The following is a 125,199-nucleotide window of genomic DNA, read 5'->3' as shown; positions in this document are numbered from 1 at the left end:
TATACTATATAATTATAAATTATATTATACATATAATGCATATTTTATAATATATAATGAATATACTATATATTAGTGTATATATACAAACATATTAGTATATATAACACATGGTTATACATTATATGATATATAAAGATATGTATAATATGTGCATTTTAAACATTTTGAGTGTATATATAAACATACATATAACTAAAACAAATGTTTTACAAAACAGTTTTTACCCTTACTATGTGTAATACACTATATTCTCTTCTTTTTATATATTCTACACTTTGTATAGAGCTGGTAGTATTATATATTATAATATTTCTTACTATGGGTGATGATAAAAAGTGAAGGGTTTAAGAAACTGTAATGGTGAAAGGCTGGCTGCGGCTAGACTGCGCATGTCAGTCTGAGGAATTCTGGCTTGAAGCTGCCTTCTATGTGGCACCCTGGGGACTTTTCAGGAAGGAGATGGTGTAACCAGATACATGGAAACAAGAGTTTGAGGGGAGACAGACCCCTTGGTGGGCAGTGAATTCCGAAGGTACCAGAAGGCAGAAAAGAGAGTGTAGAAGTTGAGGTTCTTTCTGTGAAGGTGACAGAAATTCAACTCAGAGAAGCTGAGTCTGTTTATTGCTGGCACAGCTAAGAAGAACATGAGGGCATCTCAGAGAATTAAATGTTATAAGCTGCAGGAAAGCGGAGCTTTGGTGACTCCTTGTGCGGGGACTCCTTGCTGTTAAGCCTCTCCTTCTCTCTCTGAGCTTGACCTCGTTCTTCCCTGCACAGAGGCCCTCGGAATGTGGTGGTGAAGACAGCTCCCAAGCAGGCTGGATTCATTTCCCTCTCCAGCTTAGCAAGCCTACAGGACTTTGTCCAGAATCAGGTCATCAATCCGAGTAAATGACTCTGAGAGGCTCTGCTTTGGTTGCCTGCCCATTCCTTGTACTGAACCTATTACACGATTTTAGTTAGAAAGCTTTGGGCTGGGAGCTGTAGAATATCCATTTTTAGGTGGCTTAACTATTGAGGATAATATAATATTTTACTTACATGAAATTCTGAGGTAGGTTACCTTTGATTAAGTGATTATGATTAGTGAGTCTATGATGTCAGGGTCCCAGGTGAGCGTCTCTGCTGTTCTTTGAGTTTCTAAGAATCATCTCCTCGTATAACAAGCTCCAGGGCAGGAAGAAGCAAGTCCTTGACTTGAATCTATATTTAGGATGAAGAGAGCTTCCAGAAGTGCCCTCTTCAGTTTCATCAGTTAGGATTGTGTCATTGATGCACGTTCAGTTAATCATTGCTGAGGCAAATGGAATAAACAAGACCGGCTTAGACCAATCGACCCTCAAAGGGTTGGAGAGGGACCTCAAAACCTAAAACACAGTCAGTGTTCTGACAGAAAGAATATAGGGGGAAATGGCTGATAAGCAACCAATGTATCTGCCATACTACAGAGAATGGGATACTGTATTAGTTTTCTAGGGCTGCACAAAAATTTACCTCCAGGACTTTCATGGTGGTCCAGTGGTTAAGACTCCACCTGCCAGGGCAGGGGACGTGGGTTCAGTCTCTGGTCTGGGAGGATTCCACAAGCCTAGGGGCAACCAAGCCCAGGCACTGCAACTGCCTAGAGCCTGTCCTCTATAACAGTAGAAGTCACCTCAACGAGAAGCCTGCGTACCGCAACTAAAGAGTAGCCCCTGCTTGCTGCACTAGAGAAAGCCTAAGTGCAGCAATGAAGACTCATTGCAGCCCTAAATAAATAAATAAGATAAAAAATTTACCACCAACGTAGTGGCTTAAAATAAGACACATGTCTTATCTTGCAGTTTCTATAGGTCAAGAGTTTGGGCAAAACATCATCACTGGGTTCTTTGGAAATGTTTAGTCGAGGAGTCAGGCAGCACTAGGTTCTCATCTACAGGTTAAACTTGTGCAAGGTCTGCTTTTAAGCTCACTTAGGGTGAATGAGTGGCAAAATTTACTTCTTGCTATTGTGGGACTAAGGTCCCTGCTTTCTAGCTGGCCACTGGCTGGAGGCTGCCCTCAGCTCCTGAAGGCCACCCACAGTTCCCTGTGAAGTGGGCTTCCCCAAGATGCCACTTAGTCATCAAGCCAGCCACAAGAATCTCTAGAGCAAGTCTTACAGCAAGGCAAGTCTTATATAACATAATGAATACACAGGAGTGACAGCCCATAAATTTTGTCATAGTCTATTGGCTAGAAACAAGTCACAGGTTCCACCCACACTCAAAGAGAGGGGGCCACCCAGGGGCATGAGCACAAAGAAGTGGGGACCATGAGAGGTTACCTTAGCATCTGTTTACCACAGACATGATGAGTAGCCAGACCTGGGTCATATGCCCACTCAGTTACCAGAAGAAGGGGGATGGGAAAGCTTTCTGGGCTCTTTCAGTTCACATGAATATGAAAGAGATTCTGAAAATGGAATTGCTGAGATTTGGCAACCATTGAGTATGGCACAATGTTGCAGGAAATGGAAGAGAGACAAGTGACTCAGGACTTGAGAGCCAGTGACTGGAAAGAGGATGGTGCTATGACTGAATCTGGGGACTCAGAACAAGAGAGAAGGAAGATAAAGAGATTCATCTGGAGTTCCCATAGGATGTCCACATGGAATTGTGTATCTGAAGCTCAGGACAGATGTCTGAGACTCAGATTTCGATATCATATACCTAGAAGACAAGGACATGTACATATATGGGAATGGATGGGTCACAAACCAGGTTGGTGACAAGGTTCACACACTTCTGTGCTAAAAGCCTTTCATATTTCCATTTACACTCCTTATGCTTGCAAAGTCTTTTGTGGTTTAGTTTGTTTCTCTCTCTACACTTTTGATAGACCCTCTCCCTAGAACTCTACTGTACTCACTGCTGCTGCTGCTGCTAAGTCACTCAGTTGTGTCTGACTCTTCGCGACCCCGTGGACTGCAGCCTACCAGGCTCCTCTGCCCATGGGATTTTCCAGGCAAGGGTACTGGAGTGGGGTGCCATTGCCTTCTCCGACTGTACTCTCTACAAGTCTCCAAAATACTCTGTGCTATTTTCTTTGAGCCTTTGCTTACTATTTTCCATTACAAGAAACATTCTTCACCCCTCCCCACCATCACTGCCTGGCTATGTATCCTTTGAGTCTCCATGTAGATTATACCCCCCTGAAAAGCCTTCCACAATTCCCTGAGACAATTTACATGTTCCTTCTTTGTGCTTCCATAGCATGCTACACAACTCTGTTCTGGGGTACTAATGGCCTATTCTGTCATTTTCTATTTACTTGTCTCTTACTAGCTTACGGGCTTCTGGAAGGTAGAGATAGGTAGACAAGCTCACAATTGTCTCCAGTAATTAGCACGATCCTTAGCACAAAGAAAATGCTTGATTAAGTATTTGTGGAATGAATGGGGAATGAATGTTAACAGATTTGCTTCTCAGTTAAAATCCCTTTGCTTATATAAGTATCAGAAAACTCAGTACAAAAAGGGATTAATGTATAAGCAGAAGGGGACTTGATGACTCATGTAAGTGAGAAAGTCCAGAAGTTATGTTGCTTTGGGTGTGATTTGCTACAGAGGCCCAAATGATGCCACCAGGATACAGGTTTTCTTTCCCCATCCTTTGGCTCTGTTTCTCTGGCTATGGGGCTTCCCAGGTGGTGCTACTGGTAAAGAGGATCAGGCTGCCAATGCAGGAGATACAAGAGATGTGGGTTTGATACCTAGGTTGGGAAGATCCCCTGGAGGAGGAAATGGCAACCCACTCCAATATTCTTGCCTGGAGAATCCCTTGGACTGAGGAGCCTGGTGGGCTACAGTCCATAGGGTTGCAAAGAGTTGGATATGACTGAAGTGACTTAGTACATATGCCTCTGGTTTTAGCTCCATTGATTGGCTAGGTCTCCTGCTTGGAGCAGGATGACTGCATTTGCATCTGGTCTTAAATCTTCACACTTTCAAGCTCAGTGAGAAAAAAAGGCCCCACTCCCAGAAGCCGCAGTTGATCTCATGCATCCTCAGTGATGCTGTGGAGTCTCTAGCCCATTCTTGAACCAATCACTGTTTGCCCAAGAAGATGCTAGACTCTGATTGACCAGGCTTGGGTCAATGACCATGCCTAGATCTGCTCCATTAAAACCACTCAGACAAGGGTAGGGGATATACGAGCTTGCAGAGGGAGGAGGTTGGGAAGGGAGAGTCTCTCTGATCTTGTCCTGGAGTTTTGGTGAGGGGACCCTCTCCCAAAACTAATTTCCATTAAGTAATGCCTGCAATTCAGGAGGAGAGGAAGGTTAAAGATCCTGCAAAGAAATTTAAAGTAAGAAAGATAGGAAGAAAACTAAAAAGATTGTATAGGGTCATCAAAGGAAAATAGTCTAATATTTGTTTAGCATCTACCATGTGACAGAAACCTTTCAGACAATATCTCATTTAATCCTCACAATAACCCAGATACATAGACGTTTCAAATTCCCAGTCAACAGAGTCTCAGGATAAACTGATCCCACAAGAAGCTTAGGATAAGTGAATACTAAGGTGGGGATTGGACATTCGGAAATAGGAAGTCCCAGCTGATGTTTCTGATGGTTATTTCTAAAGAGCTGGAAAGACCACAGGGAATGAGTAATGAATAGGTGGCTTTTCCCCAAGGGAGTTTCATGGTGAAAAGAAGGATAAAGGTGGCACCCGTATATTCCTGTTTAAATGTGTCTCCCTGACCACAAAACGGGCTCCTTGAAAGGCAAGGACCTTATCTGTTTCCTTTGCCTCCAGCCTAGGAGAGGTCCTTGCCACAGTGTCCATCACCATGTATTGGTTAAGTTAATGAGTAAATGAATGATCAAAGGGAAAAAAACTGTATCCCAGGAGGAAAGGAAGACAGGGAAAGAAATATCGATGCAGGTTAGTTTGAAACATGTTTCTATGGCAAGTATAATGAGGTTGAGAAGGAAAGAGAAAGTTGATGAATGACGTAAAACTCCCTGTGAAGCTCAAACCCCAAGGAGAATAAGGCTCAGATAAAGATTTCCATTTTCTTCCCTCAAGGCAAGAAGGAGGGCTATGCTTTTCAGAAGGTCTGGAGTTGGAGAAGAGTGAAATAGTGAAGATGCCTACTTCTCTGGGCTCCCCAGGTGGCACCAGTGGTGAAGAACCCACCTGCCAATGCAGGAGACGTAAGAGATGGAGTTCGATCCCCGAGTCGGGAGGATCCCCGGAGGAGGGCATGGCAACCCACTCCAGTATTCTTGCCTGGAGAGTCCCATGGACAGAGGAGCCTGGAGTCCACCAGGCACCAGTCCATAGGGTCGCAAAGAGTTGGACAAGACTGAAGTGACTTTGCACTCAAGCAGCTTACTTCTCTAACTCTGCTCAAGGTACTTTAAGGCAGCCCTAAGATGTTAATTCATGTCTCACCCCCACAGTGCCAGGCATAGACTAGCTGCTAAAACAAATGTATCAGGACCCTGAGACTTCCCTGGTGGTCCAGTGGATAAGAATTCACCTTGTAATGCAGGTGACACAGGTTGGATCCCTGGTCAGGGAACTAAGATCCCACATTCTGTGGAGTAACTAAGCCCCCATGCCACAACTAGAGAGTCTGTGCGCCACGACAAAAAGATTCCACATGACGTGATGGAGATCCTGAGTGCTGCAACTAAGACCGGCATGTGTGAGTGTATGTGTATATGTGTGTGCACGTGCATGCATGTCCTCAGTTGTGTCTGACTCTTTGCAGCCCCGTGGACTGTAGCTCACCAGGCTCCTCTGTTCATGCAATTCTCCAGGCAAGAATCCTGGAGTGGGTTGCCATTTCCCTGGATCCTTGGATCCATTTCCAAGCTCTCACTCTAGGGGAATCTTCCTGACCCAGGGATCGAACCTTCATCTGCTGCATCTCCGGCATTGGCAGGCAGATTCTTTTATCACTACTGCCACCTGAGAAGCCCCAACTAAGATCTCATGCAGTCAAATAAATAAAATTATTTTTAAAACAATAAAACAAATGTATCAATTTAGTGAGTTGAGTAGAATAAAATCAAATTTTCTTTTACAAAAATTTGAGCAGAGCCTGCAGAAAGCACAGCCACAATACAATGCTGATTTGCTGGCTTGTAGGGACTTTGTAGATGGAAAAGAGGGAGGCAGGCAGTACAATGTGTACATGTTATCTGCTCTCCAGAATGTCTTTGCTGGGCAAATAGCTCCTTATCATTTTTTTTTAAATACAAGCTTACACTCCGTTTCTTCAGAACACCTGGGCTTTGGCCATGATTATGAGGTTTAGCACTTGTAATCACAGGTCTGTCTTGGGAAATTATAGGATGTGAAGTCTCAGAGGTTGGCACTCAGGAGGGATTTACTAAGCCTCTTCTGGAACAATCCCAGGACGGTCCCTCTTAACAGACCAACTCAGCCGTCATTGTCACCTATTCAGCAGGTGGCAGAACTGGTCACGTTGCCTCTGCTCACATGGCCGTCCCCTAAAGACCCCCAACACCAGCCTAGTGAGTAAAGCCTAGGGCTGTCAGGTGCCTCCAGCTGCAGGGGGGCAGCTTCACCTTGAACTTTAAATGTTTAACACAGCTTTAAATGTTTTACTCCACAGAATGAGGTGACTGGGAAGATGGATGATTGCTGATTAGAGGAATGATGAATGAAGAAATAAAATAATCCACAGTGAAAAACTCACTCCCCTGGCTGTGGTTAGTCTCTAATAGGTACAAGGATAATGTAAATGGATGGAGTGGGGGTGGGATATGGGGTGGAGTCCCTTTGGCCATGTGTGGGCACCTTTGTGGATGTGTTCTCGGGAGGAGGAACAAGGAAAGGAGACTGGAGAAAGTGAAGTTTACCCTTTGTGGTTGTGGATGGTCAAGAGCAGGCTGGGCTGGGCAGGGAAGCAGGAAGGCTTTTGCCCATCTCCAGGGATTTCTGCTCTCCCTGCTTGTACAAGCAGGTGCTTTATTTCCACGTAAGCTATTTTGGATTCTTGCTTTGCAGAGTTGGTATGTCCCTTCTGCAGAGGCCAGAAAACAGCAGGGAAGGGAGGGACGTCTGGCATTGAAACCAGTCAGAATGAAGTTCTTGATGAATGAATCTTTTACCTAATTTCAAGCAAATATATCTGCTCCCTTTACCTTTCCTTACCCAGCTCTACAAGGCAGGATTCCTATCTGTACTAACAGATATACGTTTATCAACTGCCCCATTATGGTGGAAGGTCTATTATCACAACAGGGGCCATTCCTCGGAAAAACTGTACAATGATTGAAGTCCATCTCAGCTCCTCCATCTCCCAGCCCTCCCCTCCCCACCGACTCCATAGCAGTCTATAACAGTTGTCCAGGACCTCATCAATTTCTGTTTGAAGAGGTGACCTTTCTCATGGTCTAGGTTCATTCTAATAATAGACCTTATACTTCACCTTCCTGTACATTATCTCATTTGGCAGCAGCCCTGTGAGGAAGGCAGTCATGGTCATTATTTCCCAAAAGGTATTTCTGACAACTTATGAAATGAACTCTCATTTACTCTCTACTTCTTGCTTGCCTGACCCTGTGCCAAATGCCTTACATACTTTGATTAATCATCATGTCCACCCTCAGAGGTTGACAATATTATCCCTGTTTTACAGAGGAGAAAGCCAGGTGTAAGCAACTTGCCAAAGGCCATGGAGCCAACTACTGGCAAAACCAAGATTCAGGTCTGGGTCTGGTCAAGTCTGAGTACTGTGTTTTTATCTCCTATGCCTTTCTGCCTATGAAGCAGGCAGGCTAGATATTAGTACAGGGGCTTCCCTGGTAGCTCAGCTGGTAAAGAATCCACCTGCAATGTGGGAGACCTGGGTTCGATCCTTGGGTTGAAAAGATCCCCTGAAGAAGGGAACAGCTACCCATTCCAGTATTCTGTCTTGGAGCATTCCATGGACTGTATAGTCCATGGGGTCACAAAGAGTTGGACACAGCTGAGCGACTTTCACTTTCACCTTTAAGGCATATTTTCCTCTTTCAAAAATGGAACTTCTGAGACCTGTTTTACAGAACCCAGTAGAGCTGGAGCTAGAACCCTTTCAAATAAGTGACACCAGAAGACCTATCAGATTGTGCACAAGAAAGACCCCCACCTACGGACAAGTTCCCTTCCAAGAGCGCTTTCCTAAGTCCGATTCGTTCACAAGTCCACCAGTTAGTCTAGGTAACCAACTAAGACAATCAGCCACAGTACTGTACTGTAATAGGTTTAACTACTTTTCACACAATACATAAAAAAATAACAAAAAAAAAATAAAGAAAACACTTCAAATCTTACAGTACCTTGAAAAGTACAGTAGTCCAGTACAACAGCTGGCACACACGGGTTGGCATTGAGTGAGCGGGAAAGAAGAGTTACTGATTGGAGGAGGGAGAGGAGGTGGGAGATGGTAGAGCTGAAGGATGATCAGCAATAGGAGAGGGAGGGCAAGTGGCAATTTCACTCACACATGACCTCGAAGAAAAGCACCTTCACATCTTTGAAAGTTCACAGTTTGAAGGTTCATACGTAGGGGACCCACTGTAGTAATACTTGACTATAACACCTCCCTCTTACTTCATAAGTTGAGTCCAAATAAAATGGAAGAATTTCCAAAATCTCGGAAGCTGGCTGCCTCCCCTGCTATGTTCCACAGAAACTGCTCCTCTCAAGATCACCTGTGACCACCTGGCTGTGTTATTTCTACTTTACATTTGTAGCTGTCTTGACCTCTGTGCAGCATCTAACTGCTGACCACTTATCAAAACTCCCCCCTCCCTTGATTCGGGGGCAGCAGTCTATCCTGGTTTTAGTGCTCTATCTCTGGACTTTTGTTCTAAGTCTCTTTCAAAGGCTCAGGTTTCTGTGACCATCTCTGTGACGGTTTGTTAATAGTTGCAAAGGGCAGAACCCACCCTGGCTAGTTTAAGTGGAAAGGGATCATTACAAGGTATTCATCAGCTTATAGAATCCATGCGTGACTAAAGACCCGAAGCTGAATTACCTGGAACATAGATGCCCTTAGGCATCTATGCCGAGTTGCCACAGGAACCGCTGCTCCCACCGCCATAAGGAAGTGCCTGCGGAACCAGGAGACTGCTCGGACGGCCGCCCACCTGAGACCTAGGGCTGTACCCTCAGCACCAGCCAAAGGGATGCCTCCACCCTGCCTGTGCCCCACTCATTCCGCTCGGAAGCTGGTGTCTCATGTGAGGGTGTCTAATTGGCAGAAACCTAAATCACATCCTTGGAAACCCTAGCTGCCAGGAGTCTGGGGAATGACGTCTTTATCTTTCCAACTTTGCTGTACAGGAAGGCACGCTAAAAGGAGATCCAAATAGACATTGAGTCACATAGTCCCTTACATTTCGGGGTTCTTCAGACTTCTGTTCTCATCCTTTTCTTTTCTGGCGCTGAGACTTGTCAGTTCATGGCGTCAACCACCATCTGGGTTATCTTTAACCCTGAACTCCAGGCCTGAATGTCTAGCTGGCTACCAGACAGCTCTGCTTCCTCTGAAGTCAGCAGCCTCCTTCAGTGTTTTTCACATCAACAAGTGGCACCACCACCTATCCAGTAATCCAAGCCAGAAACTGGGGCCTTCCCTCTGTCTCTCATCTGCCTTGAGCAAACAGTTTTGGGGGGTAGGTAGTTGGTCTGTGAAATGGTTCTTGGGGGTAGGCAGTTGGTCTGTGTTTTCTAGTCTTTCTTCAGTTAGGTGGAGCCATGTGACTGCATCCTGGTCAATGTGGTCTGAACACAGGTGGTGTGAACAAAGTCCAGGTGAAACCCATGGACACCTTTCACACCGTATCTGCCAACTGAATGGAGAGACCTTTAGAAACCTGGAGGAGGGCAGAGTCATACATTTAAACAGACTGGGTCCCTGAATGACTTGGTGGAACTCTGCAACTCCCAGAATTGATCTGTGTAGGGGGATCAATTGAACTGATGAGGGGGACATGGAGTCATGAAAGCATGCAGTTCAGATCTCTTGCTGTGGGGAACAAGATGTACTACAGCCCAGCCCTGCCCCACTGGATCTAGCACACTGTTTGAGCCAAGGCTGTGCTTCCCACAGGCTCCTCTCTGCCAAAGGCTGAGGCTGGAGGGTACAAACTCAGACCCACTCCTGCATGACCTGGGATTCCTCCAGCAGGTGACTTTGACTCATGGATCCTCCACCGGCCTGGCTGAACCTTTCTTGGGACTGCACTGAAGTTCAGAATGCTTCCTACCCATCCTCCTTCCCTCTCCTTTGTGGGTGTCAGAGCTGTGCTGCAGTCTGAAAGCTCTCCTTGCCTCCTCTATTGTTGTTTTTCAGTCACTCAGTCGTATCCAACTCTTTGTGGCCCCATGGACTATAGCACACCAGGCTTCCCTGTCCTTCACTATCTCCCAGAATTTCAATCTCATGCCCACTGAGTTGGTGATGCCATCCAACCATCTCATCCTCTGTCGTCCCCTTCTCTTCCTGCTCTCCATCTTTCCCAGCATCAGGGTCTTTTCCAATGAATTGGCTCTTTGTAACAGGTGGCCAAAGGATTGGAGCTTCAGCTTCAGCATCAGCCTTTCCAATGAATATTCAGGGTTGATTTCCTTTAGGATTGACTAGTTTGATCATTTATCCTTCACAGGAATTCTCCCCAATAAATCTTCTGCATGTCTAATTTTATCCTGGCATCTGTTCTCAGAAGATCCAACCTAACACAGGTGAGAAATAAAAACTTTATTATATGATAGGGATTGGGAGGGCAGGTTATGTGACGGTAAGTTAGCTTACTCTAATGTAATCATCGAGGTTTGAATATTTTTAAAAGGTATTCGCTTTCCTCTTTGCAACTGCCTTAGTTTAGGCCTCCTGAGCCAACTGTTCCTATTAGTGAGTAAGTCTTCTCTACCTAGTCTTGGTAACCAACCCGGAGTCCACATTCAAATCACCTTCACAGTGATCTTTTTACTATTAACCACCACTTTCTTGTTTGTTCGCTTATTTGTTTTCTCTTTTTTGCTCTGCTTTGTTTGTTGTTTTATAATTATTAATTTATTGTTTACTTTATATTTTTACTTACATCTTTTTAGTTTTTTGTTTGTGTTTTTGTTTAACCACTGCTTTTAAAACACCTATACAATGCTCTGATACATGTTCTTCCAATTATCACAACAATCTTGCAAGGAAATTATTATTAGTTCTAATTTATATAAAGGGAACAAAGATTTAGAGAGGTTAAGTATCTTGTCTGATAGTATATCTCTGGTAACTAACAGAACTGGGACTTGAACCCAAATCTATCTGTTACCAAAATTTGTCTTTTTCTTACCACCCAAGCAGGGCTTGGATTTAAATTTTTTTTTCCTGTTGTAATATACATTCACAGGCATTACCTATTTCCTTGAGTTAACCTCAATTCTGATGCAAATTTGCTGGAAAGTAAAAGCAAATAAGAAGTGAAGTGAAGTGAAGTAGCTCAATCCTGTCTGACTCTTTGTGACCCCATGGAGTGTAGCCTACTACGCTCCTCCATCCATGGGATTTTCCAGGCAAGAATACTGGCATGGGTTACCATTTCCTTGGCTAATCTGGGAAGGGGCATTATATTCATTAAAGCATATTATAAATTATGTAAGTAAATAAAATATCCATTTAAGGATATTGATGCTCTAGGCATGTTTTCTTCATTAACGTTTTCTCTCCATTTTAAACATATAATCACTGAAAAAACTAAAAAGTGGGAAAACTATAAAATGATAAACAATCACAATTTTGAATCTTAATTGGTATTAGAGGTTACATTGGGTGCTAAACTGAAACACTGATAAGCTGGGGTGTGAGAAGTGCATGCTATGCCCAAGGCTCTGATGATAACTCCATTCAAAAGAACATTTAAAAGCAAGCAGCTCAGAATGCTAAGTGTAAAGGTACAATCAAGTATCTATTTTAATGTATTAAAAGCAAGACATTTATGATTTCAACTCATCATCACTATTTTCAGGGTTTAAAAGCATTTGATAGAGAAGTGATCTCCACGCACGGACACGAGTACCGCAAGACTCCGCTAAGCCACATGCAAAGCTGATGACATCATGCCCTGGTAAATAGCTTTCAGAGGCGCCACATCTCACTGGGCTTAAGGAGTAAATTCCTGAGACCAGCACTGCAGGCCCTCTGTGAACCTCGCTTCACTTCTTGAGACAGTCTCTGTAGCCACGCTCCACTCGGACTCAAACAAGCTCTCTGGAGCACAGTGCTTCCTCCTGCCTCTGGGTCTTTGCAAATGCTGTCCCTCCTGGAAGAAATAAATGTCTTAACTCTAAGAAATTCCCAAGATACAGTTCATGTGCCTCCTTGTCCAAAAAGCTCTTCCGGAAACCACTCTCAGATCAGATCAGTCGGTCAGTCGTGTCTGACTCTTTGCGACCCCATGAATCGCAGCACGCCAGGCCTCCCTGTCCATCACCAACTCCCGGAGTTCACTCAGACTCACGTCCATCGAGTCAGTGATGCCATCCAGCCATCTCATCCTCTGTCGTCCCCTTCTCCTCCTGTCCCCAATCCCTCCCAGCATCAGAGTCTTTTCCAATGAGTCAACTCTTTGCATGAGGTGGCCAAAGTACTGGAGTTTCAGCTTTAGCATCAGTCCTTCCAAAGAAATCCCAGGGCTGATCTCCTTCAAAATGGACTGGTTGGATCTCCTTGCAGTCCAAGGGACTCTCAAGAGTCTTCTCCAACACCACAGTTCAAAAGCATCAATTCTTTGGCGCTCAGCCTTCTTCACTCTCAGCCGTACCCAATTCCCAGACTGTATTTGGTGCCCTCCCCACTGACCCCTCCCCACACCCCTTCCTCTCCTGCTCCTCCATGATCCTTGTCACAGCACCCAGTTGTAATTGTCTCTTTTAAATATTGATTCTACCCATTAACTGCTTTGATTCTTGAAACTGGACTTTGATTTTACATAAAGGTATTATTCCAAAATAGAAAGTGCTTAGCAAACAAATGTTTGTTAAACGAATGAGTGACTAACAGAGGAAGGAAGGAAGGAATAAAAAAGTTGATTTCTCTGGTGCACAGTTCATATATGCTTTAGGTAACTTGTAAGGACTTCATTTGAAATATCCAAAAACAACAGATCTTGTATCTTGTGGTAGGCATCTAAGGTATTTTAGTTTAGTTATAATTTGCGGACTTCAGAATTTTAGGAACGGAGAGTTCGGCTAAGAAGTAATTAAGAGGTTATTAACTGGGTTTATTCGGCAGTCCTGAACTCACCGAAATGTGAAAAACGGTGTTTGTATGTACATACATGAGGCAATAATTCACATTTTCAGGCAAGACAAGAAAAACTTTAAACATAAAATTTTCTCTGTTCTTTAGTCTCTTCCCTCCCCTCTCCTATACATCATGCATCTACATTCTGCATTAATCAGAGTTCCCAATGACAGAAATACCTCTTCAGACATAAACATCAGTTGCTCTTCTTTGAACACCAGCCCACATAATTCCTCAGAAGATAACATTCCTTTGTTCATTCTTAAGGGGTCACCATGATCCATCACTCAGCGTGTATCTGCTCCGACATCTTTAGTAAAGTTTACTTATGACAACAACATATCATTTCTGTTAAAGATAACGACAGAGATAAAACAGACTGGTCAGCAACCTGGGGAGAATCTGGCCCACAGTTAATGGAAGCTCTTCACTTTAAATACTTTGTTAAATACTTGTTTATAACCTTGTTAATGGTACCAGCTATCTTACTTGTATTCTGCCTATTGTACAAAATTGTTTCTTGCATGACCAAATGTGTGACTGAGCCCCCAGTAAAATGAATGATGATTAGGTGACTTGACATGATTGGCCAAATATACAGTCTATAAGATCAATGACTATAATAGTGTAACTAACTCTAGATTTGGGAAGAAACAAGAGGGAACCATTTCCTGGACCATAACAGAATGTAAGGCAGGGCATCTAGAGACTTCTGGCTACTGTTCACAGGTCCCAGTCCAGTAAATGCCACATTAAGTGGCCTATCAAAGAAGTCCTTGCCTGACCTGGCAGTGAGCACCCCTAGTGCCATGGGACAAAATGGTCACAAAATGCCTCCCAAACATTGGTTGAAATTAAGGCCAAAAGGGAAGGGACTGTAAAAACAAAATATGTTGCCCACTATCATTTCTACAAGGATCAAGTCATTAGCCACTGCAGTCACTGACCTATATAATACACCCCAAAAGGAATTCATTCAAAGGGTAAAGATCAAGAAGAGGCATTTTGTGCTGCAGGAAAACAGACAGAACCAACCCTCAGGTTGTTAGATATTTTCACGAAAAAATTTTGTGAATCCAGTTTCTTGCATCTTCCCAGACTTAGAGGAGCACTAAAACCATTAAGATACTATTCCTCAAAAATAGCAGTAACTCTACCAAGGTGTATGCCTGATTGCACGTACTCTCTTTTCCAAAATTATGTAACTGGCCTCCACCTTTACCTCTTTGGATCCATTCTCAGAGCTAAGAGACTTGTCTCCTGCTTGTAATCCTCAAATTGGCTCTAATAAAAATTTTCATTTCTTTTTTAGGTTGACTATTGATGAGTTTTTTCATCAACATTATCTGTTTATATATCACTTTTCCCATTATCTGCTTTGATTCTTGAAGTTGGAGATTAATTTTATATAAATGTTTTACTCCAAAATAGTAAGTACTCAGCAAACAAATGTTTGTTAAATGAATGAATAAGAAACAGAGGAAGGAAGGAATGAATTAAAATGTTGGCTTCTCTGGTACATAATTTATATATACTTTATGAAATTTACAAAGATGTTTCATTTGCCAATCCACAAAAGAAAATAGAGTTTGTACCTTGTCGAGGGCATCTAGGTGTAGTTAGCTAAAATTTGGCAGTTGCAATTTCATGAATTGAGAACTTGACAAAGAAAGTAATTAAGTGGTTATTAATTGGGACTTAAGCTTCCCTGGTAGCTCAGTTGCTGAAGAATCCACCTGTAATGCAGAAGACCCAGGTTCAATCCCTGGGTTGGGAAGATCCCTTGGAGAAGGGAATGGCAACCCACTTCAGTATTCTCGCCTGGGAAATCCCATGGACAGAGGAGTCTGGCAGGCTACAGTCCATGGGATCGCAAGAGTTGGACACCACTGAAGTGACTGAGCACTAGCACAATTGGGGCTTATTCAGGTGTCCATGAACTCAGTGAAATTATATGAAAAACTGTGTTTGTGTGTATATGCACAGTATGCACTTCATATTCGTGTGTTCTAATCAGGCAGGTTGACAAGCATTCTTTGAAAGGATGAGTGGAACAGCCAAGTCTATACCAGACAAAACATGGTGGAAACACTTTGATGGACAGTGAAACTAAGAAAGGGATAGGAAGTCCTAAGAATAATGAAACGACAGCTCTAAAGAAGTTGTCGATTCATATATTTTAATTATTTTGGGGTTATTCTCTTATGGTGAAGTGCGTCATGTCAAATACAGAGTTAAAAAACACAACACATTTGCTGATTCAAGGGTTACAGGGTCTCAATTTACAGCTCCCCTCCCTGGTTAATGAGTTTGCTTGCCTTTTGCATGCTGTTGAGAGTAATGAGAATGGGAGAAGGGAAAAGTACAGAGAAAGGCTTAATTGATTTGCATACATAGAACTGATTTGCATATATACTTGTGAAAGAAAGCACTAAGTCCACAGGTAGAGGAAAGGTCTCTGGAGTTTGCCTGCAGTAGAAAAGAGAGATCTGTTAACAATGCCTTGGATGAACGAAACCTAGGATGAGCTGATGAAATAAAAATTCACATTTTAAGGCAAGACAAGAAAATTTTGAACAGAAACTTTTTCTCTGCCCTTTGGCCTCCTCCCTCCTGCCTACTGTCCATTGTGCATCTGCATTAGCCAGACTACCCAGTGGCAGTAATACCTGCTCAAACATAAATATCAATTGTTCTTCTAACACCAGCCATAACTCCTCACAAGATAACATTCTTTTGTCTGTCCTTAAGGGATCACCATGATTCACTGCTGGCCTCATACCTGCAGAGATCTTTAGTGAACTTATAACAACATACCATTTCCCTTAAAGATGGTGATGGATGCAAAACAGACTGGTTAGACAACCCTGGGAGATACTGGGCCACACCTACTGGAAACTCGTCACTTAAATATTTACTTATGACTTTATTAATAACATAGCTACTAGTTATATTACTATTATTCTGCCTATTGTACAAGATTATTGTTTCCTGCATTAACAGATGTGTGACTGAGCCTCCAATAAAATTAATGATGATTGGTGTGGTGTTAGTCACTCAGTCATGTCCAACTCTTTGCAATTCCATGGACTGTAGCCTGCCAGGCTCCTCTGTCCATGGGACTCTTCAGGCAAGAATACTGGAATGGACTGCCATTCCCTTCTCCAGAGGATCCTTCTGACCCAGGAATCGAACCCGGATCTCTTGCGTTGCAGGTAGATTCTTTATCATTTGAGCTACAGGGAAGACCCAATGATTCAGATCAGATCAGATCAGATCAGTCGCTCAGTCATGTCCGACTCTTTGTGACCCCATGAATCGCAGCATGCCAGGCCTCCCTGTCCATCACCAACTCCCGGAGTTCACTCAGACTCACGTCCATCGAGTCAGTGATGCCATCCAGCCATCTCATCCTCTGTCGTCCCCTTCTCCTCCTGTCCCCAATCCCTCCCAGCATCAGAGTCTTTTCCAATGAGTCAACTCTTCGCGTGAGGTGCCCTAAGTACTGGAGTTTCAGCTTTAGCATCATTCCTTCCAAAGAAATCCCAGGACTGACCTCCTTCAGAATGGACTGGTTGGATCTCCTTGCAGTCCAAGGGACTCTCAAGAGTCTTCTCCAACACCACAGTTCAAAAGCATAAATTGAAAGACTGACCAAATATATAGTTCTATGAGATCAATGATTGTCATAGTGTAATTCTAGGAATGGGAAGAGATGACATGAGGGAACCACTTCCTAGAACCATAATGGAATGTAAGGCAGGTGATCCAGAGGTTTTGGCTACTGTTAGCAGGGCCTAGTCAGTAATAGCACATTGAGTGGTCCATCAACCAAATCCTCACCTGACCACCTGGAAGTGAGCATCCCTAATGAGTAGACAAAATGGTCATGAAATGCCTCCCAAACACTGAAATTAAGAGGTACACCCCAAAAGGGATTCAGGATGAGGTATTTTGTGCTACAGGAAAACTGAGAACCGGCTCTCAGGTTGTTAGATATTTTCAGGGAAAAAATTTTATGAATCCAGTTTCCTGCTCTTCCCTAACTTAGAGAAGCACTAAAACCATTAATTAAGATACTTATTCCTCAAATGGGCTTCCCTGTTGGCTCAGACAGAAAAGAATATGCCTGCGATGCAGGAGACCCAGGTTTGATCTCTGGGTGAGGAAGATCCCCTGGAGAAGGGAATGGCAACCCACGCCAGTTGCCTGGGAAATCCCATGGACAGAGGATCCTGTCGGGCTACAGTCCATGGGGTCGAAAAAAGTCAGACGTGACTGAGCGACTGTCACTATCATTCCTTGAAAACGGCAGTAACTCTACCAAGGTATATGCTTGATTGCACACACCCCCTTCTCCAAAATCACACCTAGACTGGCCTCCCCTTACCTCTTTGGAATGGTTCTCAGAATTCTCTGAGAGACTGTCTCCTAGTTGTAATCCTCAAATTGGCTCAAATAAATGTTTCCCTTTCTTAGGTTGATTATGAATTAATATTTTTTTTTGGTGGAGAGAGCTGTTGAAATAGGACTTTTAGGAACTATAATTTTTTAAGGAAGTGTGGTAACACGTCCTTGCATGTTTTCACCAGACTTCAGGAAAGACATAAATCAGTTTTCAAAGTCTAGGGCATCAGATTTGTGTTTCTTTTTTAGTGTGGGTGCCACTTCTGCTTCTGCAAGCAGAACTTCTCAGGCCTCCATGTTTTTGTTCGGGTCACACGGGTTTGCCTGCTTGTCTGGCTATGGAGCAGACTGGCATCCACACCCAACACACCCATTTTGGGTCTGGGTTGGGTAGGTTGGGGACAGGTGAGTCATGCCAGGCTAACTAACCCCCTATCGAAGTTTCACTGACCAAGCCACTCCTGAGTTTCTATTTATTTTGTGGGAGGTCTGGACCATTCTTCAGGTGGGGGAAACTTCCTCAGGACAAACCATGGAGTCTCTGGACAAAAGGATGTCATCATTTTTCTCTTGAGTATTTTTTTTTAATGACTTGATTTTTTCTTTAAAAACTAAAAGACAATTATAGCAACTTCAAAAATGTGGCGGTGGACATTGTGGTGTTATGCCTCCTCCTCCAGCTGCTTGGAGAGGGAGGGTGGGTGACTGGCAGATCCCACTGAAGTCCCCCTCCCTCCGATCACCCTCTGCTGAAGTAAGCAGCTTCATCCAAATAGATGTCATCTTCCGAGGGACAGCCCATATCCAAAGCCTGGCCAATGTCTTGGATTTGAGGACAGCTCTGTCAGGACCCACACGGAATCTGCACAGGCCTCTACAGTGACAGCCTCACAGTCAGACTTTCTTCTCTGTTCAATCCTGCCTCTTCACACCCCTACAGATGTTGCTCCAAGGGCATCCTCCAATAAGCCTCCAGCATGCTGATCTCCACTGCAGAGTCTTTCTCCCAGGGAAACTTGGCTTGTGGTGATAAGAGTGGGTGCAAGAAAGCAGATGCTAAAGCTGGGTCACCCACCAGCTGGCTAGAAATAAGGAGCCCATGGTGGGTGGCTGGCGGAGCGTGGATAAAGCCAGGCATGCAGCAGTATTAGGAGTGGTGATGTTTTCTGGGAGGGCATGCCTTTGGAAGGGCATGCTTTGGCTGAGGTGATGGAACCAGTATTTGAGAAGCAGGAGCAAGTTAATAATTATAAGGGTAATGGTATCAAACGGCTGTTCCTGGGGGCAATGGAAGTTCAGGAGAAAGACAAGCAAAGGCTGAGGGTAATGAATGAGTAATTAAAGGCTAAACAGAAAAGTCAGAGGGCCTCCTTGGCAGAGTACAGTGGAACGGGTGCATATCCCATAGCTGGAGGGTAGATGAAGCTGAAACTCAGGTTCAAGATTTAAGCATAAAAGTAATAGGCTCCAGAAAAAGTTGAATTCCCCTTGGCAAGTCTGCTACACCTAAATTCACGCTACAACTGGGACAGCCTGAGGCCTGGAAACAAGGGATGTGGATCTTTGCAGTGTAATGAAAGTCCTCATTCTGGAGGTCTCTGCCTTGCAGGACAACATGTGTCCCCAACAGGTTCTGCCACTTTTGCCTTACTGACACTAGACCCATCATAACCCATTATAGCCAATAACATAACCCAGTAAGTCAAAACAAGTACCATCAGGGATACAGTTGGGTCTGCTAAGGAGAAAAGAGTCTGTTCCTTGAAGGAGCTGTGGATCCTGGCTGATTTGTACCAGCAGATCAACGGGAGGTCAATGGGAAGCAGAATATAAAGTTGTTATTTAATATGGGAACATTCTTTCTTTCTTTTTTACCCTTGGATGCCCTGCACAGTCGGTGGGAACTTAGTTCCCCAACTAGGGATTGAACCTGGCCCTCGGCAGTGAAAGTACAGAGTCCTAACCACTGGGCCATCAGGGAAGTCCCCAGCCGATAGGACTGTTAGAACCCCCCAGAACATACCACTCAGATGTTTCCTTGGCACTTAGAAAAGTGATGCCCACAATCAATGAGCAATAAATGCTGGACTTCTTTTTTAGGCAGTGGAAAAAGGAACCAAATGTCTCATAGAAGGGGGTATGCTGCTGCTAAGTCACTTCAGTAGTGTTCGACTCTGTGCGACCCCATAGATGGCGGCCCACCAGGCTCCCCCATCCCTGGGATTCTCCAGGCAAGAACACTTGAGTGGGTTGCCTTTTCTTTCTCCAATGCATGAAAGTGAAAAGTGAAAGTGAAGTCGCTCAGTCGTGTCCGACTCTTAGTGACCCCATGGACTGCAGCCTACCAGGCTCCTCCATCCATGGGATTTTCCAGGCAAGAGTACTGGAGTGCCATTTCCTTCTCCAGAAGTGGGTATACTTGAGTGGATTTATTAGATGAGGCGGGAAATTGAACCAGGTTTACCATGTGAGGGCCAAGAGGACATTTACCAAAGTAGCAAGGCAGGATATGGTAAGAAGGATATAAAATTCACTGAGAAACGCACTGGGGACTCTCCTTTATGGTCCAAAGCTCATGGTGAGAGATGTCATTATAGAACTGAGCTCCTTGATGGGAATGATAATAGCCTGAAATATAAGAGGTCATGAGAGTGCCTTAACCATGAGAAATAAAGTACATTCAGCTGTTGCAGTGAGGCAAAGCTGGAGAGGCAGCAAGAAGGGCCTGACCTACAGAAAGCTGTTGCTGTTCAGGCCCTCAGTCACGTCTGACTCTTGGCTACCTCCATGGACTGCAGCACACCAGGCTTCTTGGTCTTTCACCTTCTCCCAGAGTTTGCCCAAACTCATGTCCATTGAGTCAGTGATGTTATCCAACCATCTCATCCTCTGTTATCCCCTTCTCCTCCTGCCTTCAGACTTTCCAGCATCAGGGTCTTTTCCAGTGAGGCCATCAGGTGGCCAAAGTATGGAGCTTCAGCTTCAGCATCAGTCCTTCCAATGGATACTCAGGGTTGATTTCCTTTAGGATTGACTTGTTTGATCTTCTTGCTGTCCAACGAACTCTCAAGAGTCTTCTCCATCATCACAGTTCAGAAGCATCAATTCTTCGGCATTCAGCCTTCTTTATGGTCCAACTCTCATATCCACACATGGCTACTGGAAAAACCATAGCTTTGACTATATGGACCTTTGCCCACACAGAAAGCTGTGGAGACGGTTAATAGAACAGATCATTCTTATGGGCAAGATAAATGGGTAACAACAAAAGTATTCTGTTCAATCTATCCAACCAAAATAATCAAGGATGAATGATCAAGAGGCTAAGGGCAGCTTCCCCAGTACAAACTCATGATCCCTCCCTCATGCAGTTTCTGTATCTGAGTCAGTTTTCACTCCCAGAACTCTTAACTAAACCACAGAAGATATCTCACATTAAGGAGACAAAATGACTCAGTCAGTTGATATCAGCCAGCCTCTTTGTTGTGCCTCAGCTGTTGGCACAACAAAGAAGCCACAGTTGGAGGGATGGAAGGCAGGTATGGGCTCAACAAACCCAGCTCCCACTCAGCAAGCCTGCTCTAGCTGCAGCTGCTACCAAAGACCAGCACTATGTCCCTGGTACAGCACCACCTCTTGAAGAAGACCCAGATTAGCTTCACTAAACTCCTACTCTGGAAGGGGCAACAATTCATCTTGGTTGGAATCAATAAATAGTCCATGGGATGGATTTGGAGGTTGGGGTTAGCAGGTATAAGCTATTATATATAGAATGGATAAACAACAACATCCTACTGTGTAGCACAGGGAACTGTATTCAATATCCTGTGATAAACCATAATTGAAAATAATATAAAAAAGAATATATATATATATGTATAACTGAATCACTTTGCTGTACAGTAGAAATTAATACATTATAAATCAACTATACTTCAGTGTAAATAGAAAAAAAAATTTTTAATGCATACATTCCAGCTCTGAGTTTGTCTTTCCTATTTATAGGATCTGCTGCCCTGAAACAAATAGACTGCTAGGTATTTCTCTAGCAAAGATGTGTTGATTCAGATCAGCAGAGAATTGCAGTTTGGGGTCTGTTTGGCAAGCCACATGCAAGTCCCAAAACAGCAAGGGAAGTAGACCCCTTCTATAGAGGGGGAAAGGAAGTCAGGAGGACTGTAATTTTTTTTCTTTAAAGAAGAGTCTGAGGCTTTTCATTGGCTGAGTCCTTACTGGGGAAAAGGCCTCTGTGTTCTTCCTGTTGCTGCTACTGCTAAGTCACTTCAGTTGTGTCCGACTCTGTGCGACCCCATAGACGGCAGCCCACCAGGCTCCCCCGTCCCTGGGATTCTCCAGGCAAGAACACTGGAGTGGGTTGCCATTTCCTTCTCCAATGCATGAAAGTGAAAAGTGAAAGTGAAGTCGCTCAGTTGTGTCTGACTCTTAGCAACTCCATGGAATGCAGCCTACTGGGCTCCTCCATCCATGGGATTTTCCAGGCAAGAGTACTGGAGTGGGATGCCATTGCCTTCTCCCTTCTTCCTGTTGGGCTCTGCTATTGTAGCAGGGCATGAGAGCTCCCCCTTCTGGTCTCCCAACTCCACTGAGGTTCTTTAATAATTTGGGGGGCTTCCCTGGTGGCTCAGTTGGTAAAGAATCTGCCTGCAATACAGGAGATCTGGGTTCGATCTCTGGGTTAGGAAGATCCCCTGGAGAAGTCATGGCAACCCACTCCAGTATTCTTGCTTGGAGAATCCCCATGGACAGAGGAGCCTGGTGTGCTGCAGTACATGGGGTCACAAAGAGTCGGACATGACTGAGTGACTAAGCATACACACAATAATTTTTTACAGGCCTCAGCGCCATTTTTCAAGGGCTTACAAAGTGTTTGATCTACTAAAAGGAGATCCTGCAAAAGATCACATTTGAGTAAGGGACATACTTTGTAGCAAACAAAGTGTGGTAGTGGGTACCTGACCCTGGGGTCGTAGCCCTATTCTGAACTGCACCACACAGAACAATGTAATAGTTGTCATAGAACTGAGAGGCTGGCTGGGAGGCGTAGGTACCTTGGAGTATATTCCCTAAATCCACCACCATTCTATGGTGTGGTGTCCCTGACAGAATACATGTGTCTAAGAACCAAGGCCCTGCCTTCCCACACACCCAGAGTCACTGGGAGAATTCTTTTCTCCTGTTCCTGAAACTCTGGGCTCTGAGGGCTTACAGATCTTGGCTCCCAGGAAGAGGATGTTCCACCAGGGCGCACAGCAGGAATCCTATTCAAGTTTTGTCGAATGCCCAGTCCCTTCAGCTTCCTCATACCAAGAAATGAGCAAACTTGGAAAGAAGTCACCTGCTCAAACAGGTAAAGAATCATCCTGAGGTAGGCCTGTTTTCCGTAACTGCGGAAAAACCCAAATGAACTTTTTGGCCAACCCAATACATTGGCGGGGGCGGGGATGGGAGATTGTATTTGACCGCAGATAATCTACTTGGTACTCCCTTGCAGCAGCCTTAGCCTGAGAAGGGCAAAGTGACCAGGAGCTCAAACTCCTAAGGCCTAAGAGTCCTGGTCATCCTGCTTAGGAAAGCCACCTAGACCAGCAAAAGTGCTCGCTAAGGGGGCGGGGACACCAACGTGGACAGTATTGATAGAAGATGGAGACAAATGACTTCTGAGTGGGTCTCAAGACCAGCTGCAGCAGTGGAGACTCTAGTTTTTCCCATTAACCTTTCTCTTAGACGTTTCCCTTGAGGAAAGATGCCCACCAACCTGAAAAGAGCTGCCTCCCCCAAAGCCACTGCAACTTCCAGGAAAGTTCCTCCTGGAATTCCACTCTGCCTCAGTCCAACTCCCCCTCAGGTGCTGATCCCAAGAGATCAAGAGGTAAAAAAACCTCTTACATTCAAATTTCCCTCTCTCTCTTTCATATATATATATATATATATATATATATATTTGTTATTGTTTGTTATCTTTGAGTATATGTACTTTTGTGTTTCTTATTTTTTAACTAAACATTATGTCATAAAGCACTCTTTTCACATACTATTACAGATTATTCCTAATTACAATTTTAATGTCAGTATAACATTCCCTTCATTTGCTGTAGCATAATTTTTTTTTTTTTTGGCCACGTCACACAGCATGTGGGATCTTACTGCCCTGTCCAGGGATCAAACTTGTACCCTCTGCAGGGGAAGTGCAGAATTTTTTTTTTTTTGCTATTAAAAGCTTTATTGTTTCCATTTGGTCCAAGGCTTGGGAGAAGGCTCCAGGGTGTTAAAAATTTGCCTAGTGGCTGCAGAGAGGGGCTTCAGGCAGAAGCCCTGACATTAGTGGGGCTCCTCAAAGCCCACTGGCCTCCAGAGGCTCCGAGTTGTGCTTGAGGGTGAGCCTTTTGAAGAGATATTTGCCCAGCTCAGCCTGGGGACTAGCCAGCTTTCAGGGTTGGTCGGGTGGTCACCCATCTTCTTGATGAATTTCACCTCCTCATCTAGGAAGTGGTTCTCCAGGAAGTCATGGAAGTGGGGGTCTTTTCAGGCAGAACCCAGGCCACGTAGATCCAAAAGGGCCTGGTACAGGTTTCTCTCCAGGAGAAGGGCGGCTTCCATAGCATCCTGGGTTTTACTCCACTCATCTTGAGATGGTTTCTGCATGTTCAGGAAGAGGGCCCTGCTGCCGTGCTGGTTTTGCATTTTCAAGAGGCGATCGTGCTCCTCCTTGGCCAATTCGAGGAAAAAGTGGCCCCTACCCTCCAGAGCCACATCGTTGAGGTTGAAAGAGAAGCCCAGAGATGGGTAGGTATAGGAGGCCAGCAGATGCATAGAGATGGTGGCCTGCATCTCAGTGAAATAATTCTGACAAATCTGGGAGCCCATGGTTGATTGGTAATAAGCAGTTTAGCTTAAAAAAAAATGGTGTTGGCTGGACCCGGTGATCACAGACAGCTGAGTGGCTGATTCTGAAAGTTGCTACCGGGAAAAAGGTTGGAGGGTGGTTGGAAGCTGGAGCAAGGGGTGACCCTGGATCTGTTTGCTGGGACCTTGGACTGAATGCACTGTTGAAAGTGTGGAGTCTTAACCACTGGACTTCCAGGGAAGTCTCTGTAGCATAATTTTTTAAAACCATCTTGTATTGCTAGGCACTTAGATTTATTTATATTATATAGTACATCTTCCATAAAATCAGTATCTTCCTTCAGATGGTTATCTTCTTCAGTTGATTTAAATCCTATGTACTCAAGTGATCCAGTGGGAGGGTGTGAACCATATCTTGGGGGCCTGTGGTATCTGTTAGCAAACTGCTTTCTCCAAAATGATAGCAATCTAGCTTGCTGCATCAAGGAGGATTTCAGCATAATCCTCCCATCATTCAAATTGATCAGTATAGACTTTGTTGGTAGTATCATAAATGTAAAACAGTGCCTCATTATCATATTACTTTGTTCTTGGTATCTTTTTGGAAAATCATAACTGAGATTAAACTTATTGTTATTTGAATTTCCTCTTGTGTATTAATGTTCCTGGGATTATTGACATTTTTATAAATTGGAAGGCACACTCTCACCTCTGTCACCAAATTAGTGAATGGGTTCCTGATGAGTAAAATTCAAGTAGAAGCAAAGTCCTAATCTATTGCAAAGTGCACTGGACTTGGAGTCAGTGGATGCTGCTTTGAGTTCTGAGTCAATTACGACTTGTGTTATGTTGAGAATGTTTTAGACCACCAATAAAATGGAGAGACCCCAAAGTAGGCCAGGCCCTATTTTGATTCTCCCCCACCCCCAGCTTTTTTTGCAAAGAAGGTTGGAAATGACAGAAAACAAAAATAGGAAATATTCAGAAGTATTTCAGTCCCTTGTTTTGCTCTACAAAATGCTGTATCATGCAATATTCAGGGGACTTGCCTGGTGGTTCAGTGGTTAAGATTCCATGCTCCCAATGCAGGGGGCGTGGGTTCAGTCCTTGGTCAGGGAACTAAGATCCTACATGCCCCACAGGGCAGGCAAAAAAAAAAAAAAAGTAACACCCAGAAGTATCCACCTTATTCTGCCCTCCACCTGAAGGTAGAATCCTCAATTGTCTACATTGTTCAGGGCACTGGGACTGGCCAACACAGTAATATCAATTTAAGCAGATGGTGTTTGGTGATAGAGGGGTTGGTGGGCATCTGAAGTGGAAATTTTGTTGGCAAAACAGAGAACCAGGCCAAGATGGGAAGGAGCTGTCACCTAAAAACATTATTTTATATTTCATGGTCTCAAAAATTTAAGACAAATAGGGCTGTTTGACAAATTGACATTAATGCCAGTTGACATTAACAGACATTTTGCAAATGATAGTTATTTTAGTCTATTTAGGATTAAATTATTAATTTTTCTTTAATTTTTCAACAAACATTATTGAAGCACTAAGCTAAGTGCTAGAAATATAAAAAGGAATAAAACAGTTCCAGCCCTCAAGGAAGATCATAACTTAACAATGGAGACCACCACTTAAAAGATTATAACTACAGGTAATTCCCTGGCAGTCCAGTGGTTAGGACTCAGCACTTTCACTGCAGCAGTCTTGGGTTCAATCCCTGGTCAGGGAGCTAAGATCCCACAAGCTGAGCAATGTGGCCAAAAAGAGTAACTACTACAATAGGGCTTCCCACGTGGCACAGTGGTAAAGAATCCACCTGCCAAGAGACACAGGTTCGATTTCTGGGTGGGAAAGATCCCCTGGAGTAGGAAATGGCAATCCACTCCAGTACTCTTGCTGAAAAATTCCACGGATAGAGGAGCCTGGCAGTCTACAGTCCATGGGTCGCAAAGAGCTGGACATGACTGAGTGACTGAGCACACACACACTACAAGACAGTGTAATAACCACAGCCATCAAAATATACTTGATGACTTTCTTCTCTTGTTTTGAGTTATATATTTTAGAGTTCTAGTGTTCTAAAATATCTTGTACTTTTAAATATTAATCAAAGAAATTTGAGGCTGAAAACTCAGAAAAGAGGCCAAGATACCATGATCTGAAAGGGTGGGAGATAAATAGAGGCCCCTAAGATAGTGGTCATTTGGTTTTAATAATTTCATTCCAGTTGATCCTTGAACAGTGTGGGTACCTTACTCTCCTGCAGTCAAAAATCTGCATATAATTTATAGCTGATTCTCTACATTCATGGATTCAATCAACGTCGGATTGTGTAGGCCTGTAGCATTTACTAATGAGAAAAAAAATCCATGTATACATGGATGCACACATGGGTTCAAACTCATGTTGTTCAAAGGCCAACTGTGTTCTGTGATGTTCCAGTAAGAACACAGAGACTTCCCAGCGAGCAATGCTAATAGTTACACTCCAAGGGCATTGCCATGGGACTAACAGGTAAGAGAGAGAGGTGTGAAAAGAATTGGAGGGCACTGAGAGACTGCAGTCCTTGTTAGTAAAAAAATGCTAAGAAGGAAGGAAAAGCCGGGGTCCCACAAGAAAGGAGCAAAGCAAGGCATGGTGGCTCCATCACAGACTGGATTCTAATTCCAGGTTCTCTCTTTCTCTATTTATGTGTTTGTCCTTGAAGAAGTTGCACAGCCTTTCAGATCTTCAGGTTCCTCATTTGTAAAACAGAGATGTAGCAGAGCCCTCTGCACAGAATTCTCATGAGGATAAAAGGATAGAAAGCATCTAAGTGCTTGGCCCAATCCCAGGCACATAGTGTCTGCTCAATAAGAGCTGGGAGTTTGTGTTACCATTGTTTTTCTCTCTTATCTTACAAGTAGCAAGATGGTGCAACAGGGAACGTTGGTGGGGCATTTCCTCTTTCACTGCAGCAAATAACAGTGAAACCACACTTTCAGGTCGTATTGATAGTCCTCGAAGATGGCCTGAGAAAATGTCAAGTTAGACCCCAAGGGTGTCCCAGACAAAGGTGTCCAAAGACCATCTATTATTATTTCTCACCCTATCTCTCTAACCTGCAGCCAGCAGAAGTGAAGGCATCTTGGTGACTTACAGCAACCATCTGCAGAGCGGACAAAGGTGCTTTCTGTTCTGGTGGGAGGAAGAAATAATGAGCTGTTTTGTATTGCAACCCTCACAGTCAGAATGTCAGGACTGGCTGCTTGCCCTGAGTCTGAATGACCGCCAATAACCCATTTTAATGGATTTAATCCATTAAATTTAACCCCTCTCAAATTTTTAAAAGTGGCTTCAAAATGATTGTGAGAGTTTGGGGGGCAACTTTGAGCCTTAAATATGCACAAATAAATTAGGTGGCTATTTAACATTGGGCTTGTTAGTCTGTATTTGCAATACAACTGATAGGATATATGCATTATTTACAGTGCCCTGTAGATTCAATTTTGTAAGATTTATGAGATGGTACATGTGTTTGTACTTGAGTTAAATTAGAAATAGTGGTTGTCATCTATCATGTAAACTTAATTTAAACCTCAAGGCCACGCTTTCCCATTTTTATAGCCAAGGGTGTCTTTATCCTTCAAGATCATGCTTGGGTCACCAAATTGCATCCTGGCTTAACCAGTACATTTTCACTAGGTATCCACATGAATCTAAACATCATCATGGATGTCTGTTCCGCAATGTGGTTTTTATACTCCGGAAAATTCTATGACCTTCCCAATATTAAAAAGAAAAAAAAAATCCTGTTTGTGCTTAACTTAGTCAGAATTGACTTCTGTTGCTTACTGCAGAGAATCCTGACTGGTACATACTTTTCATTGATCATTTTTCATGTAAAATGTGAGGAGTGTTAATTAAACATTACTAACTCTAAATAGAGTATTAAAGTGTTAAGTAGTGAAAGTGTTAGTAGTCGCTCAGTCATGTGTGACTTTTTGGGACCCCCATGGATTGTAGCCCCCCAGGCTCTTCTTCTGTCCATGAAATTCTCCAGGCAAGAATACTAGAGTGGATTGCCATTTCCTTCTCCACGGGGTCTTCCCAACCCAGAGATCGAACCCGGGTCTCCCGCATTGCAGGCAGATTCTTTACCATCTGAACCATGAGGGAGGCCCCAAAATATTAAGTAGGTAGTCCAATTATCTTTCTTGCAAATAATTACCACAAAAATTACTGCACATTTAAAAATGAAATTAGGCCACTTTTCATTGTTCTTCTATTTTCTTTCAAAGAAATCTATTGTCACAACCCAACTTCAGTGGACAATGGGAAGGGCAGGAGGCTGGGAGCTGAGAGATGGACAGGCTGAAATGCAAGCCCTTGAATGAGGTCAGGTTTGGAAAAGGAAGGTAAGAATGCAGCAAGTGTCTGAGTTTGTTTGGACAGTGTCAGAACAAAATACACAGACTGAGACTTAACAGACTGAGACTTAATCAACAGACATTTATTTCTCACATTCTAAAGACGAGGAACTCCAGGATCAAGGTGTTAGCAAAGGTAGGCTTCATTCTGAGGCAGGCCTCCTTTCTTGACTTTTGACTTGTAGGTGACCACCATCTTGCTGAGTGCTTACAGAACCTTGTGTGCATGGGATGGGGGCAAGGATGAGGGAGGTGGGGAGGGCTCTTTTGTGTCTTTCCTTTTTCTTTTTCTTATAATGATTTTTTAAAAATATTTATTTTATTTATTTGGCTGAATTGAGTCTTGGTTGTGGCATTTCTGATCTTTTTTGTGGCATCCAGAATCTTTAGTTGCAGTATGCGGGATCTAATTCCCTGACCCAGGCTCCCTGCATTGGGAGTTTGGAATCTTAGCCGCTGGACCACCAGGGAAGTCTTCTTATAAGGGCACTAATCCTACTGTGAGGGCCCCACTCTCATGACTTCATCTAATCCTAAATACTTCCTGAAGGCCCATCCTCAAATACTATCATACTGGAGGTTAAAGCTTCAACATACAAATTTTGGGACGGCATCATTCAGTCCATAGCAAAAGTTATGCAGAAAAGGGGGACGAGACTTGAAAAAAATAAACACATTTTTTAAAGTAGTGAAATAGTGTAGAAAAGAGCAAGGACTTCAGATTCAGACAGAATTGGGCTGAATCCCATTTACTAACTGTGTGACCTTGGACAAGTTACTTAACGTCTCTAAGCCTCATTTTTCACAGCTGTAAAATGAAGATAAGTGGGCATTCATTACAGAATTGTAGTAAGAATTAATGAGCTAGAGGTTTAAAGTACCTGGACCAAAGAAGAGGGCTTTTCCAAGTTTTGACAGAGCATAGCAGGTACAGGTATGTTGCTCAGGTACAGAAGTTGTGATGGTAATGGGTGATGGAGTTTAATGCTGAAATCTGCTGTTTCATGAACACTGGTCTCATTAAGTGGGAGGGAGGACTGGACAACTTCTCCAGGACCTTCCAGTTCTGAAGTCCCATGCATTCACATGTATTCACACATTGATGAGGAAGCAGATATATTCATCTCATCTGTTTTGTTGTTACTATCGATTTGTGCTCAGCACTCTTACAAATACCATCTCATTTATTTTTCACTATTATCTTACCACCTAACAATAATGGTAGCTACTACTGGTCCTATTGGTTCTATTTTGCAGATGGGCAAACTGAAGCTCAGAGAATTGGATCAATTAGCCCAAGATCATATTTCTAGAAAATCATGGGATGTGGATTTGCTTTCAGGACCTCCTGGCTTCCACCTCAGAACACCTTACCTGCTCTAACTTTCATGATGTTGGATACACATCATACAAATATCAGTAGGAAGATACCAAAGCACAAACTGTGTGTGATACTATTAGAGAAGGCATACTTGCCTTTAAATGAGCTATGTCTCCAAGCCTGGACCTACTCCAGCTGGGATACCAATAGAATTTGTATATGAGAAGGTCATTGGCAGGCTTCCAGGGACTATGGAGCCAGGGACGGGTGCCAGAGGACTGTCGATGGGCACACACTGTTCCAATTTGGGAAAGGGGGAAGAAAGTTGATTCTTCCAATGGTAGGAGCCAGTCCTGGGCAAAGTTCTTGAAGGTCATTTCGTGAACATCAAAAAGGGGAAGGAAATCATTAGTAGGTGCTAGCATGTTTTCCCTGAGAAGACATTATTCCAGATGACTCTCAGTGGGGTTATTTTTTTAATAGGGTAAAAGACTTGTATGTTTTTTATTTAGACAATGTCTTTTGCTTATTATAATGAGCATTTATGGATTCAAAGCAAGTTGGAATTTTTTTCAAATTAATAAATAATTTAAAATTTCCTTGTTTTCAGGAAAAAATATAATTTTTTGGTTGTTTACTTAAAATAATTGAGATAATTATAGATTTACATGCCATTGTAAGAAATAAAACAGAGAGCTCTTCTGTACACTATCCAGTTTATCCCAGTGGTTATAGTTTACAAAACTACAGTACTATTTTACAATCAAATGATACAACCTGCTGATCTTATTCTGATTTCCCCAGTTTTACTTGTACTCATCTGTATGTGTGTATTAAATTCTATACAATTTCATCACCTTATGCAATATTGCTCATCTACCATCGCAGTCTACCAGACCATTACCTGCCTCCCGAGAAATCTGTATGCAGGTCAAGAAGCAATAGTCAGAACTGGACAGGGAACAACAGACTAGTTTCAAATCAGGAAAGGAGTATGTCAAGGCTGTATATTGTCACCCTGCTGTTTTAACTTATATACCAAGGACATCATGCGAAATGTGAGGCTGGATGAAGCACAAGCTGCAATCAAGATTGCTGGGAGAAATATCAATAATATGCAGATGACACCACCCTTATGGTGGTGTCAAAGAGGAACTAAAGAAAGCAAAGAAGAACTAAAGAGCCTCTTGATGAAAATGAAAGAGGAGAGGGAAAGAGTTGGCTTAAAACTCAACATTAAGAAAACTAAGGTCATGGCATCCGGTCCCATCAATTCATGGCAAATAGATAGGGAAACAATGGAAACAGTGAGAGACTTTATTTTCCTGGGCTCCAAAATCACTGCAGATGGTGACTGCGGCCATGAAATTAAAAGACTCTTGCTCCTTGGAAGAAAAGCTATGCCCAACCTAGAAAGCATATTAAAAAGCAGAGACATTACTTTGCAAACAAAGGTGTGTCTAGTCAAAGCTATGGTTTTTCCAGTAGTCATGTATGGATGTGAGAGTTGGACCATAAAGCAAGCTGAGCACTGAATAATTGATGCTTTTGAACTATGGTGTTGGAGAAGACTCTTGAGAGTCCCCTGGACTGCAAGGAGATCAAACCAGTCAATCCTAAAGGAAATCAGTCCTGAATAGTCATTGGAAGGACTGATGCTGAAGTTGAAGCTCCAATACTTTGGCCACCTGATGCAAAGAACTGACTCATTGGAAAAGACCCTGATGCTAGGAAAGATTGAAGGCAGGAGGAAAAGGGGACGATAGAGGATGAGATGGCTTGATGGCATCACTGACTGGATGGACACAAGTTTGAGCAAGTTCTGGGAGTTGGTGATGGATAGGGAAGCCTGGTGTGCTGTAGTATATGGGGTCACAAAGAGCTGGACACGACTGAGTGACTGAACTGAACTGAACCATACACAAGGAGCAGTGAGGTTAGGTTCCTGATTTGGAACCAGTCTGTTGTTACATGTCCAGTTCTGACTGCTTCTTGACCTGCATACAGATTTCTCCAGAGGCAGGTAAAATGGTCTGGTATTCCCATCTCTTGAAGAATTTTCCACAGTTCGTTGTGATCCACACAGTCAAAGGCTTTAGCATAGTCAATGAAGCAGATGTTTTCCTGGAATTCTCTTGCTTTTTCTATGATCCAATGGATCTTGGCAATTTGATATCTGCTTCCTCTGCCTTTTCTAAATCTAGCTTGAACATCTGGAAGTTCTCAGTTCACATACTGAGAAGCCTAGCTTGGATAGTTTTGAGCATGAGCATTACTTTGCTAGCGTGTGAGATGAGTGAAATTGTGCAGTAGTTTGAACATTCTTTGGCATTGCCTTTCTTTGGGATTAGAATAAAAACTGACCTTTTCCAGTCTTGTGGCCACTGCAAAGTTTTCCAAATTTGCTGGCATATTGAGTGCAGCACTTTCACAGCATTGTCTTTTAGGATTTGAAATAGCTCAGCTGGAATTCTATCACTTCCACTAGCTTGGTTCGTAGTGATGCTTCCTAAAGTCCATTTGACTTTGTCTGGCTCTAGGTGAGTGATCACACCATCATGGTTATCTGGGTCATGAAGATCTTTTTTGCATAGTTCTTCTGTATATTCTTGCCACCTCTTCTTAGTATCTTTTACTTCTGTTAGGTCCATACCGTCCCTGTCCTTTATTGTGCCCATTTTTGCATGAAATGTTACCTTGGCATCTCTAATTTTCTTGAAGAAATCTCTAGTCTTTTCCATTCTCCTCTCTTCCTCTATTTCTTTGCATTGATCACTTAGGAACACTTTCTTATCCTTGCTATTCTTTGGAACTCTGAATTTACCTGAGTATATCTTTCCTTTTCTCCTTTGCTTTTCACCTCTCTTCTTTTCATAGCTATTTGTAAGGCTCCTCAGACAACCATTTTGCCCTTTTGCATTGCTTTTTCTTGGGGATGGTTTTGATCATGGCCTTCTGTACAATGTTACAGACTTCCATCCACAGTTCTTCAGGCACTCTGTCTATCAGATCTAATCCCTTAAAACTATTTGTCACTTCCACTATATCATCATAAGGGATTTGATTTAGGTCATACCTGAATGGTCTAGTGGTTTTTCCCACTTTCTTCAATTTAAGTCTGAATTTTGTAATAAAGAGATCATGATCTGAGCCACAGTCAGCTCTCAGTGTAGTTTTTGCTGACTGTAGAGAGCTTCTCCATCTTTGGCTGTAAAGAATATAATCAATCTGATTTGGGTATTGACCATCTATGATGTCTATGCGTAGCGTAGTCATCTCTCACATTGTTGGAAGAGGGTGTTTGCTATGACCAGTGCATTCTCTTGGGCACCTACCGACCTAGGGAGTTCATCTTTTGTGTATGGTAAATATTCAATAAAGAGAACTGTTATTATTTTCAACAAACAATTAAGTCATGGGACTAGAAGAGGGAAAGAATGAAGCACAGGATACCAATGTTAATAATAACCATATCCTATCATAGGTCTTCTAATAGTCTTTCATCAACTCCTTTTTATTTATGTTGATGAAGTAAAATTTGTTTGTCATCTATGACCATATTCATTTCCTTTTCTCTTCAGTTTCCTTTGGTTTTATATCAATTGATGGCTTCAACTTGACTTCCTAAAATATTTTCTCAAGACTTGGGAGAGGCAGGGCAAGGCTCCAAAGAGTCCCTGGGAGGTATGAGAGTAGGCTAAGTACAGAAGATGAGGGTCAGCCTTCTAGGGAGGAGTGCTCCCAGGGGGCAGAGAGCTAGGGCAGGGGCCCACACTCAAATTCCCACAGGGACTGGACAGGAAGCAACATGTGCATCTGGCGTGGTAAAGACAGCAATGTAATGTATCTAATAACTGTCTTCTGCTAAAATGTGAGGAAATAAAGGTCCAGGGTTGATGGAAAGAATGAATCTTTTTCCCCCCAAAACTGGAAATCCAGATTTTATAACAAGTCTCCTAATATTTTAGTATTAGCAATTAACTTTTTAAAATTAAAAGAACATAAGACCACAGACAGGTCTGACACAGGAGGGAAGGGGGCAGGGCACAACACAGCCATTGAGGATATGACATAAACTGCTTAGAACCAAATAGACTGTTTAGGCCCAAGATGGCAGCAAGATTTGACTTTTAGTAGACTTTGAGCTTCAGTATACACTCATTGTAATTATCAGCATATGCTAACTGACACGCCCACAGGTGCCACAACAGTTCTGAGGCTGACCATAAAAGGTCCCAACTGGGTGGTGGCTCAATTTCTAGAAATCTCCACCTCTTTACCCCAAGATAGTTGGAATAATCCTCCCACTCTTTAGCCTGTGAAATTATCCAGCTCATAAAAACTAACTACCTCATATTTTGGGGACCATTCTCACTTTCTGAGACAGACCTCATTCTGCCTATGGACTGTGTATCTATGCTTTCACTTTTCTATGGCTCCGCTCTTGAATTCCTTCCTACCCAAAGCTAAAGACCCTCACTTGCTAGCCTATTCCATAACTCTCCTGAGACCTGGGACATGACCATCCTCTAGAGCCCCATTTTCCTGCAACCTCTTTACAAAGGCTATTAATAAATCTACTTCTTACCTATCACTTTGCTGAATTGCTTCTGGCCCAGACAAAAAGAACCTGAGGTTCACTAAGTCCTAAGACAGACTGTGTGGTTTCAGTTAGAAGACTGTGGGTTTGAGTTCCATCTGAAGTGTGCAGTTTCAGGTTGAGCCCACTAGACCAAGAGCCTGGCCTCAGAATGCTCAGTGTTTCAGGTGCAAACAGCCCCCCAGTCGCCTACACTGGACTCTGGAAGCTACACATCTGGTTGTAGCTGCAACAGAACTAGAAGCACGCTGACAAAGCCTGAGCAATTTCACTGTCAAGGGTGGAACTTAAGTGTAAATTTCTCTAGGTTCCTTAGCAGCCAACGTCTTGCACCAAGAATTATCACTTCTGTATTTTGTTTTGTAGTTGCTCAGGAAAACCTTTACTGCAAACAGAGGAAGTGGGAAGCCAGAACATGTAGGTTTTGTTTTGTTTGGGGTTCTGTTTGTTCTTTCACTGGAGTACTTTTTTCTTTCTTCTTTCCCTTTTCTCTTTTTCATTCTAGCTTTCCCTTGGTGAGCGCCAAGTTCCCAAACTGCAGAATCCAACTCAGACGGTCCTGGACGGGGACACCCTCGACCTGGGTCTGTCTCTGAGGACCTACTTTCCTTTGCTTTCAGCCAAGAATCTGACTGGAATAAGCCCAATAAACTCCCTCACTTCAAGAGTGAATAGCAGCCAGATCAGCGGCCCAGGGATTCCTTCTCCCCACTCCGCCCCGAGGTCTGAGAAGGTACTCAAGGTCACCCGTTCCTTCATGAGGAAGGTTTTGCAGTTCTTTAACTCTTTAACATCACAGTCGGCTTCCCGTCCCTGGAACTGCAGGCCCTCAGTGGGTGGCAGAGAGACCCCCGGGTGGCTGGGGAGGGAGAGAGGACCCTTCCTACTGACGCAGGGTAAATGCGGCAAAAGAAGACGACGGGCGACTTCAGATAAATGGCGGAAGGGGATTCCTCTGACCCTTTTTGAAACTTTCTCATAAACTGGAATTTTTTTTTAAAAAGGTACTTTAAAAAAGTGACTAAGTTCTGTCTGGAGGAAGCTAGGAGGAGGAAAGGAAGAACGTAAAGAGGGAGAGCAGCGAGTCTAAGAGGAGGTCGGAGACAACGTTGGGGGCAGGAGAAGCGAGGGGCGGGGCGAGAGAGGGGGCGGGGCGGTGGGCGGTCGGGACTGCAAGGTGGGTGCGGGCTGCGAGTGCACAGTTCTTGGAGCACGGGTTTCCAATGCTCTGGGGAAGAAGGGGCTATGGGCGGGGCGGGGACGGCGGTTCTCACCTGCCTCTGCTTGGAGCCTGAAGTTCAAGTTCGGGGGACAGAAGCCCCTCTCGAAGTGAACCAGGAAGGCGGGAAAGCGAGGCTTTCGGTCTTCGTCGGTGGCTTCTGCACTTCAAAGACCTAGCGCAGGTTTTCATGTTTAACAGCACACCTTTTCCTTCAGAGACTGCGGGTGGCGCGGGTTGGGGGGCGGCTTGGAGGGAGAGAAACTTGTAAGAACGGAGCGATTTGAGCAATTAGTAAAGGGGACCTGGGGGCCAGCTTCTGTGAGAGAAGCTTTGAACCTGAATGGGAACATAAAGTTCTTAAACCTTCCTCATGCATTTTTTTTTTTCCCAGCTGTGGGGCGGGGCCAGGTAGAAACCTTAATTTTCCTCCCTTTTCACTAACGAATTAATAGAAAGCGGCTTATTAGCAGCAGAAGCAGTTGTTTCTTATGTAGCGATGGGATGGGAGAAAAATCAGCAGGAGACTCCTCTTCATCTCCATCCATCTCTCTGCATTCGGCCCAGTGAGATCAGTTTAGGACTGCTCGGAGGAACTTTAAATGATTTGTGAGAAGCCCTAAGATGGTAATGAGTTAGTAGTAACTAAGGAGGAAGCCCAGACTTGTGAAGATCTTAGGAGGAGTTATTGCTGAAGACAGGTCACGAATAGGTCTTACATCAAAGGAAATCATAAGGTCAAGAAAGCAGAAGAGAAACTTACATTTCCTCTAGTTCAGTGGGGGTTGGCTACATTGCTATTTCCAAGTGAAAGATGATAAAAAAGTTTAGTGAGATAATTTCCCAGACAGGTGGGCAGGGAATATGCTATTGCAATGAAACTGCAGTCAGCCCCAAGACTGTGACAGTGACTAATAAACTCTACCCCAGATAGGGTTTTAGGAAATACGTTTAATTACTTCATAAAAGGAATAAGCTTAATCTTTAAAGGCTTAAGTGTCAGAATATTCAGTCCTGTCCAAGTCAAAAATCAGCCATCAATAACAAGCAGACCTTCCAGTTATAAACAACTTTAGAAGAGGATGACCACTGTATATTCCTACTCCAAGATGCTGGTCCAATAACCAACATGAAATTTGGTTGATTTCTGTATCTATGATGGTTATTTCACTTTATGCTCTGTGCCTATTACAATCCCTAGAACATAGTAAGGCTCAATAAGTATTTGTGGAATGAACTGTTGACTTCATGTTTACCCCATTATATTTATTAAACTACCTTGGAGACAAACCCTGAGATAGAGCGTTTCAGCCATCTTCTCAGCTGACATTCTGTGGGATCTGGTCTTTTAAAATAACCTGAGGATGTTAGTGGGCTTCCCAGGTGGCTCAGTGGGTAAAGAATCCCCCTGCAATGCAGAAGATGCCATTTCTATCCCTGGGTCTAGAAGATTCCCTGGAATAGGAAATGGCAACCCACTCCAGTATTTTTACCTGGAGAATTCCATGGACAGAGGAGCCTGGTGGGCTATAGTCCATAGGGTTGCAAAGAGTTGGACACAACTGAAGTGACTGAGCACACACGCATAAGGATGTTAGTGCATCAAGGGACTTTAGGGTTAGGTGAGTTAACCTATTTGTTCTACAAGAAACACTTGAAAAACAGAGGGGTGGTAACTTTTCTAAGGTCACACAGCCAATAGAGCTAGGATACAAATGCATTATCTCTGACTTCTAATTCTGTCTAGGATGAACGCTAGCTCTTAGAGAAGGAGTAACCTAAAGGACACATAATATTATTGAAGTGGATTTTCATTAGGAGGAAAAGCATCAGGAAAGGCACTGCAGTGGCGTGAGCAGAAGTCCTCTGCAGCTTCTTAGTTCAAGCTCTAGGCAGTTCATAGGGTTTTCCACATGAGTTGGCAATGCCAGAACTCTCATGTTAAAGTGTATTCTTCCTTGTGGTTTTCATCCTGAAAATGTTAAGGAATAACTTAACTTAATAACTTCACAGGATCTCCTGTGAAGCAGATCCTCCTTCATAATAATAAAGTCAAAATCCAGAGTTAAAATTTTAACTAAAAGCCAGAAATCTGAGATTGAAAATGATCTTGTCTTTTTTGTCCCCCCAAAATACTATCTCTTCATGTGTTTCTTTGTGGGGGAACTGCATGATCAGGACAAGTAAAATCTGTGAAGTAGTTTGGTTTTTCAAGGCACTCTTTGATTTTAGCGCATGGGAGGGGACTTTCCACTGAATTTCACTAATATGTTAGCTTGGAGAAGAGAGTCAGAAGGCCTGGAGAAATTAAAAGTCCTTTAGCAGAAGTCATCTGTGAAGAAAAGAAGACAATCTCAAATCTCCACTAAGAACCGAGTCTTATTTGTGCTGGGCCATTCTATCGCAAGAGTCAGACAGGACTTCGTGACTAAATCACCACCATTTTGTCCTGGCTACTGTACTGCTGAGTCTGTAAGAAAATGGGCAGAGGATGCCGATGTGTGGTTTACACAGATATAATGACATTCACACCCTTAACTGGTTCATAATGGCAGGGCTGATATTCATCAGCTAACTCAACCTTGAGCTTCCCGGTGGGTGCCCACACCTACCTGGGGGAGAAACATTTCACTGACCATCATGAGGAAAAGCATACACACCCACACATCACTCTGGCCAGCTCAGCTCAGTCGTGCCCACAAGCCGCCAGGCATGCTCTGTGGATCCAGCTGGGGAAGCACTGCGTGGCTGCTATGCTGTGGCTGGGAGTGGGGAGGCTGAGCAGTGGCTGCCCTGGCCCAGGCCATGCAGGTCCAATTGAACCAAGCCATCCTCCATCTGTGGTCATTCACACTATGCTTATAGAGACACTTTGTCCCCCCGACCTTGGAAGACGAGCCCCCAGGACCAGGGTGCTCCCCACACTGCTTCGTATTTGGCAGATCCTCTGAGTGTGTAGACTAAGCCCCCACAGATGGAGGCAAGCCTTCCGGATGTCTCAGGAGACATTTTATTATATCTGCAAAAAGCTGGTCTGCATCTTCAAAGGGAGGCCACCCACTTGAAACTGCTTCTCTCTGTGCCTCAGAAAGCAGCTGTTAGACCATATTGGCTGGCCTCCCTGGTGCCTCTGACCTTGAGTGTTGATCTAGAGCTGGGCATGCCTTTCGAGACATTGGAGATGCCATCTGTGCTATCTTTCAGGACCTCCAGAAAAGGCAGCCTGACCTACAGGAGGTCGTGGAAAGATCCCAGTGTGAGTTAGGACTACTGGAGGCATACGTAGAAAACTATCTTAACAGCTGTCAGTGCCTTTCATGTCCTGCTGGTCTCGACCTTTATTTCAGCCAAGTGTTTGTCAGTTGCCCTGGATCCAGCCATAATTCACATGTGTTGGATGCAAGTCAGCTTTGCCATAGGGGAGATGCAGGCACTCTCTTACCCGCTGTCCAGAAAGAAATAGAGGGGTGTCACAGGGCTTGTCCCAGTGGGTGATGGAATATACCCTCTGTTTCAGTGGTGTACAGCTCAGTACCACCAACCTGTCACCCCTGAGGAGCTGCGTTTCAACAGGTGATCTGGGCTGTCTGGGGCACTGTGGAGCAGGCCTTCAGGCAGCTGACAGGCCAGCAGCAGTGTAGCCACTGGGAAGCGGAGTGTATCGGTGAGGTGGTCACTGGCTGTTGCTGGCTCCATAATCTGCATTGTTGTTGTTCAGTCGCTCAGCTGTGTTCAACTCTTTGTGACCCCATGGACTGCAGCATACCAGGCCTTCCTGTCCTTCACCATCTCCCAGAGCTTGCTCAAAGTCATGTCCATTGAACTGGTGATGCCATCCAACCATCTCATCCTCTGTTGTCCTCTTCTCCTCCTGCCTTCTATCTTTTCCAGCATCAGGGTCTTTTCCACAGGTGGCCAAAGTATTGGAGCTTCAGCATCAGTCCTTCCAATGAATATTCAGGGTTGTTTGAGGAGAGGTCTAATGCCCAGAGTTGGACCACAGCCTCCACCCTCACTATGGCACACAGCAGAATCGCAAAGGATGAGGCACAAAAGCTGCTGAGGTTCCAAGTGCATCAAGCCAACAGCCGGTACCTGGCATTTCAGGCCGGGCCAACCCGAGGTGATACCTATTCATCCTCCTTTTTCATTTGACTTTTCCCTTCAGGTCCTTTTCCTTCTTTCCACATTAACCCTCCTTTTTCCATTCCTGAGAATAAAGTACTGTTGCTGATGTTTGTATTAATAAGGCTCCAAGGTGTTGTATCTTCTTATAAAGTGCCAAGAGAGGGCATGCACGCAGATCATCCCCAGCCGTAGGGGAACAAATTGTCTTCATTGTCAAAGGAGCCTATAAACAATTGGTTATAGGTGCGTGGCTGCTTTATAGTCCAAGCAGTTGATAGTGGCTGACATACACATCTGTTGGTTCTACTTTAAATTTCTTGAGTCTCACTTTGACCACTCATAAAGGCATGAACATTTATCTACCTCCCTTTACACCAGTACACACACAAATGTGCCCTTCTCTTCACCAACTCTGTTCAAATAATAATCTCTATTAGTTTCCTACTGTCTCTGTAATCAGTGCCAGGTGGCACTATTGGTAAAGGACACATCTGCCAATGCAGGAGACATGAGACATGGGTTTGATCCCTGGGTCAGGAAGATCCCCTAGAGGGCATGGCAACCCATTCCAGTGTCCTTGCGTGGAGAAACCTATGGACAGAGGAGCTTAGCAGGCTACGGTCCACAGGGTTGAAAAAAGGCAAACACGACTGAAGTGACTTAGCATGCAAACATGCAAAGCACATATATTGTAACAAATTGCCACAACTTAGCAATGTAACATAAGTGGGACTTGCAGAAGGCACAGGGGTGACACAGTGTGGTCCTTTGGGAGAACTGCAGTTAGTTCTGCAGGGTGGGGTGAGAGGGGGAAATGTGGGGCTGCAGAGGATCCAAGGAGCTTGAACATTTTCCTAAGAGCCAAAGAGAAGCACTGATGGAAATTACCCAGAGAGGTGACATGATCACTTTGGCCTTTAAAAAAAGATAACCCTTTGGGAGTAAAGAGGGATGAACTGGATTGGGGAGGAGAGGGAACTGGGGACAGGAGGACCAGCTAGGAGGTGAGCAGGAGTTATACGGGAAGGGTAGAGAGTGAATTGTACAGTTGTGTGTGTGTGTGGTAGTTAATTAGAATATGCTAATCAATTGGACTACACAAGAACTTCTTCCTTGTTAAGCACCCGCCTTTTTCCAGTTGTGATTGGCCATTGTAGGACTGCAGCCCAGTAGCTCATTGGAGATGGGACTGTTCGTTCTCCAGGTTGAGTTAACCAGAGGGATTCCTGAAAGAGGTAGTTTCTGCCTTGACCCTTACAGTTTTCAGAAGGTGAGAACATTTCCTTGGTCTCTCTCAGTCCTCCTTCCAGCCTACCCTCACCCACCTAGCTGAAGCTACAACTGTCAGAGGCAAACGGTGGGCTGGAGTCATGCAGAGCTGGACAGGAGCCTTGGTTTCCCCATCTTTCGAAGCGGAGCCAGACAACCCCTAGACCTAGCTGCAATCTGATTTAGCTGTGTTTACCTTGTGTCCTGCCCCTTTTTCAGTTTTCTCTCCTTCCCTCAGTGTCCTAGACGTGAAAAAACTCACTGGTGAACGTGTTGTATGTGGAGGCGGGTGGGGGCTGTGCGGACAACTTCAGGGTGAAAACTACACCACAATGAGAAAGCTCTACTAGTTTAAAAAGTGTAATTTAATAAAAGTTTCTGTTACTCTTTTTCCCTCCTTTAAGGTTTATGGGTGGGGGTGGTGGTGGGGGGGTAATAGGTGGTTTTTAATGTTAATGATGAAAACAAAGCACAGGAGGAAGACTTTATTTTGCTCAGGGGACACAGTTGCGATGGGACAGGAGTTTATTTGCTAATTTGGAGGTGAGACTGAGAAGGCAATGGCAACCCACTCCAGTACTCTTGCCTGGAAAATCCCATGGACGGAGGAGCCTGGTAGGCCGCAGTCCATGGGGTCACTAAGAGTCGGACACAACTGAGCGTCTTCACTTTGGAGGTGAGAAAGAAGAACGAGCCTTGTCCTGAGCTGTTTCAGCCTTGAGGCAGGAGGAAGGCTGGTCCTGGGGCCCCAAGGACCCTAAGCAGCTGGAATCAGTGACCATGGAGGAGTGGCACTCAGTCCATGGATCAGGAGGGTTAAAGCATAGTCCAGGCTCATGTTTCACTTGCGCCTGCACTCTGCCAAGAGAAAACTTCTGGGGAGAGAGCTGAGGGGGTATGTTAAGGTAAGCTTTGGGTGGATCCTAAACTTGGACAAGTTCTGAACTGGGGAAGCCCATCTCCTAGGACCCCAAGGTCCTGGAATTTCTTCAGGTCTCAACTTGTCTCTCTATAACATGAGCAAGCCTGACTGAGACCAGGGTGTTTTAGGATCACTCAGCTTCTTGTGTGAAAATGTCACTGTGCTCACGCACTGTAGACCCAGCAGCATTCTCTGGGGTATCGGTCAAGTTTGGCTGCTGATCAGAGTCAGTCCTAATTCCTGGGTGGAGCTGGGTGGCAGTGGAAGGGGAGGAAGGGACCCTGCTTCTCCTGTTCCTGCCATTCTCAACCTTCTAGAACCACAGAAGGAGGTCTGATCATGGCCTCAGTGAGGCCGGGCTAAGGGGGGGAAGTTGAACAATAGAACAGAAGTTGAGAAAGTCAAATGCACAGAGAGAGAGAAGTCTTTCCCACAGATTCAGCATCATTTGGTGAAAGCATCACAGGTAACCGTCTTCCCTTCAGAGAGTTTGAAAATATCTATTAACACACCTCCCCCTGAGGATGAGAGTTGGAGGTGATCATTATGAGTTATCTGTGTATTTACTCCCTACTGTATGAGTGCGTGCTCAGTCGTGTCTGATTCTTTGAGACCCATGGACTGTAGTCCACCAGGTTCCTCTATTCATGGGATTTCTCAGGCAAGAATACTGGAGTGGGTTTCCATTTCCTTCTCCAGGGGATATTCCCAATATAGGGATTGAACCCATGTCTCCTGCATTGGAAGGTGGATTATTTTTTTACCACTGTACCACCTGGGAAGCCCCCTACTCTCTACTGCTGCTGCTGCTGCTAAGTCGCTTCAGTCGTGTCCGACTCTGTGCGACCCCATAGACGGCAGCCCACCAGGCTCCCCTGTCCCTGGGATTCTCCAGGCGAGAACACTGGAGTGGGTCTACTCTCTACTATATGACCCTAAATAAGACACCAAGGATGCTTTGAGACCCTAAGGCCCAAAATGGGCAGTATCTATGCTTACAAAGACTAAAACCATTTGTACACATAACACCTACCATAATACCACACAAGAATGTTCCAATGTCAGGTCAGGCAGTTAGTTCTCACCCTCAGCCCATACTGTCCTAGAGAATGGCTCTGCCTCCTAGAGACTGGTATAGGTGTCTTGGACCAGGACTGCCATGTGGGAACTGTACTGGTCTCGGTGGCCCAGCAGCTGATTCCCAGGCCACTTTGCTGACCAGGCGCCTGTTCTCTACTGTATCAGAGGCAATCATGGCAGCAACAGTCAGGTGGCACCTGACACTGTGGCTCTGGGCTGGAGCTGGTGCACTTGCTCACTTGTGCTGTAGGGGGCACTGTAGACACCTTGGAAGGCGCTGGGGCTTATGGGAGGGTCAGGGTGGAGCTAAATCTAGCTTAACCTAGGCCAGCTTAACACAAAAGGCCCTGCACTCTGTTACTACCTGTATTTCAGAGAGAGGCTGGAATGGCAGTAGGTGAAGGACGATGTTATTGAGAAAAGGACTCCCAAAGCCCCACTGCTGCAGAATTTGTTGTGGCTGCTGCCTTTGGGATTCCTTTAGCAGCTGAAGATAATTAGGGATGTGCCTGGTACAACAGATGACGCTGTGGAGGGTCCAAGATAGTAGCTTCCTAATGTCTGAGGCCCTTAGGCTGGACCCCTGCTTCATTCCAGCTGGAGCCTGTGCAGGGAGGGACAGAAACAGAGAGCTGGTATCCCGGCTTTCATCCATCCAGGCTGACCTCGACCTGCCCAGGACCCAACAAGGAGTTCCCTGACCACCACAGCCACCCCAATCTGTCAACAGGGAGAGGTAAATATGGACCTATTGTCTTGTCCCCTCTTGAAGCAAACAGCAGGCTTCCTCCAAATGAGCCACTGCTCTGCCCTCGTGTGTCTGCTTCACTGTTTTGTGCAGGGGGCTTCACTCGGCCCCCTGCTTACTTGCCTCCACTTCAACAGGGCCCCTGCACTGCTTATTGCTAAAGGCCAGCAGATCTTTCAGGCTGGCTGGCCAGTGAGGAAGCCAGCTCAAGGCAGGGCCAGTCACCCTCCATCATACCATGTACCAAACATCTTTGTTGGAAAATCCCTGCAATGGAAACCAAACAGAACGGATCGGTTCACACAGCACGGCTGACAGAAATATCTTGCTGGGCCAGACTGCTGTCTCTGTTAAGATACCACCCACAGCTGTAAGCACCAGCTGACTCCTCTTGAAAAGAGAAGACTGTTAACAAAGACCAGGGCTGGCTTTGGAAGGCCAAGGCTGGGTGTGAGAAGGCTGATGGGGGCTCCACACTTCGGCTGGGGACACAGGGTAGGAAGGGCATGAACACTAGGTGTCAGTAACTGTCATGTCCCTCTCCACTACCCTCCTGACCATGGCTCCCTGCTGCAGCTCCCACAAGGTAAAACAAGGCAGATTAAGATTCTGTGCTGCTTCTGGGGCCCCCCAGAAACTTCAAATTTCCAGACACTGCCTCCAGTCTGTCTCCCTTGTCTTCCTGACAAAGCACCCTGAGGGACCTCCGCAAGCTGGTTTGAGTGTCCTAGCTTAGAGCTGGAGAGAGAAAAGACTTCAAGGTTTAAAATTCTAAATGTCTCAAAGAGGACCCATGAAGGTAGTGAAGCAAGTGAGAAAGGCTTGGAGGGCTTCAATGAGAGGCCAGGAGAGCATTCATATAAAAGGGACTGTACATATCTTTGGCTACCTGATTTTTTCACGTGGCAGTCTCCTGATTAAACTTCTACATTCCAGTATAATAACCAATTCACTCCTTATTTATTTTATAATAGTTTTTATGCTATTTACTCAGCTTTTCTTTGATTTTTCCCCCACCTCTTTTACTGTCTTCTATGCATCAATAGTGTTTTGTTTCTCTTTTCCCTTTATTGCTTTGGCAGTGATAAATTTTTTTTAGTCTTTATCCTTAAATTAAAAAAAGATGTATTTATTTATACAGCTGCACTGGGTCTTAGCTGCAGCACATGAACTTCTTAGTCACAGCATGTGGGATCTAGTTTCCCCATCAGGTACCGAACCTGGAAGCATGGAGTCCTAGCCACTGGACTACCAGGGACGCCCCCGTCCTTAAATTTTTAACATGTGTGTATGTGCAAGTTGTTCAGTCATGGCCAATTCTTTGTGACCCCAGGGACTATACAGTCCATGGAATTCTCCAGGCCAGAACACTGGAAAGGGTAGCCGTTCCCTTCTCCAGGGGATCTTCCAAACCCAGGGACTGATCCCAGGTCTCCCACAATGCAGGCAGATTCTTTACCAGCTCAGCTACCAGGGAAGCCCTAAAAAGTTTTAACATAAACTTTTAACGTAACTGCCTTCAAAACGTCATTCTCCTTCCAAATGAATAAAGACTTTAAAACATTTATTTTGCCATGTTACTATTACTTGAAGTTGTGCTATTTAAGACAGTAACCACAAGTCACATGTGGCTACTCAGGTTTAAACTAATTAATGTTAAATAAATTCATTTCCTTGGTTGCATAGCCACATTTTAAGCACTCAGTAGCCACAAGTGGCTAACAGCTACTATACTGAACTGAGGAGATACAGAATACTATCATTGTGGAAGGTACTATTGGACAACGCTAGTTATTTCCATCTAGTTTTTACCTCCTTCCAAATTAGTCATTATTGTCAGTATTGCTTTTTAGAGTCAATACTTCTTTAGATTTACTTTTATGTTTACCAGTTTATTTGCTCACCAATGTTTTTACACTCCATTCCTTACTTTCATAATCGATTTCTTTCTTTCTGAAATGTATCCTTTGGGAGCTGGCTGTGGGCAGAACTGTGTCCTTCCAAAATTCATAAATTGTCCAAGCCAAGCTTCATCAATACGTGAACTGTGAAATTCTAGATGTTCAAGCTGGTTTTAGAAAAGGCAGAGGAACCAGAGATCAAATTGCTAACATCCGCTGGATCAACGAAAAAACAGGAGAGTTCCAGAAAAACATCTATTTCTGCTTTATTGACTATGCCAAAGCCTTTGACTGTGTGGATCACAATAAACTGTGGAAAATTCTGAAAGAGATGGAAATACCAGACCACCTGACCTGCCTCTTGAGAAACCTGTATGCAGGTCAGGAAGCAACAGTTAGAACTCGACATGGAACAACAGACTGGTTGTCCATTGTCACCTTGCGTATTTAACTTATACGCAGAGTCCATCATGAGAAACGCTGGGCTGGAAGAAGCGCAAGCTGGAATCAAGATTGCGGGGAGAAAAATCAATAACCTCAGATATGCAGATGACACCACCCTTATGGCAGAAAGTGAAGAACTAAAGAGCCTCTTAATGAAAGTGAAAAAGGAGAGTGAAAAAGTTGGCTTAAAGCTCAACATTCTAAGATCATGGCATCTGGTCCCATCACTTCATGGCAAACAGATGGGGAAACAGTGGCTGACTTTACTTTTCTGGGCTCCAAAATCACTGCAGATGGTGACTGCAGCCATGAAATTAAAAGACGCTTGCTCCTTGGAAGGAAAGTTATGACCAACCTAGATAGCATATTAAAAAGCAGAGACATTACTTTGTCAACAAAGGTCCACCTAGTCAAGGCTATGGTTTTTCCAGTGGTCATGTATGGATTGAGAGTTGGACTTAAAGAAAGCTGAGCGCTGAAGAATTGATGCTTTTGAACTGTGGTTTTGGAGAAGACTCATGAGAGTCCCTTGGACCGCAAGGAGTCCATCCTAAAGGAGATCAGTCCTGGGTGTTCATCGGAAGGACTGATGCCGAAGCTGAAACTCCAATACTTTGGTCACCTGATGTGAAGAGCTGACTCATTTGAAAAGACCTTGATGCTGGGAAAGATTGAGGGCAGGAGGAGAAGGGGACAATGGCATCACCGACTCAATGGACATGGGTTTGGGTGTACTCCAGGAGTTGATGATGGACAGGGATGCCTGGCGTGCTGCGGTTCATGGGGTTGCAAACAGTTGGACACGACTCAGTGACTGAACTGAACTGAACTGAGGCCCTAACCCACAACTGGACTGTATTTGGAGAAGTGTCCTTAGGAGATAATTATGGTTAGATGAGATCATAAGGGTGAGGCCCTAATCCACTAGGACTGGTTACCTTACTACAAGTGTAAGAGAGCTTTTTCGTTCTCTGCACATGCTCAAAGGAAGGGCTATGTGAGGACTCCATAGGAAGGTAGACATGTGCAAGCCAGGAAAAGAGCTCTCATCAGAAACCAAACCCTTCCAGATCTTGATCTGGGACTTCCAGACTCCAGACCTGTTGTTTAAGTCATCCAGCCTATGGTATTTTGTTATGGCAGAAGGCAATGGCACCCCACTCCAGTACTCTTGCCTGGAAAATCCCATGGACGGAGGAGCCTGGTAGGCTGCAGTCCATGGGGTTGCTAAGAGTCGGACACGACTGAGCGACTTCACTTTCACTTTTCTCTTTTCATGCACTGGAGAGGGAAATGGCAACCCACTCCAGTATTCTTGCCTGGAGAATCCCAGGGACGACGGAGCCTGGTGGGCTGCAGTCTATGGGGTCGCACAGAGTCGGACACGACTGAAGCGACTTAGCATAGCATAGCATAGCATAGAGACAAATACAGAGTCCATTCAACAAAGGTCCAGAGTGTTACTCTGAAAATATTTTACATCTTTAACAATAGTTTAACGAGGTATAGAATTATAGGTTGTTAGGTTTTTTGTGGGTTTTTTTGACCTTTAAACTATTATTCCATTGCTTCTGGCCTTTGATATTACATTGAGAAATCTGTTATCATTCAGGATGTTCCTCTTTTTTTGGGGATTGCTTTTAATAGTTTCCCCATATTTCTGGGCTTCATTACAGTGGGTCTAAGTGAAGGTTTAATATTCCTTGCCTAGGAGTCATTGTGATTCTTTAGTCTGAGGATTCTAGGATACTTGTCTTTGATCAATGTTGGAAAATTTTCAGCTATTATTTCCTTTGTTTTTCTCCATCTAAAATTCCCGCTGGATATATTTTGAACCTTTTCATTCTATCATTTAATTCTTTTAATTTCTCTTTAGTTTTCATTTTTCCCACTCTGCTGCATTATGGCAATTTCCTCAGCTCCATCTTCTAGTTTACAAATGGTTCTATTCTGCTTTTGACTAGTCTTAATTTATTCTTTCAATAACTATTTTTCAACTGTAAAAGTTTGATTTGCTCAAATCTACCCTTCCTTCAGGGTCTTGTTGTCTCCTGAATATTTCTTTACCTTAAAAAAAATCTGGTTTAAATATATTGATTTCAGAATCAAATTGGACTTCAGTTGTCTAGATTATAAAATGAGGCTTTAGACTAAATGGCTTCTAAGGTGACTTCCAGTTCTGCAATTCTGATATTCATTTATTTTTAAAAAACATTGTTGGCACACTTGGCATTTACATTAATGAAGGCGGCACTGGAACATGGCCGTGAATAAAGGATAATTATTTTAAAAGCCACCTTCCCCAGACCTCTAGGGCTCTGAGCCAACACCTTCCATTTTCTCATATCCCCTTCCTGTATTAGCACAGAGAGAAACAGGTGGTTAACCAGATGAACGCAGGCCAGGAAAAATATCCATCTGGGTTTGGTTTCAGATCCGAGATATTTCTGGAGGCTCATCAAAGAATCCAGTGAAAGGCTGGGGAAAGAGGTGAACACTAAACTTCTCTGCTTCTCAGAGATTTTTGTTTTGAACATTGTAGCACTTAACATATAAAATTAAAGAGTTAAAGGTTTTTCTACACTCTTAAAAAAAAAAAAAAAACAGAATAGCGCAGGGCTGGAAGAACAATAACAGAGGCTTATATTAATTTTTATCTAAAGATTCCTACAATTGAGCTAGAAGAATGTAGTAAGGTCCTAGAAGTGAACTGTGGGTATGAGCTGGAGGGTGGGGCATAGAGGAGGTGATCTAAGTATATCTCTGTAAAGGACAGATGAGTGATCAGTACAACCATTTTTAAAGCTTGTATACCAAGGTGCTTCACAAATATATCTTTCAAAATCTGCTCCTATGTTGTCAAATGTTTAGTGAATAGAGGATAGGAAGAGATTCAGTCTTTCTAAACCCTGGCCTCTGATCTATCAAACTGTAAATGCTATGGACTAGAACTGTAGGTTTTTAGACAAATGGCATGGTACCAACTAAAATAAATATTCAGCTTACTTCAAAGACCACTGGCTCTTCCTCCCCATCATGGACGAGCTGACCACGGAGTCCCCACTATGTGGACAAGCTGACCACACACATAGTGCTTCTTTGATTTATTTTCTTTGCTTACATTTTTAGAATAAACTTGTCTGAGGCATAATTTATACATACTTCACTTTATGGAAGTATAGTTTACATATACCTTGTTTTAAAATTCAATAAAATATAAATTTCCTTCCTTTTCCATACTGTCTGAGATAAAGTTGTGAAACTAATGCTAGAGTTGTATTCCTCTCCCAACTATTGGTGTTTTAAGAGACTTGCTTGTCTCTTAAGTTTCTTTTTCTGTGTCTTAACTGCAAAATAACTATTGATTCTAACTAAAGATCATTTACCAACTACATGCTTTTTGTAAGTCCCTGAGGCACTGTGTGTGAGAATGTATTTATTCTACATATAGGTAATTTTTATCTCCCTCTCCCCCTCATTCTCACTTCATCTGAACAGCTTTTAGATCTGTCCATTTTTTACTCTGGAATATCTCACTCTCATCCTCTTCTTTCTGTCCCTTCTTTGAATACCTTTTCCAGGTCTCCTTTCTTTTTATCTGATTAAAATAATCCATTTCGCACATGATCTGTCTACATTAGTCTTCCTGATGCACAAATTTAATACTGTCTCTCTTCTGCTCGAAAGCTATCTATGGCTCCCTCTTGCCTACTAACTGAAGCACAGTCTCCTCTCCCTGCTGGTCAGTGTCCTCTACAGACAGGCTGGATGCACCTGATTGCTTCCAGTTCTAACCTGCCCCGACCTGTCCCACTGACCCTTCATTCCATGCACCTCAGCCTCTCCCAGTCAGCGCTGCCTTTACATTTTGCTTAGAATGTCACTGCTGTCACACCTCCCTAGAGGAACTACTGCCCACCTTTTGATCCTCAAATCAAATACTACCCTCTTTCTTTTGCTTCCCCTCATCATACCTGTGCAAATTTGGATCTGCAGCTTGTACTGTTAGGTGCCTCAAAAACATATGCATAAAAATCTGCCTCTTTTAATGCATATGGCACCCCACACCATGCTAGAACACATGTGCCTTTTCTCACGGTTATTTATGTTGTGCCTTATTTTAGATACTGGATAGTACACGTTTCATCTCACCTTTGTATCCCCCTAAATATCTTGCATATAATAAAATACCAGTAGTATTATTTACAGTATGAATAAATACCAGCATCTCAAAGCTGAATTCATCTCAAAGCTGAATAAAGACAGGTATTTTAAATATTTTGCAGCTTCAAAATAATGATGTATGGTTTACTTGAAAGATAGAATAAAAACTGATTATAAATTATATATAATTTATTGTCTCATACATAGCTTACATGCAATTGATTAAATGAATGAATAAGCAAATGTTACAAGACACATACAGATGCTACTCCAACTTTTTTTAAATTGAAGTATAATTGACCTATAAGGTTGTGTGATGCTACTCCATCTTAAACTATCCATCATGTCCAGAGAAAGGTCCCTCTATACCTTTGACAGTAAAATGGATAAGCAAAACTATAATATACTAATGTAAAAATACAATATACTGTGTTTTTAATGCAAGTATTTTAAAATATAAAATACCTGTTTGCTTAATATTTAAGTAAATTCTATTGAATTTTATGAGTTAGATTTTGTATTTGGATCTTAACATACTCATTTGTTCTTAAATGCTATTTGATAAAGTCATATAGACTGGGGCCAAATCCTACCTCTGTTCTTTACTGGTATGGGATTCTGGGATCTTTTATGCTGTAGTCTTCTCACCTGTAAAATGAGGATTAAAAATAACCATATCACAGGACTTCTCTGGTGGTCTCGTGGCTAAGACTTCTCACTCCCAATGCAGGGGCCCTGGGTTCCACCCCTGATCAGGGAGCTAGACCCCACATGCAGTAAACTAAGAGTTCCTATGCTGCACCTAAAAATTCTGCATGCTGCAACTAAGTTTTGCAACTAAGACCCAGTGCAGACAAATAAATATTTTTTAAAAACCGTGTAACAAGGCATTGAAAAGATTAAATGAGATTACACAATACTTAGCAGAGTGTCTGGCTTAAAGTACATGTTCAGTGAATGGTTGCTTTTATTTCAAGCTAAGTCTTGGTTGCAGAGTCATGTACAACTCTTTGCAACCCCATGGACTATACAGACTGTCAGGCTCCTTTGTCCATGGGATTTCCCAGGCAAGAATATTGGAGTAGGTTACCATTTCCTTCTCCAAGGGATTGTCCTGACCCAGGGATTGAACCTACATCTCCTGTGCCTCCCACACTGCACAGCAAATAGGCCTATAGGCTATTTCAGGAGATCATTAGACAGCACAGGCTAAGGCTTAGCCTGTACTGTCTAATATGGTAGCCACTAGCTACATGGGGTGATTGAGCACTTGAGATGTAGTTAGTCTGAACTGGGTTGTGGGGAAGTATAAAAATTACAGCAGATTTTAAAAACTTATTATAAATAAAATGCAAAATACCTCATTAATATTTTTTAAACATTGATTACATGTTCCCTGGCGTCTCAGCGGTAAAGAATCCACCTGCAATGCAGGAGCTGCAGTAGACACGGGTTCAATCCCTGGGTTGGGAAGATCCCCTGGAAAAGGGAATGGCAACCTACTCCAGTATTCTTGCCTGAGAATCCCATGGACAGAGGAGCCTGGTGGGCTACAGTCCATGGGGTCACAAAGAACTGGATATGACTGAAGCAACTGAGCACACATATAGGTTAAAATGCTATTTTAGATATATTGTGTTAAATAACATATTGTCAAATTAACCTCACTTGTTTCTTTTTTCTGTTAGTATTCAAAATTTTTTTTCCTTTTTAAAAAGCTTTTATGTTGGAGTACAGCTGATTAACAATGTTGTGTTAGTTTCAAGTGTACAGCAAAGTGATTCAGTTATACACATACATGTTTCTTTGTACTTTTTAAAATGTAGGTACTAGAATATTTTTATATATGTGTGTTCCATTCTATTTCTGTTGGGCAGTACTGACCTAAAGTCTCTGGTCAAGAACAAAAATATATAGATGCTAAACTAATATTTGATTGGTTGATTGATACAGCTAAATTTCTTCATCATGTCATTGCATTGGCAGTTAAAAGCATAAAGGACTATTTTTTTAATGCACATAAATCTAGACACAATTTACAGAGTAGGGTTACTAATAGCAAATTTCATAGATTAGGGTTACTAATAGCAAATTTCATATACTATATTCACTCAAGTTTTTTGTAATTTGTCTCTGGAAGTCTTTAAGGAATGAAGTAAAATTCTTCAAACACGGCTTCTGTGAAATCTGTGCAATTAAGAATGGGGATGACCCTTTATTTGTCACTTTTACCTCAATAAAGCTGAAAAAAAACCCCAAAAGAATGATTACTTTTCGGGGACTAAGAAACCTGGCTACTGAAATTAACCTTGGCAAATGACAATGAACCACAAATGTTGGCAGGTCAACTACGTTGTCAAATCTAATGGGCAAATTAGCATCACTGAAGCTCTCTGGCTCCTGCATTTTTCTGCTCTTTGTAGCGCATCTAATTTGAAGGACTGCAGGAAGCAAAAGATGGAGCAGAGGCTGTGCAGCCCTCCTGTCTTTATAAGACACTCTGGCTAACTCCAAGGACCTTGTGATCTTCTTCCATAATGTTCTTTAAGCATGCAGTAAATGCCTCTGATGCTTTCAACACTGGCAGAGCCTGAGCCAAACAATACCACCTTTAGCCAATTTGCAGCAAAGAAGGTCTCACTCAAAGAAGTGTCTGGACGGGTTCCAGACAATATTCAGACCATTCTTTGAACTAGATACTACTTCTAATTTTGAAGGAAAGAAAACCGAGGTACAGAGTGGTTAAGTTGGCTACCACAGTCACATAGTAGAGCAGCCCAAACGATAAATGAGTCTGCTTGTCTTGGTGCTCTTGTTGTTGCTTAGTGACTAAGTCATGTCTGACTCTTCGGCAACCCCCACTCTATAGCCTGCCAGGCTCCTCTGTCCATGGATTTCCCAGGCAAGAATATTGAAGTGGGTTGCCATTTCTGTCTCCAAGGAATCTTTCTGACCCAGGGATTGAACCTGCGTCTCCTTCTTGGTAGGCAGATTCTTTACCACTTTAGCCCAGGGAAGCCCCCTCTTGACCCTAGACTCCAGCATTGGGAGAAGGTTCTGATTCAGAAGAGAACAGATCTGCTTCATCAGGCAAAGTCTGGACTCTTAGGTTTTTCTTTAAGCTGCTCTACACCTAGTTTTTGACCTCCAAAATTTTGTGGTCTTTGAGGTAATGCCAAAAAACTGTAATGGATTCTAGCACTTTTCCTGAGTGCCTAAAGCTAGGGTTTTGTGTGTTCCAAATATTTCTTTTATTTTTACTTATTTTAAAAATTGAAGTATAATTGACTTACAATATTAAGTTCAAGGGTACAACACAGTGATCTATTTTATAAATTACAAAATGATCCCCAGGATAAGTCTAGTTACCATTTGTCACCATACGAAGTTATTACAGTATTACTGACTATATTCCCTGTGCTGTTAAAACTAGTTATTAATCATGAGTGTTGTTTAAAAAGTTCTACAACTTATAATATTGTTCATTAGTTTGAACAAAGATATATATCATTTAGTATATTTATTATGGGTTTGTTTTGTGCCTACGGGTACCTTTCGTTCCTAGAGGACAAGGGAAAATTTAAGTATTACCTATACTTTGCAATCTGTTTTTACTGGCTTCCTGCATACTTTTGCTCTACAAGGAGCCCCCTAGTGTTTCTTCAGCTTAGGAGACTGGTTTAGGTCTACTAAGGGCTAGGGTGGAGAGAAAAAAGATGCAGAGAGAAAGCAAGAATCTGAGCAAAAATGGAAACCACAGATGCCGGGCTTCATCAGGTGACACCTGTTTTCTCATTATTGGTAAGTAGAGGAGGGCCACTGGCTCTGCTGGACTCTATATGACATCATACAAATGCCCCTAACGTTTTTTTTTTTTAAGCAACAACGTGATTGACTATCTCTTCTGAACAGTTTGGAGAAGCAGAGCATGACGAAGGAAATACACTTTCTCAGCTCAAAGATCTCACTCCTTAATGAAAGGAAGATAATACAGACTAAATATCTGAATGTCACCGACAAGGACTTACTGTAGAACACAGGGAACTCTGCGCAGTATTCTGTAATAACCTAAATGGGAAAGCAACAGAAACACATATATGTATAACTGAATCATTTTGTAGTACATCTAAAACTAACATAACATTGTTAATCAACTATACTCCAATATAAAATGAAAACTTAAAAAACATCTGAATGTCTTTCACAGCTGACAATGACATTAAAGTAAATCCAGGCTTTATCCAAAACCATGGCAGGACGGTTCTATGTACAGAATTCCACAACTCTGAATGAAATTGTTGGGAATTCCCTCGTGGTTCAGTGCTTAGGACTGCACGATTTCACTGCTGGGGGCCTGGGTTCAATCTCTGGTCAAGGGACTAAGATCCCACAAGTCCCACAGTAAGGCCAAAAAAAAAAAAAAACAAAGGAAAGGTAAGATTTGGTTTACATATTTCTACTCTTTTGAGTAGAACATTGCAAATAACTTAATTTTTTTAACTTATTTGAACTAAGCTTTCTGGTTCTTTTAGTGTTAATTTCAAGTTGATTTCAGAGCAGAGGCCATTGTCAGCATCACCTTCAATATAGTCATAAACTGATAGTTAAGATCAAGTGATAAAGGCATTCTCAAGTTAATAATAATTAGCTCTTACTACATACTTGCAAACAGAATCCTCAGCTAGAATTCCTTCCTTTTTTTTTCCCCTTTATAAACAAAAGCAGGTAGCCAGATGACAGCCATTTTCCTTTGACTAAGGATCAACGTATCTGCCTGCTACTGCTACTGCTAAGTCACTTAAGTCGTGTCCGACTCTGTGTGACCCCATAGACGGCAGCCCACCAGGCTCTCCCGCTCCTGGGATCCTCCAGGCAAGAACATTGGAGTGGGTTGCCATTTCCTTCTCCAATGCATGAAAGTGAAAAGTGAAAGTGAAGTCGTTCAGTCGCGTCCGACTCTTTGCGACCCCATGGACTGCAGCCCACCAGGCTCCTCCATCCATGAGATTTTCCAGGCAAGAGTACTGGAGTGGGGTGCCATTGCCTTCTCCGATCTGCCCGCTGCTGCTGCTGCTGCTGCTAAGTCGCTTCAGTCGTGTCCGACTCTGCGCGACCCCATAGACGGCAGCCCACCAGGCTCCCCCTTCCCTGGGATTCTCCAGGCAAGAACACTGGAGTGGGTTGCCTTAATACACACATACAACTAGATGGCATATACATTTTGCTTGGGCAGATTATATTTAAGTGTACAGTGAGTCCTGGAGACTTTCAAACATAATTTAATAATTATTGGTCGAAATTTCAGATATAGTTACCAAATGTCTAGTCCTGTTCATTAAATTAAAAACACATGCAGGGGGGCTGCTCCTTACTGTGCACTGAGTGGTTACAGGGGTGTATACATAATAAAAATTCATTGAGCTGTACATGTAAGATTTGTGCATTTTATTGTAATTTACAAATTACACCTCAAAAATGGAACTAAATATATAAACAAATATGCAATTGGTCTTTTAATTATTTATAATTTCAAATTTGCTGTATTTTAACTACGAGTAGATACTTAAGAGGCTTGAAACACCTTTTTTGTTCTCCTAATTATCTTGCAATAAACTAAGCTTTTTAAAAAGAACTTGTGACCTTCTAATAAGGGGAGAAAGCCTTTAACTTACCCGCTTGCAAGTAGGATGGTGTAGTAATTACGTCCACAATTTCGTGTAACATATATAAGATCATCTCGGAGGGCAGCGGGAAGTGGGGTTGAGACTGGGTAACATCCCGACAATTTTTCTCTCATTTCTCCCTCCTCTGCGGCTTGCTATTTTTATGAGGTACTTCAGGCCCCGGTATTCAGTTAGCAAACGAGTCACTGAACTACAAGAACCTCTCCAAAGATGTTATAATTCTATTTTCCCCTCAGATTCTCGAAATTCACTTCTCCCCGTGGATACCACTAGAGACTGGTTGACTGAAAAACATATCCATGCACAACTGATTTGAATATATTTTTTAAACGACTTGCCTTTATGTTTTTATCGCCCTGCGTTCTAAACCTCTGTTCTCTGACGTCTAAGCTACTTTCAGTCCAACAACGGGGCTGAGTTTCTTCACTCTTCAGCAGGGCAGGTAACCACAACTTGAGAAAAAAACCAAGAACGTTTGTAAGATTACAGGGGAAAGGGCGACGACTACAACTCCCAGAATGCAGCTCCTGGGTCTCGCGGGCTCTCCAATGACCGGGTTTCGCGAGCATCCTCTCGTCCAATTGGTCCGCTTTTCCGTCAGTAAGGGCAGAGAGGGGAGGGCGCCGGATGGAACATTTCCCGCCACCGCGAGACGCCGCGCGGAAAACCCGGAAAAGAAGCAGCTCTCGATTGGATGCTCGCTGTTGTAGCGTAAGAAAATCAGCCAATCGGAATGTACATACGCTCCACGATACCCCGCCCCCTCCTTGAGGTTACTTTTCTTGGCGGGAAAAGTTGGGAAGTTTTCGCGCCGGGGATTATCAGCCAAAGGCCCTCCGCGCAGAGATTCCCAGGCGGCGAGCATGGCGGGGACCGTGGTCCTGGACGATGTGGAGCTGCGAGAGGCGCAGAGAGACTACCTGGACTTCCTGGACGACGAGGTGAGAGAGGCGCCGAGTCACGAAATTAGGGCTCTCGGAGACTTAGGGGCCGCGCAGGAGCCGAGGAAGGCCGCGGAGACACTAGGGGCTAAGGGAGACCGCGGGGCTCCAGGCTGCGGCGGAGGGGCGGCTGCTCGGGACCTTCCGCCTCGATCTGGTAGCTTTCTTGGCGGCAGAGTCAGTGGTTAAGAGCAATTCTGTAATTTTTGTCTCGAGTGCAAATGGTGGCTAGGTCTCGCGAAAGTCAACAGGTTTTCTCCAAGTGTAAACCAAGTGTAAAGCCCACGTTGACCTTTTAGAGATAGTTCCCTACTCTCTTAATTTGGGGGGAGAGTGGGGAAAGGACCGCGGGGAAACGGTAGTGACCCGCCGCGTTATAGGCCCCCAGGCTGGAGAAAAAGACTTTCTAATTTGGCCGCATTCTTTTTCCATACCTGATGGGAAGCGGAGAAAGAGGGTTGGTACGCAAATAAAGGGGATTTTATAGGCAATTTAGGATTGACAGCCATGGAATATTGGTAAAGCATCTTGGATTGATAGTGCTGTGTTTGTAAATATAACTAAGGCTCCTAAGTCCCTTATATGAGAACTCCTTTTCTGTTATACAGATGATAGGGAAATAAAATATTTTAATTAAATACAAGATTCTGCAACGGAAAGTTACTTTGATATATTAAAAGTCCCTTTAATTTACATTTTGACAAGGTTTTTACTTGTCTTTTTAGACTTCTTATGAGCTCGTTTTAATTCCCCATTAAAAGTTGAGAAGTAATGCACACAGAAGAGCTGTTGGTGTTAATAGGAATAATAACCGTGAGGAAGTCGTTATAATTTATACACTGGCTTTTTAGGGTGTATTTGGAATCCGAAGCTAATGAGTGAAAATGTGGGTGAAATGAGGGCCCAGGTCTGCCACAGAGATTGATTTATTTATCTTGCTGTGAGAGCTGCCTCTCTTTAAAAACATCCGGCTTTTGAATTTGTGAGCTGCTGTAGCATGTGGTGGTTATTTTGCAGGAAGACCAGGGAATTTATCAGAGCAAAGTTCGGGAGCTGATTAGTGACAACCAGTACCGGTTGATCGTCAACGTGAATGACCTTCGTAGGAAGAACGAGAAGAGGGCCAACCGGTGAGTTTCCAAGAGCGCATCCCTAGTTCTGAGTGAGAATGGCTCCTCTCTCTTCCCCAGGTTGGAGCAAGCTTCCCAGGGGAGGACCTGGATGAAATATTTTTGACCAGGAAGCCCTTAGTACATCACCCTCACCTGCGTCTGTGTTTTTTACTTCTTCTCAAAGTAGATGGTGGGCATTTTCCTCTCCTTCTATGTTCACTGAGTATCATTTCCCCATCACTGAGTTAAAACTGGCCTGCAGCTCTGATGTATTTTACTGGGCCTTGTAGAATGGCAGGAGAAAGCAGAATCTAGATTTTCACTCCTAAGCTTTGATCAAGTAAGAATGTCCACTTCTGTTTTGTGGATCAAGTTTTTTGAATTCTGCGGTCTCTGCCTGATGATTCTCTGCAGCCTCCTGAGCAATGCCTTTGAGGAGCTGGTTGCCTTCCAGCGGGCCTTGAAGGATTTCGTGGCCTCCATTGATGCTACGTATGCCAAGCAGTACGAGGAGTTCTACATAGGCTTGGAGGGCAGCTTCGGCTCCAAGCACGTCTCTCCTCGGACCCTTACCTCCTGCTTCCTGAGCTGTGTCGTCTGTGTGGAGGGCATTGTTACTAAATGTAAGTGGGCTACAGTTGGAGCCCCACGGAATGGAGGTGGGGTGGGCTTGGGGGTATGGAAGGCAGGAGAGGCGGAATAGAATTGGGGAACTTGTTGCTGCTGCTGCTGCTGCTGCTGCTGCTATGGCTGCTAAGTCGCTTCAGTCGTGTCCGACTCTGTGCGACCCCATAGACAGCCTCCCAAAAGGCTCCCTCGTCCCTGGGATTCTCCAGGCAAGAACACTGGAGTGGGTTGCCATTTCCTTCTCCAATGCGTGAAAGTGAAGTCGCTCAGTCGTGTCCAACTCTTAGCGACCTCATGGACTGCAGCCCACCAGGCTCCTTCATCTGTGGGATTTTCTGGGCAAGAGTACTGGAGTGGGGTGCCATTGCTTTCTCCGAGCTTTGGGAGCTTATGGCTTCAAAAAGGTGGAGCACTGAAATTACCGGGTGAAACTTGAAGGAACTCAAGTGTTGCACAATAACTCGGGGAGCTTTGAGTGACCACCTGTGCCAGCGGAATGGTGAATCTGCTGAGAATGGAGGAGTCTTGGCTCCTGGCAGTCTCCTCATTCTGACCCTGCATTCCTCCTGCTGCTTGGTCGGGATCAGCGGTACTTTAAGGTTTTACGTGGATATGGTATTATTCTATGTGTAAACATAAAAATGAATTGACGACAGTTAGTATTGGGAGAGCCTGACTAGTTGGAAGAACATAATTTGGAGTCCTCGTGGACTTGCCTGGGTCAGGTCCCCTTCTCGCTGCTCAGTCGGGTGACTTTCTATTCCTAGGCTCTCTAGTTCGTCCCAAAGTCGTCCGCAGTGTCCACTATTGTCCTGCTACCAAGAAGACCATAGAGCGACGTTATTCTGATCTCACCAGCCTGGTGGCCTTTCCTTCCAGCTCTGTCTATCCCACCAAGGTGAGGGGAATGAATTAGTCGGACCTCTTCAGAGGTGGGGTTCAAAGTTGTTTTTTAATGTAAGTAATTAGGTAATATCTATTAATGTAAGTAATTAGGTAATATCTAAAGTCTTCCTCTAGATGTAAATAGGGTGAAAAGTAAGGATTAACTTGAAGGAAGATTGCTAGCCATAGTTTAATATGAAAAGTCCACCATTTTTCTTTTAAGGAAAATATTCTCTTAGGAAATTTGGGAAATTAGGGAAGAGTTGAAGGAAGGAAAAAGGTCACCTAATGTACATTTATCTTTTAGCAAAGTTAACGTATCATGATTTCATAATCTACATAGAGTAATATGGAAAAATACTTAATGCAGTCATGTTACTCTGAAATCTTTGCAAATATTTAACTCTGGGTTTGAGAGAAGGTTGGCGTAGAGCATGATTTTAGTCTTGGTGTTCAGATTGATTTGACTTGAGAATGGTGTAAGGTCTTCTTACTTAATGAGACAAAAGAAGATGATTAATACTGATGTCTTTATTGCCAGTATATGCACAACAGTAAGCAAAGAACTATAAATATACAATGTAATTAACAGTAGAAAACAAAATTGATACACGTGAGGGAGGGGGATATAAAGAAATTATTTTCCTGCTGTTAGAACAAAAAGGTAAAAGCCAATGCTAATCATCCAATCAGTACTCTTGTCTTAAATTCTTTACCTCCATTTCTAGTTTTTCAGTTAAACAAAGAATGTACAGATAACTGTAACAGTAGCAAATTGCTTCCCAGTAGCCGTTTCCCTTTCTAGTCAAATTCATTTTATGTTAGAATTGGAAAAAAAAAGTCAAGATGAGAAATCATTAATATCCCAGTTCCAAATTATCTTGCATCTCACTAAAATGGGTAATTTTGAAAAGTTCCCGCCATCCAATGTTAATTTAGAATGACAGTATCCAGAGGATTGTCACGCACTGAGGAGAACACAGATATAAAGAAGACTCGGTCCTTGTCTTCAGTTTTATCACCTGCTGAGGGAATCAACATATAAGCAAGGTTTTCAGTTCAGTTCAGTTCAGCCGCTCAGTCGTGGCCGACTCTTTGCGACCCCATGAATTGCAGCACGCCAGGCCTCCCTGTCCATCACCAACTCCCGGAATTCACTCAGACTCACGTCCATCGAGTTGGTGATGCCATCCAGCCATCTCATCTGTCGTCCCCTTCTCCTCCTGCCCCCAATCCCTCCCAGCATCAGAGTCTTTTCCAGTGAGTCAACTCTTCGCATGAGGTGGCCAAAGTACTGGAGTTTCAGCTTTAGCATCATTCCTTCCAAAGAAATGCTAGGGCTGATCTCCTTCAGAATGGACTGATTGGATCTCCTTGCAGTCCAAGGGACTCTCAAGAGTCTTCTCCAACACCACAGTTCAAAAGCATCAATTCTTCAGTGCTCAGCTTTCTTCACAGTCCAACTCTCACATCCATACATGGCCACAGGAAAAACCATAGCCTTGACTAGCCAGACCTTTGTTGGCAAAGTAATGTCTCTGCTTTTGAATATGCTATCTAGGTTGGTCAGAACTTTGCTTCCAAGGAGTAAGTGTCGTTTAATTTCATGGCTGCAGTCACCATCTGCAGTGATTTTGGAGCCCAAAAAAATAAAGTCTGACACTGTTTCCACTGTTTCCCCATTAGTTTCTTAGAATTGTAACTGAGTTGTACTTGAGAGCTGTTCAGCCTGTTTCCAGGTGAAATGTGAAGGTCAGAGAGGTGGAATGACTTGCTTATATTCCAGTAACTGATGGCCCCAAGGACTAGGACCCTGTCTTTTTACTCTCAGGCCACTTGGATTTTCTGAGGCACCTAGCTTTCTTTTTCATTAGGATCCCTACTTTCTATAATTTATTCTCCTGGAATTAATTGGGGGGGGGTACTCTCCTGATTGCTGTGGCCAAACTTCTTAGCCCAGGACCTGAAATACACCAGACGAGGTGTTCTGGAGACCATCTAGCATGGTTTTTAAGAGCATGGTCTTTGGTGATCACCGTGGGGGAACTCTTTAACCTCTCCCAGCTTCAGATTCCTTATTTGTAAAATGTGAAAAAGGCCTGCTTTGGGAACTTGAGTTGTGGTGATGATCCCACGAGATAATTTTGTGAAGTTACACCACAGTGCCTTGCACATAGTAGGCAGTCTGTTAAATGATAGCTGTTGTGTTTTTAGAAAATTTAAATGGCAAGGAAGTAAAACTTTAAAATGTTTTTTATTCAAGTTTAATATACAGAACCCTGGAGAAGGTAATGGCAGCCCACTCCAGTATCCGTGCCTGGAAAATCCCGTGGACAGAGGAGTCTGGTGGTCTACAGTCCAGGGGGTCACAAAGGGTCGGGCGTGACTGAGCATAGCACGCACCACACACAATGAACAGAAAAGCTTACATTGAGTGTACAGCTCAGGGAAATTTCACAAGATGAATATACCATAAAATCAACCATCCAAATCAGGAAGCAGCACCTTACTAGCATTCAGAAGAAGTCCCTCTTGAGGCCACTCTGCCCTCGAGATCCTGACATCTACAGCAGTTACGAGTAGTTTTCTGATTTTATATTTAAAACGCTTGTCTGTGTCGGGCTTCTTTTGTTCAGTGTATGTTTTTGAGATTCACCCATGTGTATAGGTGCACTCCATACATTCATTGCTGCGTCGTGTTCACTTGTATGGATGTGACACACTTATTTAACCATCCTGCTGATGGCATTTGGATTTTTCCTAGTTTGGGGTATTATGAGTAGTGCTGCTATGAACATTGTAATATGTGGCTTTGGGTGAACGTTTGTGTTGGGTATTAACCTAGGAGTGGAAATACCAAGTCCTAACACAGAGGAAGTGACAATCTTATACGTACGTGTTAATATAACCACGGTCCCTTATGGCTGTATGTAGATCATCCCTTCCATTTGATGGTTTGTTACTAGGACAGGATTGTGAAGAACTGGAGAAGGTACTTGGGGCTTTATGTTCCTAGATGCTAGTCTTGTGAGGGTATCTATGAATTATATTTGTTTCTTATAACAAAACGAGTGTGTGGCGTTTCTAAGATAGGGCTGAGGTGACCACTGCTCCATGTGCCTTTTCCAGGATGAGGAAAACAATCCCCTTGAGACAGAATACGGCCTTTCTGTCTACAAGGACCACCAGATCATCACCATCCAGGAAATGCCGGAGAAGGCCCCCGCTGGCCAGCTTCCCCGTTCTGTGGACGTCATCCTGGATGACGACTTGGTGGACAGAGTGAAGCCTGGTGACCGGGTGCAGGTGGTGGGGACCTACCGCTGCCTTCCTGGAAAGAAGGGAGGCTACACCTCAGGCACCTTCAGGTACATGGTCCGTCCTGAGGTGTCTGGAATACCGCTGGCAGGGTGCATTCTGGTAGCAGTCTTTCCCGTTTGCCATCATCCTGAGAGTTACATTAGATGGACAGAACACTGCCTGCCTGCAAGATGAACTGTCTTTTGCTAAAGAGTTGAAATTACTGGTCTCATGGTTACAGCCTCCTGGCTTGCCTGGGGGTTTCTCACATATTTCCACCTCCCTCCAGTACACTCATTTCTGTAGGTCAGCAGGGGCTGGATTCACAAGGTGAGGCGCCATGAGCATACTTGTGTCATGCGTGCCAAGTCGCTTCAGTCATGTCCAACTGTCTTCGACCCTTTGGACTGTAGCCCCCAGGCTCGTCTGTCCATGGGATTCTTCAGGCAAGAATACTGGAGTGGGTTGCCATTTCCTTCTCCGGGGGATCTTCCCAATGCAGGGATTGAACCCCCGTCTCTCGTGTCTCCTGCATTAGCAGGCAGGTTTTTTACCACTAGTGTAGCTGAAGAGAATCAGTGATTGAATTCAGAACAGCTTTTCTTTTCTTTTTTTCTTCCTTACCCCTTCTTTCCTCCCACCTCTCCCTCCCCTCTACTTCCTTTCTTTCCTGATTTGCCATTCTAGGTTAGGAGCCTAAGAAGGTCTTGGTATTAGCAACTGAAAAGAGCCTCATGCTTTCCTCTCTGTCCCAGGACTGTCCTGATTGCCTGTAACGTGAAACAGATGAGCAAGGACGTTCAGCCTTCCTTCTCCGCTGAGGACATAGCCAAGATCAAGAAGTTCAGTAAAACCCGTTCCAAGGTCTGGACCAGTCCTCTGGGCATCTGAGGGTGGGGATAGATTTGTTAGGGTCTTTTTTGGGCATGGCCATCTTTGTCCGGGATCAGGAGGAGGGTCAAGGTTTTTTCTCTGAAGTATTTGGTGCCAGTTTCTAGTTTTGAGTTAGTAAGCAAAAGGGTGTTTTTCTTTAATATTTCTGTTGTGCTCCCTGTTAAGTGAACCTAATATAAATATTATTAGAATAGTAGTTACAATATTAGTGTACAAAGTCTATATGGGATGTATCAGTGATACATTGATTGTTATTTAAATTTGAAATGTGTTATTTTTGTTTTAGTTCTTATTTTTCTTTAAAAAATTTCTGTCTTTAAAGACAGAATGCCCATATTTAGAACTGAACAGAATATGTGTATGTGTGACAAAGGTTACTGCTAAAGTGCAGTACACATTAAACCCAAAATGTTTTGGGCCTGGAAACACTTTTTGTTTTCCTTAAAAATTAAAGCTCCAAGCAGGAGTTGGAATCCAGGCTTTCTCTGTGTCTGTCCTGATAATGTTGCGATCAGTGTGAAAGTCTTGGAGAAGAAGCTTTTACAATTAGAAACAGCATGTTTCTTCAAGCATCTTCTGTGGCCTGAAGTATGAAGCCAGCTCATCCAACCCCAGGGTGTTTCTTCAGGCTTTTCACTGCATGGTTGTCCCTCCTCTAGGATATCTTTGACCAGCTGGCCCGGTCGCTGGCGCCCAGCATCCACGGGCACGACTATGTCAAGAAAGCGATCCTCTGCTTGCTGTTGGGCGGGGTGGAGCGAGACCTCGAGAACGGCAGCCACATCCGTGGGGACATCAATATCCTCCTCATAGGTACGGTGTGGGGACTTGTGTGGCTGCCTGGTCTTCCCCTGTGGGGTGTGGTTGCAGAAGTCTGGCATCTGTTAATGTGTGTGTCTGTACCTAGCTGTGTTTCGGTTCCTTTAAAGGGCAGAAGTCTCAAATGAATTTTTAAAGTTATGTCTTTATTATTTCTGGGTTCTCTGATTTTTTAATGTCTATTCTTCCAGGAATGGTAAAGGAAAAATTGAAAAAAAAAACACGAACAACCCGTTACTATATATTTCTGTTGTGTCAAGATCTGTGCTAGAAAAGCAGCATTGGCTGGGGGCGGGGGTTGGGGGTTCCGAGAGTCACCGCTGCCCTGTCCCACTACAGGAGACCCGTCGGTCGCCAAGTCCCAGCTGCTGCGGTATGTACTATGCACGGCACCGCGGGCCATCCCCACCACCGGCCGGGGCTCCTCCGGTGTGGGTCTCACAGCCGCTGTCACCACAGACCAGGAGACAGGTAAGGGTGGAAAGGTCCTTGGCAGAGGTCTGGCGGTGAGATGAGCATAGATGCTTTGAGCTTGCTCCGGGCCCTGGCTGGTGTTGGGAAGATACACCTGAGAGGTTAGAGTAGGCCTGCCTGGAGGGGACTGAGTATCTGGCAACAGTGAATGAATGATGTAAATGGTTTGGGTGGCCCTCTAGTGACAAGAATGTCTCCTGGAAGGCTGTCAGAGAGAGTTCTGAAGGAGAAAGCTTCTGACATTTGAAGAGAGAGAAAAATGAAGATTGTTACTACTTTATGCATTAGAGGAAAGGTTTTGAAGGCCAGTGAAAAGAGAACAGAGATCTAGTTGGGAAATGGCTTGAAGAAGGTGAGGCTCAAAGAGGAAATCTGTGAAGGAAGGCCGTTGGAGGCTGGCTGCTTAGGTATCAAAGTGGGACAAGTAATACTGTCCAGATCGGAGCTTAAACAGATGACCCCAGGGTCTGCTCCGAGTCTTAGAAGCTGACACCTCTTCACTGCGTTCTCCCGCTTATGTGATGGCGCAGGATGCTTAGAAGTAGATTGACATCTCCCCCCGTCCCCCACAACCTGGATGGTAGTGTGTTTTTCCCTCCCCACCTCCCAGGTGAGCGCCGTCTGGAGGCGGGGGCCATGGTCCTGGCTGACCGAGGCGTGGTCTGCATCGATGAGTTTGACAAGATGTCTGACATGGACCGCACGGCCATTCACGAGGTGATGGAGCAGGGCCGAGTCACCATCGCCAAGGCCGGCATCCACGCCCGCCTCAACGCCCGCTGCAGTGTTTTGGCAGCTGCCAACCCCGTCTACGGCAGGGTGAGTAGAGTCGGGCACTCACCTGCTGTCCTCACCTTCATTTGGTTTTGCTGAATAACTGGGCTGTGGAGTTTATTCCAGGTGACCCAGACCACAGACTACAGTAAGTTCGTCATCTGGCTACTGCCCTTGGTTTAGGACAGTGGTTCCTCACCCATTCATCCACATCAGAATCCCCTGGAAAGTTATTTAAAACACATTTTTAAAAATACAAGGAGGAAAACCAAAGTGACCTGCAGCATCACAACGCAGGTAACTGATTGACATTGAAATGAGAGTACTGTACGCAGGTGGTGGAAGGGTTTATGAACAGAGCAGAGAGATATAATAAGGAGATTAATAGCCCGCCTTCTCTCTCCTGTTCGTTTCCCAAGAGAAAACCAGTGACAGCTCTTGAGTGCTTCAGAAAACCAAAACTTTTTAAAGCCTGTGCCAGTAAATACATTATCTCCTTGTTAAGAATTAATCTATTTGTCTTTGTTTCTTGGTATGACTATGATGTGCTTAGGTGTAATCTTTTATATTTATGCAGCTTGGGGTTTGCTTAGTTTAGGGGGGGTGATTTTTTTTTTAAGCAGCTGTCTACTATTCCATTGTATGGACGTACGATAATTTGTTTAGCGAGTCTCCACGTGCTAGACATTTGGTGTGTTCCCTTTTTCCTGCCTGCTGTTATGACTGAAGCTGCAGTGAATACCCCTTAATGTTCATCGTGTTAAACATTTAGGGATGAATACTTGGCAATGGGATTACTGGATTAACAGGTACATGCATTTTATGGTAGAGATTGCCAACTTGCCCCCTTTAAAGACTGTACCATCGTTATACTGTTAACTAATATTTACAGATGCTTTACATTTACTATCTCCTTTCATTCACTAACTGTGTGAGGGAGGAAGGTATTATCTTCATTTTACAGATGAGAAAATGAAAGCATAAAAGGTTAAGTAACTTGGTTGAGTCACAAACCAGAAAATGACAGAGAGGGTTTGAAGCCAGAGTCTGTACTGTGCGCTGACAGTTTATGATGCCACAGTGCATGAAAACACCAGTTTTGGTAGCGTATTTAAACATACAGGTGCTCAGTCCCCAGCCCAGAGTCTCTGAATCCAAATCTCTGGATTGGGGCTCCTGGGGGCTATGGTTTAGGAAGGTGCTATAGGTTGGTTCTAATGGATTAGTGTGGGTTGAGAAGCATATGATTTTTAGATGAATGATAACATGTGATATGTCATTCTGAAGGATTTATTTGGCAAATGTAGGGAGAAAATGGAGAAGGCAATGGCACCCCACTCCAGTATTGCCTGGAAAATCCCATGGGTGGAGGAGCCTGGTAGGCTGCAGTCCATGGGGTCACGAAGAGTCGGATACGACTGAGCGACTTCACTTTCACTTTTCACTTTCATGCATTGGAGAAGGAAATGGCAGCCCACTCCAGTGTTCCTGCCTGGAGAATTCCAGGGACAGGGAGCCTGCTGGGTTGCCGTCTATGGAGTCGCACAGAGTTGGACACGACTGAAGTGACTTAGCAGCAGCAGGGAGAAAATGGCAGGTCCTGAAATGTGAACGCGATCAGAATCGTTAATGTTACCTGCGAGATTGTCAGGCCTCTGACTGGGGAGCCATCGGCTGGTAGGCCTAGAGTTGAAGGATAAGAGTATGGGCGTTCTTGAATCCCAGGAAAACCTCCCTGGGTCCTTAAGATACTGTGGCTTATAGATTATCATCCATTTTTGTTGAGATTTTATCCAGTACCTTCTGAGTAAGGAGGCCCAAGGTTTCAGGGGTTTTTGGCTTAGCTAGCTCATCATGTCTTCATCACAGGTAGAAAGAGGGACTCATCTTCCAGAGCTGATCTACCTGAGAGTGAGAGCAGAATGAAGCTTGAGAAGGAGGAGGCTGGCTCTTAGACCCACACTCGCCCTGTTAAGAGGCACTAGAGCTGGGAGGTTGGGGCTCTGGTCACAGAGCGTAGTTCAGGGAAGGGCTGCACACAGAGGAGATGAATTCCGTTTTTTAGAAGCTTTGAAATGCTTTACTTCTTCACGGCTTGTTCGGTTTGTGTTCGAGGGTCTAGTCTTCTGTTCTCTCCCATGGCTGATCTGGCATTCTTGTTCTTTCTTGTGATCGATGTTGTCTCCCTGCTCCTTTTCTCCGGTGTTCCCCCTACAGTATGATCAGTACAAGACCCCCATGGAGAACATCGGGTTGCAGGACTCGCTGCTGTCCCGATTTGACCTTCTCTTCATCATGCTGGACCAGATGGATCCCGAGCAGGACCGGGAGATCTCAGACCATGTCCTCCGAATGCACCGCTACAGGGCACCTGGAGAGCAGGATGGTGACGGTGAGGCGGGGGGATGGACCAATGAGGGGGCGCCCAGACACAAGGCGCGCCCAGGCCCAGCCTGGGGTGGCGGGCGTGGCAGCATCTGGGATATGGAAGGCACCCCCGCCTCCCTGGTTCCTACGGTGTGTCTCTTGTCCATTTCGGGGTCTGGGAGCACCTCTGAGCATCTCCTTGGACCAAGTGGCCTCCTTGTTTGTGGGGCCCACGTGTCTGCTTCCTTCTGGGTCCATCCTTTGTGAGTCTTGCCTGTCTTCAGAAGAAGCGATTTTTCTCTGGATTCAGCTCTTTCTCCCTTCTCCTGACTTGGGCTTCTCAGCTATGCCTCTTGGCAGTGCTGTGGATATCCTGGCCACAGACGATCCCAACTTCAGCCCTGATGACCAGCAGGACACCCAGATCTACGAGAAGCATGACAACCTTCTGCACGGGATGAAGAAGAAGAAGTAAGCATTCTCCACACCTCCTCCTTGAGGGAACCTGACATCTGTGTCACGTTAGAGCTGCCCGGCCAAGGTCATGCTTGGAGTCATCATCATGGGGATCTGTTTTCTTTTCTGGATTCGCAGAATTTTACATGGTCACTTGCCTTGTGAATGTTTGTGGGTGATCAAGCTTAGGTTTTGGTCTTTTCCTAAAATAGAAGGCTTTGACGACCCGCCTGACCTGTGATGGGTGTGTCTTGTTACCCATATATGTGAAGTGTTGCACAAATCGCACCGCCCTTTGCGTGCATGTTGAAGGGGTGGTAGATCACAAACACTGGAAAGTCTGCAGTAGGTTTGGATAAAGGAGACTTGTGCTCAAGCGCTCAGAGCCTGATAGCTGTGCTGTGCTCAGTCGCTTCAGTTGTGTCCCACTCTTTGTGACCCTGTGGTCTATAGCCCACCAGGCTCCTCTGTCCATAAATTCTCCAGGCAAGAATACTGGCATGGGTAGCCATGGCGTTCCTCTACATTTGGCTGTGGTGCAGTAGGAAACACTGTGTAATCTTGAAACATACTGGTTTAAGAATGTAGAATTTGGAGTCAGAAAATGAAATTTGAGTCCACTTAAAATTCTCTGAGCCATACTTCTCCCACTGATAAAGTAGGACAGATAACACCTAAACTACCTACGTCACAAGTAATTCCTAAGTAATACTATAGAATTAAATAAAAACCCGTGACAGAGTTTTGTACATGTCCTGTATAAAAGGGGTTTGTGACACTGGGTTCCAGGCCATGTCTGCCCTGTCACGTGACCCCGACTTCCCCGAGGAGGGGCAAGGCCACGACCCCAGGCAGGTGCCCAGGCCAGGGCAGGGGAGTGACATTCACCGTGTGTGTGTGTGGGTCCAGGGAGAAGATGGTGAGTGCGGCGTTCATGCGGAAGTACATCCACGTGGCCAAAATCATCAAGCCGGTGCTGACGCAGGAGTCGGCCGCCTACATCGCGGAGGAGTACTCACGCCTGCGCAGTCAGGACAGCATGAGCTCGGACACCGCCAGGGTGAGCCTGCCGCGGGGACGGTGACCCGGAGAGTGGGGACCGGAGCCCCTCAGGATGAGGCTGGGGAGGGAGTGCCCGCTCGCCAGGAGCACTGGAGTCATTTTAGTGTCGTGATTCCTGCCCTTTTGCTCTCTGGCCTGAAGGGCTTCCTATTACACCATTGCTTGTCATCTGGGCCTCAGTGGGTTCACCCACCTTTAGAAAGAGTGTCCTCAGACAACCCCTCTCATAACCACCGCCCCCTGACTTGTGGGTGTGACTCTGGACAAAGAATGTGAAGCTCTTCGAGTCCCCTTTTGCTCATCTCTAAAGCTGTTCCAGGTTGTTAATGGCTGACACTGAACATAAAAGCGGGGTCCTGGCGTGTGGCAGGCCCTGTGGAAAGGGTCTTCCCCACTGGCCTCCCTCTGGCCAGGAGACACCTGGTTGAATTCTTCCCTGGTCAACTCGTCTCCCCTCCCTTAACCCTCTGTCATGTTTTCCCGGTTACTTTTCTTTTGGAATTATATGTAGTTTTTCTGGCTAGGTGGCTTGGACTTCCCTCCCCGTGCAGGTGGGTTTGACGGGCACGCTGCGGGGTTTCTGGAGGATGGTTCCCCCTGTTCTCTCCCCGCAGACGTCTCCAGTGACAGCCCGGACCCTGGAAACCCTGATTCGCTTGGCCACAGCCCACGCCAAGGCCCGCATGAGTAAGACTGTGGACCTGCAGGACGCAGAGGAGGCTGTGGAGCTCGTCCAATATGCTTACTTCAAGAAGGTGAGTGTCCAGGTGCTGTGCCTGCAGCTCCTCTGAGTGGGTCGTCTGTGCTCGGGCCTCCCAGCCATGCATGGCTGACCCTGGCATCTGGAACATTGGCAGAGAGCAGTGGCCTTTCCAGTGCCCTCCCTCTCCACTGGTTCTCAGCCATGTGAGAACCAGCACGTGAGAACCAGCTGGAAGGCTTTAAAATACTGAAGTCAGAGCCCTTGGAGGCCTCAAAGATTCTGGTTTCATTGATGAGCAGCACCTCAGCTGACGGCTCCTCTGTCTGCTCCTTCTTTTGCCTCTTGAAGAAGCAAGTATTTCCAGAGTCTCAGCCTTCCTCTTGGCAGCTTCTTCAGGTGTCCTTCACACCTGCTGCTCCTCCCGGAAGTTCCCGCATGTCTGCTGCTATGACACAGTGTGTGTCTGTCTTGTTACACAGTGGGCCTGGAGGCCTCGACTCCCTTCTCCACCTTGTCCTCCCCACCCACCAGTTGGATGGATTGTAGCCCTTGGGGGTTCAACTGTGGGTCTGATGAGATTTTCTTGACAATCTCTTTGCTCATGTGGGAGTTGTCTTAAACACCTAATCTACAAAGAAATGGCTTGTTTTTCCACTTAAGCATTATGGGATAGACTTGTTCTCATTCACTTCTGTATTCAGTGGACACTCCTGGAGTGCATGCTCTGAGAGGGATGTGGCACACGGCTCCCAGCAGTTTTAAAGATGGGTCACAGCCGACCCCCTGACCCCAGTCCTAGGCTCAGGGATGAGCAAGGCCAGGGCATCAGACCCAGGGGGCTCTCTGCTGCTGCTGGTGGTCGGGCAGGTGGAGCTGTTCGGTCCCCAGCATCCATGATCCTCCCGCCCACCCACACGTGGTTTGGTCCTAGGTTCTCGAGAAGGAAAAGAAACGTAAGAAGCGAAGTGAGGATGAATCCGATGCGGAAGATGAAGTGGAGAAGAGCCAGGAGGACCAGGAGCAGAAGACGAAGAGGTTGGATGGGACGCAGAGGAAGGAGATGAAAGGCTCTGGTGTCGGGGGGGGGGAGGGGCAAGGCTGCAGGAGGGGTTGCCCAGACCAACGCTGCAGAGGGTTGGAGGGTGGAGGTGACTTGGACAGAGAGCGTTACAGCCCCCTTTGTCCTCTTTGTGAGGATTTGGGCCTCTTTCCTGCTAGAGAAGCTCTGGGAGACTGCTGGGTTCACACTTCAGAAGTCTTTCCTCCGGATTCTCATTTGAGGCCTGAGACTGAATTTCTGAGGGTGGGCGACAGGGACAGAGCCTTGGGAAGCAGGGCCTGCTTGTGCTGTAGTCCATGGACCTTTGGTCTCTTTGAGAAAAGGCAGCGGTTTGTACGGGCCTGGGCCCAGCATTCCATTTGGACTACTGGTGTTTTAGGAGGAGGATCTGTCCCTCGGACGCCAAGGAAGGGGACTCCTATGACCCCTATGACTTCACCAACACGGAGGAGGAAATGCCTCAGGGTGAGCAAGCAGCCTCCACTGGTAAAAAGGGTCTGGGTTGCCCGGCTCTTTAATGCTCTGTGTTACGCATTTGCGTGTGGGTTCCCACTCGGCTCCCTGCTTGGGACCCTGTGTCCAAGAATCGAGGAAACTCAGAACTTTGGAAATAAGCTTTGCCCCCTCGTCTGCCTCCTCGGTGCACCATGCTCTTTGCCAAGCCTGGCGCGAGTGTCCCAGATAGCATGGGCTCTGGAGCTCCTGCCTGACCGGAGCCTTTCTTGAAGCTGCTTTGGCTGGCCCCACGTGAGCCCCAGGGTTGCAGGCTCAGGGTGGAAAGGGGCCTCTGGGGTCGTGGACATGGCTTCACCTTGTCCTCTGTTCTCTGGAACCTTTTCCCCTCAAGTGCACACTCCAAAGGCAACAGACTCACAGGAGACCAAGGAGTCCCAGAAGGTGGAGTTGAGTGAATCCAGGTGAGTAGGGAAGGACCTCTTCCCTGGAGGTAGGAAACAAGCTGTCATCAGCAGAGCTCAAAACTAGGGGCCCAAGGGTTTCTAGAATGTTTTCTATTCTGATGACAATTTCAGGCTTGAAAAAAGTTATGAAAATTATGTAAAGAACTCATACATTTTTAGAATCCCTGGTTGTTTAGGTTTTACCATTTGCTTCATAAATAATTCTCTGTGAGAATTTAAAACCGGATATCCTTGTGCCATTAGGAAGAGGAGTCTTAGAGCAAGGATAGAATTTGTGTCTCACTGAAGCCTTGGAGTTTTCTCAGTAGGTTGTGTAGGTATACTTAAAAAATATGTTTATTTTTTCTTCTCACTGGATGGTTGTCATTGGTTTGGGATAATCAATTTTTACCAGTAGAGGTTCAGAAACAGTTTTATCTAAAAACTTTTTGTTTACTGGATACCAAAGGAGCTCCATGGCTAAGGTTTGCTTTTTTATTTTAATACCTTAACATACACAGTGTCTTCACTGAAAAAAGTTGAAACACATCATAAAGTATTTAGGTAGAAACGTTAAGATCAAGTGTAAGTCCAGTCCCCAGGACAGCGAATGAACTGTATCTGAAAGCACTCTGTGAATCTTGGAGGTCTGTCTTCAGTGACTGCAGGGTTCCCATAGTATGAATGTGTGTGTTCTTGTGTTTTCTGATGAGGGATATCTGGCTTTCCTAAGACTGCTCTTCACAGTAAGACACAATCTTAACATATGTCATTACAGCGGTGAGGATGGAGCTTTGGGGTTAGTTTCTAGGAATGGATTCCCAGAGTCAGAGGAGATGCACCTCAGAATTATAGCACATGTGGCTAACTTGCCTCGCAAAGATGTCATCCCAGTTTGCGTTTCTGCCAACAGTGTACAGACGCCAGTTTTCCCTCATCCTCAGTGGCCTTTGGTTTTTAAAATGCTATTATTTCTCTATGGGCAGGAAGCTCTGTAACACAACCGCTTAGCTTTGAGGGAGAAGCTTGGGTGCGGAGTGGCCATCAGGGGCAGTCTATAGGGGACACTGAGGCTCACGGGCTCTGACGTCGTTGTGGCGGCTTCCTCCTCCTTCACCCTCTCTCTCCCGTCCTGGGCAGGTTGAAGGCCTTCAAGGCGGCCCTCTTAGAGGTGTTCCGGGAAGCTCATGCACAATCGGTTGGCATGAATCGCCTCACGGAATCCGTCAACCGAGACAACGAAGAGCCCTTCTCCTCTGCGGAGATCCAGGCCGCGCTGAGCAGGATGCAGGACGACAACCAGGTCATGGTCTCCGAGGGCATCGTCTTCCTCATCTGAGGGCCCTCGTCTTTGGACTGTGGGATCCGGCCAAGAAAGTTCCTTCCAGTTTCCTCTTCGCCCTCCCCCCAGCCCAGCCTTTGCCTTCATTCCCTGAACGTCAGTGTTGAATTGAACTGAAGTGGAGGACAGGTGACAAGCAGAGTCAGGACTTGGTGGAAGCCTGAGGACGGGTCAGGAAAACTGCCGTGGGGTCAAGAGAAGGTGGACGGGACCAAGGCGATGCGTCTTCACTGCACAAGACTAAACCACAAGGGTCCTTCCCCATCCCCACTGCCCGTTCCAAACAAGCCACACCATTCTTCACTGTAGACGGCACAACTTCTGAGTATGTTAGGGGGTCACAGCTGGTTTCTGTTCATGTGTTGGCTTCCACCCCCCAGCACTTTGGTCTAGAACAGACTCTGGTGGTTCTGTGCGGATGGAGAGAGACTGAGGCAAGTCCTCAGACCTAGAAAGCTTGCTTTGCGGTAGCACCAGTTAAGACTCATATGGAATTTTGACCCAAACACCCAAGACGTTAAATAAACACTCATTTTTTGTACTCTCCATGTGGCCTTAATACTGTGTGATTTTTTGGACACATTTCATTGTATTTTCTGCCAGCGTTCCACCCTGTGCGATGGGCTGCCTGCGTTTGCACCGCATCACCAATAGGTGGCAGCAGGCCGCCGTGCTCTCTGGGGATTATTAGGCTTTCGCAGGGCTGATTTCTTCCCCAAGGACCTCAGCATTTATGTTAAAACTGCAAACCAAACCTTGCCAATTCAGGATAGCTTAGCGGCCACAGAAGGCCAGTGTGTGAACGTCCAGGAGAGTTGACCCTTTGCATGGCTTTTCTGAACAGGAATCAAAGCCCCTTCATGCAAAAATAATAACCCAGTATGTCAGACCCTCAAAATCTGTGAATTCTTGCCCATTAAGAGATCCCCTTACATGTAGGATTTTTGTGAAGCCTCCTAACTCCTGATGTCCAGCCCTTGGGGTCTGTTTGTTTGCCCAGAAGTCAGTGGAGGGTCCAGGGCAAGACTTCTATCCTCTATATGGTTTTGGTAGCTTCTGAGGAACTTTTGAGGTTATTTAAAAAGAAAAAAAAAAATTGTGACTCGATGGGGGGCCTGGGTCGCATGGATTGGAGGCTGCCCCCGAGAAGAGGTGGTGTGGGTTCCTAGCTGTGAGATCTGGGAGCTGCTTCCTTCCCCTTGTTGCTGAGGGGGCCTGTCACCCTGAGGCCATGAAGCAGTAGTGGGGAGTTCAGTTTTATCTTCATGTTTTTTTCACAGATGTGAAATATCAAATTCTGTTGGCAGAGCCCCAGGGAGTACAATCCAGGGAGTGAGCAGTGATACCAGAGGAGGACTTGGATGGAACTGCATACTGGCAGCAAGTCTCGTATTGTGCGGGGTGAAAATAGAGGACTTGATGCTCTGGAGGCCTCGAGGTTGGGGATACACATACATGTCTAATGTGTCAGTGAAGAGTTGAAAACTACAAAATATATGCAAATGAGAGCTGAAGGAACTGAGGGGCCAAGAGAGTCAGGACAGGGTGGGAGCTTTTGATGTGGTGTTATAGGAAGAAGAGCTAAGGTCTCCTCAGGGGAGCATTTATTAGAAGGCCGAATGCTATGTCAATGGGACTTCTGTCCTCTCTCCTTCACACCTGATGAAACAGGCACGCACGGGGTGGGAGAGTAATCAGGTGAATGAGGTGATTCGGCAACAGCTGTAATACCGCATTTAGCCATAAAAACGGAAGGTAGAAGAGTATCAGCTGTCAAAATAGATGTTACCCGTATTAAAATAACCTGACTCTTAGGTACTCAGTGAATCTCCACGTTGAGTTTCTAAAAATGTGTGTGTGTTGTTTCCCAACTTGTAGCAACAGAAGAGCATTTAAAGGAAATAATTGCTGAGCATTTAAAGGAAATAATTCTTACTTCTTGCCCAGAGACCCCCTCTTCCTGCTACAAGGACCTGAACGAGGCTGCTGGGCAGAGGGGATCTGGTGTGTGAGTCAGTGTCCTCTGAGGGTGTTGCTGTGGCCACAGATGGCAGAGGTGGCCCAAATACCAGGGGAAAAAACACTTCTTTCCAAAAGAGAAGTTTGTTTCCATTTATGTGTGCCATCTAAAAGAGGTCAAATACTTTGGGGGTCTTTGAAAAATCAGTTACCTCTTGAAAGATTTTATGTTACCTTACTCCTGAACCCTCCTAGATAAACAACATGTCAGGGTGAGAGGAGAGCTGTCAAAACAGACAGTTGGTCAATGTGGATGGAATCCAGTCCTCTGCCACTTACCAAAGAACTTCAAGTGTTGAGCTGCTAATTCATCTGTAAAATGGGGCTAACTTCTGCCTTTGCGGGGTGCACCTCACCTTTGTGAGGTGACTGAGGGCAGCTGTTAGGTGCTAGCCAGCGGGGAAATACTCCATGGTTCTGCCCTTATCACTGTAGATTCCAAATTTCAGTAAAACAAAGTGAGTCATTTTGATGTGTGAAAAAGACTCACTATCCTTGGATTGAAATCATTGAAAACGATTTCCCCATGTGGGGTCCCAGAGCTCTGTCCTCTTTCCTGCCTTTCCAGGCCTTTCCTTTCTTTAAAAAAATTTTTTTTTTGTTTGTTTTGATGTGGACCATTTTAAAAATCTTTTTTGAATTTGTTATAGTATTGCTTCTATTTTTATGTTTTGGTTTTTTGGCCAGGAGGCATGTGAGATCCTAGCTCCCTGACCTGGTAGCAAACCCGCACCCCCTACCTTGGAAGATGATGTTTTAACCACTGGGCCCCCAGGGAGGTCCTTCCAAGCTTTCCTTGATGGTTCCTGACCTCCAGTCCAAATAGCTCTGACCCAGGTCCATCTCACAGGGAGGACCCCTGCCTTGGTGTATGACAATGGGCTCTTGGCTGTCTCCCAGGGACAAAGCCTGCTCAAGGTGGGCAGTGTCACCTTGGGCCTCACAAGAGCCCTGCAAGGTGGGATCATCAGGACAACATGGATGAGGAAGGAAAGGAGGGGAAACACTCCCTGAAACCAAGAATCCATAGGTTGTACCCTTCTCATTTTCCCTGAGTTTTCAACCCACCCATTGCCCTAATGACTCCAGACTTTTCCTGGGGTGAGGTTTCCCCAGAGGCTGTGGTTGGTGGAATCAGGCAGGTGCTGGGGGTGCCCTGTGGGTCAGCTCCCCGGCTGCTCCATCCTCATACCAACTAAGTCCTTCCCTCCCCGAGCGTCCCCCTTCCCTCCCCAGGAGCCAGGTGCCACCACTTCCACTCAACGGGAGGGGATTTGAAAGGTGGGGCATCGTGCCCTGGTTCTGGATGGGCAGGTAATCTCCCCCAAGAGCCTAAAGCTGGCAGAGGAAGTGAGACACACCCCCCCTGCCCCCCACTGGGCAGCAGGGACCCTGAGCTTGAGTTCCTTTCTGGCAGTAAGTGGCTGAGTTCATGTGCCAGGCTGGCTGAGCCACTTCCTTACAGGGAAGTGCTTGGTTTCTTGATCTGGAAGAGGGGGTGGTTGAAGTAGGTGATGATCTCTGAGGTCCCTTCCAGTAATGCATGAGACACCGGGGTCACTTCTACCCAGAAAACACATTAGCCCTGGTACCACTTGGAGGCAGGTCAGAATGAGTCTACCATCCTGTTAAACACATTTTTTAAGGTTAGTGATATTTGTGCTTCTCAATTTTGTGACTGGAACTCCAGGATATTTCCCACTGTCTCAGGGAATTGTATTCAATTCCTAGAAAAAAAAATTAGAATAAAATTAATTTTTATTTAACTTCACTTTAATTGGTTTTAATAAGTTCTTTTTCTTTTTTTTCCTGGTTTGCTGCCTCGGTGATGAATGCTGGTTTCTGCCTGGTTCTTTACTTACTAGAATGGACTCCTACCTCATTCTCTTCTGTTTTCCCTCAAGGGAGAGAATTAAGATTCTAAATTCTTTTCGTATCATACCTTCAGTAACACTGGCAATTTAGAGTTATGTAATTGGTAAGTTCTTCCTATCATTACACATAACAAATGCAGAAAAGGCAACTGTCTACCACTTTACAATCTTTGAGAACCAGAGGTGATAAGTTGGTAGAGTGAGACATCTTAAGAGCTGTCATTGAAACCATCTGATTGCATGTTCATTTATCTTGGTATTCCAATAAATGTGTGTAAGATTATGTACAAAGGCTAAAAAGTATTTAGAATTAAAAAAAGATGAAAGACTGGCTTCATTTCCCATCTTCTTCAGAGAGCAGGCAGAATGTCTCAGATATGCTGACTTCAGGGCAGACATGGCTTAGAAGAGTCTGCTCATCCTGCAAGTCTGATCCTCTGACAACCCCTCACTCTCCACCAGGCCCTGGGAGCCTGGGCTTCACATGTTCTCCAGCCTGCATCTGGAAGAAGTTATTTTTCCTTCTCTTGACTCAGAATCATGAGCCCTGGGTTTGAATTTCTGCTCTGCTATTTAATAGCTGTGTGACTTTTGACTGGAGAAGGGAATGGCTACCCACACCAGTATTCTTCCCTGGAGAATTCCATGGACAGAGGAGGCTAGTGGTTTACAATCCGTGGGGTTGCAAAGAGTCAGACATGACTGCTTCCATGCACTCCAGTTCCTTGCAGTCTTAACCTGTGAAGTGGAGAGATTTATGGGTTTGTTGTGAGCTTCGAATACAGTGGTATATATGAAAAAAACTTTGTGAGCTGTATGGCTTTATCTACAATGTAAGGCTATTAATATTATAATCATTTTCCTCCCCGTGTAGCATTCTGTTAAAGAGAAAAACAGCCCTGGAAGAGCTGGAGAGAGAGATCCCTTCATTTGTAGGTGGAGACTACTGGGAAGCCTGGATCCAGGCAAGGCTCACTTGCTGGGTCCATCTGTAGGAAAACCATCCAACACCCTCGTTAGTCAGAGGGTTGAGACAGATTACTCCTGAAAGTCACAATGGAGGCAGACAGCCAAGGTATAGAGTTGTCTCCCCTATCTTAATGGCTAATCTAACCTGGGTGCTAGGTGAAGGGGTGCTCAGGACACCTGTGGGTGTGAGAGGATCACAGGATAGGAAATCTGGCAATGAGGTCCCCTCTGGCTTCTTGGTTGGCATAAAACCTGCGTAATGCACATAGTCATGTGCAATTTACAGGCAGCTTCCTCTCCAGTTTAGGTGAGTGCTCAGGTCTGTGTGGCCAGAACCTTCTCAAGAGTCATCGTTTTCCCTCCATGTCCCCACCATCTTCCTCTGCTCTCCTGCTGGACGAATACAATGGAGCAAATCTGGGAGGAGCTCTGCCCACCGGAAGCACTTCCTCTCTGTTTCACCCCTTCCACTGTCCTTCCTGCCTCCCTCCGCTCTTCTCTCTCGATTTCCTTCTCCTCCACCCCCTTCTTCAAGCATCCTTCATCCCCTCCCCTCAGCAAAGATGAAGAACTGTCTCTCACAGGAAACCCGTTTCATCCTGTGGTTCTATAGCATTTCTAGGAACCCTAGGAGAACCTGAGAGTCATATGTCATTCTCAGTCAGTCCACACAGGAGTGAAAGTGACACATTTCTCCGAAGTGTGCTGGTTTCAGTGCCTTTCTCTGTGGTCCTCCCCAACCTCCATTTTTTTCTCTTCTTAATCTGTATTTTCATGGAAAACATGAAGTGATGGCACTTAGAATGATTCAAATTGCTTTTCAGAAAAAGAGGAAAAAACTGAAGGTACATTATTCCTCACCCCCCACAGATATGCACACACTAAAACACTCACATATGTGTGCACTCACACACACCTCTACTCCCAAGACTGAGACAGATCCCCAAATTGGAAGAGAACATGGAGATGGTCCAGTTCAAACAGAGCTCCCTGGTGCACCATTCCTCTCTGGAATGTCATTACAGATGTTTATCAAGCTTTAGTATGATCTTCTAGTGACTGATCCCTCTCCCTTCAAAAAATTTTCTAAATACTTGAAACCAATGTTGTGTGCCTGTAAGCTTTTTTTTTCCACCAAAATATCCCTCTCTAAGATTTTTTGAAATTTAATTATTTTTGGCTGCACTGAGTCTTCATTGCTTTGTGTGGGCTTTCTCTAGTTGTGGTGAGCAGGGTCTACTCTTCCTTGCCATGCGTGGGCTTCTCTTGTTGCAGAGCACAGACTCTAGGGCTCAGGCTTCAGTAGCTGCGGCGTGTGGGCTCACTAGTTGTGAAGCAGGGGCTTAGTTGCTCTGTAGCACCTGGAATCTTCCTGGACCAGGGATCGAACCTATGTTCCGTCCCCTGCGTTAGCAGGTGGATTCTTAACCACTGCACCACCAGGGAAGTCCTCATTAAGACTTTTCATAAGTTACTGGTCTACTAGAAATTGAAAATAATGAAGGAGAGGAAAAACTTTGTCCTTTACCCTCTGGGATTCAGTACCTGGGGTCCTGCAAATTAAACTGACAAAAACAGATTACCAGAGAAAGGATTTATTATGTGTGTATACAGAGACTTTTGCAGAAAAGACGTGAGGTCTCAAAGATGCAGTTAGACTCAGTGGCTTAGATACCATTTTAACAAAGTCATAAATGTAGAGAGATAACTAGACAAAGGAAGGAGGGAGTGTCGAATTTTTAGGGGAAGTAGATAGTGGGAAGGTAAGTGTATGGGGAAAGCTGAAGAACTGTACAAAAAAGATCTTCACGACCAAGATGATCATAATGGTGTGATCACTCACTTAGAGCCAGACATCCTGGAATGTGAAGTCAAGTGGGCCTTAGAAAGCATCACTACAAACAAAGCTAGTGGAGATGATGAAATTCCAGTTGAGCTATTTCAAATCCTGAAAGATGATGCTGTGAAAGAGCTGCACTCAATATGCCAGCAAATTTGGAAAACTCAGCAGTGGCCACAGGACTGGAAAAGGTCAGTTTTCATTCCAATCCCAAAGAAAGGCAATGCCAAAGAATACTCAAACTACCAGACAATTGCACTCATCTCACACACTAGTAAACTAATGCTCAAAATTCTCCAAGCCAGGCTTCAGCAATACGTGAACTGTGAACTTCCAGATTTTCAAGCTGGTTTTAGAAAAGGCAGAGGAACCAGAGATCAAATTGCCAACATTCGCTGGATCATGAAAAAAGCAAGAAAGTTCCAGAAAAATATCTATTTCTGCTTTATTGACTATGCCAAAGCCTTTGACTGTGTAGATCACAATAAACTGTGAAAAATTCTGAAAGAGATGGGAATATCAGACCACATGACCTGCCTCTTGAGAAACCTATATGCAGGTCAGGAAGCAACAGTTAGAACTGGACATGGAACAACAGACTGGTTCCAAATAGGAAAAGGAGTATGTCAAGGCTGTATATTGTCACCCTGCTTATTTAACTTATATGCAGAGTACATCATGAGAAACGCTGGGCCGGAAGAAGCACAAGCTGGAATCAAGATTGCCGGGAGAAATATCAATAACCTCAGATATGCAGATGACACCACCCTTATGGCAGAAAGTGAAGAGGAACTAAAAAGCCTCTTGATGAAAGTGAAAGTGGACAGTGAAAAAGTTGGCTTAAAGCTCAACATTCAGAAAACGAAGATCATGGCCTCTGGTTCCATCACTTCATGGGAAATAGATGGGGAAACAGTGGAAACAGTGTCAGACTTTATTTTGGGGGGCTCCAAATCACTGCAGATGGTGACTGCAGCCATGAAATTAAAAGACACTTACTCCTTGGAAGGAAAGTTATGACCAACCTAGATAGCATATTGAAAATCAGAGACATTACTTTGCCAACAAGGGTCGGTCTAGTCAAGGCTATGGTTTTTCCAATGGTCATGTATGGATGTGAGAGTTGGACTGTGAAGAAAGCTGAGCACTGAAGAATTGATGCTTTTGAACTGTGGTGTTGGAGAAGACTCTTGAGAGTCCCTTGGACTGCAAGGAGATCCAACCAGTCCATTCTAAAGGAGATCGGTCCTGGGTGTTCTTTAGAAGGAATGACGCTAAAGCTGAAACTCCAGTACTTTGGCCACCTCATGCAAAGAGTTGACTCATTGGAAAAGACTCTGATGCTGGGAGGGATTGGGGGCAGAAGGAGAAGGGGATGACAGAGGATGAGATGGCTGGATGGCATCACTGACTTGATGGACGTGAGTCTGAGTGAACTCCGGGAGTGTGTGATGGACAGGGAGGCCCGGCATGCTGCGATTCATGGGGTGCAAAGAGTAGGCCACGACTGAGCAACTGAACTGAACTGAAGTGAATTAAAGATAAGGATAATTTAGTAGAGTTTGTTATGCCAACTGAAGTTGGTGTCTTTTCCATCCATAAGAGTTGTCCCCCTCTTTGTAATATGTGAATTTCCTTTACAAATAGAGATCTATGTTACCTTTACAAAGGGAAATTAATGCCTGGTTTTTAGACAGAAGGCTTCCCAGATGATGCAGTGGTAAAGAATACATCTGCCAATGCAGGAGATGCAAGAGACTCTGGTTTGATTTCTGGGTTGGGAAGATCCCCTGGAATAGGGAATGGCAATCCACTCCATATTCTTGTCTGGAAATTTTCCTGGGAAATTCCATGGACACAGGAGCCTGGTGGGCTACATACAGTCCATAGGGTCACACAGAGTCGAGCACGTTTAGACAGAAACGGGGAAAGGCAGAGAGTTTTTCCTGAGTCTGCTGTTTCTCAGTTTGCCTTCAGTTCAAATTAATCCTTATGCCAAAGTGGCATCTTTTGTGTGGCATATTCTAATCCTCCTCATTTAGTAAGAAACTGGGTGGAAGAAGTTCACTAGTATGGCCATCAAATTAAGTCAAGTGAGTAAGTATTCACTGAGCATCAGCAATGGTGAGTGTATTTGTTGGGATGTGGGTGTGCAGAAGTCATGGGTGTCTCTTCTAAAGAGTTTTAGATTCAGAGAGCAGATTAGGAACAAACACTTAAACTTTTCACTTTAAAAAGCCAAAGTACATAAAAATAGCCATTCAAGGGGACAGTAGAAAAGTTTTCTCCAGAACTTGCTGAATGAAATGCCACGAGAGCAAGCAGAGAGGCCAGAAGAGGGACAGATACAAGTGGGTTTTGCATCAGAGACGGATTTTGTGGAAGAGTTCAGGAGTTTGGGTGGAGCCTAAATCTTCTGGTGGCTCAGACAGTAGAGAATCTGCCTGCAGTGCGGGAGACTGGGGTTCCATCCCTGGGTTGGGAAGATCCCCTGACGAAGGCAGTACAGTATTCTTGCCTGGAGAATTCCATGGGCAGAGGAGCCTGACAGGCTACAGTCCATTATAGTCCATGGGGTGCAGAGAGTCAGACATGACTGAGCGATTAAATCAGCAGAACTGATATGATCTTCCCAGAAAAACGATCTGGTCTTCAGAGGAGAAGGGCTCAGAAATATAAAACATTTTGTGGAGCAGAATCTGGAAAATGAGTTTCTTGCATGTGGATGGTTTGGGAAGGTGAGTTCCTTTAACAAACTAGGTTGGGACCATGCATCAGATTTAGGCCACTGTCTCAGGGGTTGGTCATCCCTACCTAGTGGCAGGAGTGGAGTGCAAGGGCATCTTTCTGGGGCAAGCTCCTCCATCCCCACTCACCACCCCAAAACTTTGTGGGTTGTCTGCATGGGACTGGGGGAAAGTCCAGGAGCATACGTTGCTGATCCCCGGTTCCTGAACGACCCTGGTAGAAACAGCTGGGGAGAAATTATGGTGGCAGGAAGCCAGGAACATTTGACAGACACTCACTTGGGCTTTCCCCGAGCATGGCACTCCGGTAGTCAGTTGACTAATACCATTCACCTCAATGCAGGAAATTAGCTTGTTTTGCTGAGTAAGTGAAAGCCTGCACGAAACCCTGAGTTGCCTGCAGCTTGCCTATGAGTGGCTTGGTCAGGTCAACCCAAAGCAGCGGCTGCTGAGTTTTGACCTGAAAAGACCTCACTTTCCTGGTCTCTCCATCCCTAGCCTTGCCAAGAGACCCTCCAGAGCAGGAGATGAGGTGCACAGTTCTTAGCTTCAAGGGAGTGCAGCTCTGAGATTTAAGGCTCTGATCTTCTTATCCCAATCACTTCTCAAGGGTACTTGACTGAATTTCTCAGCTTTAGAAAATGGAATGTGTCCAGTGAGCCCTGCTGTGATTTCATAAGAAATTTCTTATGTCCTACACTTTCTTTAATATTCCTTAAAGCAGGTACACCACGGAATTTCATGTGAGGAGAATCACTTGGAAATTTTATAAAAAGGAAGAATCTGATTCAGTAGATTTGCTGTGAGGGCCCAAGATTCTGCATTTATTTTTTGCATATATTTTCAGGCTTTTTTCCGAGTATACATTAATATATATACACAAATATATACATGCATGTATATAGTATACATCTACATCAAAGGAACGTCCTGCTTTATATGAAGAACTGTACCTTAATATTTTCAAAATTTGTTATGAAAAAGATATTTTTAGTTATTAAATTTTCTTGGAAAATAATTTCTAGTGGCTACATAGGTTTTATCATAAATACTTGCTAACAGGTACTTAACTATTACTCTATTGTTAGAAATCCAGTATATTTTCAATTTTCCCACACTGAATATTCTTGTATGTGGATCTTTGAGTACTTCTCTATTTCTTTAGAATAATTCCCAGGGGTAGGACATTTTTTTAGGTTTTTGCTGTACATTATCAAATACCCTACAAAAGTTGTACCAATACACTTCTGGCTAAAATACCTGAAAATGCCCCTTTTTACTATTCTCCTGTTAATATTTCACATTTAAAAATCTATGCCAATTTCATAGCCTAAATATGGAATTCTGTTCTAATTTACATTACTTTGTTTTTGAGGCTAACCTGTTTCTTCATATATTCATTATCTATTTTCTTCTAATTTAAACATTTTTACTTTTTTATATATATAATTGAGATATAATTGACCTGGTATATTAATTTCAGGTATAAAACAACGATTCCATCTTTGCACATATAGCTAAATGATCACCATACTAAGTCTGATTAACATCCATCAACTGAGATTCTGCCTTTTTAACAAGCTCCCAGGTTCTAGTTTTCTAGATGGGGGTTGGGGGGATTGTGCTTACTTTCTCATTCCAAATTCTTCTTTTTAAAAATTTATTTTTTGGCTGTGCTGGGTCTTTGCTGTTGCATGTGGGATCTTAGTTTCCCAACCAGGGATCGAACCTGGGCCCCCTGCCTTGGAAGCACAGGAATCTCAGCCCCTGGATCACCAGTTAAGTACTTTTCATTCCAAATTCTTGTTGACCCATTTCTGCTGGCTCCTTTCCTGAGGCTGCCTTGTCTTTCTTTCTACATCACTTGGCTGCTGTGTGGACCTCATAGGACTGTTTTGCACATAAAGAATTTTATTCCAGGTGTGGAAATCATGGAAGAGAATTAAGGTACAATGTAGACGTGGAAACAATTTGAATACTAGACTCAGGACTCTGTAAAGTTCCCTTGTTATGTCAGCTTCTGAAGTTTCTAACTGGCATCTCTCTCCATTTCTCTTCTCTGGGGTGATAACTCAAGTTCCTGTTAATTGTATATGTAACAATTTCCTTCTCTGTTTCACCCTCAAAGAATAGAACTTCCATCTCTGTGTTTACCCTGGAGAGAGATGGCTTTTTCTTTGCTCTTCCAAAAAGGCCCAAGGTGAGTTCTCTCCAAAACAGAAGTGCCATCTGGTCTAACAGAAAGTTCACAGCACTCCTGGATGGAGGAAACTGTAATGTTGATTTTCTTCTTTTTTGGATAGTATTTTTATTTTTCTTCTTATCCGTGTCAAGTACTCAGCACAGTGACTGACACAGAATGAGCATTTAATAAATGGTGTTTCTGTTAACAAGGAGATAAAATTCTGGTGCAAATAGCTCCATGGTTCATAGAATAGATTCAGAATTGAGTGGTCCTGCATGCAGTCTGGAACTTCTCTCCACTGACCTCAACTCTATTCCATCCAGGGTTCCTAAGTCTCCCCGCACCATATGTTACTTTTCTTCTTTTTAGCCTTTGCTTCCAATCCTCTCCCTTCGTTTCTGTCCCCTTTGAATTCTATCCCCTGTAATTCTTTCATAGGTTCTTCACCTTTTCATCAGAAGATCAGGAATTGTACTGATTTTTTAGGCAATAGACAGACACACACATCCCCACACCCATGGAGGTAAAGACAGGAAGAAGAAGGGAGAGAGAGGGAGAAGGAGAGGGAAAGGAAGAGTGAGAGGGAAAAAGGCTTCTGTGTTTAAGCCCCAAGTAATTCCTATGCCCACAGACATCAGCATATGAAGACCCTGGCACAGTATTTTCACCCGACAAATAATCACTGTAATGAATTCTGATTTTTAAACTGAAAGTAAAGCCGTTTTGTTCTTGAAAATCTTTTCACAGTGGAAATACATTGATCTTAAAAAAAAAAAAAAGAATTTGTTGCTATGGAATGTCATTTTTCAGAGGTTCTATTAAATATTGGGTTGGCCAAAAGAATTCGAGTTTCTCTGTAACATCTTATATCTTTGGCTAAACCAACACATAATGGGTTTGAATATTTGACTCAAACAAATAGGTAAACATGAATTGGATACAAAGAATGCTAAAACTAGAAATAATCTTTTGCATTGAAAGGGAGAAAAAACGATCAGGTGGAGTTTGTAGGGTCTCTGACTTTACAGTTATAAGAGTGATCCATGTTTTTTGTCCAATAGGGGATTGAGAAGTTGGTTTATGAAAGGGAATGGGACATGAACTTTCAAAATGATCTCCAGACTGAAAAGGCAAATAAAACCTATACTTAATTCATTTGAATGGACCAAGAGGAGGAAGAATTGTTGTGCTTGAGGAGAAGAGCTGCAACAAAACTTGAAGGTTAGGAATAAAAGCCATAATGCTTCGAGGCCATTCTGACCTAATATTTTTTTTTTTTTTTTATATTTCAATGTCTTTATTTTTTTTAAATTTTATTTTATTTTTAAACTTTACATAATTGTATTAGTTTTGCCAAATATCAAAATGAATCCACCACATGTATACATGTGTTCCCCATCCTGAACCCTAATATTTTAACCCATATTCAGGGAGTCTAACTCTAACATAAATCAGTGCTTCAGGGAAATTAGAGAGAGTGTTTTAATATCATTTGGAAAAAAAAGAGTGGAGTTAAAGTAAATTATATGCTAATAGTTTTTGTTTGGTGAATAAGATAGTGAATGATATGATAATAAGTGATAATTTATTTTTTGCATTTAATTCTTTATAAATATTCTTTAAACCTGTTATATAACAACATTAAGGAGTCAGAGCTCTGATGAAAAAGTGAAAATAAGCAGAAAAGCCTATAAAATTATTTACTATCTCTCTCAGTCAGTTCAGATTAGGATAAACCCTTCCATTTAGAGAGAGAAAGAATGGGAAATGTATGCAGTAGTTTTGATCTGTTACAACCTTGAAATCCTGCTTGGCTGACACTGTGGGGATCCCATGGCCAGAGCATGTGGAATGTTCTTTGATCATACCCCAATTCTGCTTTTCCAGCGGGGCTTACCTCCTCAATACTTTTTGAGGTCATTGCCTCCACCTCCTGCCTGGGAGGTTTTTTCCCCCCAATGGTCTCTTTGGCCACATCTGAAATAGTCATGGCAAGTGTAGCTCCCTTGGTGCCCTGTTCCGTCTTCTAGATGGTTACAGGACTGAGGTTTGGTTCATGATTAATTTTGAGAACTCAAAAATTTGCTGAACTTACTTAAGTCAGTTCTCTTTGTGGCTTAATTCCTAGAACATCTCTACTTCTTTGCTTTTTCATTCCTATAACTCTCCCTCTCTTGATTTAATGGTAGATTACTAGAACTCTACCCTTAGATCATTTTTTTCTGAGTCCTTTTACCTATGTTAAGAAATTTCCAAATGCTTCATTTTGATTCATGCCTGTAGGAAACTTATTTGGATGAAAGGTTTTACCAGGGACTCCTGTCTCAAAAGCTTTTCCAATTGTATCTTTTGCTTTGGGGGAGGGATAGAAATAGTTGGGATTTTTTCAATCTTGCAAGGCTCTGAATTTCTAGACTCTCTTCATTTTCTTTTCTTTTTTTTTCTCAGACCTGCCAAATCTTTCCTGAGCTGTCTTCCTTGTGTTACCTTGCCAAATACAGGCGATAGCTTCCAACATAGCTGATATTCTGTTTTCCAGGGCCCTCCAGGTGGCTCAGATGATAAAGTATCTGCCTCCAATGCAGGAGACCCCAGTTCAATCCCTGGGTCAGGAAGATCCCCTGGAGAAGGGAATGGCAACCCACTCTAGTATTCTTCCCTGGAGAATTGCAAAGACAGAGGAGCCTGGCAGGCCACAGTCCATGGAATCGCAGAGTCGAATACGACTGAGCGACTAACACTTTCACTTTCCTCTAGAGGTATTATTGGATATCTAAGTACAGTATCTGCCTCCGAAGTTGTTGCATAATGTTTTGCCATTCATAACATTGAAGTGAAGTCTCTCAGTAGTCTCCGACTCTTTGCGACCCCATGGATTGTAGCCTTCCAGGCTCCTCCATCCATACGATTTTCCAGGCAAGAATACTGGAGTGGGTTGCCATTTCCTTCTCCAGGGGATCTTCCCAGCCCAGGGAACGAACCTGGTCTCCTGCATTGCAGGCAGTCTCTTTACTGTCTGAGCCACCAACATTGGTCGTCATTTTTTAGCCTCCGATTTCATTGTCTTCATGGTCTACCACCTGACCACCATGGACAATGCCATAATTTCAGCCTTCTGCTATGGAAGCCCTTCACTTCTAGGCATCAATTTCTGTATCCATATGTATACTGCTCGCTTGTGCCAGTATTTCTGATTAGATTCCCCTTTCTTTTTTTAATTTTTTATGTTAAAAAAATTTCTTAATTGAAGGATGATTGCTTTAAGTATTGCTTTGGTTTCTACCAAACATCAACATGAATCAGTTACAGGTTTGCCTATGTCCGCTCCCACATGAACATCTCTCCCACCTCCCTCCCCACCCCATCCTTCTAGGATGTTACTGAGTCCTGGCTTGAGTTCCCTGAGTCGTACAGCAAATTCCCATTGGCTATCTATTTTACATAAGGTAGTGTATGTTTCCATGCTACCCTCTCCTACCTCCCACCTTCTCCTTCCTCACCCCACTCCCTGTGCCATAGGTCTGTTCTCAATGTCTGTGTCTCCATTACTGCTCTGCAAATAGGTTCATCAGTACCGTATTTCTAGATTCTATATATATATGTTCAGTTCAGTTCAGTTCAATTCAGTCGCTCAGTCGTGTCTGACTCTTTGTGACCCCATGAATCGCAGCATGCCAGGCCTCCCTGTCCATCACCAACTGCCGGAGTTCACTCAGACTCATGTCCATTGAGTCAGTGATGCCATCCAGCCATCTCATCCTCTGTCGTCCCCTTCTCCTCCTGCCAGAGTCTTTTCCAATGAGTCAACTCTTTGCATGAGGTGGCCAAAGTACTGGAGTTTCAGCTTTAGCATCATTCCTTCCAAAGAAATCCCAGGGCTGATCTCCTTCAGAATGGACTGGTTGGATCTCCTTGCAGTCCAAGGGACTCTCAAGAGTCTTCTCCAACACCACAGTTCAAAAGTATCAATTCTTATATGTTAGTATACGATAATTGTTTTTCTGTTTCTGACTCCCTTAACTCTGTATAATAAGCTCTAGGTTCATCCATTTCATTAGGACTTACTCAAATGGCTTACTGTTTATGGCTGAGTAATATCCCGTTGTATACATGTACCACAGCTTCCTTAACCATTGATCTATTGCTGGACGTCTAGATTGCTTCCACATCCCAGCTATTGTAAATAGAGCTGCAATGAACATTGGGTTACATGTGTCTTTTTCAATTTTGGTTTCCTCAGGATATATGTCTGGTAGTGGGATTGCTGTTTCATATGGTGGTTTTATTTCTAGTGTTTTAAAGAATCTCCATACTGTTCTCCATAGTGACTGTATCAATTTGTATTCCCACCAACAGTGTTAAAGTGTTCCCTTTTCTCCACACCCTCTCCAGCATTTATTGTTTGTATTTTTTTGATGATGGTCATTCTGACCAGTATGAGGTAATATCTCATTGCAGTTTTTACTTGCATTTCTCTAATAATGAGTGATGTTGAGTGTCTTTTCATATGTTTATTAGCCATCTGTATGTCTTCTTTGGAGAAATGTCTGTTTAAGTCTTTTGCTCATTTTTTGATTGGGTTGTTTGTTTTTCTGGTATTGATTTGTATGAGCTGCTTGTATATTTTTGAAATTAATCCTTTGTCAGTTGTTTCATTACCTATTATTTTTTCCCATTCTAAGGGTTATCTTTCCACCTTGTTTATAGTTTCCTTTGTTGTGTAAAAGTTTTAAGTTTAATTAGGTAACACTTGTGTATTTTTTCTTTATTTCCATTACTCTAGGAGGTTGGTCATAGAGGATCTTGCTGTGGTTTATATCATAGAGTGTTCTGCTTATGTTTTTCTATAAGAGTTTTATAGTTTCTGGTCTTACATTTAGGTCTTTAATCCATTTTGAGTTTATCTTTGTGTATGGTGTTAAGAAGTAAACATTTCATTCTTTTACACACAATTTCATTCTTTTACACATAGCTGTCCAGTTTTCCCAGCAGCATTTTTTGAAGAGACTATCTTTGCCCCATTGTATATTCTTGCCTCTTTTGTCAAAAATAAGATATCCGTAGGTACGTGGGTTTATCTCTGGGCTTTCTATCTTGTTCCATTGATCTATATTTCTGTTTTGTATCAGTACCGTACTATCTTGATGACTGTATCTTTGTAATACAGTCTGAAGACAGGAAGGCTGATCCCTCCAACTCCATTCTTCTTTCTCCAGATTGCTTCAGCTATTCGAGGTCTTTTGTGTTTCCATATGAATTGCTAGATTTTTTGTTCTAATTCTGTGAAAAATGCCATTGGTAATTTGATAGGGATTGCATTGAATCTGCAGATTACATTTAATAGTATAGTAATTTTTACAATATTGATTCTTCCAACCCAGGAACATGGAATATCTCTCCATCTGTTTATGTTGTCTTTGATTTCTTTCATCAATGTCTTATAGTTTTCTGTATACTGTTCTTTTGTCTCCTTAGGTAGGTTTATTCCTAGGTATTTGATTCTTTTCATTGCAGTGCTAAATGGGATTGATTGCTTAGTTTCTCTTTCTGATATTTCATTGTTAGTGTATAGGAATGCTAGTGATTTCTGTGTACTGATTTTGTATCCTTCCACTTTGCTAAATTCACTGATTAGCTCTAGTAATTTTCTGATGGTATCTTTAGGGTTTCCTATGTATAGTATCATGTCATCTACAAATGACATTGAGAGTTTTACTTCTTTTTTCCAATCTGGATTCCTTTTATTTCTTTTTCTTCTCTGATTGCCATAGCTAGGACTTCCAAAACTATGCTGAATAATAGTGGTGAGAGTAGGCACCCTTGTATTGTTCCTGATCTTAGAGGGAATACTTACAGTTTTCCACCTTTGAGAATAATGTTTGCTGTGGGTTTATCATATACGGCCTTTATTATGCTGAGGTAGGTTCCTTCTATACCCATTTTTTGAAGAGTTTTTTTTTTTTTAATCGTAAATAGGTGTTGCATTTTGTTGAAAGCTTTTTCTGTATCTATTGAGATTATCATATGGTTTTTATATTTCAATTTGTTGATATGGTGTATCACACTAATGAATTTGTTTATATTGAAGAATCCTTGCATCCCTGGGATAAACCTGACTTGATCATGGTATATGATCTTTTTAAAGTGTTGTTGAATTCTGTTTGATAGAATTTTGTTGAGGATTTTTGCATCTATGTTCATCAGTGATATTGGCCTGTAATTTTCTTTTTCTGTGTTTTCTTTGTTTGGTTTAGCTATCAGGATGATGGTGGTTTTATAGAAAGAGTTTGGAAGTATTCCTTCCTCTGCAATTTTTTGGAAGAGTTTTAGAAGGATAGGGATAAGCTCTTCTCTAAATGTTTGATAGAATTCACCTGTGAAGCCATCTGACCCTGGGTTTTGTTTATTTGGGGCAGCAGAGCAGGGGTTGGGAGGAGGGGAGATTTTTTATCACAGTTTTGACTTCAGTGCTTATAATTGTCTTGCTCATAAGTTTTATTTCTTCCTGATTAAGTCTTGGAAGATGGACCTTTTCTAAGAATCTGTCCATTTCTTTCAGATTGCCCATTTTATTGACATATAATTGCTCATAGTAGCCTTTTATGATCCTTTGTATTTCTGCATTGTCTGTTGTAACCTCTCCTTTTTCATTTCTAATTTTGTTGATTTGATTCTTCTCCTTTTTTCTTGATGAATCCAACTAATGGTTTGTCAATTGTATCTTCTCGAAGAACCAGCTTTTAATTTTATTAATCTTTACTATTGTTTATTTCATTCTTTTTCATTTATTTCTGCTCTGATCTTTATGATTTCTTTCCTTCTACTAACTTTGGGTATTTTTTTTCTTTTCCAGTTGTTGATGTTTTTCTTGTTTCTTAAGGTAGGATTGTATTGCTAAAAACTGCCCTCTTAGAACTGCTTTTGCTGCATCCCATAGGTTTTCAGTTGTTGTGTTTTCATTGTCATTTGTTTCTAGGAATTTTTTGATTTCCCTTTGATTTCTTCAGTAACCTGTTTGTTATTTAGAAACATATTGTTTAATTTCATATGTTTGTGCTTTTTACAGTTTTTTTCCCCTATAATTGTTATCCAGTCTCATAGCATTGTGGTCAGAAAAGATGCTTGATGTGATTTCTTTTTTTTTTAGTTTACTGGGGTTTGATTTGTGACCCAAGATGTGGTCTATCCTGGAGAATGTTCCGTGTGCACTTGAGAAGAAAGAGTAGTCTTCTGTATTGGGGTGAAAAGTTCTGAAGATATCAATTAGGTCCATTTGATCTAATGTTTCATTTAAAGTTTGTGTTTCCTTATTAATTTTCTGTTTTGATGATATGTCCATTGGTATAAGTGGGGTGTTAAAGTCCCCTACTATTATTGTATTGCTGTCAATTTCCCCTTTTATGTCTGTTAGTATTTACCTCATGTATTGAGGTGCTCCTGTGTTGGGTGTATAGATATTTACAATTTTTATGTCTTCTTCTTGGATTGATCCCTTGATCATTATGTGGTATCCTTCTTTATCTCATGTAATAGTCTTTATTTTAAAGTCTATCTTGTCTAGAATAAGAATTACCACTCCAGCTTTCTTTTGATTTCCATTAGCATAGAATCCTTTTTTCCATCCTTTTACTTTCAGTCTGTATGTGTCTCTAGGTCTGAAGTGGGTCTCTTGTAGGCAGCACATATATGGGTCTTGTTTTTGTATCCACTGATTAGTATGTGTCTCGATGTGTTTCTCCTTGAGTTTACCCTGTATTGGACTCTCTGTGGTTCCTGGACTTGATTAACTATTTCCTTTCCCATGCAGGGGAAGTTTTCAGCTATAATCTCTTCAAAAATTTCTTCAGGGCTTTTTTCTCTTCTTTCTCTGGGACCCCTATAACTCGAATGTTGCTGCATTTAATACTGCCCAGAGGTCTCTGAGGCTATCTTCAATTATTTTCATTCTTTTTCCTTTATTTGGCTCTTCAGCAGTTATTTCCACCATTCTATCTTCCAGCTCACTCATCCATCCTTCTGGTTCCATTAATCTACTATTGGTTCCTTCTAGAGTATTTTTAATTCCAGTAATTGTGTTATTCATCTCTGTTTATTTATTCTTTATTTCTTTTTTAATATAAATTTATTTATTTTAATTGGAGGCTAATTACTTTACAATATTGTATTGGTTTTGCCATACATTGACATGAATCCACCACGGGTGTACATGTGTTCCCCATCCTGAACCCCACTCCCACCTCTCTCCCCATCCCATCCCTCTGAGTTATCCCAGCGCACCAGCCCATAGCATCCTGTATCATACATCGAACCTGGACTGGCGATTCGTTTCACATATGATAATATACATGTTTCAATGCCATTCTCCCAAATCATCCCACCCTCGCCCTCTCCCACAGAGTCCAAAAGACTGTTCTATACATCTGTGCCTCTTTTGCTGTCTCACATACAGGGTTATCGTTATCATCTTTCTAAATTCCATATATATGTGTTATTATACTGTATTGGTGTTTTTCTTTCTGGCTTATGTCACTCTGTATAATAGGCTCAGTTTCATCCACCTCATTAGAACTGATTCAAATGTATTCTTTTTAATGGCTGAGTAATATTCCATTGTGTATATGTACCACAGCTTTCTTATCCATTCGTCTGCTGATGGACATCTAGGTTGCTTCCATGTCTTGGCTATTATAAATAGTGCTGTGATGAACACTGGAGTACACGTGTCTCTTTCAATTCTAGTTTCCTCGGTGTGTATGCCCAGCAGTGGGAATGCTGGGTCATATGGCAGTTCTATTTCCAGTTTAAGGAATCTCCACACTGTTCTCCATCAGTGGCTGTACTAGTTTGCATTCCCACCAACAGTGTAAGAGGGTTCCCTTTTCTCCGTACCCTTTCCAGCATTTATTGCTTGTAGACTTTTGGATCAGAGAAGGCATTGGCAACCCACTCCAGTACTCTTGCCTGGAAAATCCCATGGACAGAGGAGCCTGGTAGGCTGCAGTCCATGGGGTCATGAAGAGTTGGACACAATTGAGTGACTTCACTTTCACTTTTCACTTTCATGCATTGGAGAAGGAAATGGCAACCCACTCCAGTATTCTTTCCTGGAGAATCCTGGGGATGGCGGAGCCTGGTGGACTGCCATCTGTGGGGTCGCACAGAATTGGACACGACTGAAGCGACTTAGCAGCAGCAGCAGCAGACTTTTGGATAGCAGCCATTCTGACTGGCATGAAATGGTACCTCATTGTGGTTTTGATTTGCATTTCTCTGATAATGAATGATGTTGAGCATCTTTTCATGTGTTTGTTAGCCATCAGTATGTCTTCTTTGGAGAAATGTCTGTTTAGTTCTTTGGCCCATTTTTTGATTGGGTCATTTATTTTTCTGGAATTGAGCTGCAGGAGTTGCTTGTATATTTTTGAGATTAATTCTTTGTCAGTTGCTTCATTTGCTATTATTTTCTCCCATTCTGAAGGCTGTCTTTTCACCTTGCTTATAGTTTCCTTTGTTGTGCAGAAGCTTTTAATTTTAATTAGGTCTCATTTGTTTATTTTTGCTTTTATTTCCAATATTCTGGGAGGTGGGTCATAGAGGATCCTGCTGTGATGTATGTCAGAGAGTGTTTTGCCTATGTTCTCCTCTAGGAGTTTTATAGTTTCTGGTCTTACGTTTAGATCTTTAATCCATTTTGAGTTTATTTTTATGTATGGTATTAGAAAGTGTTCTAGTTTCATTCTTTTACAAATGGTTGACCAGTTTTCCCAGCACCATTTGTTAAAGAGAATGTCTTTTCTCCATTGTATATTCTTGCCTCCTTTGTCAAAGATAAGGTGTCCATAGGTGCGTGAATTTATCTCTGGGCTTTCTATTTTGTTCCAGTGATCTATATTTCTGTCTTTGTGCCAGTACCATACTGTCTTGAAGACTATGGCTTTGTAGTAGAGCCAGAAGTCAGGCAGGTTGATTCCTCCAGTTCCATTCTTCTTTCTCAAGATTGCTTTGGCTATTTGAGGTTTTTTGTATTTCCATACAAATTGTGAAATTATTTGTTCGAGTTCTCTGAAAATACAGTTGGTAGCTTGATAGGGACTACATTGAATCTATAGATTGCTTTGGGTAGTATACTCATTTTCACTATATTGATTCTTCTGATCCATGAACATGGTATATTTCTCCATCTATTAGTGTCCTTTTTGATTTCTTTCACCAGTGTTTTATAGTTTCTATATATAGGTCTTTTGTTTCTTTAGGTAGATATATTCCTAAGTATTTTATTCTTTTTGTTGCAATGGTGAATGGAATTGTTTCCTTAGTTTCTCTTTCTATTTTCTCATGATTAGTATATAGGTATACAAAGGATTTCTGTGTGTTGATTTTATATCCTGCAACTTTACTATATTCATTGATTAGCTCTAGTAATTTTCTGGTGGAGTCTTTAGGGTTTTCTATGTAGAGGATCATGACATCTGCAAACAGTGAGAGTTTTACTTCTTCTTTTCCAATCTGGATTCCTTTTATTTCTTTTTCTGCTCTGATTGCTGTGGCCACAACTAAACTATGTTGAATAGTAGTGGTGCAAGTGGGCATCCTTGTCTTGTTCCTGACATTAGGGGAAATGCTTTAAATTTTTCACCATTGAGGATAATGTTTACTGTGGGTTTGTCATATATAGCTTTTATTATGTTGAGGTATGTTCCTTCTATTCCTGCTTTCTGGAGGGTTTTTATCATAAATGGATGTTGAATTTTGTCAGAGGCTTTCTCTGCATCTATTGAGATAATCATATGGCTTTTATTTTTCAATTTGTTAATGTGATGTATTACATTAATTGATTTGCGGATATTGAAGAATCCTTGCATCCCTGGGATAAAGCCCACTTGGTCATGATGTATGATCTTTTTAAGGTGTTGTTGGATTCTGATTGCTAGAATTTTGTTAAGGATTTTTGTATCTATGTTCATCAGTGATATTGGCCTATAGTTTTCTTTTTTGGTGGCATCTTTGTCAGGTTTTGGTATTAGGGTGATGGTGGCCTCATAGAATGAGTTTGGAAGTTTACCTTCCTCTGCAATTTTCTGGAAGAGTTTGAGCATGGTAGGTGTTAGCTCTTCTCTAAATTTTTGGTAGAATTCATCTGTGAAGCCATCTGGTCCTGGGCTTTTGTTTGCTGGAAGATTTATGATTACAGTTTCAATTTCCATGCTTGTGATGGGTATATTAAGATTTTCTATTTCTTTCTGGTTCAGTTTTGGAAAGTTGTACTTTTCTAAGAATTTTTCCATTTCTTCCACATTGTCCATTTTATTGGCATATAATTGTTGATAGTAGTCTCTTATGATCCTTTGTATTTCTGTGTTGTCTGTTGTGATCTCTCCGTTTTCATTTCTAATTTTATTGATTTTTCTCCCTTTGTTTCTTGATGAGTCTGGCTAATGGTTTGTCAATTTTATTTATCCTTTCAAAGAACCAGCTTTTGGCTTTGTTGATTTTTGCTATGGTCTCTTTTGTTTCTTTTGCATTTATTTCTGCCCTAATTTTTAAGATTTCTTTCCTTCTCCTAACCCTGGGGTTCTTCATTTTTTCCTTTTCTAGTTGCTTTAGGTATAGAATTAGGTTATTTATTTGACTTTTTTCTTTTTTCTTGAGGTATGCTTGTATTGCTATGAACCTTCCCCTGAGCACTGCTTTTACAGTGTCCCACAGGTTTTGGGTTGTTGTGTTTTCATTTTCATTCATTTCTATGCATATTTTGATTTCTTTTTTGATTTCTTCTGTGATTTGTTATTCAGCAGCGTATTGTTCAGCCTCCATATGTTGGAATTTTTAATATTTTATCTCCTGTAATTGAGATCTAGTCTTACTGCATTGTGGTCAGAAAAGATGCTTGGAATGATTTCAATTTTTCTGAATTTACCAAGGCTAGATTTATGGCCCAGGATGTGATCTATCCTGGAGAAGGTTCCGTGTGCACTTGGGAAAAAGGTTTTTGGGGTGAATTGTTTTGGGGTGAATTGTCCTATAGATATCGATTAGGTCTAACTGGTCTATTGTATCACTTAAAGTTTGTGTTTCCTTGTTAATTTTCTGTTTAGTTGATGTATCCATAGTTGTGAGTGGGGTATTAAAGTCTCCCACTCTTATTGTGTTATTGTTAATTTCCCCTTTCATACTTGTTAGCATTTGTCTTACACATTGTGGTGCTCCTGTTGGGTGCATATATATTTATAATTGTTATATCTTCTTCTTGGATTGATCCTTTGATCATTATGTAGTGTCCTTCTTTGTCTCTTTTCACAGCCTTTGTTTTAAAGTCCGTTTTATCTGATATGAGTATCGCTACTCCTGCTTTCTTTTGGTCTGTATTTGCGTGGAATATCTTTTTCCAGCCCTTCACTTTCAGTCTGTATGTGTCCCTTGTTTTGAGGTGAGTCTCTTGTAGACTACATATATAGGGGTCTTGTTTTTGTATCCATTCAGCCAGTCTTTGTCTTTTGTTTGGAACATTCAACCCATTTACATTTAAGGTAATTATTGATAAGTATGATCCCGTTGCCATTTGCTGTGTTTTGGGTTCTAGTTTATACACCCTTTCTGTGTTTCCTGTCTAGAGAAGATCCTTTAGCATTTGCTGGAGAGCTGATTTGGTGGTGCTGAATTCTCTCAGATTTTGCTTGTCTGTAAAGCTTTTGATTTCTCCTTCATATTTGAATGAGATCCTTGCTGAGTACAGTAATCTGGGCTGTAGGTTATTTTTTTCATCACTTTAATTATGTCCTGCCATTCCCTCATGGCCTGAAGAAGTTTCTATTGAAAGATCAGCTGTTATCCTTATGGGAATCCTCTTGTGTGTTATTTGTTGTTTTTCCTTTGCTGCTTTTAATATTTGTTCCTTGTGTTTGATCTTTGTTAATTTGATTAATATGTGTCTTGGGGTGTTTTGCCTTGGGTTTATCCTGTTTGGGACTCTCTGGGTTTCTTGGACTTGGGTGATTATTTCCTTCCCCATTTTAGGGAAGTTTTCAACTATTATCTCCTCAAGTATTTTTTCATGGTCTTTCTTTTTGTCTTCTTCTTCTGGGACTCCTATGATTCGAATGTTGGGGTGTTTAACATTGTCCCAGAGGTCTCTGAGATTGTCCTCATTTCTTTTAATTCATTTTTCTTTTTTCCTCTCTGTTTCATTTATTTCTACCATTCTATCTTCTACCTCACTTATCCTATCTTCTGCCTCCGTTATTCTACTGTTGGTTCCCTCCAGAGTATTTTTGATCTCATTTATTGCATTATTCATTATATATTGACTCTTTTATTTCTTCTAGGTCAATGTTAAACCTTTCTTGCATCTTCTCAGTCCTTGTCTCCAGGCTATTTATGTGTAACTACATTTTGTTTTCAAGATTTTGAATCATTTTCACTATCATTATTTGGAATTCTTTATCAGGTAGATTCCCTATCTCTTTCTCTTTTGTTTGATTTGGTGGGCATTTATCCTGTTCCTTTACCTGCTGGGTATTTCTCTGCCTCTTCATCTTGTTTATATTGCTGTGTTTGGGGTGGCCTTTCCGTATCCTGGCAGTTTGTGGAGTTCTCTTTATTGTGGAGTTTTCTCGCTGTGGGTGGGGTTGGACGGGTGGGTTGTCAAGGTTTCCTGGTCAGGGAAGCTTGTGTGTGTGTTCTGGTGGGTGGAGCTGGATTTCTTCTCTCTGGAGTGCAATGAAGTGTCCAGTAATGAGTTATGAAATGTCAGTGGGTTTGGAGTGACTTTAGGCAGCCTGTATATTGAAGCTCAGGGCTATGTTCCTGTGTTGCTGGAGAATTTGCATGGTATGTCTTGCTCTGGAACTTGTTGGCCCTTGGGTGGTGCTTGGTTTCAGTGTAGGTATGGAGGGGTTTGATGAGCTCCTATCGATTAATGTTCCCTGGAGTCAGGAGTTCTCTGGTGTTCTCAGGATTTGGACTTAAGCCCCCTGCCTCTGGTTTTCAGTCTTATTCTTGCAGTAGCCTCAAGACTTCTCCATCTATACAGCACTGATGATAAAACATCTAGGTTAAAGATGAAAAGTTTTTCCACAGTGAGGGACACCCAGAGAGGTTCACAGAGTTACATGGAAAAGAGAAGAGGGAGAAGGAACATAAAAGTGACAAGGAGGAGAAGAGGGGGAATCAGAAGAGGAGAGAGCAAGCTAGCTAGTAATCACTTCCTTATGTGCTCTCCACAGTCTGGACCACTCAGAGATGTTCACATAGTTACACATAGAAGAGAAGAGGGAGGAAGGAGACAGAGGTGGCCAGGAGTATAAAAGGGGGAATCAAAAGGAGAGAGACAGATCCGGCCAGTGATCAATTCCCTAAGTGTCTCCACAGTCTGGAACACACAAAGAGATTCACAGAGTTGGGTAGAGAAGAGAAGGAGGAGGGAGGAGATAGAGGCGACCTGGTGGAGAAAAAGGACTGTCCAAAGAGGGAGAGAGCAGTCAAGCCAGTAATCTCACTCCCAAGTAAAAATGGGTACTGAAGATTGGGTTTTTAAAGGTACAAAATTGATTAAAAATACCAAAAAGCAAAGATTAGAAATCTAGAGTAGAGGTTGGATTCTCAAAAACACAATATTAAAGAAAAAAAACCAAGCCACAAAAATTATAAAAATATATATATGAAGTTTACTTTTAAAAATAGGATCTTTTTTTTTTTGCCAAGTAATAGTAGGTTATAAAAATGAAAATTAAAGGAGTAAGGGAGGACTTAAAAATTAAAAAATTTCTTTTTAATTTAAAGAATGATAATAGTACAAATATATCTAGGACTTTCTCTGGTGTTGTGGACAGTGTGGGGTCAGTTTATTTTCAGATAGTTTCTTGATCCAGCTTATACTTCTCAAGATCTATAGGCCCCTTCCTATGTAGTCAGTGCTAACTACAGGGTTTTAATCTATTACACTTGTCACTTCCAAGGCCGTTCCCTCTGTTTGTATTAGCTTCTTCTGTTTGCTGGTCTCTTCAGTGTCTAATTTCTGCCCTGGCACAAGGGGGTGGTGGTGGACACTTTTTAAGGCTCACTTTTTCAGTCGTGCTGTGGAGAGGGAGGAACACTGCAAACAAATAACACTGGTGTGTGCTCGCAGTGTCTCGGCCACACTGGGTTTGCCCCCGCTCACGGGGGGTTTCCCTGTCTACACTGCTTAGGCTCTAGGTTGCTCTTCTGGGAACTGTCTGAGGCCGGCCCTGGGCTGTGTGCACTTCCCAGGTCTAAGCCGCTCAGGTTCAGGTACTTGGGTAGTCCTCAGAGGCGCAGACTCGGTTGGGCCTGCGTTTTGTGCCCTTCCCAGGTCCGAGCAGCTCAGGTGACCAGGTATTTGGCATGCACGGTCCCTGCAACTTATCACCTCCCCCGTCCCTGCTGCTTGTACAACTGGCACACCTTCACAGGTATGCTGTGTGTCTCTCCTGGGGAGCTGATCTCTGGCTGCGACCCTCCTGGCAGATGTCGACCGTCCAGAATCCCAGGAAGTCTTGGTTAGCAATGAAGCCTGCTTGCAGTTTGGTAGACCATGCCTCTCTGGGGCCGTGATTGCCCACTTCCGGCTCTGGCTGCCCTCGCCTGCCTGTCTCTGGCAGGGGATGGGCTGGTCCTCAGCCAGCTAGCTCTGCTCAGTCCTTTGTTCTGTGAGCAGGCCTGGCAGTGCCTTAGGTTAGGGCTTTTCATGGGTTAGCTATCCCACAGTCTGGTTTGCTATTTCAAATTAGTTCCCTCAGATTGCCCTCAGGGCATTCAGGCCTGGTCCTTACTCTAAGCAATGCAGCCCGTGCCTCCCTGCTCAGCGCCCGCTTGCTAGTGGCAGATGCGGGCGTCTGTGCTGCTTCTCCGCTGGGAGTTACCATTGGGCACATAATCTGTGGGGTTTAATTGTTTATTTATTTTTCCTCCCGGTTATGTTGCCCTCTGAGGTTCCAAGGCTCACCGCAGACTCGGCAGTGAGAGTGTTTCCTGGTGTTTGGAAACTTCTCTCTTTTTTTAAGATTCCCTTCCCGGGACGGATCTCCATCCCTACCTCTTTTGTCTCTCTTTTTATCTTTTATATTTTTTCCTACCTCTTTTCAAAGACAATGGGCTGCTTTTCTGGGTGCCGGATGTCCTCTGCCAGCATTCAGAAGTTGTTTTGTGGAATTTACTCAGCGTCCAAATGTTCTTTTGATGAATTTGTGGGGGAGAAAGTGGTCTCCCCGTCCTATTCCTCTGCCATCTTAGGACTGCCCCCTATTCTTTATTTCTTATATGTCCTTGGTAATTGTATTAATTGTGTTTATTGCTTCTTGAATTTTCTCCATTCTAATTTTGAGGTTTTGGAACATCTTTACTATCATTATTCTGAATTCTTTTTCAGGTAGCTTCCTATTTCCTCTTCATTTAGTTGTCTTGTATGTTTCTACTTTGTTCCTTCATTTGGGCAATACTTCTCTGCCTTTTCTTTTTTTTTTTTTTAATTTATTGTGTTTGAGGTCTCCTTTTCTCAGGCTTTGTGGTTGAATTCCTTGTTCCTTTTGGTTTCTGCCCTTGGTGGGTAAGGTTGATGCAGGGGTTTGTGCAGGATTCTGTTGGCTTTAGGTTTGCAGTCTGGTGGGCAGGGCTGTATGAGGTGGTACTTCTGTTTGCTGATAATTTGGTTTGTTTTTGTCTTGTTTATTGTTTGGGTGAGGCATCCTGCACTGTGTGCTGCTAGCTAGTTGAGTGATGCCAGGTCTTGTATACAGGTGGAGGCCTTTGTGGGAGTTCTCACTAAAAAATATTCCCTAGGGTTAGGAGTTTTCTGGTAGTCTTGAGTCGTGTTTTCAGCACTCCCACTCCAAAGTCTCAGGGCCTGATCTCTGGCCAGGGAACTGAGATTCCGCAGGTGGTTTGTTATGGCATTAAAGGGGATTAAAACAAACACACTAAAACAAGAAACAAAATGCAAACCCCAGACAAATGGGAAATGCAAAATCAGGCAAATATTAGCAAAAATAATGGAATATATACACAGACATATATACACATAAACAAAGCCAAAACAGTCCAAAAAAAGAAAGTAAAAGAAATTGACCTGGCAAGAAAAGGAAAGCAAAAATGTTATCAGCCATTTAAAAACAGAACTAACTAAAATATAAACAAGAAAATAAAACCAAAGCAGTGTGCCAACTGGGGAATAAAGCAATGAAAGCAAAAACAGACTCATAAATATGGTGAGAAAAAGAAGAAAAGAAATAAACAATTGAAAAGCAATGCTGAATAGAGGTAAAAGAGATTTTTATATATTAAAGAATAGCTACAACAGAAAAAGAATAAGAAAAACAAACAAAAGAATATATGTAGAAAAATAATAAGAAGTTGAAAATATATTTTTTTTAATTAAAAAAGAAATCAAAAAAGGGGAAAACCTTTAAAACCTCAAAAGGCCAATGTTGAGGCAGAAGTATTTAAAGAACATAAAAAGTATGATTAAGAAAAAAAGAAGCAAAAACAAAATTCTCAAAAGTGTAAATAAATTTAATAGTACTAATTAAATCAACAACTACAGAGTCCATAAGACTGTTCTATACGTCAGTGTCTCTTTTGCTGTCTCGTATACAGGGTTACGAGAGGGAGAGGGAGAGGGTGGGAAGATTTGGGAGAATGGCATTGAAACATGTAAAATATCATGTATGAAACGAGATGCCAGTCCAGGTTCAATGCACGATACTGGATGCTTGGGGCTGGTGCACTGGGACGACCCAGAGGGATGGTATGGGGAGGGAGGAGGGAGGAGGGTAAAAAAAAAAAAAAAAATCAACAACTAAAGGGGAAAAAAATGAAAAAAGAAAAAAAAAATCCAGAAGCAACTACCAAACAAGTTAAAATATAAGAATAATAAATATTTTTCTTGGATCTCAGTTGTCAGTATCTTTTCTGTCTCTGTGAGTCACAGACTACCTCGCCTGCCTAGGATGCCTTCCAATATTGAGCTGGTCTCTGGACCTGTTATAGAGGCAGTTCTCACTCTAATCTGGTCCTACTCCTGCTTGTTCTTGCCTCTAATGTCCGCATCTGCCAGTGCTAGTGCGTTTTATTTTGCGGGACATCTCATTGTCCTTTTACATATTCCATAGACACAGAGTCTGCCTAGTTGATCGTGTGGATTTAATCTGCAGCTTGTACCACTGGTGGGAAGATTTTGGGTTCTCTTCCTTAGACACACTGCCCTTGGGTTTCAACTGTGGTTTGATCTCCACCTCTGTGTGCAAATCATCCATAGGAGTTTGCTTCTGAGGCTGCTCTGGAGGACTTGGGCCTGCCCCAGGGAGGACCAGGTGTGGAGGTGGGGTAGCTGCTTGAATCGCAGGGGCCCTGGCAGTACCAGGTCCTCAGGGGAGCCGGCGGCTAGGACAGCAGGAAATGTGGCACTCTTCAGGTTTTTTTTCCTAGCCTCTGGTTGCTCTGTCCCAGTGGGGATCGTGTGAGCAGGTGGCTCGGTAGCTTGGATCTTGGGGACCCTGGCAATGACGGATATACAGGGGTGCTATCTATTGCCACAGGAGGTATGGTAATATTAGGATTTTTTCTAGCTTCTGGCAGCTCTGCCCCATTGAGTATTGAGATGTGGCACAGCTGCTTGAATCATGGTAACTCTGGCAGCACCAAGTGTACAGGGACATCAAATGCCCCTGCTGCAAGAGCTATGATCCTATTAGAGTCTTTTCCTAGCCTCTGGCAGCTGGCGATCAGAAGACCTGTTTGGCTGGTCTTTCCCTGTTGCATGACCCACTCAGGCACTTACAGGGCCCCTGTTTGGGGTTCTTCTCTGTTTCTTAGCAAGTCAGGCACTTACAGGATCCTCTGGTTGGGATCCTGAATAAGGTGTAAAGTGTCCAACTCTTTACAACCCAGTAGACTGTATGTAGCCCTTCAGGCTCATCTGCCCATGGGATTTTCCAGGCAAGAATACTGGAGTGGGTAGCCATTTCCTCCTCTGTGGGATCTTCCTGACCTAGGGGTTGAACCCATGTCTCCTGCATCTCCTGCCTTAGCAGGCAGATTCTTTACCACCGAGCCACCCTGAAGACTCAAAAGTCAGAGGAGCACTCATGTTTCTACCCAGTTTTGAACCAGGAAACTTTCATGTGTTAGCCGAATGTGATAACTACTGTGGAAACTGGACTTTCCTGGGCTTCCCTAGTGGCTCAGACGGTAAAGAATCTGCCTTCAATGCGGGAGACCTGAGTTTGATCCCTGGGTTGGGAAGATCCCCTGGAGGAGGGCATGGCAACCCATTCCAATATTCTTGCCTGGAGAATCCCATGGACAGAGGAGCCTGGAGGGCTATAGCCCATGGGGCTGCAAAGAGTTGGACACGACTGAGCGACTAAGCACAGTACATAGTTTGGGGTCCTTTTCCATTTCTCAGTGTGTCAGGCACTTAAAGGGCCACCCTGGCTGGTGTCTTGTTCAGCACATCAGGTGCTTAAAAAGCCACCCTCTCTGGGGTCTTTCAGGTGTCAGTGCTGACATGTTGGGAGAGCAAGGCTATAGGGATGGGTCCACCCACTGTGTATGATTCAGCAGTATCCTCCTGCCTTCACTTTGCCTGGCTTTCCTTTGCAAGCATGTCCCACTGCGATCTCCTTCTTCAGGTTCCCTCCGGCCACCGCAGTGAAGAGCCGACCTTGCCCTGGGATTGCTCTCCAATCTCTATGCTCCAGCTCCCAGCTGCTGCGCTTTCTAGGGGATTTGCATCCCTTTCTGGGGTGCGTATGGGGATCTTCCCAACCCAGGGATCAAACTCAAATAGGATTTTCTGTGTGATTGTCATTCCATTCAGACGCTCACAGATAAGCTGCTTCACTCTACAATAGCCTCAAATGCTTCACCTCTGTCCCAAACAGTTGCCCTGATGTGGGGATCTGACCCCTGCTTCAGTTCCCTCACCCCTCCACGTGCAGATCCATTCCTACTCACTCTCCTCTTTCTCCCCCTCCTTCCTTTGTCTAACTGAGATTTGCGTGGTTCTATATATTCTTTTCCCATAGTCAGGACTCCCGCTCACTCTCAGCTGATGTTTTGCAAGATCTTCTGTATCTGGAGGTGTATGCCTGATATATCTGTGGAGAGAGATGTACTCCATGTCCACCTACTCCTCCACCATCTCGAGTAAAGATGAAATCTCTTGAGGGTACATTTAGTAAAATTAAATGTATACGTTTAACTATCAATATCCCCAACAATTCCATATTGTTATCTTACTGGTTAACATAGGTGTGTTTGCTTTCTTTTCAAGACTAGATTTTAAACTCATTAAGGTAGAGAGTCTACTAGTAGAGTCAGGCGGGAGGGCAAACAAAAACCTTACTAACTTGGATGTTTGAGCAGCTATAGTATTTCACAACACGGAGGCTTGGTGTAACTCATTCATACAACTACAGAGTTTTCTGCTGTCTCTTTCTGCAGGCTTCTGGAATTGTGTGTAGTGTCCTAGCTGTTGGAGTAAGGTAAGGGAGTTAGAGAAGGCAAGGTTCAAGGGAAAAAAAAAAAATGAGACCAGCACTTTACAGGAACAGATCACCTTTAATGAGGTGAGAAGGGACAGCAGTCAGATTAGTGGGCTGCTACTTTAAATCAAGAAGAGAGTAGGTATACATAGAAAACATATATGTGTGGAGATGCATCATTTTGAGGGGGTCTGTTTTTCCTCATGATTATTTTTGATTAGTTAACTTTCAACAACTGGGGTAAGGAATTCCTGAGACCAGCCAGAGACTGGGATCGGCTGGCAGCTGAACGTCATCAATCTTAATGTCCATTCCTTTCTTCGGGGGAGAAAGTTCTTTATTCTGTATAGAATGGTGGGGAAGATCTGGAGGGGAGTTTTAACTCCAGGCTATTTTGAGCCATGTAACTTTCCTTCATTCCAGACCCTAAGGAATATATAAAAAGAGAAAGAGAGATGGGCGTTGTCAATGTCCAGGGCTTCTTCATGCTGGTAAACGAGGGTTGGGGGTTTGTGGTCTGGGAGGCAGGAAGGAAGTCTAAGGCCCATAGTGTTGATTGTCTATCCTAGCTGCCAGGGTCTCAAGCAGAAGGACAGTCTTGACTTGATCTCGAGAAATGGCTCAGATTCGTTCCTGGAGGAATCCCTGGAAAAGATTAAACAAACAAGGTCCAAATGTGAATTTTCGGATAATGAATATGAATGGTCCTAGAAGGGGCAAAACCCAAGGCATCCAGTTCCAATTCATCAACCATGATTGCCAGGAGTTGTTTAATCTCTGGCGGATTCGAGAGGCTCCATCTGTAAGGTTTTTTGCAGCTTCCTAGACAATACCTGACTGGTTAGCATAGAAGCAGTAGGTTTCGTAAAGAAAAAGGCACAAACCTCCTTTTTCTGTAGTTTGTAGATCTAATCCCCTTCTATTATGTAACACTATGGCTGCCAAGGAATCAGGTTGATTTTGTATAGTTATTAGACCTTGGGCTATTTCCTGGAGGCTGTCTGATAGGTCTTTAGATAGTGCCTGGTAGTTTCAGATGGAGGTGGTTGGGCCGGCAGTTCCTGTTCCAACTTCAGCCGCTATCCCTTGTCCCACTAAGAGGGGAATGAAATGAATGGCTTGTTTCATTCGCTTATGGATGAGAGGAATAGGTAGGGGTTGATTATTGGGGGTTATAAAAATGTTTGGACGGGGTTATACCAGGGTGCAGATTCCAGTCCAATTAGTAAGGAAAGAGAGGTATGTAGACACCCCATATAAGAAAAACAGGCCAGGTGTCACAATACAACAGCTGAAGTCGATGGCGAAGAGGAGACGGGCGGGGGGGCGGGGTTTTGATCGTTTGCTCAAGAATGGTCAGTGACCCCGCTATGGTGGCTCCAACAATGGGAGAAATGGAGGAATATGCTGAGGGGAACCATCCTGTAAAGGTAAAAGAGTGTCCTGTAGCACCAGAAACATATATAGTCTTTCCAGTGGCAAAGTGTAACGTGGAGGTATGGTTACACATGGGTTTAGGGATTATGCCCATGGGTTGGTCATATGAGCTGTTTCAGGAGTTTCTAGATATGCAAAAAGGAGCTGGTTGTAATAGTGTTACTCTCTGGATGATAGGGCCTCCTATTGGAGGTTTTCTGTTATAGAAGGGAAGGTCAGTGAGTAGAGATTCTAAGAGTTTGTCTGAATTCCAGATTTGATTATTAGTGTGAAGATATTTAAGATATGAGACGAATAAATGTTCCTCACGGTATAAGTGGTGTAGAGATATGTTACCTGTGGTCCAGTCAAGGATGGATGTGGCGAGGGCTGAATCTCCCAGAGGAGTTATGGATAGACATATCCAGCAGTCTTTAGCCAACTGTGGGTTAGAAACATTGAGGAGAGTATGGGTTAAATTAAGGGTCCAGAATAGATAGTTAAGGTTAGGGTTTTGAAAGGGTTCTTGGGTCAGAGAAAAGAAAGAAGATAAGAAGATGTTAACCAACATTTGGGGAAGTGAATATAAGATAGACTACTATGAAGAAGAATTGGATTTCAAAAGGATAAAAGTTATAAAAGGTTCCTTGCAGCCATTGGGTGAAGATGTAGTCTTCAACGTGCTTGAACATGGATCCTTGAGGACTCGCAACCCAGATATATGCCAGGAGTTGTTCCAGAAATAACTGTAGCCATGATACAAATGAACTGATAGGCTCATCCATCATCAGTTGGGGCCGGTGGAAGCTGTGAGAACTTTAGAGCTGTAGGGCCTGTGTGAGAAACTTGGTAAGAATTAATATGGTAAGCATTCTCATCATTGGGCTGCATAACCTTTTTTGGTCAAGTAATGTGCACCCAGGGGGTTATTTCTTTTAATTTTGCAGCAGTAGGGGTCAGTAGAATTATTGTGTAGGGTCCTTGCCATTTTGGGGTTAGATCTCAGTGGGACTGAACTGTCATGTAGACTTTGTCTCCTATTTGGAGGTATGGGTACGGGGGATTGGGGTGTGGTTGAGGGACTAGGTTATCCATATGTTGCCAAAGGGCATCTCATATCTGGGCAAGCAAGGGAAAAGGAAGGTGGGATGGCAGTTTGGGACCGTCATGGGAGTTCAGTTCAGTTCAGTCACTCAGTCGTGTCCGACTCTTTGCGACCCCATGAATCGCAGCATGCCAGGCTTCCCTGTCCATCACCAACTCCTGGAGTTCACTCAGACTCATGTCCATCGAGTCAGTGATGCCATCCAGCCATCTCATCCTCTGTCGTCCCCTTCTCCTAAAGGTACTATGGGCCTCCCATACACGGCCTTGAACGGACTGATATTTAGAGGTTTCTTTGGTAAGGCCCAGATCTTTAAGAGGGCTAAAGGGAGGAGTTTAGTTTAGTCCAATCTTGATGAAGTTCAATTGTTAATTTGGTCAGAGTTTCTTTTAGGACCCGGTTGGCTCTCTCAACCTTACAGTAGGACCAGGGGTGGTAAGGAATGTGAAACTTCCAAGGAATTTGAAGGGTTTGTGCAATATTTTCGGTGATTTGGGATGTGAACTCAGCTGCACCCCCCCAACCCCCCCCAACCCCAACCCCCCCACCCCCCAACCCCAACCCCCCCACCCCCCCACCCCCACCCCCCCCCGCCCCCCGGCATTGTCAGACTGAAGGGAGGAAGGCATTCCAAACCTGGGGAGGATTTCAGTAAGAATAAGGTGAGCCACAGTAGGGGCTCATTTGTTAGTAGTCAGGAAAGCTTCAATCCATCCAGAAAATGTATCTACGAAGACTAGGAGGAATTTAACCCTTTTTATGGGTGGCATGTGGGTGAAATCTACCTACCAGTCTTGTGCAGGAAGATGTCCATGAATTTGGTGGGTGGGGACAGGAAGGGTGGCGAATGTTAGAATTAGGATTTGTCTGCTGACAAGTGGTACAAGTTTGGGTCAATTTATTTAAATACATCACATAGTCCTTAGTTAACTCAATAAAGTTCTGAAGGAAAGTCTTAAGTACTTTTGCAGAGGGGTGGAAAAGGGAATGTAAATATGAAAGTAGTGTGCGGATGTCAGGCTCATCAATCTGTGCTATAGCAAAGACAGAACTGACAGAGGCGGCCTGCTGCTTTGCTTCATGATCTGCTATGTTGTTATAAAAGGAGATAGGGCTATGCCGCTGATGTCCCCGGCAGTGTATCACAGCAGCTTGTTTTGGGAGCTGAGTCGCATGGAGGAGTTCAGAAATAAAAGAAGCACCGAGAATAGGTGTGCCCTTTTGCATTAGGAATCCCCTCTCCCTCCAGATTATAATATTAGAATGTAATATGTTATAGACATACTTGGAGTCAGTATAAATGTTTACCTTTTGGTCTTTGGCCAGGGTCAAGGCTTGTGTAAGAGCTATCAGTTCAGCCTGCTGTGAGGATGTGTGAGCTAGGAGTGTGACTGATTTGATGAGGCGAGGGGGAATAACTTTGTCAGGTTGTCCCTGGACTATAGCGTATCCAGCCCCAAATGGGGCTTGTTTCTGGGCATTGCCATCTATGAACCAGGATGGGACTGTGGGGTCAGTAAGGGGCTGATCAGTTATATGTTCAAAGGGATTAAGTGTCATATCTAAGATCTGAACACAGTCATGAGATAGGTATTCTGCTTCTGGATCTGGTGTAGGGAGTAAACTAGCAGGATTAAGAGGTTTACAGGGCATAAAAGAAAGGGATGGGTCGAGGAGGTGTGTGTGGAAGATCTATAGTTGAGCAGGGGGCAGAGAAAGGAAAGCCTGATGAGAGAGCAAATCTTAGAAGGAATGAGGAGAGCATACAGGTAGAGGAGCATTTTGGGTTAGTTTTTGGGCACCAGGTATTAAGAGGGTAGTTGAAGCTAAGGTCTGGAGATAAGGTGGCTATCCGAGCATGATGAGATTGATTTGTTTGGATAAGTAAGCTAGAGGTCCCCACATATCCCCCCGTTTCTGGCACAGAATCCCTAAGGCATGTCCTTGTCGAGAATGTGGAAAAAGGGAAAAAGGCTTGGTGTAATCAGGTAAGTAAAAAGAAGGGGGCCTGTAGTAAACGTTTGATAAGAGTTTGTATTTGTGTGTGGAGAGAGGTGGGGGCCAATAAGGGTTCATCTACGTTTCCTCGAGTAGCCTGTAGAGAGGTTTTGCGTGGAGGGCAAAATCTGGGACCCATATTAGGAAGAAGTTTGATAGACTTAATAGAGAAAGAAGTTCCCTCTTGGTTTGGGGCCTGGGGGTCTGTGTCAATGCTTGAAGTCTCTGAGCTGGAATTATTTTGGATGTGGGAGTGTGAAGCAATCCTATGTAACTGACAGTAGTGGAAACAATTTGTGCTTTGGAGAGGGAGACTCTGTAGCCCCAGCTGCCTAGGGCATTTAATACTGTTGCAGTGTGGACTAGGCAGTTATGGCGAGAGGAACTACATAACAGTGAATCGTCTACATATTGGAGTGAGGTAGTAGAGCCTAAGGCTAAAGTTTGTAGGTCTCTTTGGAGGGCTTGACCGAAAAAATGAGGGCTATCTCTAAACCCCTGTGGTAACAGTCCAAGTTAATAGTTGAGATTGATATGTGTCTGGGTCCGTTCAGGTGAAGGCAAATAGGAGCCGTGAAGAGTGGTGTAGAGGTATAGTAATTAAAGCATCTTTGAGGTCTAATACTGTGAAGTAGAGTGTGTCAGGGGGACTATGGGAGAGAAGGGTGTAGGGGTTAGTGACCACGGGATGTTCGGGTATTATGGCCTCATTGATCTTGTGAAGATCTTGAACTAGACGCCAGAAGTACGGTTCCTTTTTGACTGCCAGTATAGAAGTATTATGAGGAGAACAGATAGGCTGCAAAAGGCCAGCTTTGAGCAATCGGGAGACTATTGGTTTAAGTCTTTTTCGGGATTCTTTGGTCAGGGTGTACTGAATTTGAGTTATGACCTGAGAGGGATTTTTAAGAAAAACCTGTATAGGGGAATGGTGTCAAGCTACTGATGGGGTTTTGGTGTCCCAGACCCAAGGATCTATCGGGGGAAGATCAGGGAGCAGGTTTTGGGAGTGAGGGCTGGCCACGGGTTCAGGTGCCATTTGGATGCAATGAATTGATATGGGATCTAAGAATGGGAGGTTTATAGAAATCTGTGGCTTAGCCAGACGATCATGTCCCATCAGTGCCACTGGGCATTGAGAAACTACTATAAAAGAATGTGTTAGCGTTGTTTTGTCAAAGGAACAAAGGAGAGGAGGGGTTATTTGGGGATAAAAAGGGATGCCTGAGACCCCTTTGATGGCCACTTCTGAAGGTTGGAGAGGGCCCTTAAAGGAGGTTAAAAGTGAAAAGGCTGCTCCAGTGTCTATTTATTAGGAATGAGACTTTGTGTTTGGCCACTGTGCCAATTACCCAAAGCTCTGAGTCCGTCTGTATGGGACAGACGAGGTCTGGAGCTTGGGCTCCATCACTGGAATAACTCAGGCACAATTGGGCCAATTCCCCTCTCATCTGAGGAGCCATGGTCTGGGGTGCCCAGGGCCCCCCTAGTCTGGCCCCTGACCCATTGTTGTTGGGCCTGGGGTGGACCCTGAGATTTGGTGGGTAGCGTCTGAGGACAATCCATTTTCCAGTGGCCCCATTGTTTGCAGGTGGGGCAGGGTTTGGGGGTGGCCAGGGGCTTGGGCAGGACTTAGCCCAGTGTCCTGTTTGGTTACATCTGAAGCAGGGTCCTGGAGGGCTAGGTCCCATAGGGCTGGGTTGAGGTTGGCGGGCCAGAGGGGTTGAATTTTTTTCTTGTATAGCTGCAGCGAATAAAGCATATTTGGCCTTTCTTTTATTTTCTTTTTCCTTTTTTGCTTCTTCCTCCCTATTATTGAAGATGCCCTGGAGAAGGAAATGGCAACCCACTCCAGTACTCTAGCCTAGAAAATTCCATGCATGGGGAAGCCTGGTGGGCTACAGTCCATGGGGTCGCAAAGAATCGGATGCGACTGAGCAACTTCACTTTCACTATTATTGAAAACTTTAAAGGCCATTTCTAGGAAATCTTGCTGAGGGGGTTTGGGGCCCTTTTCTAACTGGCGTAGTTTTCAGTGAATATCGGGGGCTGACTGACTTGTGAACTGGACGTGTAGGTATAGGAGTTGGCGGGGGTGGAAATATCTAGGTTTGTGCATTTCTGGACTGCCTCAGTAAGCCGTGAAAGAAAAAGGGCAGGATTTTCATCCTTCTCTTGAGTCATTTCCCTAATCCTATTGTAGTTAACATGAATGTGAGAGCTTTTTAGCATTCTTTATAGTAAACAGGTGATCATATGATGTAGGTCCCGGAGGCCAGCATTGCCGGCTTGATGTGTCCACTGTGGCTCAGTTAAAGGAACTGCATCATTAGCCACTGGATTAACCCTATCTTGGTTATGGAGCTGATCAGCATGAACTCGGGCTGCCTGCCGTATCCGTTCCTTTTCATCAGGGGTTAAAGTGGCATTTAGGATGTAATAAAGATCATTCCAGGTCAAATGATATGCTTGTGTAAGGCGGAGGAATTCCTTCCTATATCTAGCAGGATTTTCTGAAAAAGATCCCAATTTTTCTTCAATTTGGCTCATATAGGAAATTGAGAAAGGCACATGAACCCATGTGGGGCCCTCCGGTCCTGCTACCTCCCTGAGAGGAAACATGTGTTTGTTTTGGGTCCTGGTTGATGGAGGGGGTTGGAAATCTCTTTTGGGGTTTTGGGGTCATCGCTTCCCGATTTGGAGGAGGAAGGGCTAGAGGGTGGGGGTCTTGTCTCCGGAAGCCTCATCTCTGGGGCTGTAGGGAGGAGGCTCATCTGCTGGGTGCAAATTGGGAGCTGAGTGTTTAGGGGGCCTTTTAGGAGCTTTAGATTTGGATTCTTTTGTAATGGAGGGGGAGAGAGAACAGAGGAGGATTTGATAGGTAGAACAGTCCTTGCAGAGAGAAGGATGGCTTCTAAGGTCCCAGAAGGCTTGAGTATAGGGGACCTCTGACAATTTGCCATTCCATCCGAGGAAGTTAGTGAGATCTGATAAAATATTGTAATTGAAAGTCCCAAACTCAGGCAAGCAATTTTGGTTATCTAGTTTGTACTGAGGCCAAATTTGAGTACAAAGTGACTCCAGTTTATGAACCCTGAGATTGGTCAAGAGTAGAGGTTTGAGGTTTCATTTTACACAGGCTTAAGGGAGAGTCCCGTGGGACAGATTGGCTTGACCCCATAGCAAATGGCTAGTAACTGTCTGGTTGAGAGAAAAGGTCATCATCACCTAATCCATCACCTAATCCTTTGACCAGGCAAAGGGAGAGAGAGACTCTGAAGGAGGGAGGGGCATCCCCCAAGTACCTCCCCAGAGGGCCTTTTGGCCAGAGGGTTCCGCAGGAACCTGGAAAAGACAATAGTCTATGGCGCCCTAGAGTACCGTCCGAGCTTACCTGGGCTACTGGGTCAGACGAGAATTCGTGGTGGATGGAGGGAGGTCAAATTGCAAAAGGCCTCTATCCTGGTGTTGGCTGGTCTCATGAAAAAGAGAGTGTAGAGAAGAGAGGAAGAGAGAGAAAGAGAGAGAGAGAGGGAGGCCAATATTCCTCGGGGTACACGGAAAACCAATAAAGCCCTTACACAGGGCTTGTACCACTCAGGAAGGCATAGGGCATCCTCTCCAGGAGGTCTTGAAAGCCTGGGCAGGAAGGTGAGCTCAGCAGGCTTCCACGCTCCGAAGAGCTGGCCGTGGAGAACAAGAAGGAACCTCAACCTCCTGGGTTTCGGCACCAAAAAATGTAAGGTAAGGGAGTTAGAGAAGGTGAGGTTCAAGAAAAAAAAAAAAAAAGAGAGACTGGCACTTTACAGGAACAGATCACCTTTAATGAGGCGAGAAGGGGCAGCAGTTAGATTAGTGGGCTGCTGTGCTAAGTCAAGAAGAGAGTAGGTATACACAGAAAACATATATTTGTGGAGATGCATCATTTTGAGGAGGTCTGATTTTCCCTCATGATCATTTTTGATTAGTTAGATTTCAACAACTGGGGTAAGGAATTCCGGAGACCGGCCGGAGACTGGGATTGGCTGGCAGCTGAATGTCATCAATCTTAATGTCCATTCCTTTCTTTGGGGGAGAAAGTTCTTTATTCTATATAGAACAGTGGGGAGGATCTGGAAGGGAGTTTTAACTCCAGGCTATTTTGAGGCATTTAGCTTTCCTTCAGTAGGTGTGTTGAATGACAGCTTCACGTGAATTACTGAAACTTAAAAGTTGGTAATAGCTTGGGCCATGGGTGGTACAGGGCCAGTTAGTGAAAAGCTTCCACTATAATCAGCTGTGTGTTCATCATATATTCATCACATGTCCCCAGTGTTAGTCCATGATTTATAGTATAAGAAGGGCTTATACTATAAATGGACTGGGCTGCAGTCCAAAGGGTCACAAAGAGTCAAATGTGACTGAGTGACTAAGTCTGATGGACATTTAAAAAAGTAAGTTATGACTATTTCAGAAATGTCTGTGTATTCCTAGGCTATATTGCCCAGCATACAGCATGTTCTTAATAAATGTTGACCAGCACTGAACTAAGATAAATTAATTTTTTGCAGGTCATTTAAAATAACACATCAGAGACTTAAAGGCTCCACTTGCTAATCCATTTTGGTTAAAAAAATCAAATCATGTTCAGTCAGAGAGAGCCAAGGTAATGGTTGTTTTTTGTCTTATGAATAATGATTATCAGTCTATTAAACACCAGTAAGTCTAACCACTGGGTTAAAACAGAATTACTTCAGGGAAACTATGAAACTAACTGCCTGGGGATATCAGTTCTGACTCTATCACTGATGCCACTCATTTCATTGGTTTTGTTTTTCCATTCACAAAGTGGAGCTAGAGATAGTTTACTACTGTGTCTCCTCGAAGGATGACTTGTGCACTTAAATCACGTTTCACATTGCATGACTGGAAAGTAGAACAGAAGGTGCGTGACTAGATTCTTAGCCATTTGGTGGAAGAATATGAAAACTCATGACAGCAGTTTGTCATTTGGTTCCTCTCTGTAGTATATCAGTTAAGAGATTTGCTATAGAGTGAGGGCAATGACTGTGGGGTGCGGGCAGGAGAGGAAGATTTGGTCCTTTCTTCGTCATCCCTCTCTAGAGTCCCCCGACTCCCCTTCAGGAAGTGGAATAGGAAAAAACAAAAAACACTACATTCATCAGTTTCTCTGGGGCAACCACAACTTAGGCAGTAAGCAGGTCACTTGAAACAAGGACAGAGATCGCTATAAAACTGACAGGTACTCTCGCAGACACCACATTAGCACACACAAGACGACTCAGGCACAGAAGGAGTTTCCTGAACAACGAAAGCAACCAGAGCAAAATGACGATGACTGTCCTGTGTGACACGGCCGTGGTGAGTGGTCAGGATCACCCCTGTGTGGGTACAGTTAGCCCTAGGATTTCAGGAGAGCAGATTTCTAAGGAATGAGGCTGGATTGGAGTCTTTGGGGGTTTCATTTCTTTAAAACACACAGCTGACTTTAATACTGACCCTGGTCTGTTGGAGAAAAAGAAAAAGTAGCCAGAAGTTATAGTGGGGTGAAAACCATAGCTCTTTACTAATGGCTTTGGCATGGTTGGCATTAGCTTGTGAAATTCTTGGCATCACAAACTGGACATAGTCTCTGCTTATAGAGTTAAGTTGGCCCTATCTCCCAGGGAAGCTTAGCCAGCCTTTTAGGATCTATATAGATTAATTTTAACCAAGGAAGCTGGGGCCCTGGGTGATGATTCTCCCAAGATGACTGGCAGACAAGGAGTACCCCTGGATGCAGGGAGTGAAACCACCTAGCGATGCACTTGGACAGTTCCTGGGGGAGGGACCTGGTTTCACCACTTACTAAATGTGGGATATGGGATAAGTTACCTAACCTCTCTGTGCATTGTTATTCCTCTGTGACTTATTATCCTCTCATCTTCCTTATGGAGGATTAATTGATATCATTGAGAATGATAAAACGTATACTCTGAAATAGCAGATCTCTGCAGGCATAGCTTCTAGTTAACTTAGCCACTTAATATAATGAACAATAAGGACAGAGAAAGAATTCAGTGAGTATTTTTTTTTTCAAATAGAAGTATAATTGATTTGCAATGTTGTATCAGCTTCTGGTATACAGCAAAGTGATTCAGTTAGGGTAGGGTAGTCGCTCAGTCGTGTCCAACTCTTTGCGACCCTATGGACTATAGCCCACCAGGCTCCTCTGTCCAAGGGATTGATTCTCCAGGCCAGAATACTGGAGTGGGTTGCCATTTCCTTCTCCAGGGGGTCTTCCCGACCCAGGGATCGAACTTGGGTCTCCCGCATCACAGGCAGATGCTTTACCCTCTGAGCCACCAGGGAAGCTATGTATAACTGAATAAACAGACCATAATTTCCCTTATGGTTTATTATAGGATATTGAATACAGTTCCATGTGCTATACAGTAGGTCCTTGTTGATTATCTATTGTATATGTAGTAGTGTACATATATTAATCCAAAACTCCTAATTTATCTTTCCCCCACCCCTTTTCTCCTTTGGTAACCATCAGTTTGTTCTATATGTCTGCAAGTCTGTTTCTGTTTTGCAAATAAGCTCATTTGTATCATATTTTAGATTCCACATATAAGTGATATCATACATTTATCTTTCTCTTTCTGGCTTACTTCACTTAGTGTGATAATCTCTAGGTTCATCCATATTGCTGCAAAAGGCATTGTTTCATTCTTTTTTTATGGCTGCATAATAGTCCATTGTACATATGTGTCACATCTCCTTTTTCCATTTGTCTGTTGATGGACACCGAGGTTGCTTCCGTATTTCAGCTATTGTAAACAGTGCCCCTATAAACATTAGGGGGTATGTTTCTTTTCAAATTAGAGTATTAAATATTAATACTAGTTACGTGATTATTTTTACCTCTGAGTCTCCCACCAACCTAATGAAGAGGATTGGGACTGCTTTCTCCATTGTAAAGATTAACAACAGTTCAATGAATTTAAGTGATTTAACATCATCAGATACTGTATGCCCAAGAAAAGGGACATGAATCTAGGTTTATGACTTCAAGTACAACATTCTGCCCTTGAATAGTTTAGAAGCAAGATTTCTGAAAGTCATTGTGTTTAAACAATTTTTTGGATAGTTTCATGTTCTAAAGCCATGTCTATTTCTGGTTTCTCTGAGGAAATCTGTTGGACTGTCAGCAAGAAACATGACAGGGCAAAAGACATTATAATAGGATTAGAAATTGGAGGTGTAGGCACACAGGACATGCTCAATAGAGAGGCAAGGCAAATCTCGTGGACTAGGAGCTGGCTGGGTTCTGGAGCACATCCCTATGTGGGGGTGAGCACGAATCACAGGTGAGTTAGGAGACAAGCGTTCAGATATTCTCCTGGGGGATTTCACAGTAGAGTAAGTACAGGGTTAAGCTGAGCATGTTGGTGTCCTGACACTGCCCACCTTCTGATGGTGCTTTCTCTTACCTCTGTTTCCTATTAGACAGAGAAGGCGTGATGTCCATTTGCCTGCCTCATAGATGGTGTAGAAGAATTGTTGTCCGACTCTTTTGTGACCCTATTAACTGTAGCCTGATGGCTCCTCTGTCCATGGGGTTTTTACAGGCAAGAATACTGGAGTGGGTTGCTATTTCCTTCTCCAGGGGATCTTCCCCACCCAGGAACAGAACTTGCATCTCCTGCATTGCAGGTGGATTCTTTACCACTGAGCCACTGGGAAAGCCAGCACAGAAGAATCTGAGACTAAAATAATCTGAGCCTCTCAGAGAAGTGCTCTTCTGTGTCTCATTCTTAAGAACCAGCAAGAATTTTATCCAGCCCCTGCTCTGTGTTTCATAACCACTGAAATCTACAGTTTCAGATCATCAGCTTCAATGGAGCACACTAGAGTGATTTGCAGATGTCATCTGGTTTCTGATAAAAAGCTACATGACCTACAACACTTACACAGTTCTGACATGGGTGTCACATGGCTTAAAATGCCTGGCTCCTCTAATGAGACAAAGCTGAGATGAAACACTGTGGGTGACTCCATGTCGATGACAACAGTAATGAGCTTTAGGGGCTGTGGCAACACTGACCACAGACACCTAGTTCTAGTCCTCAGACTGGCACTAGCAGGCTGGAGAGCATCAGACACAGCTTATTCACCTGCCTTATTGGGGTAACTAATATGAGCTCTACCTATCCTTCAAGGTAGGTGTGAGAATCTAGAGATTACAGAGATGTGAAAGTGTTTTCTATAATACTCTAAAGATATAAGCAAATATAATAATGACATTAGAATTATAAGTCACTATTTGGTAATTATTGATAAACCTGGCAAGCCCAAGGTACACTTACTCTAAAGCTTCAATAATGAAAATTAGAAATGAGTCAGTGAATATGACACAAAAAATGAAAGAGGAGACACAAAAGAGGGATTTACTCAAGAAATTTAAGGAAGTGATGCTCGAAAAGCTAAGGACCCTCTTTTCCAAGCAGGCTTCCTTTTACTTTTTAAAACTTCACAGTGCTTCCTGGTGAGTTCACCAGGAATTCCCTGGTGATCTAGTGGTTAGGATTCCGGGCATTCACAGCTGTGACCCCTGGTTCAGTCCCTGGCTGGGGAACTGAGGTCCTGCAATACGGGATCATAGTGCTTTGTGTAGATAGAAGGTACAGCGGGGCAAATTCTACATCTTTCCCATCTTTAGGGAAAGGTTGACTAACAGTAGCTCCTATATTGAATACTCTCCACATCCCGACCCTGCTCTTCATGCTTTATATGGATCCTGTCATTTAATCTCCACATTTTCTGGTGGAGGAAACTCAGTTGCAGCTGGTGAGAGTCCTGGAACTAAGTTGTGGACCCAGGACTTCTGATTCCAGAGCTCATGTCCTTTATCATCAGACTCCAGAGATAAGAAAGAGTTGTTGAATGAATGAATGATTACGGGAGACGAAAGTAGACATCTGCTGATTATCTGGAGGCAAATTAGGCCCATTTGGGCTTATCTGGGTCAATCTCACTTTACAGGTTTTTTGTTTTTTTTTTTTAGTATCAGTTACCTTAGTACAGCACTCTCATCATGACCTTTTGGTTTACTCTTGTCATTTCTTGCCTCCAGCATCTTCAAAAGATAAAAAATGAAGGCCATTTAAACCAACACGTCTAGGCACCTTCCCAACCTTAACTCACGGAAGGTGTGAGTCTGACCAACACGGGGCCCCAGGGATGAAGGCAACTCACTTTCATTATGTTGAGTGTCGTTGATGAGCCTTGTCCATTCCCAGTTAGGGTCGGTGGTCACCATGGGGTTCTGACAAAGGGAAGCTGCAGAAATTTTTAGCTCTTTGATTTTAGTTAGATTTTCACAGAGCGCTTTCTTTGTGCATTCCTGTAATACCAGATAAACCAATGTTTCAAAGTAAGTATAAAAAATAAATGTTCTGGAGCTAAAGAGAAGTGTGTTGATTTCTCTGTTGTATGTCCTTAATGCCCCTGCTTCCTTCAGGCAGTGTGGATCATGGGAACTCTGTTATATTTGGTTTTGCACGGTGTTTTTCTTAATGCGTTGAGTTTAACTACGTTGGTAATTTAAATGAATTGTTTTGTTCATTCACTCATCTACCAGCCCTTTCATTCATCCAGAAAGTATTTTGAAACACCTGTTCTATGACATAGTCTCCTGCAGGAACTTACCATTTAGTAGGTGAAGATGTGTATGAACATAAATACTAGATATCCAGACAGTAGAGAAGGGCTGCTTGAATGCTAGATGGTAAAAGCTTTATCATTTGAGGGCAATTAACATACTTCTAATTGAACTACTTTTGGGACAGTTCCTGGAGGAGACCACTTCTGAGTGGGTCCTTGATGGAAGGGGGAGATTTAGATGGATGGGGTAGGGGGGGCAGGAATGGCTGGGACAAAGGGTTTTGTGGAGGATTCATGGATGTGAGGTTGGAAATTAAGAACTATCATTTCTTAAGCCCCTATTTTTTATTATAAGTGCATTACAAAGAACATTTTATTTAATCCTGTGAATATTATTATAAAGCAAGTGTTATGCTCTGGTGGGAAAGAAGAGAAAGCAGAAGCTCGGTGAGACTCAGGATTTAAACCCAATCTCAGATCCTGATATCCTCATGTCTCCCTGTTCAAAAGCTCTCGAACTGTGAAGAGTGCATTCACCAGGCCAAACAGTTTAGTTCTCAGGTTGGTACCCTGGAATCTTCATGTCTGATTGTTCATTGCCAGGAGATGATCTGAAGTTCAGAGAGGAGCCCTGATCCTGTCCCAGGGATGCTGAGTTCAGCTGAAGCATGACCTGTCTCTTGTCAGCAAGTGACCCTAGAGTCCCTAACCAACCTCATTCTCATCTTCTTCCAGGTCAAGTTCCTGCTGCTGTTGACATTGTGGCTCACCCTCCTGGGGGAGGCGGCAGCTCAGAAACCCCCCAGATCTGGGGATTCTGGCCTCTGCCCCACTCTGGAGGACCACATTGTGAGGGTTGACACCCGTATCCGCAGGCGGAACCAGGGAGTTTTCTTCTCACGCAACTTGCAGAACCGCTCCATCTCCCCCTGGGATTACAAGTACGTGCCAAAGAGACTGATCTCCATATTCTTAGGGGAAACATGTTAATTTATTCTAACCATACAGTAAATAAGTTCAAAAATACAGAAAAAAATAATAGTCCTTACATTGACTCTTAAAAGCAGAAATCCCACTTTCCCTGGGAGCGCCCCTTTTCTTGCTACTTTGGGCTAAGTCCTCCTATGTGCTCAAAAGCCTGTTTTGCTTCCAACCTCTCCTGATGCTTTGCCTTTTTCTGCTTCATGCAGCCCTGGGTTTGAAACTGAGAAACTTTTTTTGTGTGTGTTGGAAGAGAGGGCTCTTTAAAGCAGCCCACATAATGGTCTCTGCATGGGGATAAGGGAGGGGGTGGCCAGAAAAGTCAGTTCAGAGAAAGCCACTCAGATTGGATTTCCGTCTTCAAGGAGTGGAGAGGGCAGAGTGGAGGAGAAAGGCCAGTGGGGAAGGAAGATTCTAGGTGGGGATGTTCAGGGTACAAACCTGGGATTTTGTCTTACACAGAGATTCTTGGAGTACCAAGCATTCATTTAGATGCTCTAAATATAAGTATGAAAACAGAGTCTGGGGACTATTAGAAGTGTTTCTGGGGCTGCCTGCATGTATTTACTTTCCTCCGGAAGGGAGTATGTACCGTGGCTAGTTGGCTGGATTGGCCTTTATGCCTCCTGGCAAGGAGAGAGAAATTGAGGGAGAAATTGAAAGAAGGCATTGGATTCACAACCTCCAGGGCTTTGGTTTTCTTTCCCAAGCAGCAGGCTTTGGAGACTGTGTACTGGGGGACCTTCAAGTGATGTTCAATCTCTAACCAAAGGATGAAAGATGGCTCTCATAATAAAAATGTAAAAAAAAGGAACTAAAAGATCCAATATTTATGGGTGCCAACGTTTCATATTCTTATTCATTTGTTATCACGGAGTGTTGGCAACAACCGCAAGGGAGAGGAATATGAGAATCTCCATTTTATAGTTGAGGGAACATAGACTTAGGGAGTTAAGCACCCCGCCCGGGGCGGCACCTGACTCCAGGCTGTCTGTTCCGTGCCTGCGCTGCGGCCCCGTGTTACCCAGAATCGCCTTCCTGCAGGTGGGCGCCCAGTGCCGCGGGGCCCCCCATCCTTTGTGCATCTTTCCTGCCAGATCTCACCATCCGCTTCTCCCTGCTCTTCCTGCAGCATCACCCGGGACGCCAACCGGTTCCCCTCTGAGATTGCGGAGGCCCAGTGCAGACACATGGGCTGCATCAACGCGGAGGGACAGGAAGATAGAACCCTGAACTCCGTCCCCATCCAGCAGGAGTTTCTGGTCCTCCGGAGGAAGCAAAACGGCTGTCCTGGCTTGTTCCAACTGGAGAAGGTGCTGGTGACCGTGGGCTGCACCTGCGTCACCCCCATGGTCCGCCACCTGCATGACCCGATGGCAGATCAGGTGGCAGATCAGCTCAGCTGAAGAAGCTGTGGAAACGCCCCTCTTTAGCCAGAACTCTGTCATGAGTCCTACATGGTTCCCATTTCTCGTCACTTCCCAGATCTGTTCGTAATATCTGCACGGGATTCTCCGGGTTTTGTATTAGATAGAGTCATTTTCTGGGGCTTCAGCATCTTTATATGGTCCTGAGATGTTCCAATGACCCAACCCCCTAAAAATAGATGGAGGACAATGCAGGTTCCATTCTGCTTATGTGCTATGATGACCATCTCCCTGGTCATGAAGTCAGTGGGTGGGGGCTCTGCTAGCAAAACTGACTTCTGGGTCACAAGTGCAACAGATACATAACCACCATGTAAGAGAGTGTGGGAGGGGCTGTACAGGATGGGGTGGGTGGAAAGGGTGGGGCTAAGGGCCTAGCACATGTTTATTAAAATTGCTAAATACAGATGAGGTTGGCCTGATATTTATACTTGTAAGGAAACTCTCCAGGTATTTATGATGTATTGACTATATAAAATTCTGGGAGAAAAATTAATGTATCAAGGGCTAATATAATAAACTGTTAATGGTTGAAAGACACTTGAAATCTTTGTGTTCTGTCTCAGCTTGTATTCACAAACCTTGTGAACCTGAAGATTATGAAATTCTATATAGCTGTCATTTATTTTTCATGTTTCATCAGAGTGCTAGTGTCAGAATTACTATTATTATTTGTGAATGATTTTGGTAATGTTAGTTTTTTTCCCCCTCCAGCTTGATTGAGATGTAACTGATAAGTAACATGGTATAAATTTCAGTTATACAGTGTAATGATTTGATACGTGTATGTATGGAGAAATGATAGCCACAATAAGGTTTGTTAACATCTGCATCCCTTCACCTAGGTATTTTTGTGTGTGTGAGGGGGTGTGGTGGGAACATTTAAGATGTACTTTCTCAGCAAATTTCAAGAATACAATATTCTTATTAATAAGTGTAGTCATCAGGCAGTACATTCAATCCTCAGAATTTATTAATCTCATAACTGAAAATGTGTTTCTTTCATCCAAAATTGGCCCATTCCCCCTATCCTCTGCCCTTGGCAACCGTCAGTCTTCTTTCTGTTTTTCCATGCCTTGGAGAGTTACTCTATTTTTAATGATTCTTGGGGGTTACAAGGAAAGTTAAGGAAAAATGTGCAAACAGAGCTCACATTCCCTGGTAACTCTTTACTGCTCCATCTCCCTGTCTGTATTATTTTACAAAGTGAACATCTGTTGGCCACTGTGGTAGCCACTGAAGACACGAAGAAAAGTAAGAAATGCACATGGTGGGTGGGCAGCCAACCGTCTTGGTAGCAGCCGCCTGCAGAGCCCCTGGTCACGAGAGCCATGGTGGTCACTGCATCTGGGGTCACTGGTGATCGTTCAAGCATCTCTTATGCTTCTTGAGGACACAAAGTTCCCAAGATTCTGGTCTCCCTACTGCTCTGAGGCTAACTGGTCCCTCTCTTGCCCAGATACACCACATTTCTTCCTTCACTGAAACACACCAGCTGCTCAGGGCACATCTGCATTCTGCTGCCTTCCAGAGAGGAGATAGGACATCAGTTCTCACTCCTACCTGCAACTTGGTCTGAAGATGGGCAGAGGCAGGAGCCCGGAAGCCATTTTTCACTCTTTAGTGGGGGCAATTTTTACTTAGTCTGTAGGTGGGGGTGGGGCTGGAGTCACTGGTAAGTGGGTTCTTCTTTCTGCTCCTGAGTCTTCTACTGCTGCTGCTAAGTCACTTCAGTCATGTCCGACTCTGTGCGACCCCATAGATGGCAGCCCACCAGGCTCCCCCGTCCCTGGGATTCTCCAGGCAAGAATACTGAAGTGGGTTGCCATTTTCTTCTCCAATGCATGAAAGTGAAAAGTGAAAGTGAAGTCGCTCAGTCGTGTCTGACTCTTTGCGACCCCATGGACTGTAGCCCACTAGGCCCCTCCGTCCATGGGATTTCCCAGGCAAGAGTACTGGAGTGGGGTGCCATTGCCTTCTCCCCTGAGTCTTCTACTTATGGTATAAACATTGATGTTCGTACTTAAAGTGCTCAGGCTCTTGGAATTTAAAAGAATATTTTCTCTCATAGCTATCAGCTTCATAAATTTGCTGTGAATCCCACAAGTCCATATAGGTGCTCTTACCTGTGCAATGAACCTTTCTCTGTTCATTTTGGCCGTAATAGCCTTACCCTGAGGGTAGTACATTCAGAAATCTTCCAACTGAGTGGTGAGAGAAGTATAGAGGTGAAGGACATTGAGGAAAAAAGTACACCCCTGTGTGTATTAAGATATTATCTCATTACACATGGTCACATGTAATTTCAAAACA

At 43.7% G+C, this 125,199-nt stretch overlaps 2 protein-coding genes and 2 long non-coding RNA genes across 8 annotated transcripts; 3 read left to right on the top strand and 1 right to left on the bottom strand.

Moving 5' to 3' along the window:
- Window positions 1-11,939: 11,939 nt before the first annotated feature.
- LOC133236408 (uncharacterized) lies at window positions 11,940-56,989 on the bottom strand. Of its 4 annotated transcripts, none has more exons than XR_009732876.1 (4): window positions 56,450-56,989; window positions 54,806-54,845; window positions 36,177-36,369; window positions 11,940-13,643 (listed from the first exon to the last, which is right to left on the bottom strand). It is a non-coding gene; the product is annotated as an uncharacterized LOC133236408 (long non-coding RNA). The 4 variants fall into 4 exon arrangements; XR_009732877.1 differs by lacking the exon at window positions 36,177-36,369 and adding an exon at window positions 51,371-51,425 and having other exon boundaries at window positions 56,450-56,988; XR_009732878.1 differs by lacking the exon at window positions 36,177-36,369 and having other exon boundaries at window positions 56,450-56,987.
- Window positions 35,058-40,418, top strand: LOC133236409 (uncharacterized). Its single transcript, XR_009732881.1, has 3 exons — window positions 35,058-35,635; window positions 35,907-35,998; window positions 40,013-40,418. It is a non-coding gene; the product is annotated as an uncharacterized LOC133236409 (long non-coding RNA).
- A 119-nt stretch (window positions 56,990-57,108) lies between the features above and the next one.
- Window positions 57,109-74,722, top strand: MCM3 (minichromosome maintenance complex component 3). Of its 2 annotated transcripts, XM_061398414.1 has the most exons (17): window positions 57,109-57,402; window positions 58,420-58,532; window positions 58,929-59,137; window positions 59,909-60,039; window positions 63,156-63,394; window positions 64,082-64,190; window positions 64,880-65,033; window positions 65,379-65,510; window positions 66,124-66,332; window positions 68,505-68,679; window positions 68,999-69,125; window positions 70,020-70,170; window positions 70,787-70,927; window positions 71,807-71,910; window positions 72,315-72,400; window positions 72,783-72,852; window positions 73,975-74,722. In XM_061398414.1, the coding sequence occupies exons 1-17, from the start codon at window positions 57,325-57,327 to the stop codon at window positions 74,171-74,173; spliced, it is 2,427 nt and encodes an 808-aa protein (XP_061254398.1). In that variant the 5' UTR covers window positions 57,109-57,324; the 3' UTR covers window positions 74,174-74,722. The 2 variants fall into 2 exon arrangements, with proteins under 2 accessions (XP_061254398.1, XP_061254399.1); XM_061398415.1 differs by lacking the exon at window positions 58,420-58,532 and having other exon boundaries at window positions 57,350-57,402.
- Window positions 74,723-114,887: 40,165 nt separating this feature from the next.
- On the top strand, window positions 114,888-123,433 carry IL17F (interleukin 17F). Its single transcript, XM_061398413.1, has 3 exons — window positions 114,888-116,188; window positions 121,214-121,419; window positions 122,592-123,433. Exons 1-3 carry the CDS (start codon window positions 116,156-116,158, stop codon window positions 122,863-122,865), a joined length of 513 nt encoding a protein of 170 aa, XP_061254397.1. The 5' UTR covers window positions 114,888-116,155; the 3' UTR covers window positions 122,866-123,433.
- The last annotated feature ends 1,766 nt before the right edge of the window (window positions 123,434-125,199 follow it).

This window comes from Bos javanicus, chromosome 23 (genome assembly GCF_032452875.1).
Source record: "Bos javanicus breed banteng chromosome 23, ARS-OSU_banteng_1.0, whole genome shotgun sequence".
NCBI classification, from domain to species: Eukaryota; Metazoa; Chordata; class Mammalia; order Artiodactyla; family Bovidae; genus Bos; species Bos javanicus.
This window is presented reverse-complemented; position numbering and strand designations above follow the sequence as displayed.

Excerpts from the sequence above, each read along its gene's own strand:
- MCM3 (XM_061398414.1), top strand. The coding sequence starts at position 57,325 with ATGGCGGGGACCGTGGTCCTGGACGATGTGGAGCTGCGAGAGGCGCAG. Across the intron at positions 60,040-63,155 it reads GCTCTGTCTATCCCACCAAG|GATGAGGAAAACAATCCCCT; the intron begins GTGAGGGGAATG and ends TGCCTTTTCCAG. Across the intron at positions 68,680-68,998 it reads TGGAGAGCAGGATGGTGACG|CTATGCCTCTTGGCAGTGCT; the intron begins GTGAGGCGGGGG and ends TGGGCTTCTCAG.
- IL17F (XM_061398413.1), top strand. The coding sequence starts at position 116,156 with ATGACGATGACTGTCCTGTGTGACACGGCCGTG. Across the intron at positions 116,189-121,213 it reads TCCTGTGTGACACGGCCGTG|GTCAAGTTCCTGCTGCTGTT; the intron begins GTGAGTGGTCAG and ends ATCTTCTTCCAG. Across the intron at positions 121,420-122,591 it reads ATCTCCCCCTGGGATTACAA|CATCACCCGGGACGCCAACC; the intron begins GTACGTGCCAAA and ends CTCTTCCTGCAG.